The 144,179-nt window shown below is 46.5% G+C and overlaps 2 protein-coding genes across 4 annotated transcripts; one reads left to right on the forward strand and one right to left on the reverse strand.

Annotated features, from left to right (window-relative positions):
* Nucleotides 1-58,444: 58,444 nt before the first annotated feature.
* Nucleotides 58,445-61,819, reverse strand: LOC142564509 (DNA repair protein RAD51 homolog 4-like). Its single transcript, XM_075675527.1, has one exon. It carries the CDS (start codon nt 61,699-61,701, stop codon nt 60,718-60,720), a length of 984 nt encoding a protein of 327 aa, XP_075531642.1. The 5' UTR covers nt 61,702-61,819; the 3' UTR covers nt 58,445-60,717.
* Nucleotides 61,820-62,682: 863 nt separating this feature from the next.
* LOC142564521 (uncharacterized) lies at nt 62,683-119,056 on the forward strand. 3 transcript variants are annotated; one of them, XM_075675536.1, is made up of 21 exons: nt 62,683-62,874; nt 65,152-65,265; nt 74,923-74,991; nt 79,274-79,367; nt 80,674-80,753; nt 85,750-85,853; nt 86,821-87,129; nt 87,906-88,212; nt 89,501-89,573; nt 91,588-91,783; nt 92,598-92,748; nt 93,125-93,496; nt 94,578-94,826; nt 95,847-95,899; nt 98,227-98,469; nt 100,977-101,055; nt 103,928-103,951; nt 104,360-107,330; nt 111,257-111,403; nt 111,722-111,859; nt 113,024-119,056. In XM_075675536.1, exons 1-21 carry the CDS (start codon nt 62,872-62,874, stop codon nt 113,125-113,127), a joined length of 5,880 nt encoding a protein of 1,959 aa, XP_075531651.1. In that variant the 5' UTR covers nt 62,683-62,871; the 3' UTR covers nt 113,128-119,056. The 3 variants fall into 3 exon arrangements, with proteins under 3 accessions (XP_075531651.1, XP_075531652.1, XP_075531653.1); XM_075675537.1 differs by having other exon boundaries at nt 93,128-93,496; XM_075675538.1 differs by lacking the exons at nt 62,683-62,874; nt 65,152-65,265 and adding an exon at nt 71,534-73,412.
* Nucleotides 119,057-144,179: the final 25,123 nt, after the last annotated feature.

Genomic DNA, 144,179 nt, shown 5'->3' on the forward strand with positions numbered 1-144,179 from the left:
CTGACACCTTTCTTTATTGGGATTTTGTTGCTTCCATGATGGAGGACTACGGTGACTGTGGAGCCGCTATAGATATCTTTCAGTATCTTTACATACGGCTCGTGTACACTCTGATTCCGTAATGCATCCATGACTGCTGAGGTTTCGACTGAATCAAACGCTTTCTCGCAATCAATGAAAGCTATATATAAGGGTTGTTTATATTCTGCACATTTCTCTATCACCATATTGATAGTGTGAATATGGTCTATTGTTGAGTAGCCTTTACGGAATCCTGCCTGGTCCTTTGGTTGACAGAAGTCTAAGGTGTTCCTGATTCTATTTGCGATTACCTTAGTAAATTCTTTGTACGCAACGGACAGTAAGGTGATCGGTCTGTAATTTTTCATGTCTTTGGCGTCGCCTGTCTTACGGATTACGATTATGTTAGCGTTCTTTCAAGATTCCGGTACGCTCGAGGTCATGAGGCATTGCGTATACAGGGTGGCCAGTTTCTCTAGAACAATCTGTCCACCATCCTTCAACAAATCTGCTGTTACCTGATCCTCCCCAGCTGCCTTCCCCCTTTGCATAGCTCCTAAGGCTTTCTTTACTTCTTCCGGTGTTACCTATGGGATTTCGAATTCCTCTAGACTATTCTCTCTTCCATAATCGTCGTGGGTGCCACTGGTACTGTACAAATCTCTATAGAACTCCTCAGCCACTTGAACTATCTCATCCATATTAGTAATGATATTGCCGTCTTTGTCTCTTAACGCCTACATCTGATTCTTGCCTATTCCTAGTTTCTTCTTCACGGCTTTTAGGATTTCTCCGTTCCTGAGAGCATGTTCATTTCTATCCATACTATAGTTCCTTATGTCAGCTGTCCTACACTTGTTGATTAACTTGGAAAGTTCTTCCAGTTCTATTCTAGCTGTAGGGTTAGAGGCTTTCATGCATTGGCGTTTCTTGATCAGATCTTTCGTCTCCTGCGTTAGCTTACTGGTATCCTGTCTAACGGAGTTACCACCGATTTCTACTGCACACTTCTTAATGATGTCCATAAGATTGTCGTTCATTGCTTCAACACTAGGGTCCTCTTCATGAGTTAAAGCTGAATACCTGTCCTGCAGATTGATCCGGAATTTCTCTATTTTCCTTCTTACCGCTAACTCATTGATTGGCTTCTTGTGTACCAGTTTCTTCCGTTCCCTCCTCAAGTCTAGGCTAATTCGAGTTCTTACCATCCTATGGTGACTGCAGCGCACCTTGCCGAGCACGTCCACATCTTGTATGATGCCAGGATTAGCGCAGAGTATAAGGTCTATTTCATTTCTAGTCTCGCCATTCGGGCTTTTCCACGTCCACTTTCGGCTATCCCGCTTGCGGAAGAAGGTATTCATTATCCGCATATTATTCTGTTCTACAAACTCTACTAATAGCTCTCCCCTGCTATTCCTAGTGCCTATGCCTTATTCCCCCACTGACTTGTCTCCAGCGTGCTTCTTGCCTATCTTGGAATTGAAGTCGCCCGTCAGTATAGTGTATTTTGTTTTGACTTTACCCATGGCCAATTCCACGTCTTCATAGAACCTTGCGACTTCCTGGTCATCATGACTAGATGCAGGGGCGTAGATCTGTACGACCTTCAATTTGTACCTCCTATTACGTTCACAACAAGACCTGCCACCCTGTCGTTAATGCTATAGAATTCCTGTATGTTACCAGCTATGTTCTTATTAATCAGGAATCCGACTCCTAGTTCTCGTCTCTCCGCTAAGCCCCGGTAGCACAGGACGTGCCCGCTTTTTAGCCCTGTACATGCTTCTTTTGTCCTCCTAACTTCACTGAGCCCTATTATATCCCATTTACTGCCCTCTAATTCCTCCAATAGCACTGCTAGAATCGCCTCACTAGATAACGTTCTAACGTTAAACGTTGCCAGGTCCAGATTCCAATGGCGGCCTGTCCGGATTGGTACTCTTTGGTACCAATTGGTGCCATATTGGTACGAACTGGTACCGACTTGGATTGGTAGCGTATTGGTAAACCCTTTTTATTGGGCGTTTAGCTTCTCCGTTCTAGTTTTAGTATGATAAATGACATTGCTTTGTGTGACGTCATTTTGTTTGACAGTACTGCCTGTTGTTTTGTCACGGATTATGACCAACTGGTGCACACAATCTCGTAAATAGGAACTGCTTCACAGCAATTCATTCGTTGTAATAAATACAAAGAAAGAAAGAAAGAAAGAAAGAAAGAAAGAAAGAAAGAAAGAAAGAAAGAAAGAAAGAAAGAAAGAAAGAAAGAAAGAAAGAAAGAAAGAAAGAAAGAAAGAAAGAAAGAAAGCGCAGTGGCCGAGGTGTGTATCCTTTAACAACAGATATGCGTGTCCGGAGCTTGAATGACCGCGGTGCACTTGGACTATTTTTTTTTTCACTTCTTTACAAAAATACACCCGTCATGGTTCTTCAGTGGCTTTGCCGTTACGCTGCTAAACACAAGGTCGTGGGACCAAATCCCGGCCGCGGCGGCCGCATGTCGATGGGGGTGAGATTCAGGAACGCCCATGTACCGTGCATTCGGGGCAGGTTAAAGAACCCCAGCTAGACAAAATTAATCCGGAGTACCGCTCTACGGCTTGCCTAATAGTCCAATCGTGGTTTCGGTGATCGAAACCCCAGAATCTCTGTTACAGAAATCTGGCAAAACATCCCGGAAACACGTGACGGACAGCGGCTGACGTTACAACGAGAAGGCGGTTGAGCCGAGAACAGCTATCGCCGTAAAACAACTAAAACGACAAGCTTCACCGTCAGTCGACGGCGTTGTTTCAAGAACAATGAAGTTATTAAAGTGTAGGGCTTTACGTACCAAAACTACACTTTGATTACGAGGCACGACGTACAACGGAGAGCTTCACATTACTTTTGACGACCGGGGATTCTCTCACGTGCACCTAAGTTTAAGTAGACAGGCGTATTCGCATTTCGCACCCCATCGAAATGTTCTTTCAAGATGCAACTGCCGTACGCTGTGGCGGGCAGTAAGGCGCACAGGTTGTGTTTACTACTCTTCCAGACATACGATGTCGCGGCGTGTGCGCATTGGAGATGCTGTAACACGCATATTACTCCAAAAGATGGCTCCAAAGCAAGAGACGTTCAATGAGAGAGCAAGGAGAAGTTGAGCATCGTTGCTGTTCGTGTACGCTCATATCTAGCCGTGCAAGACGAGGCAACAAGCAGTTGCCAAACAAAATTGCAACGCATCCCCTTTCCCATCAGCAAAAACGTTGTCATGGCGACGGTATGCAATTGATGTTTTTTTTTTGCGAAACGAAACCCAATTACAGCACCTCTGCAAAAAAAAAAAAAAAAACATGTAGATCCAACACACATGTCGGTATTTCAAAGCTTTAAGTAGTTTATTAAATGCTATACATCTGAATGGGTTGCCTAGAATTGGATTAATCTTTTTTTTTTTGCTCTGCGGACTGTAACATTATGGAATATTTAAGTTTCACGACGCGTTACACAAGCGATCATCATAACCATTAGTCTATTTATGCGTGATCAATCAGTGAGCTTCCACCACAGTGAGAGTAACGTGTCGGTTGAGTAATTAGGTATTCATACCCGAAACAATCACAACGACTGGAATATATGTCGTGCAGTGAAGGGAGGTTGCGTCATTTAAATTTACGTTCATGTCACCCATAGTTATCACGTTCTTGTTTCCAGGTGATAATGATTTTAATACAATATCTAAGGCACTTCAGAAATCGCTGATGCAAGTGAAAGGTAAAGGATAACTGCAACCCAAAATAAAATCCTTGCTGTCAATGTTAAGTAAGGAATGATCGAATTCTATCCAAGAAGTCTCACAGATATGTGAGTTTAGGACGAGATCGTGTCGTCGTTTGAACGCCGAGTTTGCCAAAACATAGATGGCTGCTTCGCCATGGCTACTCGATTTCCTATGTGTGTAGTCTGATGTGCAATTGGAGAAGCGTATTGTATCTTTGTCATCGTCACAGAGCGTGACAGTTCTACGGGTGATCGCATTTTTCCACATCCAGAAGTTGATACTGCTTGTACGGAGAGATCACTTCAGTTTCCCTATTACAATGAGCCCGCCGAAACTAAAATTCTCAGATTAATAATTTCCTCTTAATTAGCGACTAATTACCACATATCAACCGACACCCCGTGGTCGCCACCACTGGCGGCATGTTTCCGAAGGAAACATGCTTTTATTTCAATATGGCTACTTTTAAATAGCACGTGATGTCTTCGTAGAATTACCCGGTATACGTGACTCGTGTACACTTACTTTTGGCGATGTTTCGTAGCACACGAACAGTATCTTTGGGTTTGGGTAATATACAGCTTTGTATTAAATTTGCTTAAAAATTTAGCCACCTTTTCAAGGGACGTGATCGTTTGTTGCCGTCGGTTACAGTTAGTCGTAGAAGTCTTAATGGCTAACAACTGAAGGGTGGCGGGTGACGTCCGCCAGATGTGGGCCGACAAATTGAAATGGTCCTTCTATGGCTCGGCCGCGACGGGCTCTTCGGAAGTTGAAGCCAGTGAATCTCATACGGGCGGGTTTTCTTTTTTTTTCAATTTTTCGCTGGCCCTGTCGTGAGCGCCACTAGTTTCAGCAAAACCGAAGCGCTGCGCTTCATACAGGATCCCGACCGCGAGAATAGCGGCACTGAGAAACCACAATCTTAAGGCGGGGAAGGGGGGGGGGTGGCGGAGGGGGAGGGGGATTAGTGGTGGAATGTAGCAATCGGTAGGTTTAGCCCGGCAATGGAGGCTGGCAACTGCTCCGCCTGAGAGGATCTTACAACGTTACTGCAATATGTCACCACGTGTCCAACACACCACCCTTTATTAGGCACGCAAGAAAAAATACTTGTAGCTCCTTCGTGGGCCATGACCGAACCATCAGGGGGCACAAGGTGCTGCAGGGACGCGTGCGGAGCGCCATTCATTTGCCGGTCCTCAAGCAGAACTGCCCTTTCATCTCGGTATTTTGGGCAACAGCAGAGAAAGTGCTCAATGTCTTTTTTTTTATGCAATGCAATACGCCTTGTCCTACATAACCGCGCTGGTGTGTTAGCAAATGCTCTCTCGTGAGCAAGCTATAGGTACGTTGCGACACAGCCCATCTCTCCACCATGCACATTGAGCAAATTTTCAGGGTCGCGGCCTGGACGTCTTCACAAGAAAACTAGGGAAGCTTACTGAAGCAGATTTTGAAAAACAATTCCCTGTGGAAAGAACGTGTTAGGAGTTGCAAAGGACGCATTGAAAGAGTCAGTCCAGCTCGTTCTATTTACTGTATTTATGCGATGATAATGAATGTAGGCTGGAAAGTAATCTCAGAGTAATCGATTACTTGGTAATTCCACACTTACTTTTGTGGTGCTAGTAACCGTAATCAAATATATTTTTGAAACAATAATTGTGGTTGGTAACTTTTCTTCTATAACGTGTACAAGTCTGGTTGGGACGCACGGTACTTATAGGCTATTCTAATTAGGGTGGCGCCTTTTGTTCCTGATGGCTTAACAGGAGGTTTTTCGGGAAGTCTGCTTGGAAACATAAAAAGATCTCCTTCCTGTATTGAGCGAGCCTTGACGGACAAAGTAATTGTAGTTGACAAGGAAATTTATTCACCCGTAGGCACGCTTACAACTGTGGTATGAACAAAAAGTACAATATAAAGTACATCACATGTAGTACATCATACTTGATGTAAGCAAAACAGATTAACAAATGAAATAATAAATGGTGTCTACTTGACACTGGCTTTGCCACACACAACAACATCAACAACATAACTCATTACCGCATCCACACAAAAGCATTATTGTCAGCCTCGAATTTATGAAAGGTATCCAGGGCACATACAGATACAGTCTGAACTCAGGCAACAGAATTGAGCATTATTATGGATGTAGAAAGGCTTTGCCTTGGGAGACGGTTATGTACCGCGTAGACCAGCGGCGAAGAAACTCGGCTTCACCGAGTTTGAACAACTGTTCTTCAAGATGACCCCATATTATCACCCGAAGTTTCCGCATTCTGGGGTACATTGCTCTATTTGACTGCCGAGATCGCTCTGCGATGTTACGGAAGCACCACAAAATGTAGCTAGCGCTGTAGTGGACGAGACTCGCAAACCGATCTCGGCGCTGTGGTGGCCGCACGATGGATATTCCGAACATTCTTGCAACTAGCTTCCAGAAGGTGCGTGCTACAACGCAGTCCTTTACTACATGCGCGTTGGTCTCTGTTTGTGCGCAATATATGCATTTATCATTCGCTACCAAATGCCAGCGTTCAAGCCTGTCTCTTGTAGGTAGAATGCCCCACTGATATTGCCAATGAAAATCCTTCACTTGAGAGGGCAAATCAGGTGAAAGCACACCTGTCCATGTTTGTGTAGTAGCTGTCCGTGGAGGTACAGCTGTCTCACACAACATTTCACAAAGCCTGGAAACTGGTGTCTCACGCCACTTTGTAATTCTTAGTTGTACAAGCTGGCTTTGCAAGCGCGCAGCCGCCGCATACTGCGGTGCTGGCGTTACCGCCGTCGGAAGCAAGTTGCCTGTACTCTGCGGCATAAGCGTTCGACGGTAGTGGCCCAGCCAATAAAGGAGCAGTGGCCTACCAGGGTACTCATCATCATCAAGTAGATCGCATGTACTCTTAGTGCACAACAGCCTACCGAATGTAACTATGCACGGCAAGCTCCATCCTCCGCTGGATTTTGGCAGACGCAAAAATTGCTGCGCTACGTATTGCGACTTGTTTAGCCAGAACCATGAGAAAATAAGTGAGTTTACTACTCGTACTGTTGGTGACGGCGGGAGAGCTACCCTTGCAGCAAACCACAGTTTACTGCACAGTACGTTCTTAATGAAGAAAGCCCTTTCTGCCAGCGGCAGTGGCGACGCAGCCACTGCTTCTGACTGCTCTTTAATGGAGCTGACAATGTCTCGCCCCGTGTGAGGTGAAACACCACTTGTACAAAATTTGATACCTAGCATTTGCATATGTTCGGTCTGTTTAATGTCCCCTGGTAGCGTTATTTCGCCGCGACCTAAATTTAATGCTTCGCATTTTCTCATATTTATTTTGCCCCCTGACATTGAAGCATATTGATTATAAATACGAAATACCTCTACAAGACTGTCCCCATCCCGTAAAAATAAAGTGATGTCATCCGCATACGCCGATACCTTTATGCACCCGGATCCCGGCATAGGAAGACCTCTTATGAGCGGGCTCTCGCTAAACCGCCTTAACAACGGGTCAATCGCAAGCACAAACAATATGGGTGACAAAGGACAACCCTGCCGCACTCCCCTTGTCACATCAAATCTAGGTGATAAAATGCTATTAAGTAGTAGCTCAGCTGTTGTTCGCGAATACAACATCCGCAGGATGTCTACAAACTCTTCAGGGAGGTTATAGCATCGTAAAACCGCAAATAAGTACTGGTGTTCTAAGCGGTCGAAAGCTTTGGCTTGGTCCAAGCTTACTAATACTCCTGAAGCTTCACGTGCTGTTGTGTATTGTATGATATCACGTGTTAAATTGAGAGACGAAAATATACTCCGACCCGGCACGGAACATGTTTGATGTACACTGCCTATTTTCGGCAATAATATCTTCATGCGATTTACAAGAAGGGTTGTCAATATTTTATAGTCTGTGTTGAGCAGCGTTATAGGCCTCCAGGATGAGGGTTCTGCAAGGTTGGAGTCTGGCTTTGGCAAGAGCATTACGCGGCCCCGATTAAACGATTTAGGAATACCTTCCCGTGCAAGAATGCCGTTAAGGAGCGACACTAAGGCAGTGCCTACTTCCTCCCAGCAAGATCGGTAAAATTCGACTGGTAAGCCATCTGGACCGGGTGTTGATCCGTTGTTCATAGATCGTATAACATCAAAAACTTCTTGCAGATTTGTTGGAGACAATAAATTCTGGCCGGTATCTTCTACTTGAGGTAGGTTAGCGCAAAAGTCTGAAATTTCTTCACTCAATAGCTCTGCATTATAAATCTTTTCCGATGAAAATGCGTCTGAGAACCAGTTCCAAAAGATTCTCTCGATATCTCGCCTCGCACCGCTCTCTGTGCCATCTTCTATTATAACCCTTTCAATGAAAGAGCTGCCATTCTGCCTCCTGCTGGACGCACGAGCCAGCCGCAGTACCTCAGGGTCGGAAATTGGCCTCTTGGCCATCCAAGCCTTTGCGGAGGTGCGAGAGTACCAGCTCATAAGTCTATGGTAGCGTTCACGCTGATGATCTAGGTATTCGCGCATTAACTGTGTTTGGGAGTTACCGTCTCGTACTATTCTTATCCTTCTCAGGCACTCACAAAGCTGTTCGGTCTCTTTTCTTTTTCTTTTCCTGCTAGCTGCTATGCATACTGACCTCCACCTTTCCTTTAAGGTATCCCACGCTTCGATATTGCATTCATAATCGCAAACTGTTGTAGCTACTGACGCTTTTAGTTCGGTTAGAGTCGCCCGGTCACGCAAAGAAGCAATGTCTAGTCTCCACATGTCAGTGCGTTCACCTGGCCTTCCTTCGAGGTTCAATATGACAGCGAAAGGGCGATGATCTGAAATGTACCCAGCGTCCGCGGGGAGATCGAGGATGCTGCACTGGACAATTTGCGTCGTTAATTCAGGGGGGAAATACATTCGATCTAGACGACATTGCGATTGCCTTTGCTGCCATGTGGCGCCAAAACTTCCGCCATGCATATGGACCCAGGCATCCGATAAATTGTATTCTTTCACTATACGAGATAATTCAGTTGCGTGCGTATTGGAAGCGTATTGTTGTGGCCCTCGTGAGTCGTGCATGGGGTCGAGCACACAGTTAAAATCGCCAACGATAAAGAATGGGTGGTCGTCTAACAAAAAAGGGGAGAGTCTCGCAAAAAAGTCATTGCGGTCTGACCGTACGGCGGCTCCATAGACATTCAATGCCCGAACTTTCCTCTCACCCCAGAAAAAATCAAAAGCTATTACACGACCTTCCAAGTCAAAAAGGCGGTGACTTCCATGTAGAAGCACCCTACGAAAAACCACCACTCCTACACCACGACATCTCCCGGGGCTACATGAAAAATAAGCATTAACAGAAAATTCATCGCAAAATCTTTAAAGTCCCTGCTTGTTTCTCAAGTTACCGCGATGAACTCCGCCGCCGCGGGTTTCTCATTGGAGCCGAATCCATAGGCTCCGCTAACGCACGTTATCTTGCGAAGCCTCATACCATGCTCTGGCTAGAATGCAAATTTAGACTGCATATCTAATTAGCATGACAGGCAACTACAACAAAAAGCGCTGGCAAAAAAAAATTTCTATGTTTCTTTCATATCATTTAAGCTAACATCTCCAAATGCAAGGCATGTCTGAAGCTGCGCTGTGAAAATGTGAAAATGTTTGCTAGCAGTGTATACCCTCCAGAAATTGGAAGGCGACTTAACGCGTAGTTACTGAATGACACCAAGGTGAAATTTCTGTACCCAGTCTTCGATGGCAATGCCAGATGCCAAAATCTTGACCGGTTCCAAAATACATGGGACGAGTAGGCTACGCTCCTCAAGCCTTGCTTCAGCAGCAGAGAAGCGGCAGAGACAGGGCACCTGCGTTTATAGAAGTGTGTACAAGTTGATGAAAGACGATGTCCACATGGGCGGGCTCAGGCTGTGAACGGATGTGCGAGATCTGCGCTGGAGCGGCAACGTTAGTTCGACATCAACTAGAGCTTGAGTCACACAACACGTATAATATACTTAGGGAAGGAAAACTGCACCTTCCACAGTGCAACGAAAATAAGAGCAGTGGTGACGTCGTGAAGTAAAGTACACGAAACGAAAACTAATGTCATCATCTTCGTCGTCATTACGCAGCGAGCAATATGGCCGCTGCGTTGGTGGCTGGTGGGGCTGGTCGCGCCGCTCGCTCGCTGGCCTTTTAACGCGACCGCATTCTGGGAGCCGTGTCGCACTGGTGTTCTAAGCGGTCGAAAGCTTTGGCTTGGTCCAAGCTTACTAATACTCCTGAAGCTTCACGCGCTGTTGTGTATTGTATGATATCACGTGTTAAGTTGAGAGACGAAAATATACTCCGATCCGGCACGGAACATGTTTGATGTACACTGACTATTTCCGGCAATAATATCTTCATGCGATTTACAAGATTTGTGGCGCAGCCTGCCAATGCGTCAGGTTGGAAACATTACCGAAACGACGGTCAACGCGGGACACCAGCGTCGGTGTCCCGCGTTGACCGTCGTTTCGGTAATGTTTCCAACCTGACGCATTGGCAGGCTGCGCCACAAATGCACTGGCTGCGTGCCGCTTTCAATGAACCTATTTTGCGACAACAATTTAGCGAGCTGTGCCATGAATGCACCGAGTATCCGTTGCTCTTCAATGAACCTCTCGGCAGCTTCGGTCGCTAAGTATGTGCGACTGAATGTGCGGCAAGCGAGGGAACAATTGTCGGCGTTCGCAGACTTCGGCGCGCCCCCGATTCTCGTCTCGGAGCCGCCGCGCCAACTCCTCGGCAGTGCCACTAGATGGCGCAGCGAGTGCAGAGGGATAAAGCCCCTTGAACTTCGTAAAGTAGTGCAACGCTTTGAAGAATGCCACCTCCTCCTCAGGCGCTCTGGCCGAAGCTCGAAAGGCGTCTACGGATTGGTGAGGAGCGCATGTTGGCGCCATTGCTAAGTTCGAGCAGTGTAGGCGGCGCCACGGTCGAGGAGGGAGGGTGAAAGAGAGGAGAAACGGGGAGGAGTGAAGGCGGAGGGTGTCACTGCTTTATGAAGTTTAAGGGGTTTTAAGAGGGAAGCGCGAGAGAGGAGCCCGGATGCTGCATGAGGCGTTTCTCAGCGTTTGCCCGCACCGGCGCGCCGCGCATCTTGGAGGCCGCGCACAGGCTTTGAGGCGGCGCAGCTAGATGGCGCCGAGTGTTCTTAAAGAGGGGCGCGAAAGAGGAATCCCCCCTCTGCGGTAGACGCCTCACACATAGTTCGTTTCGACGGTGGCAAAACGTTGTGTCGCTATATTGATGCAATGCTAACGCATCACCGTCGACGGTCATCGTGAGATGGCTTTTGCTTCAATCTCTCTCCCTCTCTCTTTAAGGGGACTTCTGTTGAGCTTGTTCTCTGAGCCCTACATGGCTAGAACTCTCCGAGAGAAAGCATGGAACAGCTAGCAAAGAAAGCACCATTTAAAACAAACAGTATTTCGCTGGGGCTAATTAGTATTGTTAGATACGGTCACCCGAGCACCTGCTTTCGCTGTTTCACGCGAGAAATCACCCGCCGTCGCCACCACGTTCTTAAGGTTTTGTGCGAGCAGTTGTTCACGGAACGACGTCGCACCGTGCACAATTGATCTTCCACAACCCGTGCACGTGTGCATGAAAAGTGTGGGCGTTAGCTTGTATCGGGTTCGCGTCCCTCTTGGTGTGCGTGCCATTCGACGAGTAGCCCGAACGTTGACCCAACTCCACTGCCATTCTCAGTGAGTTCGTCGGCCGAAAACCACAATGAAAACTGCTTGCCAACATGCAAGCAGGGCTGAGGTCACGTGCGGGGGCATGGACGACGTGGGAGGGGAGGAGGTAGACCAGAAGAAGAAAAGCCCCTTTTCCCTCCAGCGACCAAGACGCGCTTAAAAGCTGCAGTGCACATGTGTGAGTATCGACTTCGGAGACTTTAAGAGTACTCGTGCTTCTTTTCGCATTTTTTTTCTCTTCCTGGCCTAATGCCCGCAAACACGTAAAATAAACGCAAGTTAATCGTCTCTCCACGAGCGTCGGCATCCATTCGGCACGCGTCAACATCTCTGACCGGAAAGCGTTGGAGATTCTGGACACCGATCTGGAGAGAGAGGCAACGGCCGCCGAGGAGAAACCTTTTGAACCCCTCCTCGGAAATCCAATAGTGCATATCGATAGACTAGGCCAGTATCGCGTACAGTGGGACGACAGTTCTTGTACCTTTTCTGTCGTCCCTGTGTTACGTTATGCCGACCGAGTCTAGGGTCACCAACGGTCCCTAATTTAGCGGGACAGTCCCAACTTATGATTATATGCCCCGAATTTATACTGAACCATTAGCGATGCCCAAACATTCCGAATGTTCCTTTCTTTTTCTATTGAATAACAATCAATGGACCAGCTTGCATTCTTTATAATACCTTGTATTGCCTACTCGTCCCGAATTTGTTCGCTCGAGAGTTGGCAACCGTATTGCCGAACGTGACGAAAAATCACAGTGAAATATGTGACGTCACACTGACGCACCAGCACAGAGATTTTGAAATGACCTTTTTTTAAAGTTAGAACTTTGACCTTCACTTTCTTTTCGAATAAACGACACAATGCCACAAAATTTATAAAATAGAGCTTTGAAAGAATGCTTTGAAAGTATAAACTGGTTTCGTGTTTCCCTCCGCCCTCCCATCTAATATGTAAGATGGGAAATAGATTATTATTATTATTATTATTATTATTATTATTATTATTATTATTATTATTATTATTATTATTATTATTATTATTATTATTATTATTATTATTATTATTATTATTATTTAGAGTGTCCCTTTAAGGTGACCCCCTTCCCACGCTTAAGGTGGCCAGGTATAATGCTCAAGTCTTGCAAAGCGGGGGCTGCATTCCTCTTGCATAACGTACAATGACCCATCAGTTGCGTCACTTGTCACTTACTTGTAGTAGCGTTTCCATTCAGCAATAGGATCTGAGAATCACAGTGGAGTTTGCATTCGATGCAGCGCAAGGCCAACGTTCCCTAAAGTACGCCGCGTTCTTCGTGGCAGAGAGGATCAACGACGACGCCTTACTATAAGAAGGTGAGCCATTATATAACTGACTGTTCCTCAGCAATAATGATTACAATTGCGTGGGTATCTACTTTTGGTGCGTGTGAAGTTTAAGCTGAGCACATTCACCTACCTAGCAATAGCAGCAGACATGAATAGGATGTGGATAAACAGAAAAGCGCCCAATCCAAGAACGGCGGGTGTCGTTAAATAACGCACTTTCTCGTAGACGGGTAAAAAAATTGAATTGCGATGTGTATATATGGCTGAAAGATGAGCGTTCCTGACAACTTCATTGGTACATAATTATGTCCACGTTAAAATAAACTATATATATAAATATATATATATATATATATATATATATATATATATATATATATATATATAGAGAGAGAGAGAGAGAGAGAGAGAGAGAGAGAGAGAGGGTCTTGACCGGTGACAGGCCTTTATCAAGAACGGTTTTAAAGGCCCATGACAGCTCTTTTATATACTTTGTGCATAGTATTGCTGCATGATTGAGCAAATAGTTTGCAAAGAAGAAGTGAACAGAATTAACAAAACAAAAGTGTGAGGACGTTTCCTTTGCGTCTTTAGCACTTGCCTGCAGTTGCCAGCCTGCTCCTCGCCTTCCCTTTCCTGTTAACTGTATATATGTGTATATGTGTTCAAAACAAAATAATAAATAAATAATTGCGCCTTCGCGCATGGGGAAGTTGTACTGAACTGTGCATTCTCACACTAAGGTGCCGTTATATGTTCTTGATTTCGTAAGATTATTCGTTTAGAATACAGCGACAAGACCGGATCTAGGCAAAAGTAAAACAGTCAGAAATTTTTTTTTTCGAGAGTCTTAGTGCGCTGATAATCCCTGTTCGTAATAATGTTATGGTTAAATTTACTTGTGGTCAAAGATTGTCAGCGTTCAAGGCGCTGCCGGAGAACAGCTGGTGATAACGTTTTTCATAGTAAAAAAAGTATTTGATTGGATTCTTCTTTCATCAGCGCAAATAACGACGACCTTGGCCACTACGCAATAAAAGCAGGAGATAGAATTACGCGCCTGTTACAGTACAAAACAAAAAGTGTGACCCCTGCCCACCTAGCTTTATGGTTTCACACTTTTGTTAGTTCTGTTCTCTTCGCGCGTTTACTACGTTAAAAAGAGAAGATTACACCAATTAAGTTTAATTGTGCACTGAGGCGATACGACTACGCAGCAGATAGGCTTAGTCATAATGAAGGTGCGCGCTAATAATAATCAAAACAGCGTATTGATTGATTGATTGATTGATTGATTGATTGATTGATTGATTGATTGATTGATTGATTGATTGATTGATTGATTGACTTTGGTTTGCCATTACATGAGCTTGGCAAAGCGGGGGGACAGCAGGCTAAAAGCGTTACAAACACCTGACTAGGCCCACCCTCCCGAAATATAAAGATAAACGTACAACATTGGCAATAATCATGTACTTTACAATAAAAGATCAAAAATACAGCAGCAGTAGGGGATTAAACAAATACATCAACAGACAGCCATGTACACAGCACGAACATAGAAAAAACATGAAAATTAATACACAGCGTTCATCATTTACTGAACAATTTTCGTGCACTTTTTTTATAGCAAACACCTGACATATTCTGCAATGGTAGTTCTAGTATTTCTGGGTATGAATTCAATGTGTGCTGTGTAACGCCCATTCGTTCTTGGAATCCGTAAAGTGTGTGAGATTATTAAACGTGATATTGTATATGCCTTAAGTGCCACTTTCACGTGGTTGTAAGCTAGTGAGCTTCAAGCTTGTGCATGTTTTCAGTTATTCGCTGCCTTATGTATGGAGCAATTCGCTTACTGAACACTTCAATAATATTAAGTACGTTATCTATATGGATGAAAAGGTCAGTTTATTCGCTGAACTAAAGATTATCGATCGCTCTCACACTTCCCTTTTGCGACGCAACTATTTTATAAGAAGTGTCACCATTCTTGAGCCCAAAACTAGGAGACTGTAATGTGTGTTAAGGAAGACTCAGGAAAAATATAGTCGCAGTTTGTGCAGCAGTGGTACAAGCGTGCAAAATCAATTTATAAGGCCGACAGACCGGTCTCACTGCATGCGTAATCTGTGCGTTCAGGCCGAAGTTGGTATTCCTCAAAGATAGCTCCTAGAAAGGTCGTAGGTTATGGGGTCCTGGTCAAAAACAAGGCCGAAGTCATTAGAAGTGATATTTTTTTTAGCTCTGAATAAACTTTTTTTTTTGCAACGTTTATTTTCAACTTGCCCGGCCTTAACCCGAGTGACAGTTCTAACAGCCAATCATTGGCATTGTCCTGCAAGTTATGCAAGGCGCTCCGAGTAAAAAGAACGCTAGTGTCGTCAGTGTAAATAACTATACCACCAGCAATGCTTATGCTAACTATATTACAATGTACAAAATGAACAAGATTGAGCCCAATACTAAGCCTTGTGGTACGCCAACTGAGATATGCCCCACTCCCGACGAATGATCACTTCCAATGGTAGCTTGATGATTGTTATTGAGGAACCTCTTAAACAGGAATGAAACAGCACCGCATATTCCGCAATGTCCCACCTTTTTATAACACACTATATTTAACCGGATCAAATGCCTTTCTTTTAATCAAGGAATATACCAACTGTTATCAGTTTACGTTCAATGTCTTGCGATCAGTTTCTCTTTAATTCCCGGCAAAACAGTTTCAGGTGACTTGTTTTTTTTAGAACGATACTGCTGCTTTGCAATAATGTTATTGTGAGCAACTTATAAAGGCGCTTATTAACCAGGTGCTCCGCAAACTTAAAATGCCAAACCTTCCTTTCTGGAATAACTTAATGCCAGTAGCCTTTATTTGCTTGAGAAAACGTCGACAAAAAGTATTAAATTCGCCACAGAGGTTTATCCAACGACATTAACAACGATAGTGTAGGTTAAGTGAGAAACATTCTTGCAGCATGAAGCTAACGGAGCTGCAATTCACGGTACGTAGACACTCAAAGATAATGGTCTGACTGGGTCGAACGATACATGCACACGTTATCCGCGCGAGAGAAAAATAAATAAATAAAATAAAGCGTACAGATAAATTCCGAACAGCTACGACACGATTCCTTCACATGTTTGTGTCAACTAAAGACCGCGGATTTACGAGATATGTCACTGTGGTAAACGCACGACTGGTTGCCATCATAGTCTCCCACATCTCGCTCCGCGTATTCGACTGTTGCACTCTTGGGAACGGAACTCGTTGTTTCGTACGCGTATGTGCACGCTTCTAAATTTATCACCCGTATTTAACGACCGTTGAGCTTCTGTAGACCCGCCGCGGTGGCTTAGCAAGGCTATGGCGTTGCGCTGCTAAGCACGACGTCGCGGGATCAAATCCCAGCCGCGGCGACCGCATTTCGGGGGTGGGGGGGGGGGGCGAAATGGAAAAACGCTCGTGTACCGTGTATTTAGTGCACGGTAAGGAACCCCAGGTGGTCAAAATTATACCGGAGTCCCCCACTACGGCGTGCCTCACAATCAAATCGTGGTTTTGGCACGTAAAACCCTAGAGTTCAACTTGATTCAGCTTCTGTTGAAGCTACCGGGCTTTCTGTTTCTGTGATAGCACGTATGGAGCGAATCCTGACTGACATCGGCGCGGAGAAACAAAGGATATTCTCACACAGCGCATAAAGCCTTGATATCGGAACAAAGGACTAGCGCTGCTGCGTAGAACTTCTACAACCAACCGAAGGTCCGCGTCATTATCAACGAAAAACGAAGCATGCGACGGCGCTGAAGCAAGCACTCCGGCAGGTGACTTCAGTTTGCATAACATTCAGGCGGTAGCGACAGGCGGCGCCATGGTACATCCTTGCGTCCAACCTGCTTTCAAGCCCATCATTCCTCTAGCAAAGTCTAGAGGAATGATAGAGGAATGAATGATAGAATGAAGCATAGCCTTCTGGAAGCGTCCAGCTGTTTCACCTGCACTGACTGCACCCTTTGCTCGGTTACATGAAAGTGTAGTTTACCGGTCCCGCCTTTGCCTATAATGCTCCTCTTTAGTGTAATTCTAAAAGTTCGCAGTTCAGTTGCTGATTTCCATGTGGAAAATATATTACGAAAACCAAGAGACAAGTATAATAGGGACAATATAGAGCACAGCAAGCACCGACGAAGTAATCTGTTTTCTTTTGCTCCGTTCTTGAGCTTGTGTCGCTGCTTGCACTTGAAACATCGCTTCGTCCGTTTCGGTGGTTGTTTTGAAGGCCACGCTGTTTATGCTCACTATACGTGCAGTCAGGAACAGAACATTTCTTTCCCACTGCTACTTGTACATTGACGAATATCGGAAAACGCAATAAAAATATTAATTACCTCCCTACCGCTCTTGAAATTGGGTGAGCAGGGGCGTAGATAAAAAGAAAGGGAACGCCTTGTCCATGTAAGCAGGATCGTGTATCAGCCGTTGTGGCAATGGCAGGGGTAAAACTGGCGTTGTGCTACGTTTGTCACGTGACGGCACCAGCTTCCGCACGCAGCCGTCTCGCATCTGCCAATGCAATACCACAAAATGCCTGTTGTCCAAACCCCCACTGCTACCTTCTCTGTGCAACACTAGTAAATTTGACAATACTCGAGATTGATCCCACTAACGACCTGCACTTCGCTAGTTTGAAGAGGCAACTGACCGCAGTGTCAGATGTATACTCTCGTTTCGGACGTCTCTGTTGGTCGTGTGACGAGATGAACTTGACGAAAATATTGAACCTGTGGCGTTGGGCAGCTGAGCTTTGGGGTCGCGGGTTTCGATTCCAGGCGCGGAGGCCGCAATCCGTTGGGCGCATAATGCAAAAAACGCTCGGGTATACCGCGCATTGGGTGCACGTTAATGGATACCAGGTGGTTAAGGTTATACCGCAGTCCTGCGCTGCTGCGCCCCTCATAATATTGTTACGGTTAATGTTAAACCGGCTTTATTCAAGGGACGAGATGGATGGTAAAGTCAAGATGGCGTCCTGAGGCTGCACCAGCTCACTTCTTCTTCCTCTTCTTCTCGCCCGGCTCATGCCGTAGCAATCCCCGGTTGCCAGACGAAGCCCGCTGGGCAAGTCCAAATCACTCGGAAAGCGTAGGGTGAAACCGCTTAAGACGGGCAACATGTACTAACTGGGTCCGGCTAGACCGACGACCAGTCGACGTCAAGCGTGCCACTACGTACGTCAAGTCACTCAAGCGATCTACGATGACGAATGGGCCCGTGTACTGAGGTAAAAACTTTTCGCATAAGCCACGTTTACGTTGAGGAGTCCACAACCACACAAAGTCTCCTTTGGCGTACGAGACAGACTGGTGTCGGCTGTCATAGCGCTCTTTCGATCGGTCTTGCGATGCCACAGTACGAAGACGAGCGATACGCCGGGCTTCTTCGGCAAGACAAAGCGTCTTGGCAACAGAGTACTCGCTGTGAAAGTCAAACGGTAGTATAGTGTCAATGCAGCTTAGCGGTGAACGTGCGTAAAGGAGATAAAAAGGACTGTAATCGGTCGTCTCATGCTTTGCAGTATTATACGCATAGGTGATGAAGGGGAGTACGTCATCCCAGTCCTTGTGATCGGAAGATACGTACATGGCCAGCATGTTAGTTAGAGTTCTGTTCGTACGTTCTACAAGCCCATTTGTCTGAGGGTGATAAGGCGTTGAATGACGGAATTGCGAACTGCAGAGACGAAGCAGTTCTTCTACGGCGTCCGCAACGAACTGACGACCGCGATCGCTAATGATCACACGGGGGGGACCATGTCGAAGAATAATGAAGCGAAGCAAAAACGTTGCAACGGACGCAGCTGTTGAAGATGGCACGGCCGCCGTTTCCGCGTAACGGGTCAGATGGTCGACACATACGATCACCCATCGGTTGTCGTTAGATGATCGGGGAAATGGGCCCAGAAGATCGATACCCACTTGTTCAAATGGCAGGCGAGGCGGCGGCAGAGGTTGGAGAAGACCTGGCGGAGCGGTCGTAGGGCGCTTGTAGCGTTGACATTGTTCGCAACTGGCGACGTAGTGCTTGACCGTGTCCCGCATTCTGGGCCAGTAAAAACGCTCCTGTGTCCGGTTCAAAGTTCTTATGAATCCTAGATGGCCAGAGGTCACATCGTTGTGCATGGCTCTCAGTATGTCCGTTCGCAGACTCTGCGGCACCACCAGAAGGAAGCGTGCGCCTTTAACCGAATAATTGGTCTTGTAAAGCAGGCCGTCACGGACACAAAATCGACCGGTGGCTCCAGGACGCGATGCGGCCACAAATAGAGGTTCCAAACCAATGTCATTTTCCTGCTCTGCTTTGAAAGTCATCGAGTCTGGGAATGTAGAAGAAATGGGAGCAAAACAGTCATCAAAATTGTCTTCGTCACACTCCGTCGTCGTCAGAGGAAGGCGGGAGAGACAGTCCGCATCTGCGTGGCGACGCCCGGACTTGTAGGAAATAACGAAGTCGTACTCCTGCAGTCGAAGAGCCCAACGTGCCAGTCGTCCACTCGGGTCACGGAGATTCACCAACCAGCACAACGCGTGGTGGTCAGTAATGATAGTGAACGGGCGTCCGTAGATATAAGGTCGAAATTTGTGGACAGCGAAAACAGCTGCCAAGCATTCTTGCTCGGTCACAGTGTAATTGCGTTCCGCCTTAGTCAAAGAGCGACTAGCATAAGCCACAACGTGTTCAGCTCCTTGATGACGTTGCACAAGTACGGCGCCGATGCCGATGCCACTGGCATCAGCGTGCACTTCCGTAGGTGCGCATGCATCGAAGTGACGCAATATGGACCCTGATGTTAGTAGAAATTTTAGCTGACGGAACGCGTCGTCGCAAGCCGATGTCCAGTTGAAAGGGACGGCTTTTTGGAGAAGACATGTTAGGGGGTACACCACGTCGGCGAATCTTGGGACGAAGCGCCGAAAATACGAGCACAGGCCCAAGAAACTCCTCAACTCCCGCACTGACTTCGGTGCTTCGAAGGAGCTGACTGCCTCAATCTTCCGTGGATCTGGCCTCACACCATTTTTGTCGACCAGATGCCCAAGTACTAACGTCTCGGTTTCTCCAAAACGACATTTCTTGGAATTTAGGATCAAGCCGGCTTGTTTGACACAATCCAGAACAAGATTGAGACGGCTGTTATGTTCACTCAATGTGCTGCCAAAAATAACCACATCATCGAGGTAGCACAAACAAATTTCCCATTTAAGTCCTCGGAGGATAGTATCCATGAATCGTTCGAATGTTGCTGGCGCGTTACAAAGGCCGAACGGCATAACGTTAAATTCATAAAGACCGTCTGGTGTCACGAAGGCCGTTTTCTCGTTATCGTCTGGGTGCATGGGTATCTGCCAATACCCCGATCGCAAATCCAGTGATGAAAAGTAGGCAGCGGAATGTAGACAGTCGATGACATCATCAATTCTAGGAAGCGGATACACATCCTTTTTGGTGACCGCATTCAGTTTCCTGTAATCAACGCAAAACCGCCACGATCCATCCTTCTTCTTTACTAAGATTACTGGTGCTGCCCACGGACTAGAAGACTCTTGGACAACACTTTTACGCAGCATGTCTTTCACCTGTTCAGCAATAACTGTCCTCTCTGCTGAAGAAACGCGGTAAGGCTTTTGCCGAATGGGGTGCGCAGATCCGGTGTCAATTCTGTGGCGAGCACGAGAACGCGGGAGTGAAGCCTGCTTGTCGCCTTGTGTGAAATCGAACACAGAAAGATGTGCCCACAAAACTTGTGCGAGAGCGCGGCGCTCATGTGAGGGCAGTGCCTTGTTGATCATTCGTAGGATCTGCTCTTCAGAAATGCTTCTTTGGGGATCGCTAGTATGAGACTGCTCCTCCTCGCTTAGAACTGTAATGGAGCTGTAAGTAATCTCGTCAAATTCAGCAAGCTTCATATCACGCGGGAGAACGGCAGGGACGCAAGAACAATTGAAAGCCCATAAATTGGAGGCGCCATTCACTACTCTCACGACAGAGCGTGGTACAAGTACATCTTTCTTTGCGCAGCTCGACGTAAGTGGCTGGACTTGCGCGTCAAACGGTGAAAGGTCGGCAGCAGCGAAATTGACAGGGATACGTGACAGCGACCAAGGCGGTAGCAGCAAATCGTTCGAAACAACACAATAGTTTTTCACTGGTAAGGATGTGTCGGCAAGGGTGGCGAGAAGTGCGCTATTCAAAGTAATTTCGCCTGCGCCACAGTTAACGGATGCACCACAATCCTGAAGAAAGTCAATCCCGAGAATCACATCATTAGTGCATCGCGGTAGTACGAGAAATTCTGTTTTAAGATCTTCTCCTCCGAATAAAACACTTGCAACGCAAATACCAAGGGGAACTAGGCACTCTCCGCTGACACCACGAAACGTCACACCATCATTCCACGGGAACATAACTTTCCTACCCAGCCTCTCTTTGAAAGTCACACTCATGACGGAAACGGTAGCACCAGTATCCACTAATGCTGTTGCAGGTATACTATCAATTAACACACGCACTTTGTTCTTCACCATCATAATAGGCAGAGGAGTATTTCGCAGATACACAGACTGTCCGGCGACCTTACCTCCATCGGCCGCGCCGGCTAGTTTCCCGACGGCGGTGGAGACGTAGCACGTCGCCGTGGTGACGGTGAACGGCGTTGGCGACTGGTTGGGGGCGTCAGGCTGCGGTCAGAAGCTGGCGAGCCACTCCTTCTACTATACTGACGGAAGGTATTCCGAGGTGGCGCGCCTGTGGTGTTTGCAGGGTCTATCGGCCAACGGTCGTCATAACTATCACGTCCAAAATTAGGCCAAGTTGATGGTGGGCCATATGTTGTTGTCTGTCGGCGCCGGCGACAAAAACGAGCAATGTGTCCTGAGGCGCCACAGCTGTAACATACAGGAGATGCGCGACCGACGTTGTATGCCTCGGAGTCAACCCTGGGACGCTGCGAATAATAAACGCGATCTTCCGAATTCCGATTCGTGGTGGTAGCTCGACGAGTTCGTTGATCGTGCGTCATGTCGTCGGGAAAGGTACGTCGGTGCTGTCGCAGCTGATCACCTCGACAGTCTGCAACGCCTGGCATGACAGACAATGCTGATACAGCAGATGCATGTTCTTGAGGTTGGTTGGAAGCGCAACCAAGCTGTTCGACATGCGCCCCTTTGGTGTGTCGTTCAAGTTCTTCGCGGACAATTTGCCTTATAGTTGCCGCAAGGTCAAGTTGAAAGCTGTAGTTGTCGTTTTCGTCAACGCTTGCCACCGTTGTGACATTTGCTAGCCTGCCAAACTTTGGCGTGATACGGCGCAGCTTCAAGGCCTCAAATGTGCGGCAATGCTTGATGAGGTCGGCGACCGAGGCGAGACTCTCCTTTCCGATTAAATAATTGTAAACATCCTCGGCTATGCCTTTGAGAAGGTGTCCAACCTTGTCCTCTTCGGACATTCGAGGATTGACAGTCTTGCAAAGCTTCAGGATCGCCTCTATGTACGTAGTACAGGTCTCACCTGGGACTTGAGCGCGCTGAAGCAATGTCTGCTCCGCCCGCTTCCGTTTCGTGGTGGAATCGCCAAAGCACTCTGTGAGGTGAGTAACGAAGCTGTCCCACGTTGTGAACGTATCTTCATGGTTCTCGAACCACACTAGCGCCGTGTCTGTGAGGAACAGAACCACATTGTCGAGCTGAGTCGTGGAGTTCCAGCCGTTGTACTTGCTCACACGCTTGTAGTGGGTGAGCCATTCCTCCACGTCTTCGCCGAATTTTCCAGAGAAAGGGCGGGGCTCCATCTGATGCATCCAGGCGCCGGTTGTTCGCACTGGAGCTGCCAGAGAAGGCTGTTCGTCGCTGCTGTGGGACATCGGGATCTCAAGCGGTGTTGGAGGCAGTCGAGCGAGGCGTCGGCTCCGGCGTGGCACTTGCTGCAGCAGCTCCGTCGTCTTGGTCGAAGTACCCCGCACCTCCACCACAAAACTGTTACGGTTAATGTTAAACCGGCTTTATTCAAGGGACGAGATGGATGGTAAAGTCAAGATGGCGTCCTGAGGCTGCACCAGCTCACTTCTTCTTCCTCTTCTTCTCGCCCGGCTCATGCCGTAGCAATATGTTGTGCAGTTTGGAGACGTTAAACGTCACTACTTAATTTAGCAAATTTGTACCGAAACCGTTTCGAATGTCTGTTCAAATGAATGTGTTTGTTGGAACATTGTATATCACAGGAGAGTGTGAAACGTCGAGCTTGACAACTTCACGACAAGTGTTATTTTGATTTAATCGCTTCGGTTTCACACTCGACGGCTATTGGCAAGCGTGGGTCAAATCCAAAGCACAATGCTGTTGTGTTCTTGAATTAAGTCCGTTAATACGTTGTGGTGACACTGCTTGCACTGCTTGCGCATAAACATCGCTCCTTTTTCGAAAGAAGCGATATAACTCTCAGCATCGAACGCGTGTACCGCCGTCACGGCTTTCGATGATAGTAAATGTTGTTAAGGGTTACGCAAATTTAACTCGCGCAGAAATGTAGAAAAATCTACAGAAATGACGAAAGAGAGAAATATAGGAGGACAAAATGAAGCTATTAGCTGCACTGTAGTTTGGGCATGAAGCTTGTGCGACGAAAACTTGTGTAGCCTGCAGGCGTGACACCGGCTTCGCAAATAATGGCATTAGCAAACTCAATGTCCCAGTCGTTCAACGCAACCATGCCTGTTTCACATGAGTATAACGTCGAGGCCTCCTAGCTGTTAATGCGAAACAACTGCGATCTATTATGCAAGGTGATGGTCACATATATAACAGCTCAATTAGACCTCGGGAAGTGCGGCTAGGATCTTCAGCCGGTTGCGCGTATTCGTACTTTATACCTCTCATCTATCACACCCGTAACACTAGGCCTTGCTCTTTTTTTTTTCTATCTCCACATGGGGCCACTCGACAGCAGCCGCGTCCGGAGCCGTAACACCTGCCGGTGTTCTGCTTTTCTTTTCAAATCTTGTTTTTGAGAAGAGTCGGGCGCGGGGCCGTGACGTAAGGTAATGCCTCTTTTTTTTCCAGCGTGAGCAAGTCAACTGCAAGAGAGCGATTATCAGCTTTTTTGGTAAACACACGCCTGCTCCGATTTCCCTTGCATAATATCATCCATGGTTGGCAAAACTCGCTGATTCTTTGTGGTGTAGCTGAAAAAAAAAAGCGAAGATGGCCTGCAGTTCATTCTAAGCAACAAGATCTTCGAACACTACACAGACCGTGGAGCGTATTTTAGATTTTGCAAATATTGGGTTCGCCGAGTTTGTTTCAGCGCACACAGCAGCTCCAGTATACGGTCGTTAATTGGGTGTGTAGTCAATTGGGTATCATGTAGCCAAGTGTTTGATGAAAGCTTGTCTGATCGAGATTATTCTTAGTCAAAGATAAGTGGATGCTGAGCACAAACATCAGTATTAACACGACCAAAAGCAAGACTCCCGTACGACAAATACCTGTACTTGCGTGCTTCGACATCAAGTGCGTTTAAACGTGTGATCTCACCATACCTGTATTTATGTTACCGTTGTTTGTCCTTAATCGTGTAACCGTCATTTTGTCTGTTTCACGTGGTGCCTGGAGCCCAAGACCTTGATTCGTACGCCTTATAAGTGGCCCGCTGCACTTATAAACAAGGCAAATTTTAACAGTAATAATCTTTGACAGGCTATAGTTTGTCTCTGAAATCTTGATTAATGTGACCAGCGTTTGTGGTGTCGGCGTCTTCTCTTTGTGCCACGGTTTATATTGAGCTAGATTAACATCGATAAATAGCTTCTCATGTATTTGTTCTTTTCGTTAGTCTTCTTGCTCAGATTGTTGTTACCGTCTTGTTGAAATAACGCATATTCTGGCTCACACGTTTCCTTGTGTGTCCTTGTTTATGTGGCTCTTGTGTCCGTGTAGGCGAGCGTCGTGCTTATAGAATGTAGCACTCGAGAGAGACCTCATTTGTAAGCGCTGACAACATGTGTGTTTTGTTAACGTTTATTTTGTGCCGACATTTGTATTTTGCGTACGCGAACTTTCAACGTGATGTTCGCGTGTGTTTTATTATATTGTAATCGTTGTTTCTGTTATAACCATTGCGAGCACAATTATCATGGCAGATAAGAAGAGTAGGAGGGGGCATTGATAGCATTGAGCCTCACACAGGCAGGAAATCCAGCTGGGCGGTTGTCCTCGCCGCACTATTCTACATGTTTCCTAAGGCAGTCAATACGTTTGCGACATTTGTCCGGTAGCTTCTTAAGTCTGGGTCAGTAAAATTCTTCCGTCGGCTGGTGTAACCACTCATTTGCAGCATTAGTTGCCTTCGGAACACTCCCAACTAGTTGTCCCTTAAGGTGCTTTTGAAATTAGGAGAAAACATAGTCAGGTGTAAGGTGGATAAGGGGGGTGATCGCCCGAAATCCTATAAGGAGGTCCGTTTTCCCACTGTTTCACCTGTAGTGTGTGACGAGGCATTGTCACGCCAAAATATCACACATATCAAGAGTTTTCTTCGACGTATTTCACTGATGTTTTGCTTCAACTTCGTCAATAAAGCACAGCAATATCCTGCCTTAACGGGTGAATTCTGCTGGAGATAGTCCAGCAGCAAAAATTTCTCCTTAATAAAAAGAATGAACTGCTGTCATTTACTTCTGCACCGACCTTTGCACATGGAACTTCTTTGGCCTGGGAGAACCATCATGCCTAAATTTCTTAGAGCGCTAATTTGTCTCGACATTACGACACTAGATCCCTGTCGTATCACCAGCTAGCAGTTTGTCCACGAAATCTTACTCTATTTTTGTCAAATATTCCAAAACTGGTGTCGATGTCTCCACAAGCTTCCTCTTTAGTTAGTTGTCAAATATATTGGAATTCACTTTGCAGCAAGGTATATCATTTCCAACTGTCTATGGTTAATGGTCCCAACTCTTTCACGTGAGATTCCCAGATATGTAGAAATATGTTTGGCGAATAATCGGTGGTAATGGATGATTATGTCGTGATTTACTTCCGCATTTGCAGGTACAGAGGCTTCTCATTTTCAACACCGAAGTGGCCAGTTTGTAAGATTGAAAGCCCACCGTTTAACGATAACATAAAAAGGGGCGCTGGCGCGCAAAGCTTGTGGCAATTCATCATAGATTTACTTGCATATTTCTGTTGGAGAAACAGGATACTTCAATGTTCATGGTCTTATGCTCTTCCATACTAAAAACTGCTGGAGGTGCTGCCATGTTCGGTGTGAACTTGAAACGAAAGACAAGCTGACAAGTTAGCTGACTTTTGCAACATTTATCCGAGATAAATTGGTCAATACACTCTCCAATTTAGAGCGACCTCGCTAATATAGTTTTCTGCATAACGATCAATACTTATCGGCACTCCCTGGTTGTCGGCACACCATAGACACCCATCACCCCTTATATACAGGTAAAAAAAAAAGAAAAGTTTCTATAAGGCATGCACTTTCACGCGTAATAATACAGGGTTGTTTTACGCTTTAAAGGGAAGCTGCAAATAAAATTTTTAAGTCAGCTTGCAGGGATTTATTATAGTTATTGACCCCATGATTACAAAAATTGGCGTTTACCAGGCTATCAATTAACGCATGTCGCCCGAAACGGGCCTTCACCAGGCCCCATTGCCCGTCCTTGAGATGCCGTTCTTCATATCAATGTTTATTTCTTTTTTTTTTTTTGTGCCTTTCTTACGCTTGAACTAGTCCTGACTATCGCAGCAGAGAGTTTTGAACGTAATGCCGCCTCTAAAGGCGTGTCGCGTAGGAGGAGGAGGAGAAACATTTATTTAAAAAAAAGAAAGGACAAGCAGGTGTCTTTCTGCTTGTGCGGGGGGCGCCCTTAGTCCAGGGCTCCTGCGGCTCTTGCTGTCTCCCGGGCCCGCCGCAACAGTTGCTGCTGGTTACGAGGGTCCGAACTAGTCAGCACGGCCTCCCACTGCTCGGGTGTGGGGTTGGGTATTTGCTGGGCCGCCTTCACGTTGGGGAACGCCCACGTGGTGTGATATAGGGAGGCGTAGTCGTCACAAAGGGGACATTTGCATGAGTATAGTGAAGGGTGTATTGATCATTCTATTGTGCGACGCTGTGTTCTCCCTGTATCGTTTGTCCGTTTTTGTGCAGCGCAATTAAGCGAATCAAGATGCTCCTGGAAGACATGACCGTCAGGTGTCATTTTTTGATGGTGATGAAATAATTACTAAACTGCCAAACAGTACAGTTGTCGTTCTTCTTTTATTTTTTTTCTAATTTTTAGGCATGCGTAGTAAATTTAGCTACCTGCGTCCTTATACTAACTTTGCTTGGTAAGTTCTTAGTAAACTTTCTAACAAGCCGTTACTAGCATTTAGTTATGAACAGTCGTACGAACATGGAACGTCGCTGAAGCCAACTTATCGGCCAGTGGAATTGTTTTGTTCGGGGCGAATAGAGGTCCCTTGGCTTCAGCGACATCCCTTGTTCAACTACTGTTCACGCCTTCAAACTTCCATGTTACTGAAGAAGTCTGCGTTCTTTAGCTTTTAGTTAGTAGCTAACGCGACCTTTCTTCTAATAGTGTATATAGTGGAGGGTCGCCAATTCATTTTGCCCACCTGGGGTTCTTTATAGCTACGCCAGAGTTTTTGTAAACAATAGTTCAGCATACCGGGCCCACAGAAAAGCGACTGCTGGGGGGGCCGGGGAGGTTGGGGCAGCCTCGGCTGCACCCACCTTCGGGGTCGGTATCGTCTGCTGGGTTGACGGAGCAGCGCTAGCTGCAACCGCCGCGGGGGCAGATGGCGTAACTGCCGACTCGCTGCTTGTGGGTCGGACAGCCGCCGGTGGCCGTTGTGTCGCTGCCCCCTGACGCGTCACATCGGCAAAACTTTTCTTGGGCAGGTATGAAACCCGCCTGCGTGCCTCCTTGAATGAGATATTCTCTTTTACTTTGATCGTTACGATTCCTTTTTTCTTTCTTTCAGGATGGACACGACCGCGAGTACGCGGCGTGCTCCCCATCAGAGTTTACGCAGTGGAGAGAATTCTCACAAGCTTCAGAGGTGTGTTCATGCGCGCTGCATTTCGCACAAGTTTGGCGGCCTTGGCAGCTCTGCGAACTGTGGCCAAAACGCTGGCACTTGAAACATCGGAGGGGATTTGGCACGTACGGCCTAACACGGAGCTTTATGTACCCGGCCTCGATTGACTCGGGCAGGACACTCGAACCGAAGGTGATTATCAGGTGTTTGATTTGGATTTCTTTGCCATCTCGCCACATCTTAATTCTTTTGACATTTATAACATTCTGTTCACTGAAACCCTCCAAGAGCTCAGCCTGAGTGAGCTCCAGCAAATCATCGTCCGAGACAACGCCACGGGAGGTATTCATCGTGCGGTGCGGGGTTACTACTTGGGTCTCCCCAAATGATACTAGTTTAGGCAGTTTCTCAAATTGCTTCTGATCGCGGAGCTCCAAGAGGAGGTCACCGCTAGCCATCCTCGACGCCTTATATCCTGGAGCAAAAACTTCGGTAAGAGACTTCGATACAAGGAACGGTGAGATTGTCCGCACTTGTTTAGCTGGTTTTTCTGAGTGGATCACGTGAAAACGAGGAAAATTGTGCACTTGGCGTCCGAAAAAACTGAAAGAGCTCTTCGGTGTGCCCTCGTTTCTGAGGGCGATCAGGGAGTTTAGGAAAAGCGTTTTCCATAAGTACAGTTGGGTTTTCGGCCGCGATGCCGACCACCCACCATGGAGCCCAACAGGGGGACGTGACAGAAGTTCCTGCTAGAGAAACCCTGCCAACGCCAGCCGTACATCGCTGCTATAACCAAATACAGCATAACCAAAGCTGGCTAGCCACACAAGGTTAACCCTTGCCGCCGGGAAACTAGAAAGTGGGGAGAAGTGATGAGAGGACAGGAAAGATGAAAAAGGCGAGAGAGAAAGACAGAGATTGGAGAGGAGGACAGGAAAAGGCGACTGCCGATTTCCCCCGGGTGGTTCAGTCCGAGGGTGCAGACGTGAAGCAAAGCATAGGCAAAAGCAGTGAAGAGGTGAAGCAGAGGCCAAAGAGATGTGTTGCCTCCGCCGGGAGGCCTTAAAGGTCCAAACACCCGGCATCGGCTCAACCCCCAGGATCCCCCTTTCCCCGGACACGGCTAAGCCGCGCACGGCTACACGCGGGAGTGTCCAACCCTTGTGTGCCCGGGTACGTGGTGTCGCAACACACCAAACGCCTGCTGACGCAGACGCCCCTGCCGGGTATGTTTTAATCGTTTCTACATGTCACTCTTAATGTTCTTACAGGTATAGCTTTAAATTATATCATGCGATGACAAATCAACCATCGGAAGATGAAAAGGGAAGACAAGCCCCAGATTTTTGAAACGGCACCAAAGTTCTTGCTTTGCCTCGAAAAGCAGCTGCGTTGCATCCACATGGCTCAATAATAAGCTTTTCGGTATGTCTTTAGAAGTATAGTGGCGAATGGAGGCCCACATTCCTTTTGGGAAAAAAAGGAGCGAGACACTGAAAGAGTTTCTTGGTAAATTTTACCAGGGCACCTTACTGGCTGTTACTAGTTTTTTTACACCACAAAAGTGGCTAAGGCTCCTAAAGGTGGGAGTTCATAAGGTGGCTGAACATTCGTTTAAATTTGCGAATTCCTCGCTGTTTTTAACCCTGATGTACAGCGTTCTATCGTTTTCATCGCCGTGACGTTGGTGTCCTTCCCCTTGCATAAAGAGAGAGGGGAAACGCGAGGCCCCCATGATTGCAGGATACAAAAGAAATTATTGCAGAACTCATCTCTAGATGGGACTGTCTATGGTAATGCGATTAGCATTCGAGAAACGTATCAAAACACCGTATTTCTGAAGTGACGTTTATTTAAAGTCATTTGAGACATCCGTTGCTTCGGTATATACGACATACATTGGTTTCATTCAATATTGCTATGACATTCGCTTGCTAAAGTCACCCATGGGCAAGGCGGCATGACGAACACTGTACGACGACGTCGCGGTGGCAACGATGTAATGGCAAAGCAGCAATGACGTGGATGAAATTACTAAGGTGGTATGACCACGAAGGCATGATGACCATGAGATGATCCTTAAATGATTACGATTGTATAACGATGATAGAGAGATCGAAATTTGGGCGAGTTGGCATACGGGTTGAACATGTTGAAGGGGCGGTGCAAGACGACGAAGACACAAGGCAGAAACACACAGGACAGCGCTGATAGAGGGATGATGGCGACATGAGTACAAAGGGAACATGCACGAGGATGGCACGGCCACGATGGCATTACGAAATGACGAGATGGTATGCCGATGACTGTTTGACGACGATGGTCTGACAATGACGGTACGACGAGGGTCGGATGACGAGGTTAGGACAAAGATGATGGAATGGCCGCGATGGCATCGCAACTAGGCTGTGACAACGAATGCATGACGATAACCGTATGACGACACTAGGATGACGACGAGCGGTGTGACAATGGTACGAGGACACGCGCATTACGACAAGCCTATGACAATGTTGAGACGACGACTGCATCAAGAACACTGTATGACAACAATGGCACGATGACGACGGCGTAACGAGAGTCGGATGACGAAATTGTAGCGACGACTATGGAACGACCACGACGGTATCACGACGGTTGTGTGACCTAGAAAGCCTCGCGACTGTGTGACGACGATCGCGTGACACCGATTGCGTGACGACGATGGCCTGACGACGAAGACGGGACGAGAGGTCAGATCACGAACGGCCATGGCGGCATCATGATTACGAGCATGTACACAGACAGACAGACAGACAGACAGACAGACAGACAGACAGACAGACAGACAGACAGACAGACAGACAGACAGACAGACAGACAGACAGACAGACAGACAGACAGACAGACAGACAGACAGACAGATTCAAAATGCTTGAAGTAGGCAATGAATGCTCATCGCATTACAACAAATCTGTCTGAACGCTTTTTGCATAAAACTGTGACTCAAAAGGCCTTCCGGTGGTAAGTTGAGGCCTCTCTTGCCTGCGGTGTCACTGGCGTACGGATCCTTGCTCATTAATCGTCTCTTCGGGTACACTTTGGTGAAGTAGCGTTTCCAAAGGCGGTTAATCTACGCGCCTTGGTGTTTGCCGCAGCGTGTTATTGTGGTGCAATGTACTCGTAGAATGCGCTCGGCGAGTGACGGCCATTACCTCCGGCACTTCTATGCATACTCCGAGTCTTTTTTTACGCCTCCTTTCGTTGTTATCGTTATTTTTCGCGTAGTCTGACATGCGGCACACAAATGACTCCGGACAAGATGACATGAACCTGTGCAAACACTTTTTCAAACTTACCATAGCGAGTTAACGCTTGCACGGTTACACAACACGGAGACAACACATGACGCATAAGAGAGGAGTCAGGCACGAGGCTTTTTAACCAGTCGAAATGCCAAGTTTAATTATTGTTATATTACTGCGCGAGGAAAACGTGCAACAATGGAGAATGCACGCAACCCGCGCGGAGAACACGCATCTGGTTTAATCCGCGCGTGTTGCACAGATCCACACGCAGAATCTCCACGTGCCGTGCCTTTCCTTCTCCTTGTCCCCGTTCTTCTCCGCTCAGTAATATGTAACCTAAGTTCGCATCAGCTAGCCCGACTTTTCATCCTTTGAACGCTAAGTACTTCTTGCGATTGCAAATAAAATTGCTTTTCAAGCGCGGCTCCCGACGGAGGCTTCAGGTTACCGGAATACACGACGGCGGCGTTACAATTGCAGTCGCAGTGGTAACAGCGGGATCTGCAAAAGAAAAAGGCTTCGGCTTTCGGCGCGACGGCTATTGCAAACGACCGACCGTGAATTTGCCCTCGCGAAATCCACCCGCGATTTGTTATTTTCACGTCGCGGATGAGGTATCAGGTTTCGCCATGGCATAAGGCATCGGCGCTCGGCATAGCACGTCGTCTAGTCGCCTAGATCCAAGTCTGCCACAGCCCGCTTTCGACAAGGAGCTGTAGCCCCGGTGCTTCCCAAGCAGCGGTGCTTGCAGCGTGCTCTTGCGCAAGCCGAGTTACAACGCCCCTCTTGCGCAAGCGACCTCCTGACGAGGGGACGCTGAGGCCGGGGCTGCGGCTTCCGTAACACGCGCCCCGAGCAGCATACATTTCGATTGCCGCAAACACAAGTGTTTGTCGTTATAACCGGGCGGGCTTTGGGTAACGGCGCCGGGATTCATATTTTTTTTTTCGTTTGTTGTTATCATTATTAGAAGACACCACAGAGGTAGGGGGTAATTAACTATGCGGCTCGCACCTTGTCATCTCGAGGAACCACCGGCGTACCTTATAAGAACAAATCGTATCTCTTGTAAATGCAGGAGAACGTAGTGGTGTTTCCTTTCTTTTTTAAGAGGAAGCTTTAACGCAAGCGAAGAGAGGAAACAAAAGCGAGGGAAAGAGAGGCTGGTTAGCCACTTCAACCACCAGCTCGCTACGTTGTGCTGCACTCTTAAACAAATGTACACCGTTTGGATCGCGTCTCGCTTGCGTTTCCTTTCTTGAAAACGCTGCGCTCGCTACTTTCCAGCCGAGAACGCTCTGTCGTGCTGACAACGCGCATGCCGGTCGTGACTTGGGAGTACCGGGCTTGCAGCGTTAAAGAAAGGGAATGCGGACAACACACGGACGACGGTTATTGTGTTGCAAGATGCGACCCAAAGGGTGTAATATTGCTTGAGAGTGTGGGAGAAGCAGCAGAGAAAATTAAACGTCGTAGGAAGTGATAAATAGGTTTGTTTAGTGTCCTGTTTGTTGCATTTCAAAAAATAAGTAATAAATCTACGTACTATAGAAGCAGATTTTTCATTTATACCGCCAATTTTGTACGAGAACTGTTGAGAGACAGGAAATTTAAGGAAACCGAAGCATCAAGTTTGCAACTATTTATTTGACTCAGCAATATAGAGATATTGAAGTTCTGTAAAGTGCACCTATTCAGACATTCATGCCGATAAATTTTATGCATTACACACGGCCCTGAAGTATACCTCGTACCAAACCGTCGTAGAACACTGTATGCTTGTCTTCAGGTTAACTTCACGTTCCGCATCTCATTTATCTTTCTTTCTCTCTCGCGTAAACTGATCTATCGAAATCGCCCGCTTCAGAATTTCTCGAAGAGATGCAGCTCACAGAACTGCCGTACCTGCTTTTGTTGCATAGTTACGGATTTGATAACTTTGTACTTCGACATCTATAAGCACCAATTTTCGACAGCGTTTGCAAAAAAAATAAAAAATCTGAGGTCTTAAACGAAAATTCTGCTTCCCACATTCGCTATAATTTTTCTTTTTCTCTTAAACGCAACGAATTTCATTCAAACCAGTTCAGCGGTCATCTAACAAGAACATTCGTGTGTTTAAAATCACGTGCGTCACGGCAAGGTGCGCTGCAGTGACCACAGGATGGTAACAACTCGAATTAGCCTAGACCTGAGGAGGGAACGGAAGAAACTGGTACATAAGAAGCCGATCAATGAGTTAGCGGTAAGAGGGAAAATAGAGGAATTCCAGATCAAGCTACAGAACAGGTATTCAGCTTTAACTCAGGAAGAGGACCTTAGTGTTGAAGCAATGAACGACAATCTTGTGAGCATCATTAAGGAGTGTGCAATGGAAGTCGGTGGTAACTCCGTTAGGCAGGATACCAGCAAACAATCGCAGGAGGCGAAAGATCTCATCAAGAAACGCCAATGTATGAAAGCATCTAACCCTACAGCTAGAATAGAACTGGCAGAACTTTCGAAGTTAATCAACAAGCGTAAGACAGCTGACATAAGGAAGTATAATATGGATAGAATTGAACATGCTCTCAGGAGCGGAGGAAGCCTAAAAACAGTGAAGAAGAAACTAGGAATTGGCAAGAATCAGATGTATGCGTTAAGAGACAAAGCCGGCAATATCATTACCAATATGGATCAGATAGTTCAAGTGGCTGAGGAGTTCTATAGAGATTTATACAGTACCAGTGGCACCCACGACGATAATGGAAGAGAAAATAGTCTAGAGGAATTCCAAATCCCGAAGGTAACGCCGCAAGAAGTAAAGAAAGCCTTAGGAGATATGCAAAGGGGGAAGGCAGCTGGGGAGGATCAGGTAACAGCAGATTTGTTGAAGGATGGTGGACAGATTGTTCTAGAGAAACTGGCCACCCTGTATACGCAATGCCTCATGACCTCGAGCGTACCGGAATCTTGGAAGAACGCTAACATAATCCTAATCCATAAGAAAGGGGACGCCAAAGACTTGGAAAATTATAGACCAATCAGCTTACTGTCCGTTGCCTACAAAGTATTTACTAAGGTAATTGCAAATAGAATCAGGAACACCTTAGACTTCTGTCAACCAAAGGACCAGGCAGGATTCCGTAAAGGCTACTCAACAATAGACCATATTCACACTATCAATCAAGTGATAGAGAAATGTGCAGAATATAACCAACCCTTATATATAGCTTTCATTGATTACGAGAAAGCGTTTGATTCAGTCGAAACCTCAGCAGTCATGGAGGCATTACGGAATCAGGGTGTAGATGAGCCATATGTAAAAATACTGGAAGATATCTATAGCGGCTCCACAGCCACCGTAGTCCTCCATAAAGCAAGCAACAAAATCCCAATAAAGAAAGGCGTCAGGCAAGGAGATACGATATCTCCAATGCTATTCACAGCGTGTTTACAGGAGGTATTCAGAGACCTGGATTGGGAAGAATTGGGGATAAAAGTTAATGGAGAATACCTTAGTAACTTGCGTTTCGCTGATGATATTGCCTTGCTTAGTAACTCAGGGGACCAATTGCAATGCATGCTCACTGACCTGGAGAGGCAAAGCAGAAGAGTGGGTCTAAAAATTAATATGCAGAAAACTAAAGTAATGCTTAACAGTCTCGGGAGAGAACAGCAATTTACAATAGGCAGCGAGGCACTGGATGTCGTAAGGGAATACATCTACTTAGGGCAGGTAGTGATGGCGGATCCGGATCATGAGACGGAAATAATCAGAAGAATATGAATGGGCTGGAGTGCGTTTGGCAGGCATTCCCAAATCATGAACAGCAGGTTGCCGTTATCCCTCAAGAGAAAAGTATATAATAGCTGTGTCTTACCAGTACTCACCTACGGGGCAGAAACCTGGAGGCTTACGAAAAGGGTTCTACTCAAATTGAGGACGACACAACGAGCTATGGAAAGAAGAATGATAGGTGTAACGTTAAGGGATAAGAAAAGAGCAGATTGGGTGAGGGAACAAACACGAGTTAATGACATCTTAGTTGAAATCAAGAAAAAGAAATGGGCATGGGCAGGACATGTAATGAGGAGGGAAGATAACCGATGGTCATTAAGGGTTACGGACTGGATCCCAAGGGAAGGGAAGCGTAGCAGGGGGCGGCAGAAAGTTAGGTGGGCGGATGAGATTAAGAAGTTTGCAGGGACGGCATGGCCACAATTAGTACATGACCGGGGTTGTTGGAGAAGTATGGGAGAGGCCTTTGCCCTGCAGTGGGCGTAACCAGGCTGATGATGATGATGCGTCAGAATACGAAAGTAGGTACGTAAGGCGGTGCTTATAAATAACCACGAAGAATGGCGCACGCGAGGCGCCGACATATGCAAACACCTGTGAATGCGTGTCACTTTTTCTTGCTTCGTAGTTGTTATTCTTTCGTATATCGGTGCATTATGACCTTACCTTATGAACATTTTAACTTGTCCCGAAGATACGGTACTGCCTGCGGGCGACACCGCGGTGGAAGGCTTCATATTGACACGCGTACTTATATTTATCGGGCGACCATGTTTCGCCGCCTAACAAATCTTATCGCACAGCGCGGGACGCGCCTGCATGTATCCGAAGTTTCTGGAAAGTTGTCGATGCTTCTATCCGCTATCTGTTGTCGCCGAACCTTCTGTTATCTTATTTCATCGCGTGACGCGAATGGTGCAGAACTTTGTGGAAGGCACGCGGGTCCCAACGATTAGTCTGGAACATTCGATGACTGCTGTATACAAGCCGACGCGCTGGACCCGCTGATCAGATTTTCGACGATCGCCGACCGTGTTCGCCGCTGTCGTTGCGCTATATGTGTAGCCTGTTTCGTGGGCACAGGTTCACCCAATAAAAGTTAGTTTTATCGTTCACAGTAATGCTACTGTGTTCTTTATAACGTCACTACCACGTGACAATATTAACTCGGATGTCTTGCGGTGCTTTATAGTTCCCGTTTCGTGTCCAAGTAACACGAGTGGTGGTTCCACCTTTCGACCCCGACGGAATGCTGTTCCCGAGACCGCAATCGATGCCATGACCTGTATCACAACACCGCAACGCCTTCTCAGCCACTGCGACGAGTGAGCGTTTGGAGGTAAAACTGGTTTAAGAGCTGCGACTATACCTAAGCTTTAGAGAAGGGCGAGCTGATCGAGTTGATACGCGTTCGTGTTAAGACTCCAACGCGATAATCAGACGCCGACGTAAGGGCGGAGACGCCGTGACACGAGCGCCACCTAGCAACCGTTGTTAGACATGGATCGTGTCGTCTGGTCTCTCTTACGAGCTCGTCTATAGTTCTTGCCTTGCGTCTTCTGCTTCTTCTTGTTTCTTCTGCTCGCTGCTCGTTTGGGCGCTGCTTTCGCATGTGGAAAGCTCCGATGCAAGGCGCCTATACAGTTTCACTGAAATGATATTTGAAATGCATTGAAATGCTATGCTATACAGCTCTTGAAATGCTATTTCGCCATTGCCTGCTGACATAAATTGTGACTGTGTTCCAACTCTGCATAATATGTGCCTGCATTTGTTTTCGGCGCCCCATACGACACTAAACTAATTTTTGTAGCTTTTTTTCTGGGGTCCATTCCCTACTTCACTGGGACGAATAAAGCACCGGTTCACTCTTAATTGCATGTGACGTCATAGCCGCCATGTTTCGAGCTCTCACGAATTCATTTTCTCCTGTCCCCATGTTGCACTTACTCTTTCCGGTCAAACATAAATTAGTCAAACTATTACGGTCAAATTATGAGCCCGACACAGTTCCTTTTTTTTACTCCTATAGTTTCTTTCTTTTTTTTTTCAGATACGTCTGGCTCACCTTTCAAAGGACACCCATGGCTCCAGAAGCAGCGTTTGTTCAAGCTTGTTCATTCGAGTGGAACGATAAAATCACGAGGCCTCTCAAAATATTCATAGCGACAAGACAATTTTCGTGGTCACGTAATATAATTTCAGCGCATAGCAAAAGGTTTTCGGCAGTTTTGAGTGCACCATTTCTAATGTTCGCTACAGTATGCATGTTCCTATGGCAACTATATTACGTATAACTGCAGAGCGCGCAGCTTCACTTGCCCCTATGTCGACACTTGCCTTCTTTTTTTCGTCACCATCGCGCACAGGTTAGAGGGCGCTTCGCACTTTCGTTGTACGTCTTATTTCGGCGACGAGAACTTTTCTGCATAGCTCGAACAAAGATATGCGTATTCGATGCCGCATACGTGCTTGCGTGCCAGCATCCATCATTCATTATGCCAGTATCCCCAGTACATGTATTCTTGAACTGGTTAGCGCAGACCTCATATCGTAGGCCGATGATAGCAGACCTGATGGGGACGACAGTAAGAGCTCTCTGCGTAAACTTGTAATTCCTGTACACAGGCGCAATCGAGAGTACTTCGGGGTTGAGCGGAACATAATAATAGCCGCGTCTGACTATGTACTATATACAGAAGCCCGAATCGATAAGTGAGACCATGCATAGACAGCTCTATAGTTCCCGGCTCCACTAAAAGGAGGCTATCTTTCGGGGGATTTTGCGTGGGATGGAGGCGCGCACTCCAGGCGGTTTCAACACTATGCCCCGTGGCGTCACTTATTTATGTCCAGAATATAGCATGAACGCGTGGGCAGCTAGCGGCAGGAAAAAGAACGTCGGGTAAGTTTTGTCGCGCGTCCGGCTTATTTGTTGCTCCATAATGGAACGCCGCTGTTCCAAATTATAGCGCTGAGACAGCGTAGCTTAGTGTAGGAGAGATATATACGTCGGAAGGATCATTTGAAAGGTATTGGCCATCGCAACGCAGAGCACACTATACTTAGCTCGTTTTAGCAACGTGCGATCGATAATGCGAGCGGAACGAGGGGCTTCTAACGATATACGTTCTTCTCGTCCACTCCCGCCCGTCCGAACTAATTCCTGCGTGAAGGCTACCGAAGCGGTTTGGTAAACTGCTGGGGAACAAGCCCGCTTGCGCGTGGAGAAAGAGTGCATCACGCGGTTACGAACGTGCCCGCAAAAATATTGCCCACATGTGTTACGCCGCGAAAACAGATCAAAAGACAGGCGAAAGCACACTGCCCTAGAACTCCGAGAAGCCAGCCTCCTCTGTACAGCAAAGCTGACGTCGCGGGTTCAGCCTACCACGTCACAGATCCCGTCTGCAAGGAGCAGTTGCAGCGCGACAACGAAGGTTCTGGCGACACGAAGAAGGTCCATAACCGCACAGGCGGTAATGCGCAGCGGGAAAAAACGCAAGAGAAAAAATAAATACGAGGCAGGCATTGTAACGTAAACGGAACGCGGTGTCTTAGGCTCCAAGCAGGGCACAGTAATGCGAAGGAACTGCGAAGGCAGAACTTCCGCAACGCTAAAATTTGCCCGAAAACAGCGCGATGAGTCGCGCACCTATGCCACCTGCAGCGCGTGCGGATCCAGTGGTTAAATTAGTTGCGAAAGTGAGGGTGAATCCAAAGGACGTGTCGGTCAAATTGAATTAGTTAACCCTGCTACGCGCAGGCCCTGATACGTGTGTGTGCAGAGAAGCATGCACGATGCCAGAATTTTCGCGTGAGGTACACTGGTGAGTGAGTGGCAGAGACGATATAACGAATGAGATGTCGTTCTCCCTGCCTCGTCGCATACGAAAGGAAACTTCGTTGCTTACAATCAAGTAGTATTAATAATATAGCTGTTACTTTTTAACCGCATCTTGTTGACTCTGTTGAATGTGTCCGGCCACCACCTGATAGAAAATGAGTCTGGCGTGCGTGGGACCGTATAAAGGTCGCGAATCCACTCAAATGGCTTTTCACTAGCTTCAACGCAGGCACGATTATTCGCACCACCTCGTACTTATCGGTGTAGACCCAAATGTACCTACGTTTCCCATTACAGCTGCATTTCTCTTCTACTTCATTCTCAGGTGATATACATATGGATGTCTGAATCGGTCTTTCCTGCGTCTATGTAATCATGCAGGTATCTATAGTGCTTAGTGTTGCGCCACCGTTTAGGCCCAGCGTCGCGTCTACAGGAGCAGGTACCTGTTGTGTGCCCCCTGGCGGCGGTTGCAGCTGTTTCTTTGCACTAAATATTTTTTTACGAATGTAGTTCTCGTAGCCGCGAATCCAATCCACGACCTCATAATAAGCAGCAGAATGCCAACCGGAGCAACCGCGGCGAGCGCCCTGTATTTTCCCCGGGCGGAGCTGTCCAACTTGCTGTCCAAGACGTCTTCAACACGACGACCTTACACCTGAGAGCAGCCAGCGTCCTCGGCAGAGCACAAACAGTGAAACGAAGACTTCATTAGCTCCTAGCACGTTAATTAGCTCCCGGTCTAAATGAGCCTCTACGCTGCAAGGCCATACAGCGAGGCCTTGGCACCAAAGGAGCCACATTCTGATTGGCCACGTGGCGGCATCCCGCGCAGCGCTCCCTCTCGGCGCTGTTTGGAAAGCGCTCCTCGAGCACTTATTTATACATATGGTATTCCTTCCGTCCTTCGTCCAAGCTGCGCTTTGGTCTCTTTATTTCGCGTTGTTTCTTTTCTCGCTTATTATGTGTGTGTGTTTTCGGTGTAGAAGCTTCTCAGGTGACGGGTGAAAATTGCAGCACCTTGTTATTCGATGGCCCCTCCGCACAATCACGGCGCCTTCGGTGTCGAACGAGCTTTCTGACCGGCCCTGTTAGTGCATGCTCACACGGCGATCCAGAGGCTTTAAAAGATGCGTGTCGCCGGAGTTTACTGTATGGAAATTTGCTGTACTTTTATTGATTGGGCACGTGAGAGACATTTTGCATCTCTGTTTACTGGAAGCCGGAACGGCTTGTTACCGATATACCCACTTAGGCTCGAGCACTCTCAACGCGAATAAGCGGCGACCTGCCTTTCATGTAAGACGGTAATGGTGCCTGCCATTGAATTCTCCAATGTAACCCTTTTCTAACGAAAGCGCTGAGAGAGCGCGTGTTTGTAAAGACGAAGCGGTGACACTCCCGCAGTCCTAAAGGACACGCGCCTCGACACCACGCCGTCCCTCAAGCAACAACCGCAAAGCGCGCAAAGACGGTGAACATACCGGATGTTTTTGCGAAGGCTGGCAGAAATTTCTAGAAATAGAGGACTCAATGTAAACATGTTATCTTTAGAAACCGGATTATTGAGAAAGGCTGATGTCAGAAAACGCGTTATGTGTTCTAATTTTGGTCACTAATTAGCCAAATATACAAATGAATCTAATTCATTATCGCGGTCACGAGGCTAGCGATAAGTCTAAAGTCTGTAGCAACTGTAGCAACCTCGTAGTAACTCACGAAGTGATCTTGCATCAGTTTTCAAATCACGCAAACAGTCCTTCTCCTAACTGCTGCATCACTATAAAGTTTCTCGCTTTTTTTTTTCGCTAGGAAACTGGAACTAAGCGCTTGAGGAGCGCAGAAAACCACGTGTACGAGAAGCGCCAGCTTTTGACGTCTCATGACATTTCCAGGTCCGTAACGCGCAAGTCGAACCATGTTCTTTATTTAGGAGTGGTAATTACGTCTAATGGCCTGCCCTCGGCTTCACTCTGACGTCGGGACTCCAGAACGTTTGCCTTCAACTATCACAGGAGAGCTTGACTTTACCTTGAACGGTCACAAAGGTGTTATCACGACTAGGTTGAGATCGGCAGACACACGCGAAAAGAAAAGTACAGATAAGCTAATCTTTTTACGTAAAATAAATACGCCCCGGTACCTAACCTCACAGGGGACCCTAATCAGGAGAAGGAAATTTACAGAAAAAGAAAAAAAAAATTAGTTAGCGAGCTTCCGGCATGCGTTCCCAAATTCGTTAACTTCAAAACAGACCGAATTCGTGTCCCCCTACACTGCCTCATTCATGGATTTACCGTAAGCCCCCAATCGCGATCGGCCCACCGTCACTTGGTTGACTTGCAACCCCGACAAGATGTCCGATTTTCAGCGCATAATGGAATTCGCGAACTTCAACTCTGCTATATACCATTATTCGCACCACCTCGTACTTGGCGGCATAGACCCAAATTGATCTACGTTTCATTATAGCTGCATTTCGCTTCCACTTCATCCTCAGATGATATTGATACGACATCTGAGTAGGTCTTTCCTACGTCTATGTAATCATGCAGGTATTTATAGTGCTTAGCGATGCGTCACCAGTTAGGCCCATGGCGTCGCGTCTGCGGGAGCAAGTAGGCGCTGTGTGCCCCCTGATAGCGGTTGCAGCTCTTTATTCGCACTCTCTTTTTTGCGAATGTAGTTGTCGTCGCTGCGAATACGATCCACGACCTTTTAATCAGCAGCAAGATGCCACGTACAGAGACCGGAGCCACCGTGGCGAGTGCCCTATATATTTGCACCGGACGGAGCTGTCCCACTTCCGCTCGAAGACGTCTTCAACACGACTATGGTACACCTGAGACCATCCAGTGTCCTCGCAGCGCACACACAGTGAAACGAAGACTTCGTTAGCTCTTAGCGCCTTAATTAGCTCCAGACAAGGCCAGACAGCGAGGCCTTGGCACGAAGGGAGCCCCATTCTGATTGGCCACGTGGCAACATCTCGCGCAGCGCGCCCTATCGGCGCTGTTTGGAAAGCGCTTATCGAGCACCTATTTATATATGTGGTATCCCTACTGTCCTTCGTCCAAACAGCGATTCGGTCTCTTTATTTAGTCTTGTTTCCTTCCTCGCTCGTCTTTCTTTTTTCTTTTTTCGGTCTAATAGCTTCTCAGGTCACGGCTGAAAATGCAGCACCTTGTTATTCGATAGCCCTTCCACACAATCAGGGTGCCCTCGGTGTCGAATGAGCTTTCTGACCGGCCCTGTTAGTGCATGCTGACACAGCGCTCCCGATGTTATAAAAATACATGTCGCGAAATCTTCTTTACGGTGAATCTTTTTACCTTTATCGACTTAGCGCCTTAGAGACATTCTGTCTCTCTGTTTACTGGAAGCCGTAACCGCTCGTTAGCTCAGTTTTCGTCTTTTTTTTCTTTGTGACAACGCGACTAAATAATACACCCACTTAGACTCGAGCACTCTCCATGCGAGGAAGCACCGACCTGCCTTTCATGTATATAAGACAGTAATGGTGCCTGCCATTGAATTTTTCGATGAAAGCTTTTTCGATCAATAGCGCAGAGAGTGTGTGAGTTTGTCAAGAAGAGGAAGTGGGATTTCTGCAGCCTTAAAGGACGCACCGCTCGGCAGCACGCAGTCCCTCAGGCAACAACAGCAAAGCGCGCAAAGACTGTGAACATACCGGACGTTTTTGCGAGGACTGGCGGAAATTTCCTAGAACTAGAGGACTCAGGATGAGGATCGCCATTTGAGCGAGTTGGTGCTGTTCGAACATCTTGAAGGAGCGGCGCAAGACGACGAAGACAGAAGGCAGGAACACACAGGACAGCGCTGTCCTGTGTGTTCCTGCCTTCTGTCTTCGTCGCCTTGCCCCGCCCCTTCAAGACACTCAGGATTAAAAAAAATTCGTTTTTTTAGAAACCGGGTTTTTGTGAAAGGCTGATGTCAGAAAACACGTTATGTGTTCTACTTTTATCACTAATTGGTTAAACACACCAATTAATTTAATTTATTGTCGCAGTCCCGCGGCTCGTGATAGTGTAAAGTTTGTAGCTACTCACGAGGTGATCTTGTATCAGTTTTCAAATCACGCAAAGAATCCTTCTAACTGCTGCAGCACGAGAAAGTTTCTCTCTTTTTCCAGCTAGAAAAGTGGAAGTGAGCGCTTGAGGAGCGCAGGAACCCACGTGTGCGAGAAGCGTCTGCTGTTGACGTCTTATGACGTATGCCGGTCCGCAACACGTGAGTCGAACCATCTTCTTTATTTAGGAGTGGTGATTACGTCTAATGGCGTGCCCTTGACTTCACTCTGACGTCGGCACTCCAGAACATTTGCCTTCACCTATACCACGAGAGCTTGATCTTACCTTAAACGGACACAAAGGCGGGTTCTTCAGTTGGTTAGGATCGGCAGGCACACGCGAAAAAAAAAGTACAGATAAGTTGATCTTTTATTCTAAAGAAATACACTCCGATACCGATACTCACAGGTGACCCTGGTCATGAGGAGGAAATTTACAGAAATGTAAAAAAAAAGATAGGTTGGAGCGCATACTGTAGGCATTACTAAGTCCTGACCGGGAGGTTACCACTGTCGTTGAAAAGAAGAGTGTACAATGAATGCACTGTGCCAGCGCTATAATATGGCGCAGAAACTTGGAGCTTAACAAAAAAAGCTTGAGAACACGTTCAGTACCGTGCCTAGATCGATGGAACGAGAAATGCTAGGCACGTTAAGAGAAAAGAAGAGAACGCTGTGGATCAGAGAGCAAACAAGGATAGCCGATATTCCAGTTGAGATTAAGATAAAAAGAAATTCACCGACGATTACGATACTCCCTAATGCGAAATTTAAACGGAGCTCTACGCGTGTTCTCATTTCGCCTGTCAGTATTTTATGTTTTGATTATATAGGTACACGGTTTATATTAGGAAGCGAACGCTTTGGAATAGCCTAGCTGGCGCGGTCAATCTGTCTCGTGCGGCACATTGCAAACGGAAATAAGTGTGGCGCGACTGCCTCGCTAATCGGGAGATCCCGAGAGGCAGCGCGTGGGTGACGTGCGGGCGCGATTCACAACAGCCACTGCAGACAGACCCCCGCTCATGCAGCGCTTTTGTTTCCATAGAGACGACGCGAGCTATTCTCGCGCCATATGGCAGCCATCGTCGCCGCACAGCCCGTCTTGCGCGGCACTTGAAATTTAAGTTCTTTATTTTACAAGGTAAGTACACTGATGTATACAAAACAGTGGGTATGACACGAAAAAAGCTACATAGCGGCACTTTGACTTCTCCCTCCTCCCCGTAAACAACAGGCAGCAACATGGCAACATATTCGTTGTACATACCTGTGGTAAGGTTTATATATATATATATATATATATATATATATATATATATATATATATACAGAACAACCAGAAATTACAACTTTGAAATGGCAATGACATACTTTTCAAGTGACAAACACAAATGTTAACATTCCCAGAAATTTTTGCAGTAATGTGTTCTTGGATATATGACGTATGTTTACATCACTTATATTGTATTTGTTAAGTGTTGAGGGATGAGAGTAGGAGAGTGCTTAAAGGCCATAATTATAGTCCGTGAGCGAGGGACTGCCCAGTGTTCAGTGTATCGATTTAGGAGAAAAGAAGGATTCATGTTCGCGATGTTTGTGATATGATTAGTACCCTTAATCATGTCACGTTTACAGGAACAAACAAGTTGATACTCGTAAAAGTGGTCTACTAGTAAAATTTTAAACTTCCGGAATATGTCACGCGTATGCGCATTGTAGGGCAAGTCTGAAATAGCACGTAAGACTTTCTTTTGAAGTGAAACTAAATTACTTAACGATCTCTTAGTACTATTTGACCAGACGAGGTTACAATAGCGCAGGTGAGAAGCAAATAGTGCGTTATAAACCATAAATTTCTGTAGTATTGGTAGTAGCCTCTGGCATCTGCGCAACATACCTAACGCTTTACTAAGGTTATTTCGTAAGTAATCGGTGTGGTGGTCCCATAGCATAAGTTCATGAAAGATAACACCCAAATTTTTTGCTGTAGCGGAAATTTCTACTTTCGTGACATTGAGTGTGCTGCACTGGGTGAGATCCCAAGGCGTGGACTTCGCTTAAAGAGGACCACTTTGTCTTGGAGAAATTTAACTGAGATAGTTTTTTACCGCCCAGTTATATATTTTGCCAAGTATTTCATTTGCAACATTCATGAGTTCATGCTCCTTATTCCTGAGAAGAATAAATTAGTGTCATCTGCGTAAATAATATAGTTAATCGAATCATCAATATTCACAATGTCATTTACAAAAATGATAAATAAAAGTGCTCCCAATATGCTACCTTGAGGCACACCCAGCTTAATAAGTTTAAACGAAGATAATTTTCTATTTATTTATACGGGCATTGCTTTCTGTTGGTTATGTAACTTCTTATTAAATCTAAAACTATTCCGCGTGTACCATAACAGTTAAATTTTTCTAACAGTGTTCCATGGTTAGTTCTGCCGAAATCTTTGAGAAATCAAGGAATACTCCCAATGTTAGTTTCCTTGTCTCTATGTTTTTCAATATTAGCTTTTCTTCTCCCGCTTTCGTTCTACCAACGACGAGAGGGACATTGCGTCGAGGGGGAATCGTGCCACTGGTGTCAGCGCCGACAAGACCCAAGGAAGTGTCGCATCGAGCCTTACTCGTAGCCATTCGCCATCGCCCCTTGCAGGAGAAGTGATCCCCGTCATACACGCTCGTACCACGGGCTGACCTCAGCAGCTGACGCCGTGGACGAGCGTAACCCTTTCCACCTCACGGCACCCTGCCCCCCTCCCCCACCGCGGAAGCGCAGATGAGAAAGCCCACGCAGCTGCAGGTGCCATGGCCGCGTGCAGCTCAGCGCATGCGCACGCCATCTTCCCTCTGCCCCTCAGCCGCTTTCCGCCTCATGCGTTCACCGTAGCCTCCTCCTCCGCTTTCCTCCTTGCGCTTTCTTCGCTCCCGCGGGGACGAGAGCGAAGGGAGCTCTCACGAGGGCGAGATGTCTTTTCATCCCCCGCTACACTTCGCGTTCGCTATTTGATCCTTCGCTCTGCTCGTTGGCTCGGTTACGCCGACGCCGTCGAGGTACGCCGGTGCCGACGTTCAAAGCAGAAACGGGCGCCTAAAAGCTGCGTTCTAAATGTAACGTAACGTAATATAATGTAATGCGTAGGGCAGATAACCGGCGAACCATTAGAGTTACAGAAGGCGTGCCACATATCAACTAGCCCAGCAAAGCATGTTGCTCACCCATGAGCATTACGGCATGACAATGATGGTATGACGACGAAGCAGTGACGACAATGGCACGACGGTGGAGGACTGACATCTATGGAACGACAACGTCGGTATGACGACGATGGCATTTGCACAATGAGATGACTATTCTGAAATGATGACGGCAGTATGAAGATGACCGCGGGACGGCGGCGCCGTGAGGACAATGTAAAGACGACGAGCGCGTGACCACAATCGCATGACGACGACAATATGACAACCGATGACGAAGAACGACGATGGTACGACCACGACGGTGTGACAGCAGATGCATGACAGCATTTGTCTGACGACGACGCAATGACGGCGGCATGACAATGGCGGCATAATCACGATTGAAGAGCAGCGTGATTGGGCTACATCAACAACAAAAAAGAGATTACGTTGACGGTACGTACAAAGGCGGTGTTGTGATCGGCACTTTACCCCTCGAAACCAGTCGCTCGCGGAAAACGCGACATCGGTAAACGATCCTACGTCCTCGTCAGAGCTATCTCCCAACTGCGGATATTCAAGGCAAACAGTTGGACACCGACGGGGCGGGTTTGGGCAATTTGCAAGGGGACATTCTTCCCCTGACCTTGGGGTGACCAAGAAGGAGTGAATCAGACACAGAAACCCTTCAGGGATATCACCGGGCTCAAACTTCCACGTCCGCCTTGGAGGCGGGGTCACTGCGCCTCCATCTTTTACCTGTTATGATTTTACGAATGTTGCTTAAAAGTTTTATGAAATATAATGTATGTCCGAAAAGAAGCTTCTCTTGTCGATCCCTGACGCTATGCGCCAACGGTGGCGTAGCCCCATGCCGTTGGAAGTGCTCTGATAGTGAAAGGGTGCAAAGGTGAAATCAGCAGTACCAACGTCTCTGAAGAAAGTCGTTGTACTCTGCAGATAACGTGTTGATCTTACACTAAAGTGCGATAATACGTATCGCTGATAAGGTGCGGCCTTATGCGAGCTTTATGGAACGCATGCTACACTCCCCCCCCCCATCATCCCCAATTTTCATGTCCGCTATGTTGGGCGAATCTTAAAGTTCATATGTTTGCAGGTATGCACCACGAAAAAATAATAATAATAATAACGAGACGATTACGATATACTCCCTAATGCGAAATTTGAGCGCAGCTCTATACATGTTTTGACTTCGCGATGTATTAGCTGGCGCGGAAAATCTGTCTCGTGCGGCGCGTTGATTTCCAACGGAGCAAAGTGTGGGGCGAATGCCTCGCTAATCGGGAGGTCGCGAGAGGCAGCGCGTGGGCGCGATTCACAGCAGCCACCGCAGACGCACCTTCCAGACGAAGCGCGCTAACCTGGGGAAAAAAAAGAACCAGAAAGCTCGCCTCCGTGCATAGCGTTTGCCGCAAGTGTTTCCAGGTAAAGATTACGATTGCATAAGCTGCAGTTGCCAGGAAGCATGAGAAGCAGTCAGTGACCCTTTAACGCTATCGCGTTCTGCCCTTAAATGCGAAGCTTAAGCGTCTCCCAAGTTTTTAAACACCCAATTCTCTCTTTCCTTTTTTGCACGTCTGTTACTTTAACTGATTCCCCTCCCATGTAATGCCCGAATGGGCCTTTAGGGTGTATAAATAAATAAATAAATAAATGGCACTGTTCTTGTACTTCACAGCAAAGCACTTCTGATCATTACCGTTTCTTCAGCCCCATCGTTATGACGCGCGTAAACTTTACGTACCTTTTTATTGCCTTAATAAATTTCCTGCATTATAGTCGATACATTTTCTCTCCAAACTGCGCTTAGTATTCAACGGAACCGAGAAAGCTAAGAAAAGCACGTTTTCGTTTAAAGCGCATTGCATGAAACCGAAAAGGAGTGGCTCAAGAGCACGCGAAAGTGGTTTTCCCGAAATGATTTCAAGCAGGGAGTGTCCCGCAGCATTCCGGGACAACCGTAGGCGCAGGAAAAGGCTACGCGGGACAATACGAGAAAGCAACATTGCACGGCGTCGTATTATTAAGGCATGTCCCTAGCAACACTTTAAAAACACGGGCATAGTATACTGACTTGGCGTGGAATTGCTCATGCACCGGGTGTTTCACGAACTGCGTCCGAAATTCCTCAAAGATAGGAAAGGCGCGGGAGATATTTAAATCATTTCCTCTTGGTTACTTTTACTGCAGAGTTGCACGTTTCAAGATGGCTCGATAGAGTAATTAAACAAATGAATATTGTAATTACACTAACTATAACTGCTTAAGCAATACAGTCGTGTGATCGATCCCGATGGAATGCTTGATCTGAAGAAATCATAACCAATCAGCACTCCATCCAATTTCACAGAGAAAAGCGAAACTGAACAGCTGAAGAGCGCAATCGGCACGTGTGTGAAGGCAGGTGGGAGTAACGTGACCGTTTGTTCTTATCAAGTCACGTGACCGTTCTTATCAAGCAACCGAGGTAGCAGCTTGATAAGAACGCATCGCTTGGTGCTCGCCCCCACCTGTGAGGCGCAACCAATCACATCACTCGTTCTGTCGTCATCATTTCATCCCGTTATGATCATTTGCTTCGCTTTGATGCCGCCGTCACCGTTCCACGATCTTCGTTCTCTAGTCGTCCGCGCGTTGTCATTTCGTCGTCGTGACGTGACCATTGTCGCGCCCTTCATTTTACGTCTCTGTCTTGAATCAGCGTGCTCGATTCAATAAGCCTGCATGTTCCCTAACAATTCCCCATGGCCTAATACTCAGCCGTCATGGACTGAGCTTCCACTCCCTTGGCACCCGATCTGCTACTTTGATACACAACCCGCTATCTGTTCCACGTGTTAAGGTACCAGCTGCGCCATATACTCTACCTCGCACCATTTCAATTAAAAATATCAACTATACACTTGCTCACTCATTGATCGATGCTGCTATCTTCCTGTCTCATAACGTTACATGTATTGCTTTCCAACGCTCGTCGTGCGGTACTGTCTCAGGCTTCCTACGATTCAAGTTGAACAATCGTCCGAAATTCTGTCGTGAAATGAAAACGATGAAGTACAGTAAACTTCGAAAAAGGAATACGAATTGAAACCGAAAGCGCTGTATCATTCTAATGCGTTTATCTCGTTTTTGCGTATGCTCCTGCTGTACTTCACAGCGAACCAAGTGGAGTTAACAAAAGACGTGCCAGTGGTGATCATATTTACCTCGCGTACTCGCCGTACAGTCTCGGCACTTGGTGTCGCCATCTAGTGTGAGAAGAGTGAGTCCCAAGCGCTCCGTGGTTGGCGCCAGGTCGTGTTCATTTCAAAAGAAGCTTTCGAGCCCCAGAGTACATGGATGCTGGAAAAACATGTTATCGACTGACTAGGTGGGCACACACTCGCCCTCGCTTACCTTTCTTTTTTTCTTTCAGGATACGCATTCATTCGTGCTCACACCCATGAGCAATCACGTTCGTGTACTTAGATTTAGGTGCACGCTAAAGAACCCCAGGTGGTCCGAATTTCCGGAGTCCCCCCTCATCGGCGTGCCTCTTAATCATGTCGTGATTTTGGCACGCAAAACCCCATAATTTAATTAATCTTTTGTTTTTCATACTCTCACCGACGAGCACTCATTCGCGCTCATTGTTCACTCACGCTCCCCGACAGCGTGGCCAGGAATTTTTTTAGGCCCGCCATTTTTTTAAGGGGGAAGAGGGGATCACGTGCCCGATGTGACACCCCCTGGATACGCCAGTTCTCACAGACACTCATTCACCTTCACATTCCATCTACTCATCCTCAGTGGCATTCGCTCGGGTCCACTCGTGACTTTTGTGAGCGTAAGTGAATTTACTCATGAGTGTCAACTCGTGAGTGCTTATGCCGTCCTATGCTGAAAAGCTTATCTAAGAAACTTTTGGCAGTCCCTATTTGTTCTTCAGTCAACATTGCTTTGTTGACTTCGGACTTTTTTTGTCGAAGTTTTGCTTTCGATTTGAGTCGTCGCTGCTGGGCCAGTCTAAAACCACGCGAGTTTGAACCAACGTTAGATAAAATACAAAAAAAAATTACTTTGAACTTCAGCGATACATCTGGCTCCGAAATAAATAATGCCGACAGCAGAAGGTTCTCACAACGAACACCACCATATTCCTAAGCGCAATTACTTCTTTCTTTGCGACGCACACAATGTCGCCTTCGTCCGCTGCAGCATGTTGTCTGCCTTCACCTCAAAAATACATACACAGACGCCACCACTCTCGGAGTGTGACTGGCGCACAAAAAAGAAAAAAAGGTATCGTTAGGGGCGTGCAAACATTCGAAACCCGCCGCGGTTGCTCAGTGGCTATGGTGTTGGGCTGCTGAGCACGAGGTTGCGGGATCGAATCCCGGCCACGGCGGCCGCTTTTCGATGGGGGCGAAAATACCGGTGTGCTTAGATTTAGGTGCACGTTAAAAAACCCCAGGTGGTCGAAATTTCCGGAGTCCTCCGCTACGGCGTGCCCCGTAATCAGAAAGTGGTTTTGGCACGTAAAACCTCATAGTATTTTTTTTTTTATTATTTGACGTTTCGGAACACAAATTGAAGAGTACTTGCTATTTCATCTGTATTCAGGTCGTGAATTCTCTATTCGAAACTGTCGAATTATTTGTGCACGTTCGAACGCAAGGGATAACGCCATTTATTCGTGTCTCGAAAGAGACAGATCGGCGCGACTGAGGCCGCTGTTTCGAATTATTTTCATGTACGAGTCAGGCTCTTTTTTTTTCTTTGTACTAGTCTTTGAGTGAGCGAACTCGCAAGGCAGATAAGTTCTTTTCAGTAATTTACGATCATTCAATTAGAACGCTTCGCTCGTAAGAAGCTTGTATGCGAATGTAGTTGTCTCGACTGATGCAAACTAAATTATTGTTTAGCCCCTGTCGTACCACAATTGCGTCATTTCAATGCAGTCTGCGGTGCTGTAGCGCCGCAAGTCGCTGCTTCAAGGAACAACGCTCTACGTGCGTCTGGTCACGTGCGGTTCTCTAGAGTAAGGATGCACTACATATTTGGTTGCAGCTCTCTCTCATTTAAAATCTTCTTAATTTAGCGGACATTCATTTGCAAACAGCATTATATGCATATGTCGAATAATGTACATAAGCTTCATCTTTCTTTACTAAACGCGCTCCACACAAACTCTGTATTTCACTTCGTTAAGGAGTGAGCAAATATTCGATTTCATATACGAAGGTCATTTCTTCCGAACATTCGTATTCCATTCGATTCGCAATTATAATTTTTCGTACACACCTAACAAGTTACCAACTAGCAACGTTAATTAAAGGGACGCTGAAGAGGAAACTAATTTATTCTGTATCAGTAAATCACCCTTCTACAATGTCAAAAACACCACTCTTACCACGATAAGACGCTTGGTAAGCCAGAAAAAAGAGCAATAACAAAAAACAGCAGGCGACGCCTCCTAGAAATTCCCGCACCGCCTCGCAAGCCGTGACGGCATGGATCTGTGGCAGCGTCTCCTCGGGCCTAGTTAATTCCATAGCGGTAAAAGATCGGCGACATTGTGTTCTAAAGGAGCCCGCCACTGAACATGGCTAGTTTCGCGTACTCTTTCTGAACCAAGGCTGCCTAAATAGAAAAAAGAAACGTTGAAATCCGTGACGTCACCATAACGTACCGGCGGTGGTGATTCGGCGCGAAATTCAAAGAAACTTAAACTTTGATTTTCGTTTTCGAATAATCAACCTATTGTTTCGAAATCAACGAAAACAGAGTTTTCAAAGAAACCTTTATCTGTCTTAGCTGATTTAATATTTTGCTTTCGTGATAGCTCAGTGGCTAGGGTGTTCGAGGATCCCAAATGCACATTCCTGCTGAGAAAGTTCAATAGCAAGTAGCGGTACAGGCCTGAGAATTTTCTTTTTTGCTTCGCCATATTATCACACGTACATCGTTCCGCTTCTTGCCAGTGACCGCCTTTCACTGGATTATCACTTTTATCGCAATATGGCACATGGCGCGAGATGCGCCTGTAGTACAGCGCAAACTTCACATTTCACCATGGTCACCAGTCTCGTTCACCGCAAACATGTCGCCCACCTTCCCGTTCGCCGCAGCCACGTTGCCTTTCGTCCCCTGTGCCTTTTGGCCGCACCCTTTCGGAAAACTAGGAAATACAGCCCTCGGAGGTGGTGTTGCATTGCTGACCACTGCAGCAAATCCTCTGTCTGTGCCCACAAGGAGAAGTATAATTGTCGTCAAAATAGACGGCGTACCTGTCCAAGTACTCATCGACACTGGAGCCCATGTATCTGTGATAAGTGCTAGCCTACGTAGACGTTTAAAGAAGCTCCTCACCCCAGCAGCTGCCCAAGTGCTTCGTTTGGCCGACGGTGGCGTGCTGGTTGTTCTTGGAATGTGTACTGTGCGTTTAAGTATAGCAGGCCGCCCTACTTCTGTTCTCCTTGCTGTGATCGACAACTGCCCTCACGACGTGAACCTTGGAATGGACGCGTTATCCCCGCATTCTGCTCACATCGACTGCGCGACCGGCGTTCTTCAGTTAGAACTGCCTCAACTCGCCGATGCTCCGAGCGCTGCCCCAGCGCACTTGTGCTCGCTTCATGATGTGTGTCTGTCACCCGAGGACGTCACTTACGTCGCTTTGATCGCACAGCCACAGATTCCTGACGATGAACATGTCCTTCGCTCCATCATCGACGTGCTTTTGAACCGGAACCTTGCCCTTCCGCATGCGCTCGTGACAATGACTAATAACGGCGTTGTTCTTCCGCTTCTGAATTTAAGCTTGTGCCCTCAAGTGAAATTCAGCCGGCATGTTCTTGGCCAACGTTTCTAATACTTCCGAATTCGAAATTGAAAGTCTGAGCGCCGAAAGTGGTTTCTTAGCGCCCAATTGCAGCTCGCAGCTCTCGTTCACTAATGGATGACTTCGCGAAGATAATTGCACCTGACCTGACCTCAGCACAGGCCATGGTCATACACGTCTCCTCCTCGAAACGTACCGTGACATCTTTGATTTCGGCGACAGGCCTTTAGCCCAAACATCTGTTGTTCATCATCATCATCAGCCTGGTTACGCCCACTGCAGGGCAAAGGCCTCTCCCATACTTCTCCAACTACCCCGGTCATGTACTAATTGTGGCCATGTCGTCCCTGCAAACTTCTTAATCTCATCCGCCCACCTAACTTTCTGCCGCCCCCTGCTACGCTTCCCTTCCCTTGGAATCCAGTCCGTAACCGTTAATCTGATTGTTGTGTTCATATAGGAGGTTGTGGCCAAGTACTGCACCAGGGTGGCCAATCCTGCTCTGGTGAGGGAGTGCGTTACCGGTTCTGGTCACCGGGATCAGGCCTGTTTATGCAATTTTATCAACACGCGGATTTTTTTTTTAAATCCGGTGGAAAATTGCTGGCACCGGGATTTGAACCACGGACCTCTTGCACGCGAGGCGGGTGTTCTACCTCTACGCCACCGCATATACACTGGACCACCGCATATACACTGGAGACGTAAATCCTATGCGTTGGCGTCCCTATCGTGTATGGCATGCTGAACGTCGAGTCATCCAATCAGAAGTGGACAAAGTGCTCTGCAAAGGGGTCATCGAGCCATCAGCCATCCCTTGGGCTTCGCCTGTTCTCCTTGTGAAAAAGAAAGATGGTACCTGGCGTTCTTGCGTTGATTATTGCCACTTAAACAAGATCGCATGATAAGACGTCTACCCACTACCACGCATCGATGACGCCTTGGACTGCTTACACGGAGCTAAATACTTCTCGTCCGTCGATCTTCGATCCTGCTACAGGCAGATTTCAGTTGATGAAATGGCCAGCGAGAAGAAGGCCTTCATCATGCCGAATGGCTTATACCAGTTCAAAGTCATGCCCTTTGGCCTATGCAATGCTCCTGCGACATTTGAACGTATGATGAACTCTCTTCTGCGAGGCTACAAATGGACCACCTGTCTTTGTTACCTTCACATTATTGTTTTTTCTCCCATGTTCGGCAGCCACCTTACTCGACTCGCTGCCATTTTTGCAGTCTTCCAAAAAGCCAGCCTCTAAATGAACTCCATGAAGTGTCAATTCGGGCGCCGTCAAATTACCGTGTTAGGACACCTGTTTGACGCATCCGGTGTTCAACCAGACCCGGAAAATGTTCGCGCCGTAGGCAGTTTCCTTGTGCCACGTTCTGCTTCTGATGTGCGCTGCTTTGTCGCCCTGTGTTCTTACTTTCGCTGTTTCATCAAAAACTTCGCTGACCTTGCTCGGCCTTTGACAGACCTTCTAAAGAACATTCTCATGGGGCCTGGACCTGAACATTCTCATAAGAACATTCTCATGGGGCCTGGGGCAGGCTCACGTGTTTGCCGCTCTCATCGGGTTTCTGACCACCACTCCCATACTTGCCCACTTTGATCCATCTGCCCCGACCGAAGTCCACACTGACGCAAGTGGCCATGGCATTGGCGCTGTTCTCGCCCAACAAAGGAATGGTACCGAGTGCACCATAGCTTACGCCAGCCGCCTGCTATCACCTGCCGAGAAAAATTGCTCCATCACCGAGCGGGAGTGCTTGGCTTTCGTTTGGGCTGCCGCCATGTACCGGCAATATTTGTACAGCCAAATGCTTTCGGTCATTACAGACCACCTCGCACTCTGCTGGGTGTCTGCTCTTCGGGACCCGACAGGACGGCTTGGTCGTTGGGCTTTGCGGCTCGAGGAATTTTCATTTATTGTCAATTACAAGTATGGATGCCTCCACAAGGACTCTGACTGCCTCTCTTGTCATCCCGTGGATCCTCTTGATCCTGCTGCGCATGATCCGGTGACCTGCATGATGGCTTTTGCTGACATGACCGACGTGTGTGCTGAACAAGAACGAATCCTTACAGTCCATCATTGCCGGAGTGCAATCTGGCAGCACTGACGGCACGTGCCGCATGTTCGTGCTGCACGACGGCATTTTCTACCGCCACAATATCAACCTTGACGACCTCGAGTTGCTTCTTTTCCTTGCTCGTCATCTGCGATCTGCCACTCTAGAACAACTTCATGATGCACCGATGGAGGGACACCTTGGAGTTTTGCATACATTCAACCGCGTATGACGCCGGTTCTTCTGGCCGGGTCTCTACTGCTCTGTGAGTCATTATGTCGCATCTTGCAAATTGTGTCAGCGCCGGAGGAAACCTCCCCTGCCACCTGTCGAATGACTCCATCCAATTGAAGTTCTCTCTGAACTGTTGTTTAGCATAGGCCTTGACCTGCTTGGCCCTTTTCCAAGGTTGACTACAAGGAATAAGTGGATCACCATCGCTACTGATTACGCGACACGTTAGGCGATAACAAAGGCGTTGCCGACTAGTTGCACAACAGACGTCGCCGATTTTCTCCTCCACGACGTCATTCTCCACCACGGTGCACCTTGACAGTTACTTACAGACCGCGGCCGCTCGTTCTTATCTCGAGTTGTCGACAACCTCCTGCGCTCTTGTGCCACGGAGCACAAGCTGTCCACTGCCTCAGACCCACAAATGAATGGTCTTGTGAAACGTCTCAACCAAACAATCACAGAGATGCTGTCGATGTACGCCTCCAACGATAACCGCTACTGGTACGCCACGCTGGCCTATGTGACGTTCGTGTATAACTCGTGCCGACATGGCACGGCAGGATATTCAACCTTTTATCTCTTGTATGGTCGTGACCCCACATTGCCGTTTGACACCATCCTCCCTTCTGTGCCACGTGTTGCAAATGAGTGCGCTTATGGAGTCATTTATCGCACTCACATGGCAGGTCAAGTCACCCTATCTCGTTTATTAGCTTTGCAGCATATACAAAAAGAGTTATGACTGCTACCATCGCGATGTTAAGTTTGCGTCAGCAGCTTGGGTACTCCTTTGGTCACTATGTCGTCGGGTTGGCCTCTCCCAGAAGCTTCTCTCTCGCTACACAGGGCCTTATGCAGTCCTATATCAAGCTAACAACGTAAATTACAAGATTTCGTTGCTACAGTTTGACGCATCCTCAAGTCAGACGCCTGTTGACTTCATGCGCGTTGGCGGATGAAGCCATACTTCGCTCGCAATTCTTTGCCTACCGTGCGCCGAGACGGTGCTTCAGCACCCAGGGGACCTGTTACGGAAGGATGAAAGACAGAGGAAGAAGATCGGAGACGCTGGCTGCTACGTGTTGTTGGTGGTCAGCCATCTTAACTACTCTGAATCATGCTGTATATATATTGTAAATATAGTCTTTCTATACTCCCAACATCCCCGTAACAATATATATATATTTACGAGGGCGAATCGGCAAAGTCTTTGCCCCTATTTTTTTAACCAAATTACAGTACGAAGACAGCACATCCATTCCCAGCGGTGGACCTTTCTTGGACTGGCCCGGCCTTACCTGCCGGTACTTCCACAGCACAGCGCTGCTGTCAGTTGTTGAAGATGGCGGTTGTGCTTCACACATCCACGGCATACGAGCAAGGAAGTGTGATTCGTTTTCTATGGAGCAAAGAATGAATGGCCATCGAAATCCACAGGGAAGTGCAGCCCACATATGGGGAAAGGTGTCTCGCTTTGAGAAGTGTGAGGTGCTGGTGTTGTGAGTTCGCGAAAGGCCTGTGAGGGCTTGCACGACAATGAGCGTTCGGGGAGGCCGCATGCGTCGCTGACTACCACAGCGGCATCTCAAATTTAGTGCTACAATGGGACAAATGTCTGAACCGCTGTGGGGACCGTATGGAAAACTATGATAAGGTATATAGAAGGTAGTATGTGTATTTGTAATCACCTGTATGTGCCTTATTTTGCCTAATAAAAAGAATAGGAGCACTTACTTTCCGATTTGCCTCGTACTTATCTATTGAACCTCATACTCCGACCCAGTAGCCGAAGTTGCCTACCAGCTCGGGCCACTATGTATGTGCTTGTGATCCTTATGTCTTCGTGGTCATTCCATCATCGTCATTCTAGCTTCATGATCAGACTCGCCATGCCATCGTACTCATGCCTTCTATGCCGGTTTAGTGACCAAAGTTCTCTAATGGCCTTTAGGTATGTGCTCGTGGTCATGATGCCGTAGTGGCTGTTGCGTCGTCGTCATTCCAACTTTGTCATCTGACTTTCACCGTGTCATGGTCCTCACACCTTCGTCGTCACACAGTTGTCATTCATTTGTTGTCACACTGCCATTATGATCCCGTCATAGTTGTTCCATCATCTTCACTTTAGCTTCGCCATCCGGCTATTTTCAGGCCATCATCGTCACACAGGCTTCGTGGTATAGTCATCATACCGTTGTCAAGCCATCGTCGTCATTGCATTGTCATCATGCATTTGTTGTCATACCGCTGTCGTAATACCATCACAACAGCTTTATCATGGTCATTCTAACTTCGTCATACGACTCTCATCATTGTGCCTCTTCATGCTGTCTTTGCCATACTATGTTACCATCATGCCCCATTGTCATGCTGTCAGCGTTAACACTTTAGTAACGTCATCACTTTATCGTCATACCATCCTCATCACTGCGTCGTTGTCAGTCACTATTATGCATCCATTGTCGTTATAGTCATCGTCATGTCGTGCCATCGTCGTCATTCCAGCTACGTCATACTGTCGTCGTCATTCCATTGTCTTCATGTTGTTGCCGTCCCGCTATCGTCGTACTATCATCATTTAGGCACCATCATCCCATTGTCATGACATCATCATACTGCCTTTGCCGTTCCACTGACCCCATTTCTTCATCATTCCATCGTCGTCACTTCACGCTTCATATCAGTGATGCGTCGGCGTCACAGTCGTCGTCACATCACCATATGCTCATAAACAACCTTGCCAAGCGAGTACTGTAGCAAAGTGCAATGATACCGGAGCATATCGCACATATACGAAGCCAAAAGAAGTCTTAGAATGGCTACTACAGATATTAAACAAATGTGACTTCGGAATACAGTGGGTCGCTACATTGCTCAAAGGCTAATTGCATTACCATGAGCAGCCATCGTGAGATGAGTTCTGCCATAATTCTTTTCCGCTTTGGCACTCCTAATTCTAACGTATTAAAGGAACGTAAATATCGTTAGGATAGTTTGGTATTCATGAAGTACCAGATTCCAGGGAGCCTAGCATGCGCAACTTTTGAGTCAAAAATTCTAAAACCAGAACAAGATCAGCCAGAAGAAATAAATAAAAGATAGTATTGACATTTAATGAAAACTATTGTCAAAAACACTAAACATGTACATATGTAAATATGGAGTACGTAAATATATGTGGGTATGTGTGCGTTGCTACATGACATGATATGCTGAGATGTTTACAAAGCTATCGCTTGAAAGGATACAATTTCAAGGGTTGCTCTAGGGGGTTTACTTTATGGTGATAACAAATATATTGTTACAGGGAGATCTTTTGCGCAGTCTTTCCACGACTCATCAACCACCAGTTATCAGCACTCGTTCCCTATCTACACCAAGGTAGCGCGCTGTCGAGGGCGGTGCGTGCCAGATAAAGCACCAGCTCAGCCAATATAGCTTGTTTGATGGCGCTACTTTTTGATGCAGGTAGACAGTTAGTCACATGACCTTCTTTTTTCTTTCTTTTGCAGGCTTTCTTTATCAGCCGAAAAAAAATTAAAAGGCAAAAAATGCCTGGCTGATAACATGCCATCTTCAAGCTTCTTTTAATTTCTAACAAATTCAAGAACCTGGTCCTACTACATGAACTCAAGGCTGTCCAGAAGGCCTGCGATGCGGCGGTGAGGCTAGGCCTCCCCGTCCCTATGTGGGAGTAGCCGCGATCCTCCCCCTATAACACAGGGGTGGATTCTTTCAGGACCTGAATAGAATTCTTTATCTATCTTCATTGACACCACAGGATTCAGAGTAGCAAATAAAAAATAGTTGATTGCAATTAATTAGTCAATTGAATGACATCAAAAAAATTACTGGTGGCTGCTCTACTCGACTGTGGACACTGTGGACATAGTTGTCGTTGCGTAGAATGACCCGGTTTTTCCTTTCTTTCTTTAACGCAATGCATGATAGCTGGGACACCCTGTACATAGTGAAGTTCCCGCAATCAGCTGTATTTTTCTGCGTGTGAGGTGGATGAAGACATCAAGTGCGATTTGCCTCAATGCATTTCTCTTCTCCGACAAAAAGGACGTTGCAAATTGCAATGTGACAGCTCGGCTCGTGATTGAACTCTCCAGTGATGCAGTCTTTCAGAGCATCTGTCCTTGGGGGCTCACACAGGGATGTATGCATCACCATAGAGAAATTCATTGTTGAATCTAACTGATTTCATTGTTAGTCCTATTATTTAATTCTTCCCTCATTGTCTTTTATAAATGTATATATATTTTTTCTTTCTTTTTCTGTGTTCTTTTAGAATTACTATTTGCTGGATCATTTGATTTGCTTTAATTTATTAATCAAAATTATTGATATTTAGATTTATTCTATTGACACATGGCTAAAGCCTGCCTAATTCTTGACCAATCCCCCCGAATGGGTATGTTCCAATGACACTAAGATCACCATCAGCAGTAGCAGCATCCCGACTTTTTCACTTCGCAAGAGGGAGAGAGAGAGAGAGAGACTAGCTTTAATGACATGCTGAAGATGTTAGCCTGGCTGTTCGCCTGATATGCTGCTCCAGGTACTGGGTGATTATTATTATATATAGAGTGATGCACACTTAAAAGCATATACAGTCACATTTACACAGATACACACTATAGAGATATCTGCAAAGTTTTGTTAAGGTTCGTGGCCCACAAGAACATCAGCAGCGCTTTCGTGGCACATAATACGCAGGCGATGCTTTGCCATTGGCTGAGAATATGCCGCAGTTCCAAGCTCAACCAAGTTCACTTCGCAAATTCGTCGCTCAGTAGGCTGGGAAGCCGCTGGAGCTTGACCTTTAAACATTGGCTAGGGTGAGACTGAAAAACCTCAAGCACACTTCATGGAATAGCTTGTGCAGACTTTGGCAGGGGCTTCACCGAACAATGACTTTTCCATGGACTCGTGCCTCCTTTAAAAATGCTCCGCCAGTAACAGCAGCAGCACACTCTGCGCCAGAAGCCACTCTTGGAGAATCTTATTCCTGTCATGCAAGTCCAGCAAAGACCCTACACCGAGATGGTGAAGCCCTACACGTTGCGATGGGGAGATCTCAAGCCCAGAGACTTGTATCCAGTTATACGAACAAGCATGCGAAGCCAATTCATGGCACGAGCCCAGCGAACACGCCAGGGACATGCGTCTGTTTCTGACCGGCCTGGAGCCCCAATGTGGTTTGACACAGGACTGACGCACAGCATGTGTGCAAAGCGAGCTTTATGTCTGGCAGCTTTTGACAAAAACGCTGCTTAAAGGTGGGACCGGGCTATCTCTATTATTATTATTATGGGCTAGCTTAATTAGTGGACAAATCGATCGTCACAACGAGCGCTCAGGAGTTCGCAACCACAGTTGTGATTCCCTTGGGCACAATTTTAAACCTAACGACTCTGCCCAGAGCGCTGGCGTCGGGGCTTTTCACGACTCTCAGTTCACGCGTTTCGCCGCAGTCAAAGAGATCACCGAGCAGATTCAGCTCGAGGGAAACGGACGGCACGTCCTCCCAGTACCGGCCCAGGGCAGGTTTCATGACGACGCCTTCCCCAGCTACGAAGTCGTTGGTGATCACGACGGCGATCCTAAACCGAGCCGCCAGGTACTGCAGCGCGTTGCAGAGGTGTGACAACAGCGACAAACCGTCGACGTACTGGTTGCCGGTCAAGACCGGAGAGGCGGCGGCCGTCAAGGAATCGACGAGTATCATTTTCACGTTCGACAAGAAAGTCTCGTCCTTTTTTCCCGCGGAGCAGAGCGAGTCGCGCACTTGGTCCACGACCTGAACCATCTCCAGCAAGTCGCAGACGGCGACGTGCCTCACCTTGGAGAGGACAGTTTCAGCTTTGACGTCACCCGTTACTCTGCAAGACACAATCTGGCGCAGTCTCTCGGGTGAGAAACAGCTCAGTGCGTCCACGTAGAGCGCGCCGAAGTGACTGGCGACGACGAGATTGGCGGCGAGGCTGTGGCACAGCTGCGTCTTGCCGCTGTTGCCGGCGCCAACGATTTCGGTGATGCGCCCGGTGTAGACTCCGCCGCCTATGGCCTCGTCAACGTTCCCGCTACCCGTGGTGAAGATGGCCGTGGTCTCCAGTAACTGCTCGTAGAGTTCGATTCCCGTGCGCAGCTTGGGTGCGTAGATCGCTTGCAGTGAGCGGCGCAGTCGAATCACGTCCCCGTAGGCGAGCCCGGTGCGCTCGGCAAGAGTTTCGCGTTCGGACGACAGGTATTCGACGACGGTCCTAACACCGGAGGCGCGCAGCTTTTCGACGACCGGCGCTGTCAACTCCGGGCAGAGCCCGACGCGCAGTATCGTCATGCTGACACGACGGGACGTTCACAAGCGCCGGGTCCACGTCGACACTCAGCAGAACTCGAACTCGGATTTGAAACTCGCACTTACACCTACGCTCGATCGATTGCGACTCATAAACTTGTGGCGGTACTTCCGCTTTGAGCCACTTCCGCTGGCTCAAAGCACGTGACTTAGAAGTGCAAACATAACATAATATTCTTAATGCTGATATAATTTGTGCAGTAATACCTTACTGTTTGAGTACTTCTAAGTTGTGTAATGAAACTAATAAAGTGACAAAGCCACATTTGCTACATTTTTTATGCCGCTAGGCGTCGACTCAGCTTTGCTTGGTGACATGAAAACGCGATTAAGAAAAGCAGGAATCCTGTAAGTTATTATTTCCAAGCTTGTAGTGTTACAAAAAAAGCAATTTTAATTTACACAGTATTCAAAACAAAATAGTTTACTTTCTTTTTAGCGTTGCCAGATTTGTCACATGTGCTGTGTCGCCACTTCGCGTACCTGGCGTCAGCTGTAGATCAGCTGGGAAAAAAAAAAAAAAAACCCAAACTACCCCCCTTTCTTGTTGCTTTCACGAGCGTATTTGTGCTTTTGTGACTTAGCACCGTCATATTAAAACGTTCCTCTAGGTTTTGCCACGCATACACTCGTTCATAATTTGCATTTTGCTTGAAAGTATCGCATCAAAAGAGGAAATGAATAGTTATTCCAGCAGGGTTTTCCTATGGAGACAGTCACGACACGACTCGAAAGGGGATTTTCCCTAGCGTTTGCAATACGTGATCACTGCAAACAGTCTGGCAGGCAATGCCTATTTGCAAATGTGGGATGATGCATGCACCGTGCCAACCGCTCGCAGCCAGCGCTCGGCGCGCCTTCACAAAACGCACGCACGGAGCGGCGGCGGCGGCCACACAAACACATACCCGTGCGGCTGGGATGGTCATGTGACCCCAAGCGGGCCAATCACGAATAAGGCCATGGTGACAAGTTGTTGATGCGAGCGAGAGCGCAGCGGTGCTTCTCCCGATGCTATGAGCAACCGTAAGTTGTGGTGCGGGGATATTTCGAGTTAATTTCGTGTAAATTTTTCGCTGCTTACGAGCTCAACTCGGATCAGGTGCCGATTCAGCGGGCGTCGTCGACGCCCGCGAGCGTGACAAGTCGGAAATGGTACGTGAAACGTTTGCTTTGCGCTGTGAATCCGTATGTGTCTGTGTGTGTGTACCTGCCTCCGTGCTGTATACTACGAGCCGCCTAGGCCTAACGGTGTCTGCAATCGCCGATGCCGATCGTACTCGCTAGCGCTTGTCCGGCTCCTGGCTACACGTACTCGGCACGTTCGTGCCGCGGTGCGTATGCGCACGTCAGCGTTACGCATGTCTCAGCCGATCAGCTGCACAAAGATGTCGAGCGCCGACGACGCCGAGATGTCAGCAGCCGCGGAGTTTGGAGGGGGCAAAAAAAGCAGCAAAAGAGAGAAGCACGGCGGATGCTATAGCTTTTATTTTTCTAGGTCATGCCGCTGACTTGCCAGGTGAACGAAAGGTGCATCTGAAGTCGAAAGACGCCCGAGTTTCTGGGGAATTTTGTACCCGTGGCAGACGAACTACAGTCGTCCTCGAGTGCAGTCAACCGTCAGCGGTTTGGCGTTGAGGATGGCGAACAGAGTCCGCGACGGAGCCATCATCCCTGGTAGAGCAGCCGTAGCGGTGCTGCTTTGAGGATGCGCGGGGGCTCTTGTTTCCTCGTTCCAGAATTCGGGAGCGCGTTACTTTTTCGAGTCTCTTTGTGCATGGTTGATCGGCTGGCTTCGACGTTTCAAGGGGCCCTTCAAACAGCTGTCAAATACCTTATTAGGATGGCGGTGTGGTATTGTCCCACTTCTTAGAACAAAAACCTCACAGCTGTTTCGAGCACTGGCGATACGACGCTACACAGGCTTCCCTGCTGGCGTCTCAAGCTCGTCGTGGCAGATGGAATTTCGCTGCTACCGCACGTGTTGCGATTGCTACTGGCTACGTCAGAAAGTGGGTCAAGTTTTTGGTTCCCAGTTTTGACCTTCGCTGTTTGCTTACGTGAACCTGCAAAGGGGGGGGGGGGAGTCTTTGACTTTGGGTGTAATGGCCGTTTCGGATCACCTCGCAGCTCGAGATAAAGGTTGGAGCCGCAACGCTTTGACTTTTTTTTTTTTTTGCGTCAGCAGTACACTCGTTTCTTAGTGATGAATTCCCAGCTTATCGTTCGTCGGTTCTTCCAAGTTCATTCACTTATGCAAACCTAAAAGATAGGGTATGCGACGCTGGTTCATTACAGAAGTGGATTTGCGCTGTATAGCCTAACAACACACAGCTAGGAAAGATGGTTGGACTATGTGTGTGATCGTCTTTCCTAGCTCGGTACCTTGTTTCAGTACACAGCTCAATATCTATGACAAGTGCATGCAAGTGCCATTGCTGAATCAATGCATCACAGTGGTATGGGGACGGCATGAAAATGCATGATGCCCATATGCAATGATGCATAGCGAAGCTGCTTACGTGGGTGCCAGTACTGTCAAGCAAGAAAATGTAACACATCCGCACACTTGGCTCATGTGGTGTAGCTTAGGCGCTGACTGCACCGTTGTTCTGCGAAGTTCTCGCATGCTGAAAAAGCTTTGTCACAGAGTCTAGACACTAATTTTTCGCAACTCTGACTGGAAAGATATGACACGTGATTTCACGACTATCGAAATGGCATCACCATTTCCTTTTTTGTGCAGCACCATAAAGGGTTTCTCTCATCATTTTTGTGCCTGCAAGGTTAAAGAGAACTCGCCAATTCCTGGCAAGTAGTAACAAATGTAGAATTGTCGAGGCGCTGCCTAAAAAAGCCTCCCGTTTTATCACAAACTTGTGCCTGGCTGTTGAAGACAGCAAGAGCATTTGCAACTTTACACGTTGACCTGCTCGCATTCTATTATGTCCAAGACCCTCCGCATGTGTTGAGAACAAAGTCGGGAGCTCTGGTTCAGTGCTCGAAAATCTAAGCCGGGAACAAGTAATTTCGTGCCAACCCAAGCACATGCAAATGGCTACATTGCTGTATTACAAAAGCGTAAAGACCAATTCGTCAGTACTTTTTAGGAGCTGTATAATACAATACTATATGGATGAGGAAAAGACATAATGTAAAGAAGCATTTTTAACTTCACGGTCCAATGGACAGCCAAATTCAATTCAAATGTTGCAAGCTCTGTGTAGCTCCTGCCCCGCGCTTCTTATTCAGGATGATCAGTTTACAGCTCTCCTAATTGTTGACCTTCCTGAACCCAGATGCCTTATATGGACAGGATACCTTATATAAACACACATGAAAATTAGTCTTGTGTGTCAAATTATTCTGACTATGTATTAGAATTTCAAGAGTGTAAAAGATTTCTAATGTCTTTGTTATTTTGTGTTTCAGGCTTCATCAGATGAGCCTTTATACCTGACAGTTGGGACGGATGTGAGTGCAAAGTACCGCGGTGCCTTTTGCGAGGCGAAAATCAAAAAAGTGAACCGCATGGTCAAATGCCGGGTGAGTCTGCAACTTTCTTCGATGTTTTTAGTTCTGTACTTTGCTCGACACTGCCTTGCCGAAGACGGCAAATTTTGTGAAGCTGCATTTGTGGCCATCGTTTGACATTTGGCTGACGTTGGTTGCAGCCTGTTAACCTTGCATGTTTCATGACAGTAGGCTTTTGCGCCCAAACTAGGAAACGAATACAGGAGACTTGACAGACTATATGCAAACTTTTTGACTGCATTTTATTGGAGAAAAGAAGGAAGCTTTATACATAGCCGATATGTGACGCGCATCCGGTAGGTGAGAACAAGAAAACAAGGCATATTCAAACAGACAAGTGAAATATAAAAACAATAACACATGCAGCATGCAACGAAGGACCTATCTATGCGCAATGGGTGCCTAGAAATGCTAGTTTTTAGCAGTGGATCTTGCCATTGAAAATCCAGCTCCTTCAGTCCACAACCCTGTTGAAGCTACACTGACACAAGTAAAATGCAGTTGAAAGTTTATGCTTGTGTTTATCGAGTCTCCAGTCTTTCTTTTCTAGGTTGTGCACAGAAGTCTACAGTAGTGGAATATTACCAAATCGTCCAAACCAGTACCCTACTTCATTTGTTGCAATAATGCCTGGGCTGCCCATGATGAGACCTTTAAGTTTTGAGGATACGAGAAGGGTCCTTTGCAGGTGATTTCTAAGTGTTCTCACCAAATGTATGTATGCAAGACATGCACAGACACAAGCCTTGTATCACGCACTGGCCTGAAAGCTGAAGTAATCTGTGAAAATGTGATTTTCTGACCACCTCAGCTCAGGCGCTGTATTGAATAGTTCACTCTGATGGTGTGAGTCATAGCTGACTAAACCCCATTGGGGGTTACCTCTTGAGTAAAATAATTAGCGTGATGTCTTGGTTCGTAAACAGAAAAAGTTTGCCTGTCAAGTGTGAATAATTTCCGAGAGGGACGAGCAGTGGGAATGCTTCTTAAACGCTTACCCCTAGTATCCAAGATGTTTTTATGCAGTACTTGTCATCCCCGTTGTACCCATAAAAGGGCGTGCCGCACTCTGTCAAAGCAGTACATATGTGATCTGAACCTCTGTTTGCAGTTGCCTTGAGTGCAACAGAAGAAGTGGAAACCAAGGGGGTTAATTTTTACACTGGTAGCCGTTACGTGTTCACTCCCCTAATAATTTTGATGTCTGCTACCATCCAGCGCTGGAACCCCAAAATCCTCTGTGAGGAAATTCCGAGGAAATAAAAAATCCTTAATGTGCCATGAAGATTCGAACTGACGACCAACAGATTGGCTGTCCAGGATCCTGCCGATGGTACAACAGTGGACAGTACTGATCCTGGAGGGCGTGATCATGCCAGCAGCTGCCAGGACAGGATTGGCTAATGCTTGCTTAGCATCTGTGTATTGGACAGATGCTGTGCCGCCTTCGTTTTCTAGCACGTCACCTTCCCAGTTGCAAAGGTGGTCCTCTGGAGCCTTCTTCTACATATAACGACAGTGATGTGTCGCTAAGCAGATTCAGCTCCCGGGAAATGGACGGCACATCCTCCCTGTAGCGACCCAGGGCAGCTTTCATGACACCACCTTCCCCAGACAAGAAGTCTTTGTTGATCACGATGGCGATACTAAACCGAGAAGCCAGGTACTGCAGCACGTTGCAGAGGTGCAACAGCAACAACAAATCATTGATGTGTTGGTCACTGGTGAAAACCGTCAATGCGGTGGGCATCAAGGGATCGACGAGTACCATTTTCATGTTCAACTACAACAAGAACAAAAAAGGACTAGTGCTTTTTTTCCAGCAAGCAGATCACATCCTGCACTTTCTCTCACTCTTGTCTGCCTCGACTTCATCAGTCGTCTGCTAGTGCTTGGCTTCTTCCTCATGTTTACCGGAAGGCACTTAACGTCGTCGTCTTTTTTCTTTTCAAGGATAGTGTGAGGCTTCTTAATGGGGTCGCCAGGTATAAATTTGAAAAACACCGAACAAATCCAGCAGTAAGAAGGGTTGCTGTAGTAGAGAAAAGTGGCCAAGTATGGGGGGGGATAGCTAAGAGGAGGAAGATAAAGCCAGGTCCTTGTACTTCGCCACCGGAAGGCGCAACTTCCACAAATGGATACCATTCACACTCATTTTGCTTCTCGAAAGGAGATTGCTCGCACGCACCTGCGAATGTTCACTCCAACAAACACTGAACGAAGGCTTACTGCATGTTGTCCTGTCAACTATTGCGTCATTGCTTCGTATGATGAGTGAAACAGCAATTTTTTGTTAAAACAGCTACATAAAGCCAATAGGCAAGGGAGCCAAGAAAAGTGTAGGGAAAACTAACTGGACAGTTTTTCCTATGCTTTGCCTGGCTTCATTGTCTGTTGGCTTCGTTTCTATAAAGCACAGCAGCTTCGTTTACACATGGTGGGTTGGTGGGACTTCTGCGCAGTTTGGAGAGTTTCTTGGTGCATTTTGGGAAAGGCAGATGGGTGATGATTCGATATTTTGCCTTACCAGTTCAGTAATTTATTGGTTTTTATGGCAACATGAAGAGGATTAGTTGTTTTCGGGAAGGTCGTGTAATGCGCGGAGCATTTAGCCAGCGATATATTGGAGTTACAGAATGGGGCTGGCAGAGGATTAGGTGGAATAATGGGACTGGGAAGTTTGCAGGCATAGAGTGTAGTCAGCTGACAGAGGGCTGGGGTAATTGGAGATCACCTTCATTCTGCACTGGACATAATATGGGCGAGGATGGGAGTCCCATGGAAGGCCTGTTGGACATCGTTAAGGAGGGGAGAGTAAAGAGTGTGATAAAAGTTAAGATTAAATGTAGCTGTGACAGCATCCTGTGGACCACAGAGGCGGTTACCTAACATTTCACTCCTCTGAAAAGGAGTAGGTGCATAAAGGTTGTTTTCTGAAGCGACAGAGACTCAGCTGGTCCTTGCAGGGCACCTGCTGTATCTGTGATTTTTGAGCACTGTGCTCTTCATATCCGAATGAAGGACTGATGAATCAGTGGTTTTCTCTCTGCATGAGCGTGACTTTTTTTTCAGTGTGTGTTAAGCCGGCTAGATTGGAGACCATTTTCAGATACAAGCATTCTTGGACCATAGCCCTCGCGTGTCACCGGCTTGGCAAGCAAAGTGGGTATTACTACAGTTTATGAAATTGACTGACCTCAGTGACCGATTGTAAATATAATGGACAGTCGGAAGGGGTTGCAACTGCTAGCGCCTTGCTTTTGCTCTTTCATTTCATCCCTTAAACCACCGCCATGGTAACGACAAAGAACATACTTTCAGAAAGAGCCTGTTATACCTGTAAAGGCACCAGAATGCAGTTGTTTAAACTAGGTGAAAACAGACAGCACTTGTGTTACTTCACGACGCAGTCTTCATGTTTGTGGGGCTGTAGCAATGCGGAGTATGGCTGAAATAGCGTGAAACTATTCCAATGGGTTTTTATTCCAAGTTTGTCATTAACCTTCCGTGATAGGTCAAAATGACTCAAACCAAGCCCATACTGCGCCCATTTGGGCGCCGTCCAAACAATTTTTACCAATCATGTGGGGCTAGTGGCGGACTTGGAATAACAACAGATAGGAATAGCTTTACATTATCTCAGCCGATGACTGGAGACTGAAGACTGTGGCTTAAAAAGAAGGTAAAATGTTTGTCATGCACAGTTCCTTCTGATATAGCGACTTGTGATAATTTTGTTTTCAGAAAGCCGTCTTTGATACTGTGCATGTTTCAGAGAGTTAAGACAAACCTTTTCATATGTTTCATTCTCTGATAGTCCTGCTGATTCCAACATATATATGTTGATTGTCCCTCAACTTCGTACGCTTGTACAATCAGCTGTGGCAAATTTTCCCGGTCTGCATTTCTCAGTAACTTATTGTTCTATAGGTACCGTGGCCATGGTTGCCAAACGTTCTGAGAAGGCTGTAGCGGGTTTGTGACTTAATTTTGAAGTTGGTTATCACTTTCGATCCATGCCCTTAAACATATTACTTCTGCTAGGCACCTTGCTTTTACTGACATCCTAATACTCGAACATGCAGACGACGGCAGAGATTCTGAATTTATGAGCAGCTTTTTGCAGGAGGTTGTCACGAGTTGCAGGCCTCTACTTGCAGATTGGCGTTGCCACTGAAAAGTGGCATGGAAGTCTTTGCTGTGCTATGGCTGGTGTATGCTGCCTCGGTAGTAGAACTGAAACCAAAACCGTCGTCATCATCGTCACCTCTGAAGTCAACAGAATGGCCGTAGCCACGGATATAGCCAATGCCCTGCAATGCCATCGGTTCTCCATTCCCTCTTTTCACGCTTTTGTTTCATTTCTCTCCGGCTGATGTTCCAATGTACTGAAACTGTGCGGTCGTTTCTGTTTGTGCCATTTCTGCTGCTGATGCTCAGTATTCTTCATACCAGCGTGGCACAGAGTTCTCTCTAGAGGATGTCGGATCAAAAAAAAGAAAAAAGCTTGATGATGTTCAATTGTACGTTCTTTATCACATGTAGTTGTTGTCTGTTCCAGTTTGATATATCTTGTAATACAGTCGACTCTCGTTAATTGAGCCTTGACGGGACCAATGAAATGAGTCAAATTAAACAAGAGGCAGAAGTAGTGCCGAAACGTGCCGCTGATTCATAATCAGTACTTGCTGCGATTCCACAATGCTCCCAAATCAAATGGGCACCCACTTCTTTTGGGTTCAAAGCAGAAAACTAACCTAGAGGTCACATTAGAGCTGCTGAACAAAGTATAAAGTTGAACGCGCAACCAATATTTTAGTAATGAAAGTGTACCATGCCTCTGATTCTGGCATTAAGGAAAAGACGAAATCAGCGAATACCTTAATGGAATGGAAATTTATTTACCTGATGTCCATCGTCATTACTATGGACAGCACTTTATAGCTGTCTTATTAAAGGGCCCCTCACCAGGTCTGGCAATTTTGAGCTGCCAAGCGCATAGCATACAATGCGCGCTAGCGATCGTGTTTGCAAAGAATGACATCTCTGCGCACCGCAGGAATGTCTAAAATTTAAATCAGAACGCTGTTTTCCCTTTCCCTCGCAGCGACCACGTTCCAAACTGGACGGTGACATACTTGTGTGTCTGCGCCTACGTACTCGTGCCCACAGTGCGATGTCGCTCGTGGTGACACATGACTTCGAGAATTATTCAAGGCAGCATTGCTTGAAGTGACAAATTGAAGTTTAAAGAAATGTCTGCATGTTTCTTGTTTTACTTCGCACCGAAGCACGAGAGACGTACTTCCGCTTCGTCTGCTTGTTTCCATGGTTGTGCAGTCACGTGCACAGGTACCGAAACTATGCCATTTTCTAACGTGTTCTAGCGCCTGATCATGCTCTGCGATCCGCTTATTCAGTATTCCTGTAGCACTGAATTATGCCACTAGTCACATGTCCTTATGCACAGAGTGCAAAATCGTGCGTTGCGCCAAACGAGAGAATGACAAAAGCTCGCGTGCAATGCTGTCAGCGAAAAAGCTAAGCACGGAAAAGAAAGAAAAAAAAAGCGTGGAGAAAAAAAATGAAGGTGGGGCCTGTCACGTAGGCGTCATGCGATTCTAGAGGTCCTGTATGGGAGAACGCAGGGAAGGAATTTCGCTTGCGGAGGCTAGACCGGGTGAGTGGAGAGAGTGTCTCCCTATGCAGCGGAGCTCGCCTCCTGAAATCATGGGTTCACGGCACAGAGATATTTGCATCTCGGCTATTAATAAGCCGATTTGAAAAGTTTTTGCGGCAGAACGCTCCCTAGAAGGCGCTTAACAACTTCCAGTGTATAACCGAAATTTGCTTTGGGGCTTGGTGAAGGGCCCTTTAAGAGCCACAACATGTCGTTCTTGGTATGGTCCATAGCACAATTAAAAAATTGGGGGTTTTTACGTGCCAAAACCACTTTCTGATTATGAGGCGCGCCGTAGTGGAGGACTCCGGAAATTTCGACCACCTGGGGTTCTTTAACGTGCACCTAAATCTAAGTACACGGATGTTTTTGCATTTCGCCTCCATCGAAATGCGGCCGCCGTGGCCGGGATTCGATCCTGCAACCTCGTGCTTGGCAGCCCAACACCATAGCCACTGAGCAACCACGGCGGGTATAGCACATTTGATAGTCTGCATTTATCAAATGATTGCACAACAATTGCAAATGGTAGTATGTCCTTACCCTAGACTAACCATTTCGCTAATATTGTAGAGCGTCGAAAGCGACTGGATGCTGCTTGCTTGACATGTGAAATAAGTTGTTTGAATGTGCTTTTGTAATTGGGCTGCAAGCAGCAAGTGGTCATTGTCTTGTATGCAAGAAAATAGAGAAAGCACATTCTATTGCCATCCATGTTGCTGTTTTTGTGGTTATAATTTAATCAGCACTTGCATGTTTCATGGCATGGTTACATGTGAGGAGTAAAGGAACCTTGGTCATCTTTACTGAAATTCCAGTTTAGTCATACACGTCCTAGGGCGTGGTCTTGTCGACATTCTATAGTTCTGCAAGCTTCTTCCTTCTTGTTCGTTTGAAGTGCACCGAACATGCAATGCCTGCTGCAAGTCTGAAACATAGAACGACTTTGTAGCAAGCACCACATGTGCACGGGGTAGCCATTCCATTAATAATAGTGAAACTGGTGTTCTAATATTTATGCTGAGTGCCTCATTGATACACATGAAGCCAGTTCCACAACATTTATTGACTATTCTAGTTAAAGCTGAGACCATATTTGGTGCAGTAATGTATGTAGGATCAAGCACCAAAAGTGCTTGATCGCTGTGTCAAATCAGATTTTTGCCTGCGGCAAGTCAAATGGCTGTTTCGTTGCTGTTATGACAGTCATTTTATTTTTCCATGCAAGACAATAACGTTCTGAACTTTCTTGTAGTTGGACACATTGTCTCAGGATGTCACCAGTGATGGTCCTGTTCCAGTGCCTACGTGGGCTACGATGACCATTTGAAAGTTGCTATTGGTGGATTCCAGTGCTGTGTTGCTCTCAGTCTAGATATTTTTTTTGCTTGCCGAAAGTGATTGTTTCCATGATGATTGGGCTACCTTATACATTCATGGTTAAAGAAGGGCTACAGATATCTAAAGCTGCTGCTTTCCTGACATGTTTCTTTTCTTTAAAATAATGGCTGGAATTGCTACAGAAGTTATCATTCTGAATAGATGAAAGATTTCCAAGGCTTTCTTCAGGTAGTGTGCTGGGCCAACATTCTGAAACGATTCTTTCACCAATGCATGCTTTCTGCCCCTTGTCTTTGGTGTGCTTGCTGCCGTTATTTACTATACTGCTTCCTAAAAAGTACACTTGCCGTGTAGTTTGGTGCGCAGTGATAAAGAGCAATGCACCAAGAGAACAGAAATAGAACGAATATAGCTCAAAGGAGTAATTTCATATAATATCTAAATTGCCGCATGAGATATAAAATTGTCACCATCTGCATCGTCACTTGCAGTGTTAATAAATGTCGCATTTAAATTATGGGACTCGGATAATAAGCTTGCACGACTTCCTTTCTGGACAGTAACAAGTAGATTGAAGCAGAACTAGACATTCAAGATTACCGTAAATATGTACGTATGCAAAAATAAGTCGCGAATCGTTATTTATGTAAACAATAGAATCGGACGCAATACAATTGTTACAGAGTGGGGCTTCCGTTCTTCCTTAACTTTAGTATACCAGTGAGATGTTGAACTGCCTCAATTGCTGCTTGTGCTCCACTAGAAAGCGTCCTGTGCGTCATACTGCTTGCAGCGAACGGAAAGGCAAACGCCTGCAATGTCGAATTGCAGACTGCCTCTAGGGCGGCAGGACTGCGCAGTCCGCCGGCGCTGGCGAAAGTGGGGCCACCGCGCTCTGGCGAACCGCGGGTGGGGCGACTTGTGGCACGGATTGCGACCGCCGCGGGCTTGACAGCGCCAACGCCACCTTTGCCGTTTGGCTTGCCCACAACCCAGCTGCCGGCAGCTTCTGTGAACCCCTGCACCACCCATGTGTGGATGCCACTCCCACCGGAACGGAATCGCGGCCGCCTGCACGAGCGAACCACGTGATTGCGGCTGCGCTCATGCTGACCTTCTCTCGACCGGGCAATTTCAGGTCTCGCACCGCCGTTGGAACACCTATCTCTTGCGAAGAGCGTCAGATCTATCCTTGGCTCTGCGCGAAGTGGGCACAGCAGGAAAGCACTTAGTTAAGCTGGGTGATTGAGGACTCTTATTTTATTATTATTATTATTGGCAAACACTGTATTTTCGCGTGTATAACCCGCACCAGGGTGCCGGAAAGAAATTGATAGCCTTCTCTTTATTGCGGTGTGCTGAGGTCAGTTCTGGTTCAACTCTGTAAGGGACAAATAACAGTTTGTAACAGTGTAAATGTGCGCCGGTGAGAAAGAGAAAAAAGTAAAACTCGTTCATTTTTCAGAGAGCTCCAATCACCCAAACGACACAGGTTCAGCAGAAAGTGGTATTGCAGTTTGTAAATCGAAGAATCAGTGCCAGAGTTTCATTTTGTATACTGTGGTTTCGGCGAATACGTATTACGAACATTTATGCCAACTAAGCACATATGTAAAGATTTGCATGACTATAGAGATAGACTGCCGAAGAGTTGCAATCTTGGTCAGTTGGTACATATTCTTGAGATTTAAACCAGTCAAAAGACAAACAGAGGTAAGATATGTAACACACAATGACTGGACTAACAACTGTCATTAGTCGCACATTAACAGTTGTTGGCCCATTCTTGTGTGTCATGTCTCTCCTCTGTTCATCTTTTGACTGTTTTATAACTTTAGAATAAAGATAAAGATATGTCGTGCAAGAAGGTGCCTATGTAACTCCTATTCCTACATTGAAAAGAAGTTACTTGTGCCAAATACTAGAGTTCTATACGACACTTGTCTTTCTTTCAAACAAAGGACATATTGATATTCCTTAAAAACTTTGGCTCCTTGTCGAGCAAGATGTTGGGCAGATCAAAAACAACCAGCTAAATTTCTCGATTTTTTCAGGAAAAAATACTATAATCTATCGAAACACAGCGCTTGTCCTGTGTTCCTTCCTTGCCTGTGTTTATTTCGCACTATTCTATCACCGGTGGACTCGTACCAACAAGCTCGCATTCATACCCTTTTTAGCTATAATCTGGTTTTGTTTCTTTTCAGGCGAAACATGGCTTTTTTTATAATTGTTTTTTAGTTCGGTACAATTATAATAACCTTGCCCACACCCCCATAAATAAAGAAAAAAAGAAAGGCTCTTAGGCTACATGCAACAACAGCCAAGGTTTGGCATGCCGGAAGGCTTCTTAAAAGTTGAGGAATGGCAGCCATAACTACATTTGGACTCTACAGCAACTTCCTTTATGTCACATATAGATACTACAGTTAGGTGTGACTAGTTATAGTTAGACAAACAGCTTTGTAGCAAACATGACTTTTAAATTGTTAATTGGTTATGTTGAACTTGGTTTCAAAAGGACGATCTTCACTCCAGCCTTATCTTGTGTTTTCCTCAACTGTTTTTACTGCTGAGGATATCAAATCTGCTTGGGGTGTTTCTAAGCACAACCTCTCTTTTTTTTCTTTCTTTAATTCCTGGTGCAGGTTACCTTCAAGAACAACCTTGGCACTCACGTCATCCCTGACGACCACATCAAGGGAAACACTTTGCGGGTGAGCTTTGCTGCTAGAATGGTTTTTATTTATTTATTTTTTTACAGTGATGGTTTTTATGAGCTTGCTCCATCTAGTTACTTCAACGTTCTGTAGTAACCGTCGCAGGAATTTTGTAGTCCTTTTGTCAGAAGTTTCATCATCGGCCTGTTCATGTCCACTGCAGGACGAAGACCCCTCCCAACAATGTTCAATTGCCCCTGCTTGCAGCAGCTGACCTCATCATCATCATCATCATCATCATCATCATCATCATCATCATCATCAGCCTGGTTACGCCCACTGCAGGGCAAAGGCCTCTCCCATACTTCTCCAACAACCTCATCCTATGCATGCAAATTTCCTGATTTCATTACTCCAACTATAGTTCTCTGCTGTTCCCGACTGTACTTCCCTTTCCTTGGCACTTAATCTATAGCTCTAACAAGCCATTAGTTATGTGCCTTACGCATTACATGTCTTGCTCAACCAACTCCATTTCTTCCTCTTAATTTGACTAAACTGTTGACTGCCCTCTTTGTCTTTCTGTCTCTCATCATCATCATGATTTTTATTTTCACGCTGAATACAAGGTGAAAAAGGGAGAGCCGGAAAAAAACGCCGAAATTTGTTCGGCTTGACAAAGCTCCGGTCTCCCAGACAGGCACGGTAGCGGCTGGGGTAGCAATACAATCACGCACAAAGTGTGGATATAACAGTATTTTCAACACAAATACATGCAGATACTTTCATGTTATTAGAAACTGTTATAATACAGTTGTGTAAAATAACTCCCAATATGCAATTGCAATCTGTTATCTTCCATATCATTTAACACAGACTCAGTCTCACATATCACAAGAATGCAAAAGCAACATACATACATACATACATACATACATACATGTACACACACATATGTATATATACACACATACACACACACACACACACACACACACACACATATATATATATATATATATATATATATATATATATATATATATATATATACACACATAAATATAACAAATTTCATAGAAGTGTACAATAAATGCAAGTTGCCACCAGGAAACGTTTTTTTAGAAATTATTTTACATACCTGCAAATATATATATGTGCATCTGTGCTAAAAAAAATTGAAAAAGAAAATCTGCATATAGGCTGCTGCTTTCGCGATAGACACCCCGGCAATGTAGGCCAGGGCGTCATCACATCCTCGAATTTTAGAAACGCGAAGACGCCCTTTGCAACATCCAGTTTACAACGCAAACACTGCCACATGGTCCAGGCACAATCACTGCAGCGGAAACCTGGATTCTAGGAATAATAGTTACAAGTGTGAACGTATAGACACAACGAGGGTACATGATAAGTTCTGCGGAACTGTTAGCGCAGTTAACAATACACATTTATAAAAATAAATCAAATATTTTTGTTTTGTTTAGAGATAACACATCAACATTTTGTTGGTTGAAATAGTTAAGTAGGGAAGCTGGTGTATGTTTAAGGCGTTGACAGCCATAATTAGTACGTGAGAAAGGGATCTGCCATGGTGCCTGGCGACGATATGAATATGTGGTTCTATTTTCTTGTAAAGTTGCCATGGTTAGGGATGGATTGAGTTTCCCCTGCATAGAATTTTTATAACTTAGTAATGTTTTGAATTTATGTATGTTGCGAGCTCTGATTATTTTGTTTTGTTGGAAAAGCTCTTGTGTATGTTAAAAAAAAGACATTCGCTATCGCCCGAATTGCTTTCTTTTGAAGTATTTCCAGTATTTGAATATTTTGCGCTGTAGTGTTACCCGATATAAGTGAACAGTAACTGAGGTGTGAAGGGAAAAGGGCATTATAAATGAGACGCTTAACTTTAAAAGGTAATGCACTTCGATTCCGATTTAGCACACCAACAACTTTTCGTACCTTTAAGCAAACATGACTAACATGTTCATTCCAGGACATCTGCGCTGTGAATATTGTGCCTAGGGTTTTTACGGATGGTGTAATGTTAATTTTATACGGACCCAAAACAGTATTATCTGGCAATGTAGTAGAACTTCCCGGAGCATGAAAAATAATGCATTTTGTTTTGGTTTCATTAAGGATGAGGCTGTTTGCCTTAAACCATGCTCGAAGTCCATAACAAATGGAGCTTGCTATAGGCGTTATTTCTTTTAAATCTTTACCTGTAAAGAAAACAGAGCAGTCATCTGCATACACGACAAATTTACACATATTGCTTACTTGTACAATATCATTAATGGAATACAGGAAAAGTATCGGGCCAAGGATGCTACCTTGGGGCACACCCGCTGTCAAAGGTTTTATCTGCAATCTGTTCTCATTAATTTCAACGAACTGATGTCGGCTTTCTAAATAGGATCGGATAAGTTCAAGTGTTATTCCTCGGAAGCCATATTTTTCCAGCCTTATCAGCAGCAATTTATGGTTGACTCTATCAAAGGCTTTGCTGAAGTCTAAGTATAACCCTAAAGTCAGAAATTTTTGTTTTCAACATTCTCTAGAATAAGCTCCTTCTGTGTACTCAAAGCAGTTTCCGTAGACCGTTTTTTCTTAAACCCGTGTTGACAGTCGGTTAGCAAGCCATGCTTTTGCGAAAAATAATCAATACGAAAGTTAAAAATTTTTTCGAGTTCTTTTAGACTGACATTTAGTGTTAGGTTAAAGTATGCCATCAGTGTTTTTCTGAAACTTCATGTTTCCTCAATGTCATCCTTTTACGTAGGATATTCAGGTCATAGAGTTTCTACAGCTTTGAAAATATGTGCCGGCACTTCTTTTAAGAGCCTCAAGGGGACAAAATGAATCTAGAGCCTTCCACTGTGGCAGCTCTCGTAGCTGCTGTCTTGTCGGGGACCATTAAACCCAGTCAATCAGTCGGTTTCACATGTACGCCAACTTTCCTTTTCATGCACTTGTCAAAGTTAAAGTTTTTGCTGTGACGCTAAAACAATCTGTGCTCCAATCACATCAGGCAAAGAAGACTGTTCCCATGTAAGTCATTGCTGCATTTTGTCTGGAATTGTTATAAAAGCACTGGCAGCACAATTTTCTTTTGGTCTTCCTTCCTTTGTCTGTTGCATTGTGAACCGCTGCATGCGTTCTAACGTGGAATGTTTGTGCGCTTAGTGACAGCTCAGTGAGACGTTGTGCATTCACATTTGGCGGGTTGGAAAAGATTGCTTGAATAAGACCTTTTTTTCCTAATTGGGAAACATGCTTCTCTGCAGCGCACATGCTGCAGCTAGTTGCTTGCAAACAATATTTCATCACAGGAGGTGTTTCTACGTTTTTCATGTCATAATATTAGCAAACTGTGCCATGCATGCAGTGTTTGCAAAAATGACTGTGTCACTAGGAAAGCTAGCTTTACGATTATGAATGTAGTCTGTTTTCTGAAGAAATTAGGTTTTATTGACACACAAAACTAACTAGAGGCCTCTGGCTAGCCATCGTTGACTAGGGCTAGTTAATTCAGTTCCGCGAATGAAACCGCACGAAGAGCTCATGCAAGCACTTTTTGTGCATCTGACTATCGGCTGACAGTCATGATAGTTTATGTCAGTGCTCTTTACTCTGCTTTATCGCAGACATTTGACTCCATGGAATAAAAGAACTTGCATGCAAGCACACGCTTATCGAGCTTACTCAGGATTTGCAATTTTAAAATGCGGTCGAGACATGAAACATGAGAGAATGTAGCAATGTTGAAGTCGAGCAAACTTGAAATTGACGTGTGGCAGTGCTCCATGTGTATTGAGCTAAATCTTCATCTACACAAGCGTGCTTGAAAAGGCCTGAGTGACTGGCCTATCCTGTAGTGAGAGAAGTACATTATAGCTTTTGGATAATTTAGACCAGCGATCACAGTTCAGCCAAGCTCTTTAGAACTCTGTACTACTAACAGCTTGTCAGTTTTAACATCACCTGTTTTTGCCACCGGTAAATTCTAGCTGTGCATCATTGTATGTTGTGCATTGCATATTACAAAGCAGAAAAGCCATGTTTTTGTAATACTGGAGTTTTGCCAGTCATGAGTTGTGTCTGTTGCCAGTTAGCTGTTCATTGCAAGTTGCAAATGGATGATGCAGTACACACCAGACCGATAATCAGTGTTCTGGTTTCCAAAAGGTTGCAGGCAGTTAACACTGACCCTTTTTGTCAGCCCCAATGACGTTTCTCGTGTATATCAGGCTGGCACTAGCGTTCGCAGTCGTCCTTTCATGCCTTTGGGCATAGCACTGACAAGTTTACATATTTATTTTCTAATGAACAGGTTGGTGCCCATGTGGAGGCCAAGCACCCAGACAGGAACCAGTACTTTGAGGCTGTCATTGGAAAACTCCTCGACTACAGCCAGTATACTGTTGGTGAGTGCAGGACCCTGTAAAATGCGAAAAGCTAAAAGAACTGGTGGGAAGGAGAAGGTGACAACTGTGCCTCTCTTTCTACTTTTTATTGTTTATGACCAGGAATAGTTAAATGTAAGCTTGAGTGATCTTTTCCTCAGAGCCATCATTCTCTTGCCATTCTCGACTTTGAAAGTGTCATTAATTGCAGCAAGCAAGCCAATTGCTTGTTGTTGTGCAGAGCGAGTGTATTTTTTGTGGGCTCGAAGCAAAGAAATGTGTGCACCCAAATTGAACGCCAACCCTATCATTTTAAAACAAGGAAATTTGACAAGCAGAATTTATTTTTTACAAAACCGGAATGCAGTCACACATGGTCTCCAGACGGCTCTCTTAATTGCCGATGAGTCACAACATGTTGTCTTCGGTCTGCTGCATTTAATAATCCCTACATTTTTAATAACTTTGCAACTGTCACGAATGGAATGTCGCGCCCCACTACTCTGTCCACCGACATGCAGAAGTCTGGAACGGCAAAAACATGTTTCAGCTCTCTTTCCACTAGCTCCAGCATGCAAAACAGCCTTCATAACAAAAGTTACACATTGTCGTCACTGTCGAAAACATGGTTCTATTGCCATCATTTTATCCGCCATATCATGATGACAATGGTGATGGCGTTGACTCGGTGACAGGTGCCAGTTATGTTCATTGAATATTTAGTGCCGCCACATTTTTCGCACTTTCGGGATCGTGAAAATCATATAGCTGCAGAATGAATTGAGAATTTTAAATTCTTACAAGCCAGTTTTGTCAAGTTTACAGAATGTGTACTTTATGCGAGAACTCTCTACAGGAAGCTCATATACGAAAACGTCAGCTATTTCATGTCTAGCGTAATTAGGAAGCACCTATCAAGCCACTTGAAAAATGTGTCTTCTCTTAAACATTGTAAATATCAATGAAAGATTTGAACTCGCTACACGACAACATACTGACACCGAGAGGAAACACCCAGCCAACTACTTTCCAATTCGTTTTACTTAAAATGATTTGCACATATTATGGAAACTTGCAGTGCAGGTCGAATCAGAAGTGTTTTGAGATGTATGCAACACATGTTAAATATCCTTATTTTCATTGCTTTTGCCTTGTGCACTCAGTGCCTGAAAAAGGCTAAGGTAGCCCAATGCCTGTGCTATTACTTTCTCATTGTAATGTACGGGCAAGTTTTGGACTCACTTCCTTAGAAAAAATGTATGGTCTGCCTTATGTTTGAGTAAATGTGGTAAGTGCAATTTTGACCTGTTTTTCTCATGCTTCCCAGTGTTTGATGATGGAGACGAGACGACGCTGCGTCGGACTTCTTTGTGTCTCAAGAGCGGCCGGCACTTTGCAGAAAGCGAGGTTTGTGTGCCTGCTTGAAGTCCTATCACTGCATCTTGCACAATGGCATGGCTTGCTTCTATGTTGTAGTAGTGTTGTCTTTTGTCTATTTTGTTAATTGTTGCCATGGCAACGCAGTCTGCTAGCCTGCGGTCATCGTCTGTGTGCGGGCTTGTTTCATGTTACCAGAAAAGCAAAGCAGTGCCGTACAAGTGAACTAAGAGCTCACCTTAGTTTACTCGCATGGTACTGCGATTGGTGTTTGTATATGACACCGCACGGCGTCATGGTAATCATACAAGACATGCCCCATACATGAATGAAGTTATAGAAATGCCAGCCGTTACAATATTTAAGCAACTTGGCAGAGGAACTTACCGTATTTACACGATTGTAAGTCGACTCGAATGTAAGTCGACCCCCCCATATCGCTTGATCGGAAAAAAAAAAAAAATAGAGCATACCCGAGGGCGCATTCGATAACGAAAATTTATTAGTAGCTGACATGGTCACTCGACTACTCGTCTTCACTAGTGCTGCCATCGTCATCGTTGCTGCGGTCCCACAGCGCGTCGTGGTCCAGCGAAATTTCAAATTTGGCAAACGACCGCACCAGGACATCTTGCAGAACAGCAGCCCATGCCAAATGCACCCAACCACACGCAGCCATCACGGAGGCTCTTTTGACAGGTCCGGTTGGCGTAATTTCGCAGTCTTCTGCCGCCAGCCACTCGTTGTACTCACGGCGGAGCAGAACCTTTAAATTAAGGCGAAGGTCCGGGCTTGTTTCATGACCACGTCGCACTTCAATGGCAGGGACCGATCACGCATTTCAGCGACGTACGCCGCAAGCTTAGCCTACAGCTCCGGAAAGCGTCCAGACTTCGGCACGTGGGAAATTTGTCACTTGCCGTCACAGGGTGAAAATTTCGCTTCGCTGCAGTCGCCACTCTCGCACCACCCATTTAGAAACATCGAAATTGCGGCCCGCTGCGCAGTGATTTGTTTCTTCGGCGTAAAGGATGGCAGCCCCTTGAACGCTGCTGTGAACGAGTGCCGAACAATTAGTGGGCCTGCAGCACTCATGACGACTGGGGAAGCATAGAAGTAGCACGTAGCCGGCAGTCAAGTGGAACACGTCAAAAAGTTGGTCAAACCAATTCCAATGCCTTTAAACAGAGAAAGAGAAACCCGCGAGCGGCGTCTGCTCTTCTATGAACTACCGATACCCCCCGCAAGCGCCGCCGTTCTGAGGGTGCCGCCGCGAATGGGAACAGCGGCGCTTCCATCAACTATCGACACCCCCCCCCCATAAGTGTTGCATGCACTGTAAGACTCTCAAAAATGTTGAAAAACCCTTCCGAAAAGCGAACAAACACGCGGGATAGCAAAAAGATATGGGTAGGGCCATAGAGCAAACATAAAATTGTAACTACGTTGTAGCTCTTGTTTGTATCGCATTTTTTGGCGCGGCCATGTTTTGGTTTCGATTGTAAGTCGACCCCCCAACTTCAGACTTTCAAATTTTAAAAAAGGGGTCGACTTACAATCGTGTAAATACGGTATGTAACAGCATGAAACATAAGGAAGGCACAACAATAGAGACAGAGTGAAAAGGGCGCTGACTTCCAACTGTTTATTATACTGTCAATGCTATGCATATTTATATATACAAAGCGGCAGCTGACAAGGGAAAAAGTATGAATGTATACATATGCATAGCATCGACAGTAGAATAAACAGTTGGAAGACAGCGTTCCTTTCACTCGGTCTCTATCGCCGTCCCTTCCTTATGTTTCGCGCTGTTACATGAGTTGCCATGAACCGACTAGCCCAGCAAGCAACCATTTTGGCAGGGTAAGTTAACCTGTGTTGTCTGAAACATTGAATAGGCTTCAGTACCGTGCCACTACCACACGCTGTTACCATTGGCACCGCCCCAAGCCAGCTATCAATCTTTCCACATGCTATCTATTCCATGCCCAGCATCTGTCTAGCAGGACCAATGTGTGTGACTCTCTGCGTGCTACCTCTATGCTTGTTATAAAAGGGAAAATTGTCATCCACCTGAATGTAGGCAGAGAAAACCCGTATCCCAGAAAGAAAGCTTCGGAGTTGAGCGAAAATTCATCCTGGTCTGGGATTCGCACCGGGGACCAACACCTTTCCGGGGCAGTCTCCCTACCGTCAGGAGGCTAGCTGACGGTAGTATGAGGGCAAAATAACTTGAAGCACAGAAACACTGAGTTCTGTGGAATCCCTCAAGGTGGGGGAAATGTCGCAAAAGGGAAATCGCGCTGCTGTCTGCTAGCCGGCTGGTTATCTCAGGTGGTGGAGCAACCACCCAGGAAAGGTGTTGGTCCCGGGTTGAAATCCCGGACCAGGACAAATTTTTCCGCAACTGCGAAACTCTCTTCCCGAGAAACCCGTATGGGTATCCTCTGTAGCTTCGTGCTACATCCAGGTGAATGAAAATTTTTCCTTTCATTACATTTTCTGCACCTTGTGAAATTCTGCAGAACTGATTTGCCATCTATGCTTGTTGTATGTATTGCCTTAGAATCACTGTTATGTTGCTTGCTGTAGCACTTACCGATTCTTGAACATTAGTTCAACATACCTGCCAACTGTGCCAAATTTTTCGTTAAGTTCGTGAACATGAGCTCGTAGAACTTGCAGTGTTCTGTCACATTAAAAAAAAATGGCTTCTGTTCATAAAAAAATTCCACTCGGCATTCTCCAAACCTTCTGTTGCAAATATTCCTCTTTTGAAAGGGCACCAGAGGAGTGTGCTTGCTTGGAGCAAGTTTGACAAGTTTCTCATGCAGGTGAAATTGGCAGCAGCAGATTTGGTGAAAAAGTTGCTGAGATCTGAAAACAAATGTGTTCCTTGTCAGTCTAGCGTTCTATCTGTGCTACTACTTGTGGGCTCTGTCCAGAGGTAAACAATCATTTATAAAGCCTGTACGTATGCCACAATAGTAGAGTTGTGTGAATAGCAGTAATTCAGACCAAATCGAGTATGAATTGAATATTGAATATTTTTCTAATTGATTGGTGAATAATGTACAGCCTTTTTCCTGCTAATATCAAACAAGTGCAACATCCTGGTACTGAAGAACAGTAGGAAGTTCCTTCGTTCACACAGCATATAAAGCATGCTTTATTAAAAGCACAAAGGGAACATTGGGAACAATAAGCAGATTGTTCGCAAACTCCGGACTCTTAGAAGAATATGCGGTCACGCATTATCGTGTAACGTTAGTAAGGGCAACCATGCAGACCAATTAATATTTGTGTATGCCATCGTGAATTGACGGCAGATTAAAGAAATTTAACCTTTTCTCTAGTTCGAATTGTGGTGGCAGGTGGTGGCCACTATTGTATAAAGTATGTTGCAATTAAATGTGTTATGGTTCAATCTGGAGAGAGGACACAGGTGCTGCATCTATAAATAGCACCAAACAATACCCACAGCTGAATGCCGTGTCTAAGTAACCTATTATCGCAAGAGATTGTGTTTAGCTGGAAAAGTCTGGCTGGCTGAGCGACGCTATATGCTCCAGTACGTTGCGCCCACTGTGGATGGGATGAAAAATATCGCATATTTGCTTCAATTTCATGTTTCTTTATGTGCAGCCGACGACGTAAGGTATTTATAGATGTTTGTATTTTCAAATACTGTTGATTCGTTTCAAGTACCTAAGTGAAATATGACTATACAGTAGAACCCCACTGTTACGTTCCTCACTGCTGCGTTTTCCCGGCTGCTACATCGTTTTCATCCGGTCCCGGCATAGCTTCCATAGGATCCAATGTATAAGGAACCCCGCTGTTACGTAGTAGCTGCGAAAACGTTCCCGCATGATGCGTTGCAACTCGAACCCACCTGGGCTAAAGTAGGCAACGCACTCCAACCGCCATTTTGGCTTTTGACGAGTTTTGACCGAGCTTGGCCAGGCTTGGCAATGGAACTGGCTGCAAAAAGCCGCACGCCAATTCAAGAGGCCGCCACTAGGTGGCCATTCGTGAAAAATGCTCTCACTATCATCACTGTGATTACGGTCACCGCATGGTTGTTGGACGGGTCGACTCACGGAGGAAGGAAACTCGGGAGAGGCCCTGACGTCACTCTTTGTGAAGCTAAAGTGAAGCCGAAAGTTGGCGTTGCTCGTGGCGTTGCTCCGCCTATTGGGCCAGCTCTCCTCTCTTGTTTACATTTCTCCCACGCCGCGCTGCACGCAACCGGGCTGCTCAGATGCGCGCGCTCCGCAGCAATACTAAACAATCGTTAGCATGATTACGCCAAAGAGGGCAAAATTTCCCGCGGATATTCCTTCGTCCGTTGCCATTGGCGTGGCGCGGTGACGACACGGAGCACGAGCCGCATGATGCCGGGGAGTTGCCAAATCCTAGCTTTGGAGAAGCCGTCGCGGCTATGGACCTCCTCCACAGGTACGTCGCACCTCACAGCGACGCTAACAGCAATGCGGCCTTCCAGGCTATTGAGAAACGTGTGGCGATTTCTAGCGAGCGAAAGAAACGGCAAGCCACCATTCTAGACTTTTTTAAGTCCTAAGCGCACTCTGTGGAAATAAATTGTCCATAGTTGAAGCTGCACTTTTTCATTTTCGGAGCTTTCCTCACTGTTGCGTTTTCCCGGCTGTTACATTTTTTTCGCCGGTCCAGTGAAAAACGTATGAACGGGGTTCCACTGTATTTGATTCGAGGACCGAATTGAATAGGACAGTATCCGGTTCGTTATTCAAAAGTTCTGAACGTTCGCACTCCCCTACACAATAGGAGCAGGCTCAGAGCAACCTCCCCCCTCTCCCATCCTTCCTCCCCTGAGAGTTGTTGCCTGGGATTTTTTACTAATTTCGTAGTTGACAAGTTGGCAGTGTATGCTTCATAGAAAAGGGAAAGAAAGCTGATGTTTGAAGGTGTGGGATTTTATTCTGTTGTTTGCTTAATTATTATTTATTTATGTATGTATTTATTTATTTATTTTGGGCAGACTTTGGACCAGCTTCCCCTCACCAACCCTGAGCACTTCGGTACGCCAGTCATGGGCTCCAAGCTCAAGCGGAAGCGCCGATCCATGCTGTCCATTGCTACTATGTAAGTTTTGTTTTGGTCTTCTCTCCTCCGCCCCGGTGATCTAGAAATGAACAACTGTTCGAGTCAACTGAGGAAAAAAAATTCCTTTGTTGTTGGTTGCAATGTGCATGTGACAGTATGCTGAGAGACATTGAGTTGCACTGACGGCAAGGTTGAGTGACATTTATTGCTTCTCGGATGCAGTGTGGTTAATGAATTTTGTCTTTCCCTTGCCACTCGGCATAGCTAGAATATAACGCCTACGTGGTGCATACGGTTGCAGGCCCATACATTCTGATGCCTTTTCTATGCCTTGCCTTTTCGTGCAGGCAAGTGTAGGGCTTTTTCTGGAAGCAACTTTCAGAAGGCACTTAAATCTTTGTGTTTGAACCAGAGTCTTGCAGCATAGCAAAGAAAATAAGTCAAGGACAGTGCAATAGCATACAAATGCAAAATGATAGGCATAATGTTGAGGCAGGGAGCTGGTGCAGTTCATGTGATTCATAAATTGGATGAATAAATAAATAAACAAACAAACCAGAAGTCTGCAGCACAATGGCTGTTCAGGGAAAGAAAACATAGTCAACTACATGGAAAATCAAGAGGAGTGACGAGGCTAGGCAACTTGTGGGCATAGCATGACATAACAAAGGGGACTGGAAATTGCCGGGGAAGGCCTTTGTCCTGCATGCATTGTGCATAAATAGGCTTGATACTTGATGGCTTTCCTTTGTAAAACAATGATACCCTATGTTTGCTATGTGAAAGTTCTGACAGTAGAAAAAAAAAAAGAGCTTTGTTCGACGTCGCCATTTAAAAATGTTTAAGGCACGGGCCAAAGCGGGGTGCGTGCCTCATCAGGTTAGAATGCTAGTCAGGTAGGGATACTAATCTTGCAAAATAAATTTCAGAAAACACAATCTGTTGCAAAAAATGTCAAATAAAGCGAGTTGAGTATGAAATCGTAATAACAATGATAATTGCACAGGGAAGAAGACAGCAGCGACGAAGAGTCTGCCCCCACCCCTCCGCCGGCCCCAACGCCGCCTCGCCGGGCCACGCCCACTTCGGGGTCGAGGGGAAGCAGTGCCTCCGCGGGAGGTGGTTCGAGGGCCACCACCCCGTCCTCGGAGTGGCGCATCGGCCGGGTGGCCATCCTGGAGACGGGCGACAAGCGCAAGCGGGATTCGTGGGCTCCGGTGCTCGTCGTGAACCCAACCGGGGCGACGGGGCATGGCATCAGCATCCCCCTGCCTCGGGACGACGTCGTCATCCGGTCATTCAGAGATGCCAAGTTGTAAGTGGCCGGTGTCTGTTTCTTTGCACGTGTGCTGGTGAATTGCCAGGCACTGCTCTAAACTGATGGCCTCCGTGTGGCGTTTCCCCAAAAGTCCTCAAAATCCAAGGGATTGGGAACTGCGACACATCATATTTCGCTGTTTTTGCTTCATTTTCTGCCGTGTTCATGAGCCTTATAAAGCATTTTGCATGCGTAGAGTAATTTTTTTAGCCCTTGGACGCATATATATAAGTCGGCAAGGATCGAGTACACATCTCATGTTAATCAGTGGTGTGCTCTTGTCGCTTTCTGACTACGAATTAAGTGATGCTGAAACTTCCCGTCTGTATGCACCCACCTCAGATGCAAACAATGTTTGTCTGCTTTGTTGATGATTCGTGTGATGGTTCCCATGATCTGTACAAGACGTGCCCAGGTTCTGTGCCAGCATTCGAAACCCTTGGAGTGCCGTTTTCAAGGCCTTGAATGCACTTAAGGTTCATGAAGTGCTGAAAGCTGCTTCAGTTTCATTTTCGGCTAAGCGAAGCAGGGGTTGTTGTGTCATCTGGCCATGAAGTGGACACAATCCAAAAGTCAAGCCAAATCAATCTGGTCGCCGAGCTTTGTTGTGGTTGGCAGTTTGATCGTTAACATTTTCTCATTTATGGGCAATAAAAGAAAGTTTGCTGTCGATTATGTTTTGTTCCGAAGCGTCAAGTGCCTTTGTCTTTGAAATTGCTTTGTCATGGACTTGGGAGTTCTTGGAAACGCTTACATTTGTTTCCCCAATACAGCTTACAGGTAAACAAGCGAGATCTGCGCGAGTTCTCGCGAGACGATGCCCCCTCACGGGCCGAGACCAACCCCCTGCGCCTAGCCGTGGAGCGGGCACTCACTTTCCTGGACCGAGGCGAACTGCCCACAGGTTGGCAGGGAAGTGCGCTGCTCCTTTCCAGCGGCTCCGCCGCTCCGTCGACTCCACCGACACCTTCCCGGGCCACCGCCGGATCGGCGTCGCCCGCTCCCGCTGCCAACGATGCGGGCAGCGGCAGCAACTCGGCCTCCACGGCCGACGATGATGGCCACGACTCGCAGTCGGATGTGAGTACCGTGTTTTTCTGTCTCCCGACTTTGAGCACGCTTGACTTTCTGAAACTAAGCGCAATTGTTCAGAAGGGGAGATACTCCACGTCAGGGATGACGTGACAATTCTATTACAGTGCGCTCTTTTCCCAATTGAAATCAAATGAAATTGGAGTTCGTTGTCAGTGAACACAGGATAAATGTTTACGGAGATATTCGGACCGTTAGCCAATGTGGCTAGTTATCGGGCCTTGTCTAATACATGAATTTATGTAATCAGGTTAAAAAGCAGAGGTGCCGTGAATAAATTACACCATACACATGCACAAACAGCGTACCTTTTTAAACAGAGAAAATGCAAATCACAATCAAGAAATCGGGATATATGAGTGGGAAAAAAAAATAGGAATGACTAACGAGACAATGTCAAACATACAGAAAAAAATTACAAAGTTCCATATACATTCGATACTAGAAACGTTCCCAGTAGGAAAATATTAATATATTAGAATTGGGTACAAAGGACATAGACATAGCATTCAGAATACAAGTTCAGTTGCTGCATAACTGATCTTTGGAAACAAAGTGAACTTTGCAAGAGAATTTAAAGTTGCGTGCAAGTTTAATTTTGAGCGAAAACTTTAGCACCAGTGGGTGTAACTAATATTTTGCAGTATACGTTCCTGCGGGTAGGGAGGTTAAAGTTGCTCTTGTATTATGGGTTTGTAAGCAAAAGATACTCAAGGGTAATGGAAAATTAGTCTTGGTTACAGTATTCACCAAAACTGTAGCTTTGTCATTTCATTGACATGAATGGTAATGTGTCTGAGAATTCGCAGATGATTGGGTGCTTGGGCAGTGAGGAGACGAAAATGTTATAACTCTTTGCAACCCCGATTTACATGGGGGCTTCTCCGTAGTGCACATTTGCCCGTCTGATGGCAGCACCGGACGTGATTCAAATGAATATGAAGTGCTAGCTTTACATACTGGGGTTTGTCTGCTGTTTGTCTCAAGAGCCGCTCCTACGTTTCTCACGTCAGAAGACTTACACAAGCTGTGTTATTACGTGCTGATTGCAAAGAACGCCACCACTAGATAGATGAAACTGTTTCGCGGGAGAGCTAGCCTTCCATACGTGAAAAAGAGTCTATTCTCTTACTCTTTGTGCTCTGTTGGTGGGCTCAATGGTGCTTTGCCTGCACCATCGCCAAGTTTGGTTGGTCCGAGGGGTGGGTGATATGGAATGGAATTGAGTGAAAGGAATCGCTACAGGGTGCTGATCGTGTGGTTGCCGTTGGCGCAGGTGTCGGACGACGAGCCTAGTGAGGAAAAAGACCGGTTTGTGGCACAGCTGTACAAGTTCATGGACGAACGCGGTAAGTGCCCGTTCACTTTCCCTTGATGCTTTTCAAGGCTCTGATTTAGGGGAGCCTGGCAACAGTAAGTTGCAGTGATGTTTTTTTTTTTTCTTTCAAGCGTGTCTAGCGGAATGTCATTGGGTTTCATGCCGTGCCTTTGGTTGTTTGTCTAAGTGGGAAAAAGGAATTGGTCAAAAAGCAGACTGCTAGACGCGTGTCCAGTCACCTGTTTTCTTTGTGGCACATTGAAACGTCTGGTAACAAGTTAGGGTAGAGCCCAGTACACACCAAACACGCACTCGCCTCCCTCCCCCCAAACGTTCAAAGTGTGAAGAAAATGAGAACTTGTCATAGACCTTACAGACAGAGCTGTGTGAAGAAAGTTGGGGCCAGAAATATTACAGTGGTAAGTTGCCACTAGAACCAGAAGTTTGAATTGGGTGAGAGCTTATACATGTAGTTTGAGATCATAGATTGTGCCTGGGGCCTGTAGGAGTTCCTGAAACATGAGTTCATCTGTCGCAGAGCACTGCGAAATGGGAATTTTTCTGCTCTAAGTCGTAATATTTTTCGGCAGCATCACTGTCAAGTCCTGATTTGGTGATAGACACGTGTCATGCCAGAGCGTGTGACATAATTTGCAATATGTATAAAAAAGTGAAAGCTGCAAAGTAGGGTCCTGTAGAACTTGTGATGGACGTGGTTGGCTTGTACAACAGGCCATACATCCGACCACGTGCAGAATCGTACCGCACGTCTGCTTTAGTGCAGAAACATGCTTGGTATTATTTGCATTTAATTGATTGATTAGATATACGCATGATCAACAGGCAGTTGAAGCCTTTTCGCTAGGGATGTGCGAATATCATATATAACCGAATTGAAAGCGAACCTTTGAATAATAATTCGATTTGCAAATCAAATATTTATTTATAAATTTTTCGAATATCAATGTATGCGGGGTAGAGACCAGCGCAGTGTCGCGTCCATCATGGAGCCCCTCATGCTCGATGCCAACCAAATGTGCATTACACATAGTTTTATCGGCAAAAAAAGAGCGTTGAGCACGCCTGAGGCGATCCGCGAACGCGAACTTGTGCTGCCGCACCCTGCAGACTTTAGAATCTTTGACGGGTGGCAAATCATGCCGAACTTAGCAATGAAATGGCGCCGATGACGCCTGCTCTATACTGTCGATGCGCAATTCTTTCACCTGTCGTGCAGATTGGCCTTACAGTAACCCACCTGCCATAAAGTCAGGATAGCCGCTCTGCATTTTGGAGAAAAACTGGAAAGCAAAACACAAGTCCCCTACTAAACAGAGAACCTCGTTGATATTCAGTACAACAGAATGTCACTACCGTCTACAGTCGTTATAGCGGACCCGTGTACAGCAGACTTTCAGATATAATGGATCATATCTCAGCCTTACTTTGTCTACCTACTTTATTAAAGCAACGAAGTTCGCTTTTAACGGACCGTACTACAACAGGCTATTGGCTATAGCGGACGAAATTAGCGGCAATTTTTGACAAAACTGGGCGTTTAAAACGGACTTTTGCCCTGTCTACAACGGGCTGGCAACTGACTTGCGAGGGTCAACCGACTATCACCCCGGACTATCAGGGTCTGTTGTAAAGAGGGTCGGCTGTAATTTATCAGTTTCAGAGGCGGAAAAAAATTGGTGCCTTCATACACTGGAGGTGAGCTGCAATCAGTGCTGGAATAGTGATTTGCTGTTCCCTTGAATAAAGTCGGGACTGTACCGCATATCTTAATTTCCGTGTACCAAAGTTGCTGATAGATTGCTACTTGCTACTGGCTTGTCATGCAATGCTAGGAGGATTGCTAGGAGAAATACAATGCTAGGAGAAATACTAGGAGTATTTGTCGTGATATTTGTTGTGAATGTTGTGGCACTTGATATTCGATTCTGAATATCTACTGTTCGGTATTCACACACCCCTACTTTTTGCCGCCGCACGCACACGCTTAGAACGCTCGTGACATCACTGCGCACTGTGAACCGCAGGGACGCCCATCAACAAGGGTCCCGCAATGGCTGGCCGCGACCTGAACCTGTACCGGCTGTTCCGGGTGGTCAGCAAGCTGGGCGGATGCAACCGGGTGACGAACCACAACCAGTGGAAGACGGTCTACACCCGGCTGGGGCTGCCTTCCCCCGCCAACCAGTCCAACGCACACCTGCTCCGGGGGGCCTACAAGAAGTGAGGCTCGCCTGCTTCTCGGGCAGTGTGTGTGGGGCGTTTCAGCGTGATGTGCAATGAAATGGAAGATTACGGGTGTAACGTTTAGGGATGGGAATGACGGCTGTGCTGGTGAGGAAGCAAACGGGCCTAGCCTGGTTAAAGTCAAGAGAAGGAGGTGGAGTAGCCCAGTTCGTTGAGTGCGTAGAGCAGATAACCATTGGTCTCTTAGATTAGCAGAAAGTGTAACTTTCCTATCCGTTCACTTCGTTACTTCTGTTAGCTTGTTTCTTTTCCGTTTCCAAGGGACAGTTGAGGTAAAACATCCACGATCGTTTTTACTTTTTGCCCTTTTTTTGTTTTCCTAATGAATATAATAAACGACTAGTACTGCGAAAGGACAGACTGGTAGGCCAGTTGGTATTGCATTACGTGGCGGGTAGCACCAACGGGGCATGCAAGACGAAACAGAGAAGACGATGAAATGGCGCCAAGCCTTCGTCTCTGTTCTCATCTTGTCCCTCTTGTACTGCTCATCATGAGTGCTAATACTACTTTGTTGATTGTGTTCATGTCATCCCCATTTTGTTTCCACTGTTGTGTTAACTGTGACAGTCGCGCAGCTTAGCTTGAACGTCTGCTTTTTGTGTACTGTCGGACTTATGTCTTGAGCACTTTAAGTGCAACAAGCTCGTCCTGTTGCCCTCGATGCGTTGCTGTCTCTTGTTGCACTTCAACGTATCCACAACGAATTGCAACCAGGTAGCCTTGCTCACCATCCTGCTACAGCGTTGACAAATTTTTCCCCCCTCCCTGTTCTGTGGCTCTCGTGAAGGTACCTGCAGAGCTTTGAAGACTTCTACCGCAAGCTCGGTTGCACGATGGTGTCGAACCCGCGGTCAGGGAGGGTGCGTCACCGGTCGGACCGTATCATGACCCGCAACCAGGACCGGGGACTGGCCCTCTTTGCTCGCAAGGACAAAGAGGTAACGATCGCATGTCCTTCCCATCCTGCATGTCCGGCTTGCACAGTGTTGGTGGCACAGACGTATTCACTTTTCCGCAAATCGATGGGCCAAATGGGAGGGAAGTAAATGCAGCAAAGGAAATGATGCTCTTTTGCGTTGATGCCGTTTTGACGCCATGTTGGTTTTGAATGCTTTGGCTTGTCAACGGACCATTTTTCAGAGAAAAAAGTAGCCACGATTGCCACGAAAAGTAGTGAAGTTCGTTTGTTCGGAACGATGGTGTACGTCACCGTAGACCCGTAATGCGTGCAGTGTATGCATCGAATGTACTGATCGCAGTGCTGCACAAAGTTTCACTACGAGCTTTTCTCATGCTGTCTCCCTTAATCTGTAGCAGAAGAAGAAGGAAGAGAAAGCCAAAGAGGAAGACAAGGACAAAGACAAGGACAAGGAAAAAGACAAGGACAAAGACGACGACAAGAAGGCCAAAGACAAGTCAGCAGCAGCAGCGGCTGCAACTCCCCCTGTTGTGGTCAAAGAGGAGCCGCCTCCAGAGAAGCCGAGACCATCACGAACGTCCAGGGTCAAACAGGACGAAGAGAGCAGCAGTGGTGGTAATGGTACAGCGTCGGCCCCGTCTCCGGCTTCGGCTGCCAAGCCGACTGCTGCGGCTGCGGCGGCAGCAGCGGCAGTAGCAGCAGCAGCAGCAGCAGCAGCAGCAGTGGCAGCAGTGGCAGCAGCCACTGTGAGCCAGGATGACACTAAGGTAGGTGTGCTGCTTAGGAAACTTGAATTTGCCTGGTAATAAAACAAAAAGTGGAGTTGAGGCAGCTAGTGTAACATATAGAGCAATGAATGAAAAGGATGGGGGTCGAGGAATTTTTTTGTTAGGCACAACCTCATGAAGCCAACAAACAATGAAGCAAAGGAAGGTGTAGGGGAAATTAACAGTTTTTATAGAAATATGGAAATTATAAGGGGGTGCCTTGCACGAATTTGCCATGGCCTTAACTTCAGAGCCTTTGACAGGTGGCAAAGGCTCTGAAGTGATGTAGAAATTGAGCTGTAATCGCTGCTGGCATACAAATTTGGTATTCCCTTTAATAAGAGTATACCATACTGTACATCTTGATTCCTAGGGTGCCCAAGTTACTGATAGCTTGCAACATTCTTGTCATGTAATGCTAGTAGACTCCTGACCATCTGTAGCACTATTCTATTGCAAAAGACCCGCCGTGGTTGCTCAGTGGCTATGGTGTTGGGCTGCTGAGCACGAGGTCGCGGGATCGAATCCCGGCCACGGCGGCCGCATTTCGATGGGGGCGACATGCGAAAACACCCGTGTGCTTAGATTTAGGTGCACGTTAAAGAACCCCAGGTGGTCGAAATTTCCGGAGTCCTCCACTACGGCGTGCCTCATAATCAGAAAGTGGTTTTGGCACGTAAAACCCCAAATATTATTATTATCTATTGCAAAAGATATGTAAACGTTAAACTCAGTGATAAGTTTTCTGATATTGAATTTGATATTTCGCTTTCTTTCTTGATTCAATTCTATATTTGATGCGAAATGTACTATTTGGTATTCGCCCACTTCTAGTTTTGACATCTTTTGTAGGTCGTCAAGCCTGTTCTTCGTGTTAAGAGTAGTTTGGTACTGTTAAAAGGATAATTGGGTAATTTACTAAGGCAGTTCAACTTATTTCCTTCTTTCGTGTTCCTTTAAACCCTTGAATTCTACCCCTCTTTTTTTCTCAAGAACTGTTGCAGAAAGCTCCGTAGAAAGCCCCTAGAAAGCACCAGAATGTTGTTTTTATCTTCTTTGCTTGGCCGTGACTCTGAAACAGGTCCGAACAAGGGAAGATGCCCGCCGTGAGAAGCATGACAGCCCAGAAAAGCGGGAGGCCAAGTCATCGTCGGTGCCTCCGCCGCCGCAACGCAAGTGTGAGAGTGTCGAGAGTGCCGAGACGGACTCCGCGAAGGAGCCAGCGGCGGCGGCGGCGGCAGCTGCAACAACGCCAACCCCAGTGGAGAAGTCGCGAGCCTCCAAGTCCAAAGACACGGAGACCACTCCAGCGACCACACCGAAGCGGCAGGTATGGGCTTTTGCAGTAGTGAGACGGCCATTTGCTCTTTGCCCCTGTTTCACTTGTGCGTTTTGTTCTGTCGGACTGCTGATTATTCGAACATTTCGAATTATGTGAACATTCGAATTAAGTGAGGAAAAAAAGAGCAACTGGTAGGGCACATTAGACTGGCATCTGTGGATTCAAAAATAGTTTGTGTGCCTTCGTGCTGTAATGCAGCTGTAATTGGTGTCCAAATACCAATTGGGAGGCTTCCTGTAACAGCGGGCCATACTGTACATCGTGCCCAGTGGTCGGTATTGTATTGTCCTGGTGATATTGTGCCGTTGTTGTACCTCACAAAATTCATATTACTATTTGTAGGGGGAAAAAGAGCAATTAAATGCAGGATTGTGTGCATCTGCGCCGGATTGCATGTGATCGTTGTGTAAAGCACCTATTCTGTGACTCTGTAGCTTTAACACGCAGACGCAGTGGGGTTATTATCTTTATTATTATTATTATTGTTATGAGGTAATAGTTCTGTAGAAACCCATAGAGAGAAGTAATTAATAAAGATAAGCGTGCGATTACAGGTAACGATAACAAGTATTTTCCCTTTATTAATTACTTCTCTCCACCTTGCGAGTTTCCGCAGAACTGTTACTTCAAACTTCGAACTGTTAATTCAGAACTGTTACTTCAGCCTTTGCTTTGAGTTGTCGATAAATTCAACTTTGCCCTGCCATCTGCTAGCCGCCTGGTTAGCTCAGATGGTAGAGCGGCTATCCCGGTAAGGCGGTGTCCCCAGGTCCGATTCCCGGACCAGGACGATTTTTTTTCCTTCAACTGCAAGGCTTTTTCTTTCGAGGAACCCGTATGGGTTTCCTTTGTAGTGATTTGCTACGTTTGGGTGGATGTCTCATTTCCCTTTATTATTATTATTATTATTATTATTATTGTTGTTGTTGTTGTTGTTGTTGTTGTTGTTGTTATTGTTATTATTTATTATGTTTGAATTGTGTCAATCGTAGTGCCTCTATTTTTCAGCCCAAAAAGAACAAGACAGAAGAGCCAGCTGACAAGGAGAAGGTTGAAGACAAGTACGTAGCTTTGAATTTTAATGGGGTTGACACGAGTTGACATGCATGCGTATGATTGGGTAAATACTGTGTTTACTTTAATCTAACGTGCACTTTTTTTTTTTTTTTCTGATAAAATGGGTCTAAAAATTGCGTGTGCGTTAGAATCGAGTACGACTCTAAATCTGCATTACCATATCGCCATCGGCCTTCCAAAATGGCTGCCTCGTACGCGTTTCGAGCCTAGCCGCCGTAGCTTTCTCCGTGTGCTTTAGTACGTTTGCTTAAGCAATGCTTCCTCCGGCTTACCGTAAAAACCGGAATATAGGTCAAACTTTTTTCAAAATACCATCGCGAAAAGTCGACCCTCGTCTTATATACCGGACATTGGTGGAAAAACTACGGAAGTCTTGCAACAATGGGTGGATGAAGTAAACAGCCGCCATCAGCAGCAGCGCGGCGTGGTGACATTGTGGCACCGGCATTTTGCGTTTCCATTGTCGCAAATTTATATTGGTTAAAGGCTGCGTTTTCACATTTTCTTTCAAAGTGAGCGGAAGCCGACGTCAATTCACCGTCGCCTTCAAGAAAAAGGCAGTTGAGTTATGCGGAAGCCCACGGATACCTGGCAGCACAGCGCGAACTTGGAGTATCCGAAAATAGCATTCGGTAGTGGCGGAGGCAAAAGCAACGTATTACAACTTGCAGCAACCCAAAAAAAACGTCATTTCGTGGGCGGGTCGCAGAACTGGAAGGCAAGGTTGCGGAATCCGTCCGGGAGCTGCGTGTAAGGTCGCTGCCTGTGACTGCCGAATGCATCCGTTTGAAAGCGGTAGAGATCACGCACACCTATGGACTGGGCAGCGAGAAGCACTCATCATCCGACAATAGTTCGGACGACTCTGATCAAAGGCGTTGCTCTGATTCGGAGTAGCGCTTGCACACTTCATGCCCTTCTGTGTACCCGGCCAATTTTTAACAGTATCGCGCGACCATTGGCCCGTGTTTTTGTCAGCACCTTATCATCACGGCACGGAGCGGCGAAATAGTGAAAGTAAGGGCATCTGTACGCAGGCGCGTATCTCGCTTGTTTCGCCGTTCAGCGCCGTTAATAAGGTGCTGACAAACATGCGGGTTGATGGTCGCGCGATACTGTAAAAAACTTGGCCAGGTCCACATGCGGGCAGCATTTAAATAAATACTGTCACCATTGTGCAACCCGCTGAGTCGCATTTGTTTCGAGGAAGGGTATCATGTCTTTCGGTACTTTTTTCATTGAAAAAGATCTTTTTTCATTTTTAGAATTCTTTAGTTAGAGGCATCGACTTATATTCCGGTTCGACCTATAGTCCGGTTTTTACGGTAGTTTAGTGCATCGTCTACCTTCCCGTTTTTTTTTTGCATTTGCTCTATCAGCACGGAAGTGCCGACTGCAAGGACATGCCGAGTTCATCATGACGCCGCAATTAGAAGGAAAGCGATCACATGTGCAGAGACGGGATGGAAGTTGGGCCACACCACGGGCGTTTTGAGTTGCCGAAACTTGCGCGTGGGACTGGCGCAAACAGGAGAGGTGTAGTATGCTGTAGATACTACACCCACGGCTGCTACCTACGGCGCGGCCGCGCGGCACTTATCTAGAAAGCGATCTGTGACGGAGTCAAGAGCATCTACGTGCACCGCGCTGTGTTCTCGTCACTTAGTTCACGTCGAAGCGAGACACTGCACAGAGATGAATTCCCTCGCTCCTGCTACTGCACTCCCTCGCTCCAGCGTTTAAACAGTTTCCAAGGTCACTGAGCGAGACGTGTTCATGTTTGCTTGTGCATGCGTGACACCATGCTTGTTGATTTAGTTAGTAAACGAATGTTTAAAAGTTTATACGGCCGGTAAAACTACTTTCCCACCTTTTCGTATAGCTGTTTACTAATTGGCTATCGAAATCGATGCTTTGCCTTTTGGGCGAAACTGCGACTTCTTTTTATTTATCCCAACTTTAGTGCATTGGGAGTGAGTGTGAGTGGGAGTGAGTAACTAAGCACGGGCAAGTACTAAAGAGTAGATTTGAACTCTAATCTAGATGAAAAATATGCCAAGTGTCACATCGAATGCAGTCAGATATCATGAACACAGATGTAACAAATTATCAGATATAACAAAGTAAAAAATTTGGTTGTCGTGCTTCATTTCAATGCTGTCATCACGAAGCTGTCCTGTTTGCCGGCATTGTCAGTATTGAAATGAAACATAATATGGCTGCCCTTCACTTTCGTATCTAGCCACATAGTAGCAGGTGTTGGAATGCACCCTCAAGGCTGTCTGGCTGCTGGGCCGTCTTCTGGTTGCAGGACAAACAGCAGTTCAGCGGCTCCCGTTGAGCCAGAAACAAAGCCGGAGCCGCTTCCCCGGCCAGAGAGTGGGGAGCCCTCGCGCAGGTGCTCCCTGGACATGAGCATCGACGTGGGCGACCGGGTCAAGGTCAAGTACGGGCGCGGCCGGCAGCTCAAGATCTACGAGGCGAAGGTGCTGCGCATTGAGGAGGAGTGCAGCGAGAAGAAGTACTACGTCCACTACACGGGCTGGAACATGAGGCAAGGGTCGACAGCCTTTTCTCGAAGCCCTCCAGTTTTTCGGTGGGGTTGGAACAGTGGCGCGTTTGGATTCCTGGTTATGGTACAGTTAAACCTTGATTTGACGCAGTCAGTAGCACCCGAGAATTATGGGATTAAAAAAATCGAGGGAATTTCATTAAAGGGAAGCTGAAAGCTTTTCCAGAAAAAAATGAACGAAGAGCAGTACACCGTGGTTTTCAACCCCCTGAATTCGAATATCGCATCGAAATTGAGTGAAAGAAAGCGCAAACATATTTTATTTCGACGAAAAGTGCAGCAGCAGACACGCCCAGCTCGCACGCCTCGTTTCCGCCTGTGATTGGTCGGGTGCCTCGCGACGTCAACCATGGTGTTCGTCCGGACCGACTGCTGCCGCTACACATGAAGCACGGTGCAAAGTAGTTTGGTGGTGTTTTGCTGAGACGGTCATGGAAATTTTCGAGAGCTTGCGTTTCTCTGAAGAGTTCGGTGTTAAGTCCAAACTCTACGAGAGCGATTTTGCGCGCGACGGTGACGGGCGACGGCTTCGAGCGACAAAACGGGCCGTCGCTTGAACAAATCGCTCGGTGTTGTCGCTCGATCGCTCGTTTCTAGAAATCTAGAACTCGTCGCTCGTCGCCCGGAAATGCTATGAGCGACTAGCCAATTGTGCGAAGCCGAAACTGGATGTACATAACTCAAATACTACTGTTTGTCGCACGGAACGAGCAAACTATTGAATTTTACACATGCAAGAATAAGAACCTAGTGCAAGACCTTCAGAAATATTTTGTGCTCCTTCTTCAGTAAAATACATCAATTTAAGTTGATAAAGCATGCGTCACGCTAGTTTCGGCGTGTATATTGCTGCCCTCATACCGGGAAGTCGTCACTCAAAACCGTCGCTCGCGTGGAGTTTGGCTTGCAGACGACGAGTGAACGCGACAGCCATCGCCTCGCTTGTAGCGCTGCCGCTGTCGCATGCAAGATCACTTGTAAGGGGTTTATACTTGTACATACTACACGTACGTACATACTTGTACATACTACCTATACGAGCCGATTGCGAAGAGCTGGCCTCTCCAAGAAGCAAAAAATGCTGGTGCAAGCACTGCTTTCCACGCGAACGAAGGCGAAGTGTTAGCATCTCCTTGTGTTAGAAATGTTCTTTGGCGAGTATGTTTTTTGCTAAGCTGCATTCAGCGTTCCAGTGAGTACGTTTCCGGGCAAAGAACTGTAGTGTTATGTTCCTGCATGCCTCCTCGTAGAATGTAAGCGGTGATGCGATCTTCAGCATTTGTGCACTGCCCCAAAGCTGTCGGCAATCTACACAGACGGTTTAAACGCGGGAAAAGTTTGCCGGCTGTTGTAGCACGTGTAGTATAGAACCTTCATCAGCGCGCCATCCGCACGCTACTCGTAACCGGCGAAATCCTTCGGGTACGTGAGATGGTCGGTTTCTTATGTGTGCGAGAGAAGGGGGAGCGCAGCGTCTTGGCGTGAGCAGGCTTTTCAACACATGCAAACTTTATGCTTGCACTACGTTATGGTAGCTGCATGCAGGCTGTTTCACAAAGCACGTGCGAATAGAAAATTCGCGGTGCTTGGCGATGAAACCTGCGTCAAGGGTGGGTGATAAACATGCATCTTCCGTTCAGCGTGCTAACTTTTTTTTTTTTTTAAGGAGAACCCAAAGCACGCATTATTGATAAACTCCGGTAGTAATCGTCACGGAAGTGGTTAGAGCACAACACTGTTGTGCTTGAGCGCTTGAAGTTGTTTCGCTTCACAGCAGCCTCCCAGTTAGCTGAAAGCTTCTTTCTTGTCTTGCAGGAATTAATGGAACATCGTCGCGGCCGCTGGTGTTCGTGCAAGCGTAGGCTGCACAGAACGCCGGCATGATTGGCCTACAAGTTCAATTGATGCTACGCACGTCAACTGCCACTCCTGTATACACACAAATAAAGGAATGTAGGGTCGAGCGAAGCAGATTAAGACGGCACGCACGCAGAAATAAGCCCGGTCAGTCACGGTTGCGGAGACTGCGAAGGAGCGGAACACCAGTGTTGACGTCACTAAGCCACGGTTTCCGGTCTCCGCTCGCATCGTCAGCAGCAGCACGCGGCGCTCGACGGGGGGCGGAGCTACAGCGCAATTTTAACCGACGATTGCGTTGCTCCTAAGTGAAAAATCCCCTCCAAAATTTTACCTTCAGGTTTATAAGCTTCCCGCATCCATATATGAGCGTCTTATTGAATTACAGACTCTTCAGCTTCCCTTTAAATTGGGAAAGCGTAACACACCCTTGCAAGTTGCATGTTTTATTCACGAGCAAGACATACATAATATTGTGCCTACATCAGCACTTATCGTAGACAGAGAGCACATTGAATGCTTATTTTGTGCCAGTGTGGGAGCAGTAGACCTGCTTAGAGGTTAAAGGTGTCTTTGTTACCCAAACCGAAAACGAGAATACTCATGTGTGCCACAATTCTTACCCATTTCAGGTACGACGAGTGGGTGAGAAAAAATCGCATTGTGGAGAACGTCACGGATAAAACATCGAGAAGGAAACGCCTGCAGAAGGTGAGCCTGGACTCTCGATCGTCACAGTTTTTTTTTTTTTTTTACTTCATAGGTTTTATTGTGTTGATGTTTGTTACCGGTGTATAATCGAATAAGACATCTTTGTGGGCTGTTTGATGTGTTCTTGTGAACACAGTTAATTGCTCAATCAAGCACACTGTCTCCTGCGTGCACAGGCAGGCTGCAAGTTACGCTGGATTATATGTCCTGTTGCGAAGCACTCGCTAAACTCGCTTGGCTGATCTCACTTGTCCTGTCCATGTCTAGTTGCACACTGTGTGTTTGTCTATGCATTTGATTCTTTGACAGTGGCTGAAATGTTACGCAGCTTTATGTAAAGGAGGTCGGGCACCCATTTTCTTAAGCCCCACCCCCCCCCCATGCTTCTATTTTTATTCCACTTTTAAAATGTCTGTATAAAGGCACCGCACTTGACACACTGTGGAAGTGTGTGGTGGTCAGGCAGACCCATACACGCACTGGTCACTCTGGATGTATAAATGCATTTCAAGGGGCCCTGAACCACCCCTCGGGCTTGGGGAAAAAACACAGTCTGCGGATAGCATGCTCTGCTGTGAACATCGCAGCCAAATTTCGCTGTCGTGGGTGGTGCGTGGATCTCGCAAGCGGAGCTCGAAGTCAGCTTTTTTGAACAGGAGGCTGCTCCTCCTTTCTGGATGCTTTATTTCGCAATATACCGTATTTACTCGCATAATGGTCGCACTCGCGTAGTGATCGCACCCCTGAATTTTGTCGTCGAAATTCGATTTTTTTTCCTTTCCCCTGTAATGATCGCACCCCGAACTTGCCACAGTGATATGTCGTGTGCCAAGCCTAGCTAATAATGGTCGCGCTTACCATTTGTCGAATGTTACGTGGACGACTCTTCAAGACAAACCAAGCGGTCTGCATGCGCCGAACATTCTTAAGCAGATGCCCCATTTCATTCTTTTCATCACTTGCCGCACGTCCACGAAAGAAAGCTACAACCAAACTTGCCTTGGCTTTATTATTTGTAGGCTTTATAACGGTTGTGGTCAAAAACAACAAAAAAGGCGCTTTTCGATTCTTCTCGTCTGCACTCGTGGGCACGCAACAAATTGCGAGCGGCAACGATAGTAGCCACATTTACACTGATATGTTAGAAGTGTACCCTATTCATACGACGACACTTGTAACACAGCTAAGATATTCACTCTCCCATAGCGGAAGCGTGCCGCATTAAGATAGTAGTGAAGACAAATGCCGCAGTTTCCGCAGCATGCCCGCCATGGGTTTCTGTCACTGGCAGCTAAGCACGCCCATCTCTGTTTCTATCCCCTCAAGGTGGTCATGGCTACGTTATTGTCACAGACTTGCCGATAGTAACGATATTATTCATTAGTGATACGGAAGAAACTGTTTCAATGCGCGTAATGTGCTCATGAGAGCAAAAAAAATCACGTTCGGCGCATTCGGCTTGCTCCGCCGGCTGCCATTTTTGTTTTGGTGTCCCGCCTATTTGTTGACCCGTTGTCATCCCGCAGCAAATGCGGGATGAAAAAAAAATGTTTTCTTTTCGCGGGAAATTTAGCCCACGTAATGATCGCACCCCTGAATTTGCATAAATTTTTTGACAAAGAAGTGCGATCATTATATGCGAGTAAATACGGTAGCAGATTCCCCATATGTGGCTGCTATTTGTGAACAGCTGACATCAGTCAAGAAGGGTGTTTGCATCAGTGCACTTCTTCCTACTGCTACCATGTGTATATTTATTGGCGCAGTCTAATAAACAGGCTGAAGTAAGCAAGAATCTGCTTTCAAATCTCAATTAATTGCGTACTTCCAGAAGAAGCCAACTGCTGTCTGCGTAGGAATTAAAATTTGGCCACCCTTCTTACCGGTGCCGTAGCCATTGTGTCTCGCTGATTTCAACTAGTTTTGAACACTGAACTAGCCTCGAACCACACGAAAGACAAGGTCAGGCCGCATGCACACTTGCCAGTGCGTGCTCTCGCTGCTGGTTAGACGCCATGGCAGACTTCGCTTCCCGTTCCAAATTGGCAAGTCAGATGTGGCTACTATCCATCGGTCAAGCTGATGCAGGGCGAACACGATTTGCACCACGTGGCACGGCGAGACTGGAGCACATGAGCGCGATTGCGCATTGAAGCCCTGTCGTTCGCAAACACTGCGTAAGCACTCTACAGGTTCGTGAAGCTGCCATCTGCTACGTAGCATAGATGCCGAGGATGCCACAGGGTGCCGCGACGAGTCTGCTGGCTGAGGGCACTGCCGAGGACAACTGCATTGGCGCGACGTAGGTGCCAAAATCTGAAGCAGTGGCGTCTATGTGAACATCCAGAATGAAATTTTGAACTGCGTGCCACGGTGACGTTCAGTGGGCGGAGCATTGTGCGCACGCTCGCTGAGTCGTAGCCTTCACGGTGCAAAGCGTCTAAAGAAGGAGTGGAAGCACCGCGAATGGGGATCATATGTGACCTTTGATTGCTGGTAACACCGCTTCTGTGGAACATGTCGGAAGAATTTTTTTGCGGCAAAGTGCTTGTGAAATAGTCTAATTTAACTTCAAATGCATTTCTCGACTTAGATAAAAAGTACTTCAGGGCCCCTTTAACTGAGTCATGCTGGTGAACATGTCGTAGGTTCCAGGTGCAACCATCACTAATATTGTGTTGCTGTCACTTGAAATTATGATACCCAAGCAAATGACCCGCTTGGATCCTGCGACAGCTTACCCTATACACAACATTGGTGTTGTAATGTTAGAGTAATATGTGATCCCGTTTGAAGTTTGTCTGGGTTTGAATGCACTATTGTGACCTTCAGTATATGCACCCTATAATGTGGGATTTTCTATTGCTTTCAGGAGAAGCAGCAGGCAGACGCTTCGGTAAGTTCATCTCGCATTGTTTGTGTTACATCAATCTTTAAGCCTGACCGCCCGCCCGCTCTGCGAAATGTTCCCGTTTTATGAAATTGGCTTTGAAGTGCGAGCAGGAGTTTGGCTTTTGCTTTAGGTGTAGGTGTTTTACAGATGAGAACTTGTTATTGGGATTGTTGCTGATTCTGGCATCTATTGAAGTTGGTTGAAACCAACAAACTTTTGCGTAAGCCACTAATGCATGCGGTATTGAAACTTACACTTGGTAAATGTGCATCGCAATTTCTTGTGAATTCGCATCTGAAGCAGTTTAAAAGTGTACTTATGAATGATCTGCCACACTGCGCCTGGAAGAGAAAAAAAGAATACTGATACTCAGCTACCTCGTACTTTATGTGCTTCTTTCTTTACTTCCAGTCACAGCAGAAGGCGCAGTCCGGCCCTAACGGCAACCAACAATCGCCAGCTCAAACCACACCGAACAATGCCCCCGGCTCATCTGAGTCTCCGTCTACTGGCAAGAAAACGGTGCGCAGAGGTCGTCCACCCAGTGTCTCGTCCAACCGTAGCAGGGCCTTGTCCGCGACTCCACCCCCTGGGAAGCCCTCACCAAACGCTGTGTCCACGCGGGCCTCGCGGTCAGAGCGAGTCCTGGCCTCCGATCAGCTGTCCACCAGCGGCTCGGAACCGCTGCGTCGGAGCCGGCGGAAGTCGGGAACGCACTCACCACCTGGTCCGGATGATGACGACGAAGGCTCGGGCGACGATGACGACGATGTCTCTCTGAAGAGCCACATCTCGATCAAAATTGAACCAGGTGAACCGTCGGAGGAGACGGAAAAGACTATGTCAGCGATGGCCACCGACTCCAGCGAAGATGCTCCGTTGCCAAGCCCAGAGCCGAAGCCGGACATCTTGGATCATGAGATTGTGATGAAGGAGGAGCCTCCAGAGGAAGTGGAGGAGAAGATGGAGTGTGACGACGAGGACACGGACATCGACGAGGGCTCGGCCACAAGTCTGGCTGCATTCGTCGCAGCTGCACGAGCTCAGAGCAAAGAGGACGCGCAAGAGAATGCTGCCGTAGAAGGGGGCGACGAGGAGAGTGAAGGTGAGATGACGATGCACATCGGCGAGGAAGCCGCAAAAGTGGCGGAGGTCGAGGAAGTTCTCGACACCGCAGTCGCCGATGAAGAGGACAGCTTGCTGGAAGAAGGAAGCCTGGTGATCTTTGAGGACGAGAAAGCGGAAGACGTTGCTGACGATGAGGAACAGCCACCCACTGAGCCCGAAGTGGTGGCCGCTGCGGCTGTTTCTTTGAAACAAGAGAACGAATGCACCACTGCTGAAGAGAAAAGTGAAGTTGCCGAGGAGGAGTCGAAGGAAATCGAGCATCCTGAGGTCATTCCCCCGATCGAGACAAGTAGGCCTCCTACCATCACTGCGACACGCGTGATCACCATTTTCCCACCAGCACCAGAGCCAGAGGCAGTGAAGCACATTGATTGGCTGAAACGCGAAGAGTTGTCAAACAAGGAGGACGTTCGTGAAGAGAAGGATGAAGAGGGGGAGGAGGCTGAGGACAAACCGGAGGTCGAAATTCCACCCTCACCGCCGGCCATCGAGAACGAGGACAACATTGAGGAGGAGGAGGAGCTCGCGGCGGAAAGCATCAGTGACGTGCTTCTTCTACCCCCTTCGCTAGTTGCCAAGGAGGGTCCAGAGAGGGACGCCCTGCTCGCGCCGGAGCACTCGCTTCCTGCCTCAGAGTTTGATGTCTGCAAGGACGAGGATGAGGAAGATGCAGAGCTGCCCAAGGAAGAAGAGGAGGAGGATGATGACAACGCCGAGCCGATTAGCCCTGTGGGGAGTGCTGACAGGGAGCCGCCGGCGAGTGTTGTTGACCGCATCGAATTTGTCAAGGAAGAGTCAGAGTCTGCGTCCACACAAGACTTCTACAAAGTGGCCCTCTCGCTCAGCGACGACGGCAGCAACTCCAACGTCCTCCATATCGAAGAGGAAGGCATAAAGGGCATTGGAGAGCCTGTGGAATTCCCGCCAGTGTGTGGCGAGACGGTCGTGTCGGCTGCAGAGGTTGAGGTGGGCCCCGCCGAAGGCAGCGAACCCTCAGCGAAGCGGACGGTTAAACGGAAGAAGTTTAAGGGGACAAAGACCAAATTCGGAGCTGAGGTGAAGCTCAAAGGTCGTAAGAAGATGAAAGGTCAGTTGCTGCCGGATGGCACAACGGCCAAGGCTCCCCGCTTGAAAAAGTGCCGAAAGGTCGGTGATGGGGAGCAGCGAGTGGTGAAGAAGCGGAAAAAATTGAAGAATGCGGATGGCAGCGAGGAACCGACTGATTCAGGCATGAAGAAGGCGAAGCGCAAGATCCGTAAGGCCAGCAAAGACCATCCAGAAGCCAGCAAGAAGGGCAAGCGAAAGAAGCTGATGAGCGGCGCTTCGTACGAAGATTCTGATGACACGGGAGACGTTGAGAGGACATTTGCGGGCAAGATAAAACGTGAGAAGCGCAAGGCCGTTCCGCGCCCCTCGCCACCGTTCCACCACGACTACCTATCAACTCTGGCCGAGGTGTGCGGTCAGGAAGTGGAGATGAAGGCGACAGCAGCGGCGGCGACAGAGTCTCAGGCTGAGTCAGCCGACTCTCTCTTCTTGCTGTGCGAAGAGAAGGTTCCGGCAAGTCCCACACGCGAAGGTGACGATGAAGCGTCGCAGCAACCTCAGCATCATCATGCTCACGGTCACCATCACCATCATCATCACCACCACCATCACCATCACCAGCATCATCAGCACATGCATCACCCACATTCCTCACATCATCAACCACCGCAGCAACAGGCACAGCAACAGCCGCAGCTGCAACAACAGCAGCAGCAGCAAGGCCCTTCAAAAATGGACATCTTCACATCTGTTGCCGAGGCAGCCCTGGCAGGACCGTCAAGCGGAGATCCATCGGCGGCCGTTCTGGACAATACGCCCCCAACAACTCCAGATGACAGCGGCGGCGCTGAGAACGACTCGCCTTCTTCATCACTTGCGGGTTCACCACGACGAGATGGTGACAACTTTCATGGCATCGACGGCGAGAGCACCATGTCAGCAGACTCGGAGAACAGCCAGGGTTCCGCAGACGGAGCGGTTGGCTTCAAAGAAGGCGGCGAGGAGGACTCATCGTCGTCGAGGGAGACGGACAGTGCCTCTTCGGCGGAGCGGCACAAAATGCTTGCGGGGACGAAGCGGCCACCTTCACACGATGATGAACAGCTCCTTAGACATGGAAAGCGGGCAAGAAAAGCAGCACGCAAGGCACTTCTCTCTGCTGTGCGCAGGGACTCGAAAGGGAAGACGCACCGGGCATCACGGAGAGGTGAGTGGCGTAAATCTTTTTACAGTGCAGTGAACAGCTGTCCATTTTGGGAAAAGCATGCAGAATGCAGGCTTTTCCACTATGGACTGGGTCCAGTTTACAGTCAAACCTCGTTAATACATACCCCCTTAATGCGTAATTGCAGTTTAATTTAGTCGCAAAGGTTCCCCCACCCAGCCCCCGTTGAACCCCGTGTATTGGCTGACTGCTTAAGCCATAGTCACTCAGTGCCCACCAAACGGTTAGTGCATACTATTTTCTTTCTTGTTCTACACGCACAGGCACAAAGTCGGCAAAATCTAATGTGTGCAGACATTCGATTCTTGAGTGGGACACCCGGATGACAGCCGCCAGCGATAGTGACGTTTAAACATGGCCAGTATGACATAGTTCCTGCTCATACAGCTATTGCCGATTGCAGCGCACAAAAGCATGGCCTTCGCGATTCGCTTCCGGTAACGCGAAGAAGCTGCCAGTAGGGGTGCAAATTCGCAGTCGCCGTCGAACCCAATCCAATACAATTCGGGTAGTAACCGTGCAGAAGCACATTTTTTTAAATGTATAAGCATCTCTATGCTTACCCAACGAGAAAAATGTCCCTCCGTCCGTCCGTAAGATGACCACTTTCAAGATACAGCCCGCGGCAGCGAACGACTGTACGTTAACGCTGCCTGTCGCTTCAACGCGAATGAGGCGGCAAGAACGCAGTGCTCGCGAAGGTCTTGACACAAGCTGTACCCTGCCCCTTCCGCAGATTACTTTCAAGATGTGGACCCGCGCATCTCTTCATCGTGCAGCGGTGGAAATGCAGCGTGCTGAGCTATTAGCAGTCGGCACTCTCTGTCCGTATCGCAGATAATTTTCAAAATACAGTCCGCATGGCCATACCATATACGCTGGTGCTGCCAGCGTACGATTGATCATGATTTATAATGGTTTGACATGCACGGATAAGGCGCTAATGAGCGATAACAGCTTATAATGATCGGAACGTCATCAGTGCACCCGGCGCCACCACCTGCAGTACATTGCTAGCGCTATCAATTCAAATTGCACCACTGTCCACACCAGTTCATGTTAATTGCCGCAGCGCTGTCGTTTGTTTGTACTGGCCGAATCAAGTTTCATAACATTGATAATGACACCAGGCTGCGTGGAGATGAGCAACTGGCACAATGCTTACGCATACTTAGACAACTCCCAGAGAAGTTCATGCATGAATTTTTTTTTCTTCCTTCCGCCAATGTGTTTGCACTCGTGGTGTTCAGCGGTCTTTGCTGCGGCGTGTTGTGTTTACATTATCGAGAAGTCAACGTTACATCTGCGGAGTTCTCGGGGTAGCGACATTGTTCTAGCCGTCGCACCTCGCCCATCTTCAAACGAAAGTGATGACGACGATGATCTGGAAGTGGGCGACGGCCCTTCATTATCTGACGAGGCGCATGCTTTAAGCGTCATGTGAGCTTTCGCAGAGAAGCGGTGCCTCATGGACAAACTCGCTCGTGGCCTTATCAAGTTCGAAAATGTTGCGGCAAGGCCACCACGGCGGCATGTGAAGAGCGCCTTATTTTTCGCTGCCTAACCACAAATAGAGCCCGTCTGAGTGTGCGTGTTTGAGAGAATCCAACGTAGTTCATTTCCGGCCGGTAAGCAGCTTCTAAACTGGCATTGGCAGTTAATTTGTACATCGTTTAGTGCATACCTAAACGTCAATCCCGGCAGACTACGTATTAATGAGGTTTAACGGTACTACAGTAAAACATTAATTCAGCCGTCGTTTATTTGGAAAATCGGATAATTCGGGCTCGTCCCCTGGTCCCAGCAGGCATATACATTATTTAATGTAATGAAACTATCGTTAATCGGGACATATTTGGCTGAACATCGGTTAACTTGGACAACTCTTAAAGCTCATCAAGCAGGGAGCGCTGCAAATGTGCGATGCAAAAGAGCAAAAACGGCCTTAGTGTCTGCCAAACGAAGCAGTAGCGTTCACATCACCATAGTCATCATTGGAAATCGTACATGGATGGTAGCAATGCCAGAACGCTTCGTGCCTTTAAAGCCTTTATGCTATGCACGGCGTTTACTGCCATGCATAGCATCTCGTTGGCCACGTGCCTTCGTGACTGCATAGTCGCCGTCCACGGTTGCGTCGGCAGCAGCCGCAGTTTCATCCATGACAGATGCGGCAAACAGTAGTTTCATCTTGACTCGGTGCGTACATCGGCCGCGCGCCTTCAGAACTGTAGGGTCGTCTTGCATGGTCATGTCGACAGCGACCGCGGTTTCACCTGCAACAGTTGTGGCGAACAGTAGTTTCGTTTTTACTCTGTGCAAAGCTGTGAAGGATTAACGCACCATCTACATATCACGATGGCCGGTGACCTGGCGACACTAGCAAAAAAATAATTGGGATGTGCGCACAGTACTGAAAAGCGTCTCAAATGAAGACACGCGCCGCAGCCACACTCTGAAGTAAGTCACTTGGCCTCCGTGGCTACGAGCAATAATCAGTCACAAGATGAGAATCGCAGCTTCTGCACTGGTTTTGCGAAAAGTAGAAGCAGGATTTGTTGATTCATTAAGTAAATAAAAGCATGTTGACGTAGTATGCACTTGCTTATGGTTTTCTTGGTACCCTCGACAATTTGACATTCGGTTAATTTGCACATGTTCGTTCGGTTCCGTGAAATCCGAATTAACAAGGTTTTACTGTACTGCAAACGGAACAGCTGTCACTGGTGCACCTAGCGCTGATCCCATCAGCTTTGTGACCCTGTCTTGAAACACCTCGCATCGCGAGGCATAAAGACAGGTTCGCACCAGACAAACGGTCACTTTGGTCGAGAAGCAGCTGTTTTGGGGTAGGTTGTGTCTGGAGGCACATGCCTTGGTGACTCTCTTCCTTCTTACAATTTTTTCTTCCCTGCAGGGAACGCAGAACCACAGCTGAAATCGTGGCTGTACATCTTGAGGCACTTTGCAACAAGCTCATCGCCAAAATATTTGACAAAAGCTCATGGTTAACACAACTCAAAAAGCAGCAAGGGGCAAACGTGTGCACGATGTCGTGCACATGTTTGTCGTGCGAGCCGTCAGTTCAGATGGCAGAAATTTTTGCCTACTTGATGTAAACGAGGGCTCTGTTGTCTCGTCTTTTATCTGTGTAATCCAGGTGGCCCGAGCTCATTTTGTGTGAAAGCAAGCTCCAACTGCACCCATGTTTAAGACATAGCAGTGGGCTGACTGGTAACGCTTGCCAGTGTGAACATTGGTCTTCACAAGTCTCCTTGATGGTCGCCGGGGCCAGTGGTCTTGAGCTATCACTTTAGAGGATGCAATCACCTTTGTGAGATTTCGTCTGAACTAGTAGCCACGGCATTTCGCTGCTGAGCATGAGGTGCGCAAATTTGCTAGCGGGCCGTGATGGCCTCATAAAGTGCGAAAACACTTGTGTATTTACGTAGTGGAACCTCGATAAATGAAAATCACTTAAGCGGAACACCATCCTCATGGTTCGTTGGTTTTGTATTCATGCAGTGCTCTCTGCAGTGTCTCTCAGTAAATGGAACTCCTGATAAACCGAACCAATTTCCCTGGTCCCTCGAGGTCTGTTTAAAGAGAGTCCACTTTTCTTAGGTGCTTATCAAAGGACTCCAGGTGGTCAAAATTAATCCAGATTCCCCTAATATGGCGTGGCTCATTATCAGGTCGTCCCTCTGGCACGTAAAACCCCAGAATTTAATTTTTAATTGAAGGGGGGCCCACAAATCCCGCCGTACTGTCAGTTTTTAATTGTTTTCGGTGAGCAGTCATGCAGTGCTCTTCATTGCATGGACACGCATGGACACGCCGCTTGTCTCCTTCTGGTCACACTCAGAGCGCCTCGCAAACCGCCCTGCTGCTCTTATTCGCTGTTGCAGAGTCATCGTTGCCAATGTCTTCGATGTGTGACAGTCGCTCCTGCACACCAACGTCCACAGCAACCACATGCACAGCCATGACACCCGGCAGTATGCACATGGTCAGCTTCCACCGGCCATCCAAGTTCAACTTTGACCTGCCTCTGGGTACGTAGAGGTCTCAGACTTCTCCTGGATAGGCCTTTCTTTTTTTTAATTTTCTATCTTTTTTTTTTCTCTCTTTCTCTTTTTTCACTTAGGTTGGAGTGCATGCTGAAGAACCGTTCATAGTCAGATATAACCTGGGGTGGAGGACAGAAAGTTTGGGAACCTCTCAGTTGATTTTGCATTTTTTTTTTCAGTGTTTCCTTTGTATGTTGATGCATGTCGCAGCAGCTGTAAAATTGGAAGTGTCGCACTTGTGTATCATGGCTGCAATTGCCCCAAAAATGTGAAGCGTGCTTCCGTTGCGTGTTCAACTTGCAGATGGCAACATGGACGCCGAAAAGCGGATAGCAGTCCTCCAGGACCGGTTGACCGAGATCCGTAAGGTCTACATGCAGCTGAAAGCCGAAGTGGCCGTCATAGACCGGCGGCGCAAGCGTGCCAAGAAAAAAGAATCGAGTGAGTTTAACTTAAAAAAAAAAACATCTCGAGAAAGGGGCTCATCTGCAGTGCCCCTCATCAACCTTTTAAAAGCAGGGACCAGGTTCTTTACACTTTCGCCGTATGACAGTTAAACTGGCAGTGTGCAAAGGCGGTAAAAACAGCAAACTTGAAAGATGGAAATTTAAAGGAAGTGAATGAACTTCTAGAAGCGTGGAAAAGAGAAGCACTGAGTGAGAGCCTCGTTTTGAAGTAGTCTTGAAAGAAGCTAGTTGGAATAAAATGCAACTCCGAAGTAAGAAACAAGACTGAGCAAAATAGTGGGAACTCCTAAGCTTATCGAGGGAAAAAAATCAAAATAAGTTAATCAGCTAATGCAGTGTGTTTCACAGGCAGGTGGGCAGCACTCTGAAAACAGTTAAACCTCCATATAACGAATTTCAGTATAACAGAATTCCCAATATAACACAGTATCTAACTTCTTATAACTTCTTATCGATAGAGCACTGTGTGTATTAAACTTCAGTATAACGAAGTGTGTTTATAGACAACTTTAGTATAATACTGAAGCAATAAATGGAAACTGCTGCAGGCGCAGATGGTCAAATTACTTGCGGCTACTTGCGAACGCACCTCTCAAGTCGTGCACCGCACCGCAGAGTTAAAAAAAAATATCATATAAGAATAACATCCGTCATAGACTGTACTTACTTGCAAAAAAGCTCTAACTTTGATATAAGAAAGTAAATAGCCAATTTTTTATTGAATTTGTTATATCGAGGTTTAACTGTATAACGAATATTGCGTATAACAGAAGCCTTTTCGTGTTTGTTTCATGTCAGGTGTGTCACTACTTGCTCGAGCGCAGGCGCCGGAGCATTTTCTCAAATGAATGTTCATGTGCATATTAAATGTCTTTTTTTTTTGTCCAGTTTTATGTGATAAGTAGGCTCTTTGTTAATGAAGGGTGTTTGTTTTTACTGCTGTGTAACAGCTGTACTTGAACTATTTAACATATCATTTGTTGATATTTCCGCTACATTTTATTGCCCTCTCCTGCCCAAAGGCTGGCGCTCAGGCTGGGCAACTTTGTTACGAGTGTTGACTGCATCACTGATTGCATCATGAACTTGAGGCAGGCAGAAAGCAGAAAGTGTTTGACGGGTATGCACCTTCTTGCAGGCGCGCCTGTGCTGCCGAGTATCTCCGCTGTCATTGTGTCCCAGCCAGGGGCCTGTTCTTCTCCTCCGACCTCGCCGCGGCCCGTCGAAGTGCACTGTTCGTAACAGCACGCCCCAGCGCTCATCGTTTCCCCATTGCTTCTTCACATTCTCCTCCTCCATCCTCTGCAACTGCCGTCCAGTGCGGAGGACGAGTCCCGGCAGTGCTCATAGCGAAACCCATTGCCACCCTCGCCAACGCCATTTGTAAGGGGCGACTGTGTGCCGCCTCTCTTCATCAGCCATCGTCAACAAACCCTCTCTGCTTCTTCTTCGGTCTGCCCACATGTCTTGCGACCGTGCCCGGTGTGCCCTGTGCTTGTATGTATAGTTGTTTTCAAAGCTGTTTGCGTTGTCCCGCATTTGTCATAACGGTTGCGTGCAGAGCTCCGAATTTGTGCACCCAGCAATCGCAAGATCAGGAGTGCCCGGCACCATACTGTATCCGCCACAGAATCAACACTTAGAATGGGGATCCTAGATCTTGGGCTCACGGTTGAGACGGGGCTGCTCACAGTTGAAAAGGAGCTAGTTTTTTTGCAGGTTGTGAAGTGTGCGGTTGATTTTGTTTGTTGCGAAAAGAAATGTATTTAATCTTGTAAGCCTGTAAACTAAATAATCTACCATAATTTAATTACAGTCAGACCTTGACATAAAGAGCACAGATATTATGAAATAAATTAGAATTTTCTTGACAATATCAGCGTTTTACAAATATGTGTTTTTAGCAAATTTCGGATGTAACAAAGGTATTTTGGTAACGAATGCGCCTATGAGATTTGACAGTATCAGATTAAGGGCACATGGTGGCCAATCTATGTTGTAGCAGAATCGCGGACTGCACTTAGCTGTGGTTGCGTGTGCAAAGCATGACCTGCAATGTTCGGGATCACACTGCCGTTGTCTTGTGACCGTGAACTTCATCGAAGCAAACTGTGCAAAATGGTGCCACGTCGCAATTTGAACCCTGAGAGGTGTGCATATTCCAAGGGTACTCGCTAGTGATTCTACTGAACTTGGCTGTGGCAAATTTTTTTTCTTCAATGCAAATCGAGCAAGAGCGATCGTATCAAGGCTGCCCGGAATGGTATTACTCGTGAGTCACTTGGGACCAAGAAGGATCAACGAACGGCTACATTTCCGATTGCCTTTCACACACCTGGTAACATGATATTATCAAGACGCCTGCGCAACTTTCTGCTACTGCTTCTTAATTTGTGTCTTGGATTGTCTTGGCTCTGACATCCAGAGGCGTTTCCAAGTTTTGTGCCCTCGCTCATTATGCAGTGCAGAAAAGCGACCCATATGTTGTTGCAGTTCAAGCTTTTATGTCAGTATGATGATAGTACAGGTTGTGACTGGTGCGTTGATGTCTTGGTCAGAGACGGTCACAAATATCCGATTGTGCAGAGATTGTGCCTTGCCTGCTTGCGATGTGATTTAAAGGTTTGCGAATTCCAAGAAGGGCCACAATTTGTGCTTACTTGCTACACTCTTCAAGGTGTCAGGTGCCGTAGACTTCCATGGCAACATCGTGCGTGTAACGTACCATATTCATTTATGTCACTTGGTACTCTACTAACACAAATAGAATGTTAATATTATTATATCTCTTGCGAAATTATCACCTTGAAAAAGTGCCTGGTGTGCCGAGAGTGATGCTCTAAAAACAGTGTTCTTATTTCTTTAAGTTAATTTGTTTCACCCTTCATTGCGCAATGTTCTCAACCACCAGGCCGAGCCGTGCAGCGAAGTCGGTCTGCTGCCAGTGTCAGGAAAATACGCACATTGTGGTAGTGGTGTACAGAGAGGGGCCAAGGGGGTACGACACTCGTACGCTCGAAGCCTGTGATTGTGATTTGCGTTACGTTTATGCTAGGTGCGTGCGAATTGTACTTTTTCAGGCCGAATTGAATATGAATTGAATAGTGGCGCAAGCAAATCGTATCTAATATGGAATGCCATTGGAATATCGTAGTTTCCAAATAATGAACCGACATGTTCAGATGCGATATCGAACGAGGTTGATGTCCTAATATGTGAAATCTTGATGAGCCTATGTGATTACATTGTGCATTGTGAAGCATTGTTTATTAAGACCCACAAATGGGAGCATTAGGGAAAATATAACCATCTTGGTCACATATGGAGGGCTTTTGGAGATGAATGATCACTTTTTAGCCAGTAAGATCTCGCTCCTCGAGCGACGTAACGCTCTCCACTATGTGACTCCTTATGTTTTATGTCTATGTGGCCGCACTGATGCAACATTGTTTTTCTGCTCCAATTTTGTGTGATCAGGTGTTGTTGACAACTTGAAGTATTAGAAAATTCAGAAAATGTTAGCATTTGCACATGCTGGCTATTCGATTTGAAGACCAAGTCGAATAGGACAACATTCGATTCATTATTCACAATATTTTTTTATATATTCACACGCTCCTAAATTATGCTGCTTTTTTATTATTATTTATTTTTCTGCTCTCTGGGCCAAGAAAAAGTTCTTCCTCAAATTGTGTTCACTTTGTGCAGATATGATATTTAATTTTGTTTCTTTGTGGAAAAGGATCTATTTTTCGACACGCGGAAGTTCTGATCAAAGAGTGTGCCGACAGATCACCAGTGTTGCCAGCCACGTTGACTTTATTTTGTTTCAATGTACGGTCAACATAATATGTGTGTCATATATCCAACTTGTGTTCATATGTCTATACCTGCGTTCATGTGAACACCTGTATTTGTGACCACGTTCAGGCATCAACTGCAAAAAAAAAAGAAAGAAAAATTCGCTTTTTGATGCCTGTGTAGATGATATTGAGAATCGTGAAGGAAATACTGCCTAGGTAAAGTGCAGCTGTGATTTGCGGCTTTTAATAACGTGTCAGAAAAATTATTTGGATAATCGCAAAAGGGCAGTCCCGATTTTTTTTTTCTTTACTGCATAACATCACATGTGAAACTTGGCTTGAGTTTCTACACTAGTCTTTCTTTTTTTAAAAGAGAGCGCCCGCTTGCTATCTCGTCATTGGTTATAAGTGAGAAAAGGCATGATGGTCTGGAGATTCTGCATAGACGTCGGCACAGTGCAACTTTTGAACCACTTTTTTTTTGACGGAGGAGAAGAAACATTACAGTGTTGTTGAGTTCCATTATCGGTTAGACATTTTCTTCAAGCGTAAACTGTAATGCACTTCCGCGTTTTCAACCACAAAGCCCGGCAACCCGTGATGCTCCACTGTGCTGCTCTTTTCCAAATGCAAATCTGCCATGTTGTTTCCAAACAAACAATGCATTTTACTGCCATTCACTAAAATTGTGCTCTGCTAAATATGTCGTGGAAAGACGTTATCTTGAGCTGCCATCGTCGTCTTCCGCTTTCAGCTGATTGCTCTGCGATCTGTTTTGCAGTTCGGATGGCATTCATTGTTACAGGCGATGCCATGTTCTGACACATCCAGATTGGGATGCAACTTTGTTTTTCTTTAATGCTGCGTGTACGTTTAGACAGATTCGCTATATGTTCCAATTCAAGGAATTGTCCTGTGTAGTAGTTGAAATGAGACACGCGCTGTGGCCATTGAGACAGTGTTGCCGAGGGGTTCAGGGTGACTCCATTCTTCTGAATCTAGGCCTAACTTGTACTGAATTTAGGCCTAACTTGTATGTCAGTGACTAACTACGATCATTTGTGAGTAATGTGCAGCTAATTAGTATTGGTAAGCTTTCGTGCTTCAGCAATGCCAGGTTACACAGTTTGGATGTCTAGCGTAAATTACATGCTCTTTTCCTTACCACGTCACTTCTGCTGTATCCTGTTGGTATTTAGGGTTTCGAGAAATTGACACTGATTCTCGTTCAACGTGCCATGACTTCCTTTCGCATTTCGGCATTTGTAACCATAACAATGGTTATGCTAGCGACGTGTTTCCCCAACCCCACCTTCTGTTGTGTATTCTGTATGCACCAGGCACTTATGGCCGGTGTCCCTGGTTGCGGGACACTACGTAACTTCAGTTCATTTGTGTAGGCACACGTTTCATAGCTTTGTCATGTACGCTAAGTTGCCGCGACACGAAGGAAATGTTCTTACAACTGCGGCAAGAATTTCACGCTAACAGACTTCTTCCATACGCTCAAGGAATGCCGTTTTTCAGTCACATTCATATTAATGCCCTGGAAGGTCGCCCTGCAGGAAATGTTAAATAATAGATTGTTTGCTTCAAAGCCAACCTAAGAATTGCATAGCTTGCCATATGCTGTCAGCTTGTGTTGCTCCAAAACCATTGAGCCAGGCAACCTTGTCACTTCACCTCAATTGGCAAGCGTAATTTGAAACCGGATTAAGACATTTAAGTCAAGTAGCAGGAGAAACTTGTTTGGTGTCTCCCAGAAGCATTTCTTGTTCTCGTCCTTGACTTTCCGTATTGAGGCACCTGCGAGAGGCCAACCGTTGGAACGGATGGCAATGCCAAACACATACTGAAGCTCAGCTTGTTGGAGCGAAGTTTATTCTCGCTCCGTGACGCAAATGACCTAACTATGCCAGTAGTCAATCCTGCGGTAGCGGGACCAAGTGGATCAGGCCTGTCCATGTCTTCGTTGAAGGATCATGCATTGGCCAGCCTGAGCAATACAGGACTCCGTAACATTTAAAAACAAAAGAAAAAAGATAGGCAATAACTGGATCGAGTCGATGATGATGCAACAAATGGAGGGAAAAGGCTACAAGTTTTTAGTGGACTCTTTTTTTATTTATTTATGACCTTTTTACATGTTTTTACACTGTGTCGCATTGTAGCGACATCGCTGCGGCTGTACATATAGCCTTGGTCATTGTTACATTTACAGTTGACGAGGTTCCCCTTCTCGCTTCTGTTTGTTTTGAAACCATAATCGTGATTATTATCTAAGACGTTCGTATCTATCTTAGCGGCAACAATTTCCTTTCGCCCCCCTTCTTTCTTGTTATACTGATGGCTTCATGTTAAGTTATTTGTTCATTCAAGGAGACCCTTTTCTTCAAGGATGTATGGAAGCTGTTGTGTTCCTCACAGGCGTCTGTAAAGCCTGTGAATGCAAAGGATCTTGCAATTCCGTCACACCCTATGAAGCCTTTGCAGCTTGCTATGCCAAAAGATCGGCCAAAACGCATCTACACATCCGAAGGGGGACAAGTGCAAGGTGTTTTTGTTGAAGGTCAAGCTTTCTGTCTGCGTGCGTGCGCATGCATTTGCGTACTCATCTACCGAGGAGCATCTGCTTTCCCCTAACGTTTTTACTTGCGGTTGCAAGAGACATCTACCAGGAGTAACCGACTTGAGCGGACATCGGTATCGGACACCGTTGCTCGTGCGGTGATCGACGGACACATGTTTGTGGCTTGTCCGGAATTCTCGGTGATGCATGCCAGACAGCTCAGAAACATCGAGGACAGAGAGAGACGTGTATTTAAGACTCTAGTGTTTCTCCTTCGTTTTTTTTTTTTGTTCCTGTACATAACACGTTGATGTAAAAAGACATGGTGCAATGACGTTGGGAGTGCTACAAAAGGACAGTGGTGATTTGCATTCTCCCTCGCGTGGTCTGCGTGGAAAAGAAACGTCACTGCAACGTCGCCGACGCTGCAGGCGTGCATGCCGTGGTCAACGCAAAGTGACTCTATGCTATGTGTGCATGACAACTGCGTGTCTGCATCTTTTTTTATCACTGTCAGGAAATTTGTATTAACACTGCAGTCGCGTTGGTACAGGCAACATCACCATTTCTCTTATTTATGTTTTCCTGTTGAATTTTGCGTGCATTGTGTAAGAAAGTCCACGCTTATGTTCCAGCGTGAGAAAGTGCTTGTACAGTTCCCCACATTATGATGGCACTTTTGCATGAGTTTTCAGATGTAATTATTACTGTAGCCATGCTGTGTGTTTGTCTACCTATGAGAGGATGATATCCACCCGCATAGTATAAGCCGGTAAAATAAATGTTTATCCTACTCGTATTTGTGGCTCAATCTTATTTTGTTTGAATGCTTTGTTCAAGAAGTGTTCAAACGGGGATGCAGCACGTGCTAAAAGCACATGACTTGCATATGGAAGTGTGTGAATTTTCATGAACTAGTGTTGCAAAAAACTGTTGGAGCAGTACTGAAACGTTTAGCTTCATTTGTATCCCCTTCAGGCAATTTTGCCTGTCGATTTTGTTGTAACACATTTCTAACATTTTCAACGTCATTGAAAGCGCACAGCAGCAGAACAGATAAGGAATTTGAAGTTTTCTGCAACCTTTGTTGGGTCCACAAATGTGGTCTCCACACCTGAACTCTATAAATACTACAGGTGCGGAGACATAAGTGACTACTTTGTGTGCAGTATACTAAGGTTTTCTTTTTCGGGTTTTTTATTTTCTTAAATTCAGTGGGGTAAAAATGGGGTGTCATTTTTGAATAGAAGTTCCTTGCAGAATTTTTTCTTTCCCTGGCAGGAATCCTGGAGAGAAATCTGGGGTTTTGTTATCTGGCTGCCCAAAGCTCTTGTTTTCTTTCTGTTAGCTTTTACAAGTGATTGACACAAACAACAGTCTCCCTTTAGGTATAAACATTCTGACTAAACAAGTGAAATCATACAAAATACAATACGAATACGAAATGTCACAGAGCTGCTTGCATATATTGTAACGGAATCAAAACATAATGAAGTGGTAAAATCGGCAGTGTACTGAATATCAAATTGTAATTGTGTCTGAACACACTTGGTTATATTGCGGTTCTAGATACATGGTGTTCTATGGACAAGAAGTTATGAAAATGTAAACATTTCGCTATATCGGGAATTTCATTGTATTAATGTTCCTTATATTGAGGTTGAACTATACTCATTATAGGCAGTATACATTAGCTATACTATATACTATACATTGCCATGCTACACATCAACAAAAACAACAAAGATGGTTGGGCGATCCAATGTTTACTTCGTGCTCAGCACTTTTTGCTAACAATTAAAGGGAAAGGAGAGCAAGAAATAGTGTACAGGGTCATGCTTTGCAGAAGCTGTGAGGCTTTTTTTTTTATCCTGTATCCTACAAGACCTTGTTGACTTACGTTATCATCTGCATTCGGTGGATTTCTGTGTCCATCCTATGGGAGCTGAGGAGAGCAATTTTTTTTTTGCGACAGCGCCGAGCCCTGAAACAGGCTGTCACGCGAACTGATGGGTAGGTTCTGGAAATCTAGAATTTGTTGCTCGTCGCCCAGAAGTGCTATGAGCGATTATAGCCAATAGCGCGAAGCTGGAGCTGGTTTGTACTTTGGGCAAGTACTACCAATTGTTGCACGGAACGAGCAAATGACTAAATTTTGATACGTGCAAGGATAGGGACCTACTTCAAGACCTTGAAGAATAGTTGGTGTTGCTCTTTACAGTAAAACACTTCAGTCGTAAATTAATAAATCACGCCTCGTGGCAGTTTCAGCGCGTACTTGCAGCCATCATACCGGCAACACCAGGGAGGCTTCGCTCACATTGGCTTCGACTTGTAGGTGACGACCAAAGGTGACAGCCATGTCCATCAAGTCGCTTGTCGCCCACAAGATCACTTGCATGCACTTAAATGTGCCTAGAGACAAGGATGTAAGAAAGGACAATTACATGACATTCAGTCGTCCTTTTTTTCATCTCTTCCTTTCGTCCAGTTGAAAGTATGTACTACGTAGCTTATACTTTCAACTGATTTATTGAAACCCTTGTCGTCTTGCTTACAAATGCGCCAGTTGAACATGCTCACTGTACTCATGTGGCATCCAAAAAGCAAGGTTCCTTTTCCGTCGACATCAAGGAAGCTACACGGACACGTTATTATCTAAAACAAGAAAACTCGCTGCATGACTACACGCTGTGACATGGGGATGTATTCTCGAACGAATGCTAAATTTAGCATGACTTAAACTACCTTGTACGATTCCAGCAGTTTTGTGCAAGCATGCAGCGAATCGGTGCCCACTGCAAGTCATATCTCCAAAAGTGACCGTGGACAAGTTTAATGTTAGAGTTGCTGTACCTGCATATTAACTATAGACCAGCTAACTGTTTGTGTTCCTACCCTTTTCTCAAGCGCACGTTGCACATGTTAGTATATTTAGCATGGGTCCAATCGGGAAATCGCTAGGGGTATGCGAGATCTTTTAAACTCCTATTTTCACTAGTACGTGAATCTGGTTTTGAGGCATTAGCTTGTCGTGCATGCAGCGCCTGAAGGAGGATAGCTTGCATTGAAATATGTACAAAGGCTAGTCTACACAGCAACCACAGTTCACGTGTGGACTATGCGCTAACAGCTGGTAAGTACCGTTGTATCACGTGGCTTTGCCTAGCCGATAATGGCCCAGCTCCGGCACCCAAGCACTGAAGGGGGTGTGTTTCGCGACCCAGCGCTGCTGTTGCTGTGAGGTTTCTGTAGCTTTGTAATAGGGATCACGTTTATATTCCGACGTAAGCGGGTCGAATCCGAAGACGGGATCAGGTAGCCCGACTCGACGGCGTTTAGATGACTCGTACCTTACCTTTTTCGGTGTCTGTGTGGTCATTTTTGCGCCTTTTACCTAAAGATGCAAAAGCTCAGAACATCCAAATTTTCGTCGTAACCTCGTACTTGACGGATCGGGATTATTACGACCGTCTGCGTCGCCGTCGAGGCTGGATAAAAACAATGCGTCCGGTAAATCGCGGATGGATGACCCGTTGGCATTTATACGTGCGCACCAAATGGGTCGCGCTGGCTTTGCCAAGCGCACCTAACGCACCAGCTGAGCTAAGCGCACCAGCTGAGCTAACGTGCCAAGCGCACGTTAGCTCAGCTGCGCTCGCTTTACACAAGCACGACAGGCAAATCCAAGCCCGGCCAGCGCGGACTCGACCCGTTTCTGACGGATTCGCGTAAACGCCCCGAGGGAAATGTCAGGCTGACCCCATAGAATAAAGTACCAACGTTGCAGTGGGTCTCTTCGATTATCCGTCCGCCTCCGCGTCTATGGGCCGGAATGCAAAAACGCTAGTGAACCGTGTTTTCGGTGCGCGTTAAGGTTTCCCGAGTGCTCAAAAGTAATGCGGAATGTCCCACTACGTATGGCCAATGGCTTCCTCCAAGAGTTTCTAAAACTTTCTTCCAAGTATTACCGTACGACACATCGGTTGACTGTGACAAAATGAATACCTATGGCGCAAGAGAACAACCAGCTTCTTACTGGAAATTTCACGCTTCGCGCTAAACGTATAGCCACAACTCTGTTCGTGGTAGCAAATGTGAGCAACACAGCGTACGGAACAGCTGCTCGCCTTGCTCGACCGCCAACGGAACATGGCGTCTGTCAAGCTGGGAGCGGCTGCTGCTGATGCGCGATAAGTTTTTCGGCGCCGAGGGCGCATTTTCTCTTTCGAAACCATGTTGGAGGACGGCGTAAAGTGCAGCGTGCCGACATGCAACAACGTAGACGTAGAAGGCTGTGGCATGGTATTTCATCGGTGAGTGGTGCGAACGGTATAGTTGTCGCGTGAGAGCGCCCGTACAAATAGCGTAGCGTTGCGACTGCTCCAACGTATGCATTTTCCCGAGAGACGTTACGTAGGTTACGTCGCCGAGCTTTTCGACTTTCGGGCAACACTTAAGGAGCGGCCAAAATGCGCGATCACAACGCTGTCTGGTACACCAAATCGGTATGATTTATGTTGTATGTGGGTTTCGCTTCTATCGCGTTTAGAGCACCGATACCTCAGCAGCGTTTTATTTTTGAGCATTATTAAAGCCCATGATAGGATAGCACTTTCCAGCACGTGGTCGCACCTCTTTACGGCAAGCTTGGTTTAAATTTGATGCACCGTACCGTTCACATTTCAGACAAAACCAAACTAACTTTGTTTCACTGTGGGAACGCTGGTCGTCATTCGGAGAAAGCGTTGAGGTGTCATGCTTCAACTGCGTTTCGATACATTCGTGACTGCCCAAATGAAACTTTGCATATGGGCGTATTGTACGGCCATTGGGCAATCCTTGAAGAACGGCTATTTGCGCATGTAGCTGCAGTTTAATTCGGCGTGAGCCAATTACAATTGGCTTGCTCAATTGTACAGATTCTCTTTAGTTGAACCGGCCGTAACACTTTCAGGTTGTCAGCGGCTGTAGTCGTTCTTACTCCAACTTCTCAGCTCAAATATTAAAAGCAAACAGTGAGGCAATATAAAATGTCTAATTACCCATCTAGAAACCACATTTGTTTTAGGCCAACAAATTATGTAGTTGCAGAGAAAATCGTGGTTGTAGAGGCTGCACTGTCCTTTTGCAATTAAGATCACCCACAATGAATGTAGGCATGCATCCAAAGCTGCACAGGCATTCTCGAAATAATTCACTGCCATCCTCCTCGAGGCAAAAGATGCGCATAATGGCCAACAGCAGCACTCTTTTACAAATAGTTGAGGTGTCAGTTCGAAGATGTAGCATAAGTTATTTCTCTAGGAAAATTAGACACATGTGCGGCGTCCAAGTATGACATCACGAAATGTCACCAATAAGTGGTGTCGACTTGCACCTTGGGGTGCTGATATGAGACAGAGGGTGTCTGAAGCAATAGGTGATAAAATTTGGTGTGCTTAGAAAACCACCTGTAAGTTCTCAGCTGTTTCTGGCACCCAGAAGTGCATATTGCTGCCTAATGAGGGCATCAGTTAACAGTCTTAAACAGCGCACAGGACAGGACGAGAAGCAAGTACACAGCAGTGTTGTGTGGTTGCTTTGAATCCTGTCCTTTTGCGCTGTTTAAGACTGTTATAATGCACAAAGCTAGCCCGAGCAACAACCCTAGCATCGGCTAAGCTGTAGTTTGTGACTTGATAGTGCTGACCATATGCACCTCAGCTCATTTGTACCTTTTGTGCAGGGTTTTGAGCATACTTGAAATTTTGAATGCAAATCCAATAGTCATTACTATGATTCATATTCAGGTAGAGAATTCATTATATGAAATAGTTGAATATTCCTTTCTTTCAAATGCCTTAGGCGTAACAGCACTAATTGTAGTCTCAAAGGATGAGATAACGATGGAAGCGAGGACTGTTCTGAATGACCCTGCTGTAGTGAAAGTGCAGTTTGCAGAGATGCCAGTTCCTGGGCGAATTAACGCACAGGGCACGTTATCGTTTCAGTAATTCAGCGCAAATTCCTCTCGTCTAGACAGACTATACGTGAATTTGTTGCCTCAACTTAGAGAAAGCAGCTCGATCATTACTTGAACATCCTGCTAAAAGAATTTGACGTTATGTGTTACTTCACTTCTCTCCTTGAACGAACTCAATACTCTAAGTGAATCCAGTGATGTGCTTCTCCCTTGCTTCTTCATTACCTCATATTAATGTTGCATCAGATAACTGAAAGCTGTTGCTTCTCGTTTACAAGCTCCTCAGTCGACCGAACGTCCAGTTGGTTGGGAACAGCATTACATGCATTTAAGTATGCCTGTAAGTAAGCCATGTAAGAATGTCAATAAGCCCCTTTCTTTACCAAGAAGACTCCACGCAAACTTTATATTTCACTGTGTATAGACCGTTTTGCTCGTGCAATAACAGCCGCGGCAGTGCAGCCCCGAGGAACTTCAGGTCGTGCTCCTTATCAGCCTACTGCATCGGAACACAAAGTGCGTTAAGTTGTTTCACTGGGCCGAAAGTCTGTATTTAAGTTTTACGATAAAAGGCATGCGCATTACACCTCAGGACTGATACATAAAATTTTTCGTATAATTTATGGCAACCCTGACTTATAAAATTGTCGTTATGTACACAGGGAAAGCGTTCAAAATCTGCGGGCTTGGGTTTTAACTAGCTCCTGCTACTTGATATTGCCACCAATGCCTTTCTTGCTCCCAGCATTTAGCGGGCTTGTCAAGGATCAAAACCGGAAGCCATCCAGGGCCTATCTTTGTAAACAGTGAAGGGGCCTATAGAAATAAAACATTCGATCCAATATTCAGGTTGGTTTTATTTAATATTCCTATTCAATTCAATTAGGAAATGCCACTATTCAAACCTCCCTACTACTCTTCTGACAACTTGCCATGTATGTACACCTCATAGTATGTTTCAAGAGGCTTACGTACAAGATCTTGTTCCCTTGGCAGGATGTTAGGCTTGATTTTTCTACATGTTTTTCTTCAAACCTACCCTTAACATTCTGCTTGTTCACTTTTTTCAATTATTCTTTGTAAGCCATCTCTAACATTGCTGAACAGAACACAATCTGCTAACCATAGATCTTCAAAGCATTTCTAGTTGAACCTTACATTCAATCCTTCCCTGTCTAGCACCTTGAATGCACTTCATCAGCCGTAGCACTCTAACATATAAGCAATGCAGTATGAAGGCCTCTTTCAGCAATCTTTGATTGCCCCCTGTAATGTGTTGGCTGATTCCCACCTATGCCCTCAAACCTTCCTCATTTCATCACACAACATATAATTTCTCTGCCATTGTCGACTGCACTTCTATTACCTTGGCACCCATTGTTACTTTAATACAGGTGTTCCAGATGCTCTTAGTGGTTGTGAATTTAATGGCCTTTTCTCCTTCCCACCTGGTGTCACCTCGCCCGATGACGTAGGTTCCCTATCTCGCGGCCAGTGATCCTGAAGAAATGGCTCATCCAGCTGCAGCGGGAGGACTGGATTCCGACCATGGAGGACCGCGTCTGCAACGACCACTTTGACTTGCGCTGGTTCAGTGACAAGAATGGGGAGAAGGTGCTGCGATGGCAGGCCACGCCGACTGTCGACGTGCCAGGACCAAGAGATGATGGAGAGGCCAGTCATTCTTCATTTTCCCTTTATCATGTCAGAGGGACGCTTAAAAGGGCTATTGAGTTATAGCTGTCTCTTACAGTGGGAGGTTGCTTGATAGGCCTAAAGCAACGGTGTCTACCATGAGAGAAGACGTGAGATTTTCAGAGAATCACTTAGTTCTTGAAAATTCTGGGAAAGGACATAATATTTTTGCCCCAGTTGCCTAAAATCTAGGTAATTGATACTTACGGCGCTTACAGCCGTCACAACTTCCACTTTTGGTCACTACGATGCACAAAACATAAGCCAAACGCAGTTTCTTTCAGCGAGCATCAGTGCAATTAGCCAGTGGACTCGTGGTGGCATTCTGCGGTGGCCGTGGTATCTACGCCATGTAGCCGACCGCAGCTTGATGTCAGCTATTGGCCAATAGTAGCCATCTAAGGGAATGACGAAATAAAATGTCCAGAAGAGAGTGAGGCCAGGGCCTTCTGTTGAAAAGAAAGCATTTGACAGAAAGGTGACTTCGTGATTCGCTTACGCACTCAAGGCACCAAGTACTACGGCAACACTTGGCTGAGCTGTTCACAGCAGCATATGCTACCCACGGACTATGTTATTTGACCAAGCGAGAGGGGTGGTTCAGGGCCCCTTTAACACTAGCCTGGCACTCTTTGGCCATGCTTGGCCCTGGCGTCGTAAAACCCCATACATCATCATCACATTCAAGATATTGCATGGTCTGAGCACATATGCATGTGATCTCAGGTAAACAATAATGATTTCACGCGAGCTGTAAACTACTGAGTAATATGCTCATCCACTCTAAACACTCTAATACCATTTATAGAATTATGATATCTGTTCTTGGTGCAGAGTTACGGGGATACTTCAAAGGTTGTCTTTAATTTACTGATTTTCGGCGATTTGTACAAAAACATTCTAAGCCCTGTGGGGAAGTCGCATCACTGAAGACGTGGGTGGCTGGGCTAAACTGGCGCTACACTGTTCTTTCTTTGTCTCCCTGCTGCACGGTCTCATTGGGGCTGTTCGCTCTTTTGCAACTGACAATGAATCCCCACAGCCCGCAATTGAAATCCTGCTTTCAGCACTCAGTATAAATACAGATTTTTGTTGGCAAAGCATCAAATGGCCCATCGAACGCAAAAGCCGGTGGCGTCTGAAGCAGCTAAATGGCACCTAAATTGGCTGCAACACCACGTCACAGGCACACCTCAACAGAGCAGAGCAGGCGAAAGGGAACACCTGCTGCTGCGGTAGCGCACCAAGTGTTCGGTGAGGGGGGAGGGAATCACTGCAACGCCACATCACCCTCGCTTTCAGAAGCTGGTGTGCAGTCTGTATCTCTCTCTCTCACCGCCACTGCTGGCTTAGTTGCTGTGCGCGCCTGCCCGCCTTGGTGGCCGCTGCTGCTTCCTCGGTCTCTCGTCGCGCAGGACTTAGGTGGCATACAGTGTTGGCACCACAGGCTGCTGCAGCTTGCTGGCTGAGGCAGCACGTACCGCTATGGTACATTACACGCAGCGCAAAAGTATAAGGATTGCTTAGTGGCGGTAAATTGAACATTAACGCTTTTGCATTCACAACTCGTAAGAAGTGCATAGTGTCCTTGTATATTTTTTTCTTAAAGGCAGAAAACGTTATTCGAATTGGTTCATTTGTTGCCTAATGAGAGCATTTATGAGCTTTTCATGCAATCGGAGTTGGCTCAGCTTGGCATAATGGTACCAAGAAATGGTTAATGCAGTACGGTACTCCCAGCCTTTGCTTTTGGATTGCACTTACTGGTATGCTCAGTGTCCTGCTGGTTGTGTTGGTTTTAGTTATTAGATGTGCACGTCATTCATTTGTGAATGTAATTTGCAATGTTTGTTATTGTTATAGGTGTGTGTGTGCTTCTGTTTGCCAAATTTAGGCTTCAGCTTAAGATCATAAATAGGGGCTTCTCAAGTGTCCTTGGTTATTTCCCTTTCTCTTCAACAAGCTATTCCCTCTGTTTAATGCACATATCTTAATTTGTTTTAAGAAGCAGTAATCATGACATACCGAACTTGTCAGTTCTTTCTATTAAATGTAGGTCCGAACCCTCTAAACCCTAGCAAACCCTTAGCCCCTTTCCTTCCCGGATCCACCAGTGTTCCCAACGTCAGGATAATGTCAGTGTTTGAGACTAGCTTTAACATCAAATTATACGTTAAAAGGGCATTAAAGAGTTACACAAAATGCTTTAGGCTGATAAAGTGTTTTTTGAAAATTCGATTGTCCTTAATTTCACAGTAATAGGTTCTTTATTAGAAAAGGAAATGAAGGTCTAATTTAATTTTTTTGAATATTGCAACAAAAACCCAATCTGGTACGTCAGTATGGTTTTCAAAGTTTTCAAAATATTTTTAGATTTATCGCCTCAGTAAAAGCTCCCAAAACCTGCCGCGTTCAATTTTTTGCTCCGTTTGAACAGAGTACAAGTCATTTTTGCCGATAAGCATTTAACTAGGCCCTGGAATATGCTGTCAAAATGTGGGATGTCATGGTGAGTCGGTGCAGGAAGGTCATGGCAGCATCATCACGTGTCTTCCCTTCTTGTGCCTTTTTTCACTTGCCAAGCCTCTTCCCCATGGTGAGAGTGCCGTTTTTGGAACAGTAGAACGATAATTTACTACAGGGGAATTCATTTTTTGTCTTCAGTATCACCTTAAAATGTTTTCCAACCTTCAGCCTTGCTAAGTGGTACCCCTTTGCGTGCAAGAAGTGTGGGTAGGGTTTGGTTTCCACATCAGGAAAATATGTGCCCGTACTTCTTTAAGTGAGTGTCATACTGTTTTTTTTTCTCAATTAACAGGAGTCTTCCACAAATGGAACTGCAAGAGAACGAGTACCAAGGCTGCCACGAGGCAGTCGAAAGACGACGGTCCACTACCTGCTCCCTGACGTACATTTTGAGGTAATTGCCTTTCTTTTAATGAGTTAGCATTAGAACTGTCAAAGTGGAAAAAAGCGTATGTGTGTGAAGTGTGGGAAGCCAGTTACGGGGTAGAGGTATATGTATATACATATATCTTGAATCCGGCAATATCGATGCCTTCAGGTAGCACGTACGGGTTTATTGACCAGTTGCTTTCACCCAGAAAGATCACGTACTCGTGACACCTGCGGCAGAAAGAATGTTCTACATCCACCGCCAAGGTTTGTGAGTAGTGGCGCTGGCTAACACTCCCAGGGTTATTTATAGTAGCAACACATAAATACCCCGGAAAGTGGATAGGAAAACGACGCGGCAGTAGCTCATTTGGTTAGACCATCGCATATGTAATGCGAAGACATGGGATCGTTCCCCACCTGCGGCAAGTTGTTTTTTTTCATCCATTTTCAATTCCATTTGTTTTTTATTTCTTTACTTCGGTTAATAAGTACGAGTAATTACCCCTCTGTCGTCTTTGGTGTCTCCATTGGCTTCTTAGGACATGATTAATATATGTATATATATATATATATATTGTCAGGGGTATAAAACGAATGTTTGGCTGTTGTGTGGGCAGTAGTGAAACTCCGCCCCTATTTATAAGGTAGGCCCTTTTCTATTCTAACGGACCACCGCACCCTCTGTTGGCTTTCGTCCTTAAACAATCCCACAGGGAGGCTTGGACGATGGGCTTTGCAGCTACAAGAGTATTCCTATTTCGTGGTGTATACCGTAAAACAGGACTATAGGTCGGACTGGAATATAGCTTGATCCCCCCACTAACAAATTCTAAAAATGAAGAAAATCTTTTTCAATGGCAAAAGTACTGAAAGACACCCTTACTTTGAAACAAATGCGACTCAGCTGGTTGCACAATGGTGACAGTATTTATTTAAATGCTGCTCGCATGTGCACCTGGCCAAGTTGTTTAACAGTATCGCGTGACCGTCGACCCGCGTGCTTGTCAGCACCTTATTAACGGTGCTGAGCAGCGAAACAAGCGAGATGCGCGCATGTGTACACATGCGCTTACTTTCGCTACTTCGCCGCTCCGTGCCGGGATGATAAGGTGCTGGCAAACACACGGGTCGATGGTCGCGCGATACTGTTAAAAATTGGCCGGGTGTACAGTACACAGAAGGGCACGAAGTGCGCAAGCGCTACTCCAAATCAGAGCAACGCCTTTGATCAGAGTTGTCCGAACTAGAGTCGGACGACGAGTGCTTCTCGCTGCCCAGTCCAGAGGCATGCGCGATCTCTACCGCTTTCAAACAGATGCATTCGGCAATCACAGGCAGCAATCTTTCATGCAGCTACCGCACGAACTCTGCAACTTTGTCTTCCAGATCTGCGGTCCGCTGCAGTCCGCCCACGAAATGACATTTTCTTTTGGTTGCTGCAAGTTGTAATACGCTTCTTCTGCCTCCGCAAGTACTGAATGCTCTTTTCAGATACTCCAAATTCGCGCTGTGCCGCCAGGTTGCCGTGGGCTTCCCCGTACGCAGTCGCCTTTTTCTTGAAGGCGACGGTGAATTGCCGTCGGCTTCCGCTAATTTTGAAACAGAATGTGAAAAGCAGCCTTCAACCAATATAACTTTGTGACACTGGAAACGCAAAATGGCGGTGCCGCAATGTCGCCATGCCGTGCTGCTGCTGATGGCGATGGCGGCTGTTTACTTCCTCCGGCCATTGTTGCAAGACTTCTGTAGTTTTTCTGCCAATGTCCAGTATATAAGACGAGGCTCGACTTTTCGAGGTGGTTTTTTGAAAAAAAGTTCAACCTATATTTTAGTTTTTACGGTAGGTCTGGTTGCCCACAAAAGGACTCAGACTGCTTGTCCCGTTACCTTGTACACATGCCCGGCAACGCCAACACGGATGCTTCCGCAAGTGTTCTTTTCATTTCCCAGCTTTTGGACATATCCATCGAGCAACGCCATGATGCTACTTTGAGGACCCTCATTGACTGAATGGAATCTGCTCCTACTGATCCATTGTTACGGTGGTTTGTCCTCAACGTTGGGATATTGTACTGACGCAGTTTTCATCCTGATGGTCCTCTGCTTCTCTTTGTCATTCCTCACCACCTTCCACTCAACCATGCTTCATGAGCTTCATGGCGCTCCAACTGCCAGGCACCTGGGGTTTGCTCGCACTTACGACCGCGTTTACAGTGAAGACGACGAAATGGCAACAGTCTCTCCGGATTCTCAGCTGCTGTTTATGTACGCCTTGTAAATACATTGTGCAATAGTTTTATACCCGTGACAATATTGTTACACTTTGCTCCTCGAAGAGGCAGGACGCATGTCGAGTGAGCTGCTGAACAACACTGAAATGTGGTGAATGTGGTTTGAATCATAGATCCGGGACCTCAAAGAGGTACGATGTAATGCTAACGCATTTTTCTCACATGTAGCACTAAGTCTCCACTGAATTTTATTGTAGTCTTGTGTTGCTATAAGAATGGGATCGTATTATTTAAGAATATTGCCCAAGCTCAGGAACCCCATAAACCACGAGCATTGCCTAGAGGTACATTAGATGTATCAGTTGGAGATTCAAAACCTCCAATAGAGGTTGAGGTTGCTCTAGTTTACATGAAAATAATGTTGATGGTATCGTCAAAAGTCCTTTTTGTTACGTTGAAAAGATGTTATATAAATTTAAAAAATTTTTAAAATATTATACAATATACTATAGCATATGGTGTAGTTGCGTACACTAAACTAAAACTGTCTATTGCTTGCTATGTTGAATGTTACGTCCTCAATAGGCGCTATGGGAGAGGTGCAAGGGGAGAATGCCACACAAGATCAGACACTTCGCTTGAACGCATAGGCACTCACGTGTGCCTGCCTCGCGGGCGTGCAGAGTCCCTATTCTTCAAGATCTCACATCTGGCACAAGTACATAATTGAATTACATCACGTTTTAAGAGTAAATTGAATGCACAAATAGGAGAGTAGATGCAAACGTATGACAAGCAAACATGATAGCCATCAACTATAATTTGAGCAAGTCAGAAAACATGTTTGTCATAGGGAAACTGAAAAGAAATCGCCTCTGGGAGGACACCTATTCATGTGTGGTCGAAAAAGGTTTGTCAGGTCCTTGCAGAATATATTGGATGCCATATGATATGCATATAAATACATACATACATACATACATGCATGCATACATATAAACACGTGCGTGTGTGTCTGTGTGTGTGTGTGTGTATATATATATAAATATATTTATATATGAAGGAATATTTGGGAAATACAAATTAATATCAGTAATGAATGATTAAATACAAATTTATGTTCGGCGCTGTGGCCGGCTGAAGACTGCCCTTTGTCGAAAACATATATATATATATATATATATATATATATATATATATATATATTCTAAAGGTGTTTATTTGGCAGAGCTCGGGAGCAGCGCAACGTCGACGGGCAGGGCAGTCACAGCTTCCAAGCACGAGAGCCGTTGCTGAGCAGGAGCGCTCGACCCACTAGCGTTTAGAGCCAGTAGCGCTGAACCCACTAGCGTCTCTTCTACAATCTCTTCGCTACAACCACCCCCCGGGAGCGAGAAGGGAGCCGTCCGGCGACCTAAGAGCTCGTCACTATGAGCGGGCCGTAGTAAGGCTTTAAACGGTCGACATGGACAATGTCTCGTCCACGGCGGCGCATGTCTTCAGATGGCTCAACTGGTTCGATGACATAGTTTACAGGAGATGCGCGTTCGAGAACACGATAAGGGCCTTCATACTTAGGGACCAGTTTTGATGAGAGGCCATGAGCAGTTAAAGGGACTGAGAGCCACACGAGCGCTCCCGGATCGAAGGTGACCGTGGCAGTGGCGTCACCGCGAGTGCTCCGCCGGCGCTCTTGATCATCGGAAGTAAAGGCCCGTGCGAGGTCGCGGCACTCTTCTGCATGTCGGACCGTGTCAGAAATAGGGACGTACTCGGATGCATCGGGCCGGTACGGAAGAATGGTGTCGATGGTGTGCGAAGGGTGTCGACCATACAGCAAGAAATAGGGGGAAAATCCAGTGGTGCTCTGCGTAGCGGTATTATACGCGTAGGTGACGAATGGCAGAATGGCGTCCCAGTGCGTGTGGTCGGAGGCAACGTACATTGAAAGCATGTCGCCGAGCGTACGGTTGAAGCGTTCTGTGAGGCCATTCGTTTGAGGGTGGTACGCCGTAGTCGTACGATGAACAACGTGGCACTCTTTGAGAATCGCTTCAACTACCTCCGACAGGAAGACGCGTCCGCGATCGCTGAGCAATTCTTGGGGTGGACCATGCCGCAGGATGAATCGGCGAAGCAGGAATGATGCAACATCGCGCGCTGTAGCTGCTGGGAGAGCGGCGGTTTCAGCGTATCGGGTAAGGTGATCTACTGCCACAATGGCCCAGCGGTTACCAGCCGACGTCAGGGGAAGTGGTCCATACAAATCGATGCCAACGCGCCCGAACGGTTGGGTAGGGCAGGGTAGAGGCTGCAGGCCAGCTGGCGAGAGGTGGGGTGGAGATTTTCGGCGCTGGCAGTCGGGGCATGAACGAACAAACTTTTGAATGTAGTTGTACATTCCTCGCCAGTAGTAGCGTCGTCGGAGGCGCTGGTAGGTTTGGAAAAGTCCCGAATGCGCACACTGTGGATCAGAGTGGAACGATGCGCAGATTTCAGAACGCAGGGTTCGAGGTACAACTAATAACCACTGGCGGCCGTCAGAGGTGTAATTGCGTCGATGAAGCAGGTCGTCGCGAATGGCGAAATGGCGAGCTTGACGGCGCAGTGCACGAGTGGTTGGCTGCGATGACGGATCAGCAAGGCAGTCTATGATGGAGGCAATCCAGGGGTCCTTGCGCTGCTCAGAAGCGATGGTCCCAATGTCGACGGAAGAGACGTCAAGCTGGGATATTGCGCAGCAGGCATTGTCGTCTGGCAAGGGAGAACGTGAGAGGGCGTCAGCATCAGCATGCTGGCGTCCGTTGCGGTACAGTACGCGGATATCGTAATCCTGTAAGCGAAGCGCCCAGCGGGCGAGACGGCCTGAGGGATCCTTCAATGACGACAGCCAGCATAGTGCATGGTGGTCCGTGACGACATCAAATTGGCGACCATACAAATAGGGCCGGAACTTGGTAAGCGCCCAGATGATCGCCAGACATTCTTTTTCCGTGACGGTGTAATTGGTCTCGGCTTTAGTAAGCATACGGCTGGCATAGGATAGGATAGATAGGAGGGTCGCGATGACGAGGCACCCCGGGACACGCAGTGGGTGCAGGAGGAGGCGTTTGCTGGGAGGCGTCTTGGGGCATGGTAGATGGTAGGGTACGGGACCGGAGTTCCAGGATGATCGTCTGAGGTTACCCCGCACACTCCACCAATTCTAAAGGTGTTTATTTGGCAGAGCTCGGGAGCAGCGCAACGTCGACGGGCAGGGCAGTCACAGCTTCCAAGCACGAGAGCCGTTGCTGAGCAGGAGCGCTCGACCCACTAGCGTTTAGAGCCAGTAGCGCTGAACCCACTAGCGTCTCTTCTACAATCTCTTCGCTACAATATATATATATATATATATATATATATATATGAACTTTAGGTGACACTGTTCAAACGGTGTGCACCAATAAAATATAGCTACCAATTGGTGCCTGTATGGTATCCTATGTACATCTAATATACGTTATCTGGTAGCCTAACAATCATGTAGATAGTACGTCCTATAAAAAGCCAAAATTTTTTACAAAAACTGCACGTACGCAAGACATTACATGTACATGACTTCAAGAAGACGTTTGGATCAATTATAGACGTTGAAGAGATGTTTGTGCTTCACAGTGTGTTTGACAATTTAGTGGTTAGGGTAGGCATTTGTTTCTTGGGTGTCTGGAACATGGCTTTACTATTTCGCAACACATGAAGTTGGTTGCGTCATCATAGGCTTGATCGAGGATTTTGTTTGGGCAGTTCGTTAGTTAAATGTGGTTTAATGATGTAAGAGCGGCTAAAGGTATGCTGCGCCAGACAAGAGGTGCTTTAAAATCCAGTTTAGGAACGAAAAGCCTGTGGTAATAATCTATATTTTATGTAAAAATCCAGTGTCATCTAGAAATTCACGCACGTCAGATAATGAGACTAACTGATGATCCCCTAAAAATCAAAGCAGGGTGTAAAGGTAGGTGTAGTTGATATAAGTTGCGCAAAAGGTTTCATCTGTGTATTTCAGTGTGTGTACATGTCAGTAATGTATGCATAACTGTTAATGGTTCTTGGCATTTCTCACCATGTTGGTGTGTCTTCTTACGTAAGTAAATAATTGTGTGTGAAGTGTGCGTTCCCAATATGCAGTCGACGTAAAACTACTTCGAAGAACCGTTCCTGATAACGTGACTTCCACTCACCAACTATGGATTTAGTGAGATGTAGCTTGTTGGTGCAACGGTCCCATTCGTGTTTCCATTTTGACATTAAGGCTTTTATAATCGCACGGATACTATATTTATATGGAAGCGTTGTGTTTGTTATGTCTTTGTACGCTGCCATCGATGCACATCTATCAGCTGCTTTGTTACCTGGTATCCTAACATGGCTTGGAACCCAGTAGAAACAAATTTACCTCCCGTATTTGTTAAACACCACCGTGTTTCAAATGTCTTCCATCAGGGGTTCACACTCAGATTTAAGATGTAGAGCCTTCAGTGTGCTTAAGGAATCAGTGTATATGTTGCATTTTTGTGTTTATCAGTGATAATATTTTTAACAACCCATATAGCATAAGCTATATGGGTTATAGCATAGCTATATGGTATAGGCGTGCTTTGGTAATCGAATATTTGTTTTCCAATTTTGCGATACAGCTCCCACACCTGCGTGTTCTTTTGTTTTAGAGCCATCAGTGTTATTTTGATATTTGTCCTGAAGATCATGGAATTCTTCTATAATGTGGTCGTGTGGGGTGTCTCTTTTCTTTAGATGTTTCAACGTCCAGTCACATAACTGTGGGAAATGGTACCAGGGGGGCAACCGTTGTGCTTTTTTGGCAATCTGGAGGAGTTCATGAGGAATGTCATAATCCCAACAATATTGCTCATACTGCAGGACAAGTGGCCTAATCATGTTCAGTTTATTTGTATAGTGTAAGCAGGAGTTGCATTCTGTGAGGATGTTGTAGCATATGCGTTGCGGTGATGACTAAATTCTGAGTATGTAGCAAACAGTGTAATGCTCTGCACTGCTGTAAGGAGGGTTCATTACACTCAACGTATAAACTTTGATTAGGCTATGTTCTGTAGACGCCACTTTCCAGTCACAGTCCAAGGTTATGTACTGGATCAAGTCATCGGATGTAGGACTGTCTGGCTGAGCCGTAAACCATGGAGCCATAGTCTAATATGCTACACACAAGAGATAGGTAAATACATGAAAGACACGTTCAGTCGGAACCCCAGTGCTTACGAGATAAAACTTTGAGGATATTGTTACGGAACAATGAGAGAATAGAGAGGAAGAACATCGGAGATGCTGGGCTGCTGCGTGTTGTTGATGGTCAGCAATCTTAGCTATTCTGACTCATCCTGTATATATATTGTAAATATAGTTTTTATATACTCGCCACATGCTCGTACCATATTGGTGAGAGGTGTGGGATACCACGGCTGGAAAGGAGCTCCGCAGTGGATGTCGCATCACTGTCGGCACCATGGATGACGGTGAGCACGCGGAGTCCACGCGGAGCTCCCATGGAGTCCTATGTCTCGTACATCCAGAACGTGCTGGCACTTTGTGGTAAAGCCGATCACAACATGATAGAAGCCGAGAAGGTCGGGCATGGGCTTAAGGGCATTGCTGACGACACATTTAGTCTGCTCATGTGCGAGAGCTGCTCTACAGTTGTTGCAAATCATTAGAGTGCTGACAATTCGAGCAGGCCAAAAGCCGATGTGTCTTGCAACCATTCGCCAGACTTCCCAATGCTGCCTCAACGTCGACGTGTGAAGATCAACCCACACAGCAGCGTGCATCGCCATCAGAGGACGGGGTGCGAATCGTTAGACATGAACTGGATGCGATGGCACCCGCAGCTTTTTGTTTGCGTAGCCCTAATGGTACCACATTTTCAGTTCCCCTCGTACAAGCCTGCATTCGCCAGGAACTTGAAAACATAGGTTTACAGTCTGTGTGTGCTGTCGCCAATCCCAGAGCTAACGAACGCCCTTCTACTATTTTCGCTGCACCCCGACACTTCTCTCCACGTTATCGCAACCCGACTGAGTGGAGAACTGTGGACAACCAGCAGATGTGTTTGACCTGTCGCCGTATTGGTCATGTCGCCCGATACTGTCGCAACTCATGGCCCTCAACACCTTGCACACTGACCAACCTGAGCTGTTTTGATGGCAATACCAGCAATGTTTCACTTACAGCCGAGTCTAACAGCACCACCAACTCTGCTCGGGACACGTGGTACAGCCACTCACCATCACCGCACAGACACCAGTCTCGTTCACCGCAAACACATCGCCCATCTTCCCGTTTGCCGCAGGCGTGTCGCTTTTTGTCCCCTGTGGCTTTTGGCCGCACCCTTTCAGAAAACTAGGAAATGCAGCCCTAGAAGGTGGTGCTGCATTGCCGACTACTGCAGCAAATCCTCTCTCTGTGCCCACAAGGAGAAGTGTAATTTACGTCAAAATAGACGGCGTACCTGTCTAAGCACTCGTCGACACTGGAGCCTACGTATCTGTGATGAGTGCTAGCCTACGTAGACGTTTAAAGAAGGTCCTCAACCCAGCAGCTGCCTGAGTGCTTCATGTGGCTGACGGCGGCATGCTGGTTATCTTTTAAATGTGCACTGCACGTTTAATTATAGCCGGCCGCCCTACTTCTGTTCTCTTTGCTGTGATCGACAACTGCCCTCACGACGTTATCCTCGGACTGGACTTTTTATCCACTCATTCTGCTCTCATCGACTATGCGATTGGCGTTCTTCAGTTAGAACTGCCTCAACTCACCAATGCTCCAAGTACCGTCCCACTGTGCTTGTGCTCGCTTCAAGATGTGCGTCTTTCACCTGAGGCAGTTACTTATGTCACTTTGATGGCCCAGCCACAGGTTCCTGACGGTGAATATGTGCTTCACCCCCTCATTGACGTGTTTTTGAACCGGAACGTTGCTGTTCTGCATACATTAGTCTCGGTTACTAATAACGACGTCATTCTACCGCTTCTTAATTTCAGCCTGTGCCCTCATGTGCTTCTGGCCGGCATGGTCTTGGCCAGCGTTTCTAGTGCTTGCGAATTTGACATTGAGAGTCTGAATGCCGAGAGTGGCTTATTAGCGTCAATAGCAGCTGACAGCTCTGGTTCCTTAGCGGAAGACTTCGTGAAAATGACTTCACCTGACCTCACTCTGCAAAGGTTATGGACATATGACTCCTGCTTGAATTGTACAGTGACATCTTTGATTTCGGCGACAGGCCATAGGCCAAACATCTGTTGTTCACCACCGTAGAAACACTGGAGATGCGAATCCTATTCGTTGGCGTCCCTATCATGTATAGCATGCTGAACGTAGAGTCATCCAATCAGAAGTGGACAAAATGCTCCGCAAAGGGGTCATCGAGCCATCAGCCAGCCCTTGGGCTTCGCCTGTCATCGTTAGGAAAAAGAAACATGGTACCTGGCATTTTTGCGTCGATTATCGGCACTTAAACAAGATCACGCGAAAAGAAGTTCTGGCCGTATTTGTACGGCCGCACGTTTTCGGTCGTCACAGACCACGACGCACTCTGCTGGCTGTCTTCCCTATGGGACCCGACTGGACGGCTTGGTCACTGGGCTTTGCAGCTTCAGGAATTTTCGTTTAATGTCCATTACAAGACTGGATGCCTCCACAAGGAGGCTGACTGCCTCTCGCGTCACCCCATGGATTTTCCCGATCCTTTTGCGCATGATCTGGTGACCTGCGTGATGGCTTTGACTGACATGACCGACAAGCATGCTGAACAATAATGCGACGCACCCTCACAGTCCATCATTGCCGGAGTGCAATCTGGCGGCACCGACGGCACGTGCCGCATGTTCGTTCTGCATGACGGCATCCTCTACCGCCACAATATCAACCCTGACGACTCTGTGTTTCTGCTTGTCCTTCCTCGTCATCTGCGACCCGCCATTCTCGAACAACTTCACAATGCACTGACGGCGGGGCACCTTGGAGTTTTGCATACATAGGACCACGTACAATGCCAGTTCTTCTGGCCGGGTCTCTACCGCTCTGTGCGTCGTTATGTAGCAACTTGCAAATTGTGTCAGCGCCAGAGAAAACCTCCCCTGGCACCTGTAGGATGACTCCATCCCATTAAAGTTCCCTCTGAACCGTTCTTTTGCATACGCCTTGACCTGCTTGGCCCTTTTCCGACGACGACTAGAGGGAACAAGTGCATCGCCGTGGCTACTGATTACAGGACATGCTACGTGATAACAAAGGCGTTGCCGACTGGTTACGCAACTGACGTTGCCGATTTTCTCCTTCACGACATCAATCTTCAGCATAGTGCACCTCGACAGTTACTTACAGATCGCGGCGACTCGTTCTTGTCTCGAGTTGTCGGCGACCTCCTCCGCTCTTGTGCCACTGAGCAGTCCACCACCTACCGCCCACAAACGAACAGTCTTACGGAAGGTCTCAACCAAGCAATCCCAGTGCTGCTGTCGATGTACGTCTCCAACGATCACCACGACTAGGACGCCATGCTAGCTTATGTGACATTCGCATATAACTCGTCCCGACATGACACCGCAGGATATTCACCCTTTTATCTCTTGTGGGGTCGCGACCTCACCCTGCCGTTTGACACTATCCTCCCTTCTGTGCCACGTGTTGCAACTGAGTACGCTCGTGAAGTCATCGATCGCGCTCGCATGGCACGTCAAGTGCCCAATCTCGTTTATTAGTCTCACAGCATATACAAAAAGAATGTTACGACCGCTGCCATCGCAAGGTTAAGTTCGCACCAGGTGCTTGGGTGCTCCTCTGGTCACCATATGATTGGGTTGGCCTCTCCCAGAAGCTTCTCTCTCGCTACACAGGGCCTTGTGAAGTCCTATGCCAAGTTAACGATGTCAATTACGAGATTTTGCCGCTACACTTTGATGCATCCTCAAGTCAGACGCCTGTCGACATCGTGCATGTTTCGCGGCTGAAGCCATACTTCGCTTGCAATTCTTCGCCTGCCATGCGCCGAGATGGCACTTTGCCACCCAGGGGTCCTGTTACGAAAAGATGAGAGAAGAGAGAGGAAGAAGCTTGGTGGCTGCGGAAGGAGGTGGCTAGCGGAAGGAGAAACGAATTACGTGCCACATTACGTCCCACGGCACACGGAGAGTCCGTTTTCGTTAAACTATAGGCTGCGGCGAGCTCGCAGCGTGGTCGGCGTGGTCTATGAGAAGCGACGAGCCTTTTCGCACTCGCAACAGGGCATAAAAATGTGCGAATCGACGCAAAACTCGGCCTAGAAACGTGCTTCGCCACAGCCAGGGCTCAATACGACCCAAGCTGGCACGACCCAGATGTCATTTCCCGCACCGCCACCAGGCGCCGCTACTATACCTCAAACTCCAGCGCAAGACGCCCATAAGCTGGTACTTCATTCTATGACGCTAACTTCGACGCTCGTCGCAATGGACCCTGACACCGACAGATTGGCTCGCGATGGTGGGCTCAACTTCAGCGATTTGAGCACCGACGAGCGCGACCTGCTGCTGAGGGCTCGCACTGCCGGCGTCGTTGCGTACTACGACGGCGGCCTTGACACCGGCTCTCCGGAGCGGGAAAGCAACGAGGGCTTCCCACGACATCACATGGACGTGGCATTCTCGCTGCTTGTTCCAAATGAAAGTTTCGCGAGCCAGCAGAACCCTCACAGCACGACGCGATAACGAAGCTACTGAAACTCCAAAGCATGCGCGGCGCAGAGTCGAGCGCGCAGAGTCGAGCGAAAACGAAACCTTTCGAACACCCATATTACTGAAGGGCAGCGTCAAAATGTTATTTTTTCTTAGAATCGAATAGACGTAGACAAGTAGAATTTTTTTCCGTCTTATAATCGAATGAAATTATATTTTTAATACGAGTAGTTGAGTATTAGTAACACAAATTATGAGGAGTCCTTTCGTCATCGGGCTAGTACCGGAATGTCGCTGGGGAGTCTCAAATCGTGTCATGCATTTACCTCAATTTCTCGGTTACTAAAGCTCTGTTCGCGATTATATTGACGCCTTAGACGTTCTAGAACGTTGCTCTACCACTTTAACTTGAGTTTCTGGTAACCTTTAGTGTCCCTTTAATCTTGCATTTACAACACTTTCGTATGATTTCGGCAAACAGCTTGCCAGGGCAATGGGTCAAAAGCTGCTTGGGGATCTGGGGGATTTACCTGTTTTTAAAAAAGGCACAACTATTGCGTTTTTCCTGCTTTTTGACATAATTCCAGATTCAAATACTTTGTTCAAAAACTTACAGAGAGCATCTATGGATACTTGGGACAGGTGTACAAGCATAGAATAATGGAATCGGTCAGGACCTACTGCCTTTCAATGTTCCTTTCAATGTTTCTATGTACGGTCCTTTCAATGTTTCCTTGAGATTTTCTTCTATGCATATGTGGCATAGGGACTTGTACCTTAAATGTGCCCCATTTGCAGTGTCTAAGATGATGGCTTGTGTAATCCAAGTATTGTTGTTGACCAAAACGTTTCTTGTATCATTGTCGTCTTCGTCGTCGTCGTCGTCGTCGTCATCATCATCATCCTATTTTTACATCCACTGCAGTACGAATGCCTCTCCCAACGATCTCCAGTTACCCCTTTTTCTTGCGTAGTGTTGTCTTAAGTTTGCTCTTAACTATGTACTATATGTATTGTGGTTGTTCTACTCGGGAGTCATTTCACGCATTTGACACTACGCAAGAAAAGCGCTCAATAAAGAAATGCATGTTGGGTGATTTGCTTCCAAAAATTTTGTTAGTCTTGAGGCTCTTGCCAGTACTTGAGCACTGTGTGGTAGTGTTTGAAGCACTCTTCTGGGTGGAGGCCAGGATTTGCGCTGCAGGTCTGTAGAGTTCTCATTGTTTCTTTTTCATCTGCTCTCATCTGAGAACGTTTGCTGATCATTCGAAGGTTAACTATATTCATCCACTTCACTAAAATGATCTTCTGATTCACTGCACTTGCATTAATTTTGTCCATAAATCACACATGCAGAAAACATTGCCGTCCAATCGGTGCTTCATGTCACAAATTGCGCAAAAATTTGTTCAAGTATGGAGGAAGGAATAAAAATAATGGGGCTCTCATCTGGAGACATTGGGAAGTGCACCTCTTAGTTAAAAAGTTCCCAAAAGCTGGTGCTACTAAACCAACTAACCAGCAAATGTGAGCACATGCATGTCAGGGGCTTCCCGACATCTGACTGGAATGAAAACGTTCATGGTCATGTGTCGGGAGGTGCCTGACACATGACCGCGACAAGTTCAGTACATGAGACATTTTTTTTGCATAACGAGAGCGACTCAGTAGTGTCAGATTTCTTTGGTTCAATGACGTACGATAAGCATTTAAAGCAAATGAATCATGGGGCTTTTCTCTGTATTCGTTCAATTTCGTTAATGCTGTCGTCAGGTATGCGGGTCTCACACAATGACTGCGTATTCTAGTTTGGTTTTAATCATTATAGTGTAGCTAATCTAATTAATTTAGTGCATACTAGTTGGCACACAAGTACATGGTCAAGAAAATTCAATGGGGCAAAGAGGACAGAGTAGCACAGGACGAGCGCTTATTATGAACTGAAAGGGTTTTATTTAGTGCAAGACATTTCTAGAAGACAGCACATTCGAAGTTTACACGCCTGAAGAGGTTCATCCAAATAATTATACAGTCGAACTTACTTATAACAATATTCAAGTGCCACGAAAATTTCAATGTTATAACCGATAATTGTTATAACCAGGAAAAAATCAAGATAGGGGGATGGCACGGCTGATGTGAGAAAACTATAATGGTGTGGAGGTCTGTGCCCCTCCATACCACCTTCCTCCATCCGGCTGCTGATTCTGTTCACTTGTTTAACTGTTTCCTGGGTGTTCCCATTGCGTGTAGCAAGCTGTGGCTGCTGGCATTAAAGAATGGCACTGCTATAACAACTACAAAGAGGGGTCACGAATGCCAAGCGATATGTGAGCACTGCTGAGACATTGCTTTGGTGGCCCTAAAAGGGTCCTTTCAAAAATTGTGAGAAGGCTGCCGTGGTAGCCTGTCAGCTTGAGAAATCCAGAAGAAACACTAAGGCGAGATCGCCACAAGCATCTTGCCACATGCTTTTCAGTGGCTTGCACGAGAAAATCTTATGTCCATCATCCTTGCATGCTTTACGCGAGGCTAGCCGACATCTTTCTCCAAGACATCCAGGTGCCCCACATAGTGCAGCGGATGGTTCCTCATGAAAATGAGGCCCCGGAGTGACTGAATCATCTGCCAAGCCTCCTGTGAGGACAACGTTGAGGCAGCTATCATGCCATCGCTGCTGTCGTCACTGCCACTATCGGATGCAAGCACATTTGTGATGATCGCCTTATTTGTTAGAAGCACTTAGGCTTTCTTTTCACTCGCAACATCGTGCATTGCCGATGATCAGTGGGCGCATCAGCCATGTTTGGTTTCGGTGGCGAGTCAAACTAACTTTTGGTCAAACGAGGCTGAGAAACAACATGGCCAGGAATGATTTTGATGCAACCAACAAAGATAAACGTGAGTGATTAAGCTGTTTGCAGAACTGCGCTGAATGAAGAGCTAGCAAGCAACATGCGGGCAATCTGCGAGCAGTGCAGTTGGCGGGGTCCATTCGTGTTTCGGAGGGTGAGGCAGCTTAGAGCTATGGGTGCAGCCCATTTGTGTTTGGAGGGGTGGAAGGGTGATGGGAGAGGCACGTGGAGATGGCTGGAAAATGAGCATGCAGCTGTTGCAGCTGTGGCCCATCGTGCAGCGGCTTAAATTTCTCGTTTTCTTTCTTTCTTTTCAAGGATTTCGCATTTCACTACCTTTCGGCTCGGACACCCAGCCGCCAGACTTCATCGTTATAACCGATAATGCGGCATCGGGGCATTGTAGTAAGTGGGTTATTTCACCATCGAAAACATACAAAAGTTGATGCTGCAGCAGCTTCTCATTATTATAACTGATATATTGTTAAAACCGGTATCGTTATAAGTGGGTTCGACTGTACCAACAGCATTGGCGTACCACAAGGAGCTATCATATCAG

Source organism: Dermacentor variabilis, chromosome 11, assembly GCF_050947875.1.
Source record: "Dermacentor variabilis isolate Ectoservices chromosome 11, ASM5094787v1, whole genome shotgun sequence".
Classification (NCBI taxonomy): Eukaryota; Metazoa; Arthropoda; class Arachnida; order Ixodida; family Ixodidae; genus Dermacentor; species Dermacentor variabilis.

Bases quoted from the DNA above. Each gene is read 5' to 3' on its own strand.
- LOC142564509 (XM_075675527.1), bottom strand. From the start codon at position 61,701: ATGACGATACTGCGCGTCGGGCTCTGCCCGGAGTTGACAGCGCCGGTC.
- LOC142564521 (XM_075675536.1), top strand. The intron at 95,900-98,226 runs GTACGTAGCTTT...TTCTGGTTGCAG, and splicing joins AAGGAGAAGGTTGAAGACAA to GACAAACAGCAGTTCAGCGG. The intron at 107,331-111,256 runs GTGAGTGGCGTA...TCGCTGTTGCAG, and splicing joins GCACCGGGCATCACGGAGAG to AGTCATCGTTGCCAATGTCT.